We start from the raw sequence: 144,179 nt of genomic DNA, 5'->3' as shown, positions 1-144,179 counted from the left end.
AAACCCCTTTCTATACCTCTCACTATGGAGTCCCCTGCTACCACGGCTCTGCCTGATGTCTGTCTCCTCAACAAAGATGTGTGATGTAAGTGATTTTGACTGTGGAATTATTGTTGGTGCTAAACAGGTGGGTTGAGTATCTCAGAAACTGCTGATCTCCTGGGACTTTCATGCACAATGTTCTCTAGAGTTTAAAGAGTGTTACGTACCCCGTAACTGGGTTGCCAAACCAGCAGAAATGGAACACCCAGTTGGAGTCTGGTTAACAGAAACTAATAAAGTTTTATTACAGAAATAAGCAACATAGTACTCTAATCGTAGGGATATAAATGCAACAGGTTAGCAATGATAAAACACACATGTGCACAGAACTAGGGTAACAGGAATCAACCAAGCTCTATCGCAGTCTAGGGGTAAAATGATCAGTCTCAAGTGACGCAGAGTTCAGTTGAGCTTCGTACAGTTCGCAGTAATCGCTGTTGTGCCGCTGGGGAGAGAGAGAGAGAAAACAAATTTTGATTCAACAGACCTTTGATGTTCTTCGCAGTTAGCTCTCAGGCGGACCCTTTGTTATGACTTCTGTGGTCACTGACTGTGACCCCTCCGCTCCGGATACGACCGTTCTTCCACGGTGAACCTGGCACCCAGGCAAGGGCGGACACACACACCAGGTTCCCGCCGATCGTACCCTTTCACCCTGTGCGTCTTTGGTCGGTTCCCGCAACCACACCTCCAAACTCCCACCAACTTGTGAGGGCACACCGCTCTTCCAGGGTCTCGCTAACTCGTGATCTCGTGGTGTGTGTCATGCCTTAGCGAATCTGTTCTTTTTATCCCCCTGCTGGGGTATCGCCTGTCCATCAAACTTCAAACGGTTCAGGTTCAAAGCAATCGGTCTGTCAATATCTGAAATGTGTTTCTTTCTCGTTAATCTCTCTCTTCTCTCTTATTAGCATTTTGAATGTTTCTCCATTGTCTCCCTTATCTCTCTCATCAGCATCAATCTTCTGATAACTTGGTTTGTCGTCACGAGAGTATGGTGCAAAAAATCAAAACAAATGCAGTGAGCAGCAATTCTATGAGCACAAATACCTTGTAGATGAGAGAGGTCAGAGGAGAACAGCCAGAATAGTTCAAGGTGACAGGAAGGCAACAGTAACTCAAATGAGCATCTTTGACACCAGAAGCAGTTCAAAGGAGATTCATTTAGGTGATTCCTAGGATGAGAGGGTTATCCTGTCTCAAACAATTAATTAAGTTATATCTCCATTCTCTAATTTTCTAGTGTAGCCCACTGGTAAGCTTCAGGCTCACTGAGCTCACTTCTGTCTAGGGGGAGCAGCCTTCGGCCCTGCCAAACTGGGTAATCAAGTTTGTGTAGATGCTGTGTGATGTACCCCACCCCACCAAATAACAGGCAGTACACCATATGCGATTAAATGATTACACTTTATAGATCGTACTGGAACTATGTAATTCAGGGGTCCCCAACCCTTTTTGCACTGCGGACCAGTTTAATATTGACAATATTCTTGCGGACCGGACGACCGGAGGGGGGTGTGTTCAAGTAGGGTTAAGCTCACCTCAACATGTCTTTTACGGTTAGGGTTGCCAACTTTCTCACGATAGAGGTGTACAAGATAATAAGAGGAATAGATAGAGTGGATAGCCAGCGCCTCTTCCCCAGGGCACCACTGCTCAATACAAGAGGACATGGCTTTAAGGTAAGGGGTGGGAAGTTCAAGGGGGATATTAGAGGAAGGTTTTTTTACTCAGAGAGTGGTTGGTGCGTGGAATGCACTGCCTGAGTCAGTGGTGGAGGCAGATACACTAGTGAAGTTTAAGAGACTACTAGACAGGTATATGGAGGAATTTAAGGTGATGGGTTATATGGGAGGCAGGGTTTGAGGGTCAGCACAACATTGTGGGCCGAAGGGCCTGTACTGTGCTGTACTAGTCTATGTTTCTATGTTATATGAGGTGCATTTGATGGCTTTGGGAATGTACTCACTGGAGTTTGGAAAAATGGCCGGGGGACCTCACTGTTAAACATTGAAAGCCCTGGATAGACTGGATGTGGAGGATGTTTCCTGTAGTGGATGTGTCCAGGACCAGAGGTTACAGCCTTATAATAGAGGAACATCCATTTAGAACAGAGGAGAGGAGGAGGGTGGTAAATCTCTGAAATTTATTGCCACGGACAGCTGTGAAGGCCAAGTCATTGAGTATATTTAAAGCAGAGTTTGAAAGATTCTTGATTAGTTGAGACAGCAATGTTTATGGAGAAAGACAGGAAAATGGAACTGAGAGGGATGATAAATTAGCCATGATGGAATGGAGGAGCAGACTTGATGGGGTGAATGGCCTAATTTGCTCTTATGCCTTATGGTCATATTTCAAGAAGGAATAATAGAAACATAGAAAACCTACAGCACAATACAGGCCCTTTGGCCCTAAGAGTTGTGCCGAACATGTCCCTACCTTAGAAATTACTAGGCTTACCCATAGCCCTCTATTTTTCTAAGCTCCATGTACCTATCCAAAAGTCTCTTAAAAGACCCTATCGTATCCGCCTCCACCACCGTTGCCGGCAGCCCATTCCACACATTCACCACTCTCTGACATCTCCTCTGTACCTACTCCCCAGCACCGTAAACCTGTGTCCCCTTGTGGCAATCATTTCAGCCCTGAGAAAAAGCCTCTGACTATCCACATGATCAATGCCTCTCATCATCTTATACACCTCTATCAGGTCACCTCTCATCCTCCATCGCTCCAAGGAGAAAATCTGTTTTCATAAAGCATGCTCCCCAATCCAGGCAACATCCTTGTAAATCTCCTCTGCACCCTTTCTATGGCTTCCACATCCTTCCTGCAGTGAGGCGACCAGAACTGAGAACAGTACTCCAAGTGGGGCCTGACCAGGGTCCTATATAGCTGCAACATTACCTCTCGGCTCCTAAATTCAATTCCATGATCAATTCCACTGTATGCCTTCTTAACCACAGAGTCAACCTGCGCAGATGCTTTAAGCGTCCTATGGACTCGGACCCCAAGATCCTTCTGATCCTCCGCCCTGCCAAGAGTCTTAATATTAATACTATATTCTGCCATCATATTTGACCTACCAAAAGGAACCACTTCACACTTAGCGGTGTTGAACTCCATCTGCCACTTCTCAGCCCAGTTTTGCATCCTATCAGCCTCTCGCTGTAACCTCTGACAGCCCTCCACACTATTCACAACATCTCCAACCTTTGTGTCATCAGCAAACTTAATAACCCATCCCTCCACTTCTTCATCCAGGTCATTTAAAAAAATCACCAAGAGTAAGGGTCCCAGAACAGATCCCTGAGGCACAGCACTGGTCACCAACCTCCGTGCAGAATATGACCCATCTACAACCACTCTTTGCCTTCTGTGTGCAAGCCAGTTCTGGATTCACAAAGCAATGTCCCCTTGGATCCAATGCCTCCTTACTTTCTTAATAAGCTTTGCAATGGGGTACATTATCAAATGCCTTGCTGAAATCCATATACACTACATCTACTACTCTTCCTTCATCAATGTGTTTAGTCACATCCTCAAAAAATTAAATGAGGCTCGTGAGGCACGACCTGCCCTTGACAAAGTCATGCTGACTATTCCTAATCATATTATACCTTTCCAAATGTTCATAAATCCTGCCTCTCAGGATCTTCTCTATCAACTTACCAACCACTGCATTAAGACTCACTGGTCTATCATTTCCTGGGCTATCTCTACTCCCTTTCTTGAATAAAGGAACAACATCCGCAACCCTCCAATCCTCTGGAACCTCTCCTGTCCCCATTGATTCAAAAATCATCGCCAGAGGCTCAGTAATCTCCTCCCTCGCCTCCCACTGTAGCCTGGGGTACATCTCATCCAGTCCCGACAACCTATCCAACTTGATGCTTTCCAGAAGCTCCAGCACATTCTCTTTCTTAATATCTACATGCTCAAGCTTTTCAGTCTTTTGCAAGTCAGCACTACAATCACCAATATCCTTTTCCATAGTGAATACTGAAGTAAAGCATTCATTAAGTACCTCTGCTATTTCGTCCGGTTCCATACACACTTTCCCACTATCACACTTGATAGGTCCTATTCTTTCACGTCTTATCCTCTTGCTCTTCACGTACTTGTAGAATGCCTTGGGGTTTTCCTTAATCCTACCCGCCAAGGCTTTTTCATGGCCCCTTCTGTTTCCCCTAATTTCCTTTTTAAGCTCCTTCCTGTTAGCCTTATACTCTTCTAGATCTCTAACATTACCTAGCTCTCTGAACCTTTTGTAAGCTTTTCTTTTCTTCTGGACTAGATTTACTACAGCCTTTGTACACCACGGTTCCTGTACCCTACCATAACTTCCCTGTCTCATTGGAACGTACCTATGCAGAACTCCACACAAATATCCCCTGAACATTTGCCACATTTCTTCCGTACTTTTCCCTGAGAACATCTGTTCCCAATTTAAGCTTCCAATTTCCTGCCTGATAGCCTCATAATTCCCCTTACTCCAATTAAATGCTTTTTAAATTTTTTTTTATTTGCTCAGCATAACAAAACTTACAGATAAACTTACATTTGCATTTCTTCCTCTCACAGATATCAGGTATCAGAACACTCCCTTCAAAATATGGACATCACCACAATATCCTATACAAAAGCCCTTATTAGTATAGCAGACAGGTTTACATCTATGTACTGCAGAACAGGTTGCCATGTTTTATGAGTGTACCATACATGTCAAAAAGTCCAAAGGAATGTATTCCATGATTAATTTATGCCAACCAAAAAGTTGGCCTTATCGGATATCCAACAAATTAAAATGCTCTTCCTCGCACAGAAAGTCAGGATGTTAAAAAGTTTTTTCTGATGTGCATTAATAATATGACTGCTGGGTAAGCCTAAGAGAAAAGACACTGGGTCCAGTTCAAGCTCCATCTTCAGAATCTTTTCCATTTCACCCAAAATATCACTCCAGTATGCCTGAAGTTTGGGACAAGTCCAAAAACAGTGGGTGGAAGTTCATTTAGAACACATTGGAGAAACCCCTGTCTTAAATTTTGAGAGACGATCTGGAGTCAGATGGGCTCTATGCAGAATTTTGAGTTGTAATGCTTTAGTTCTATTACCAACTGAAATTTTCTTTGCATTATCACAGATGTCTTCCCATGTTTCAGCTGTAATTTCTACTTCCAGCTCTTCCTCCCAGACCCTTCCCAGCTGCTCAGCCTCTCCACAAGAACATCCCTCAGAATGATGTAAAAAGTACTAATAGAGACTTCACCCTTAGAAAGAAACACCCTCTTTTCTATGTCAGAACTATAGAAATAAGTTAACAATGATTTTTTTTCTGTATATAATCTCCTATCTGAAAGAAACAAGAAAGATCCTTGTTTATGTTAAATTTCTGTACTATTTGACTAAAAGACATCGTTGTTCCTTCATCTAACAGATCTCTTATATGGAAAATACCCTTAAAAATCCAAGTTTAAATCCAGAGTCCATTATGCCAGGCTGAAAATCTGGACTGCTGGTTATTGGAGTGAAAGGGTGATATTTTCGCTGCGTTGCCCTCAATTTGTCGCTCCGCCCTCCAAGTCCTGACTGTACTAATTGTTATTGGATTGTGACAATATTCCTTAACTAGTTTCATCTTATTGAGGAAAAGCAAATTAATAAGAGGGCATTTTGCTTGTGAAGCTTCAATGTCTAGCCAAATTGAGGAGGGGCCCCTGCAAACCCAGTCAACCACATAAAATAGAAAGGCACTTAGCTGATATTTTTTGATGTCTGGAAAATCCAGACCCACTAGCCTACTGGGAAGCTGTAACTTAGACATTTTAATACAGGGTCTTTTTTTGTTCCAGATGAAAGAAACAAACCAGCCATTTATTTTTTTAAGTATTTGTTGGGTAAAAATGACTGGAATCATTCGTATTGGGTAGAGCAGATGAGGAAGAATGTTCATTTTGAGCAAGGATATTCGGCCAAGCCAAGAAATGGGAAGAGTGCTCCATCGCTCAAGATCCTGTTTGATTTTGTAAAATAACTGTGTAAAGTTAGCTTTGAACAATTAATCAAATGTAGGTGTGCTAAATATGCCTAAGTAAACAAAACCTGTCTGCGATCATTTAAAGGGGAAAACACCCTGTGTCAGGTACATGCTGCAGATTCCCCAGAGGCATAGCCTCTGATTTAATAAATTTGATTTTATAACCTGAAAAGGCGCTAAATGATTTGGTGCATTGTGTAAGGTGGTGCACTGATATAGTAGGGTTTGATAAGAAAATTAGAACATCTTCCACATACAATGTAATTTTATGTGACTTTAGTCCTATGGCTGGAGCAGATATTTTGGGGTCTCGCCGAATAGCCTCAGCCAATGCTCGATCACTAGTGTGAAAAGTAGTGGTGATAAAGGGCAGCCCTGCTGGCTGCCCATCAGAATACTAAAATTATCTGTCCTAATACCATTAGTGAGAATCACAGCCAAAGGGTCATTATAAAGAACCTTCACCCAAATAAAATTATTGCTGAAACCAAATCGTTCTAAAGTGAAAAAAAGATACGGCCATTCAGCACGGTCAAAGCTCTTTTCTGCATCTAAGGAAACCACCGAGCTGTCCACTGCCTGTTGCTGACATGCCTGAATCACATTAAGTAATTTTCTGATATTGTTAGATGATCTACAGCCTTTTACAAAACCTGTTTGATCCACTTTTATGATAAAACTTAACACAGTTTCTAATCACAACGCTAAGGTTTTAGAGTCAACTTTTAGCAATGAAATAGGCCTGTAGGAGGCACAATCTTCAGGGCTCTTTCCTTTCTTAAGAATTAGGAAGATATTAGCTTCTCTCAATGATGGTGGGAGGAGACCACAATTGATTGAACATGTGTAGCATAGGCTCTGATAATAACCCTGTGAACTCTTTATAGAATTCACTAGTGAGTCCATCAGGACCAGGGACCTTCCCACTTTGGAGCTGTCTCACAGCTTCCTGTATCTCATGTATAGATAACGGAGCATTGAGGAGGGTCTCTTGTTCAGAAGAAATGCCAAGGAGTCCTGACAAAGGACTCCATCCTAAATTGTCCATCATTACATTGCTCAGATTGATACAGTTTAGAATAAAAATTCTTAAACACAACATTATTCATTTTAGAATTACTAATGAGGGCTCCTGTCCCATCCCTAATTGAAGCAATAGTCTGAGAGGCATTTTTCTTTCTAGCTAAATAAGCCAAATACCTACCTGGTTTCTCACCATGTTCAAACAATCATAGCTTAGCAAATGTCAATTTTCTTTTGGCTGCTTGTGTAAGTAAAGAGTTTAGTGTACAGCGTAGGGCTGTGATAGTCTGCAACTTGGCTGCAGAAGGCTTATTAATATAACCCTTTTCAGCTGCTGCAAGTCTTGCTTCCACTAGGTGCTGCTGTTCCGCAGCTTGTCACTTCTTATTAGCAGAGTAGGAGATAATTAATCCCCTTGCATAGGCCTTAGCGGTTTCCCAGAGCATCGATGGACTACTAGCTGATTTGGAATTAATAGATAGGAAAGCTTTGAATTCGGAAGTAAAGTAGTCTATCAATTTATTATCTTTTAGAATAAAAGGATTCATCCTGCAATGCCTAGATCGTGCTGAATTATCTTTGGGCTTAATACTTAAATATACTGCTGCATGGTCAGAAATAGCGACATTTCCAATTGTGCAGGATACAACTAAATCTAGGAGCGTTTTGGGGGTTAGAAAAAAGTCTATTCTAATGTAACACTTGTGAGGATTAGAAAAAAATGTGAAGTCTTTGTCTGAGGGATGTAACAACTTCCAGATATCCACAAGTCCTAGTTTTCCACATAAGCCCATGATTTGTTTGGACTGTGAGGAGAGCAATAGGCACTCTATCCATCAATGGGTCCATGAGACAACTATAATCCCCACCTACAATAATGTTTTGTATTGAAAAGCTTGTAAGTTTGGAAAAAGCATCCATTAGGAATTTGAGAGGATGAGCTGGAGGGCAGTAAAAATTGAGAATACCATATTCCTCTCCATATATTGAAGCCTTAACAATCACATATCTCCCACACTTATCCTTAATGCAGTCTAATAACTTAAAAGGTAAGTTCTTCCTAATGAAAATTGCCACCCCCCCCCCCCCACTCCTGGTATTAAAAGATTAAAAATAGACTCCCCTTCATGTTCCAAGGGCAAAATTTTAATATATTACTGGTCATAACCCTATATAACAATCATGTGACTCCGGAGGAGAAGAAACCCGACTTAAGATCAGCTGAGCAGCAATAAGTAAATTTTAAAAATACACAAAAAAAACAAAGCGCCAACAGCGCTGAACAAAAGGACTTACCCCACACTTAAAGGGGATATCTGAACCTTCTAGCACCCCATATTCTGCCCCACTGCCAATATGACATTTAACATGGTCAAAAATGAAAACAAGGCATAATTTGTCAATCCACCGATTTGTTACCGTCATATTTAAACTCCTTCAGGCTGGAGCAGCACCGCTAATTTAAACAAATAATGAAACTGTATTAATCAAAACAAACATGTTACCCATCCTATAAGATATCTTGCCATCGAGTAATGAAAAAGTAAAGTAAAGCGATCATCGAGCATGTTATCGTCCATAACCAGGGCTACACAATATACTGTATACATTCTTTAGCTGAACGTGTCCACAAAAGTTTTAGCTTTGCCAGGGGAATCAAATATCTTGGTGGTCCTGTTGTAGGTGATTTTCAGCGCTGCTGCATATAGCATAAAGTACTGCATTCCAGATTCTCTCGACCACTTCTTTACCTGGTCGAATTCCTTGCACTTCAGAATAACGACTGCCGAAGAATCTTGAGAAAACGTAAGCCTGGATCCCTCATATATTAAAGCCTGGGCATCAGTCCCGCCAACATATGGTGAGCTCTTTCCACTTTAATGCGTCCAGCCTTGGTTTCCAAATCAAGTAAATTAGGCAGCCAGCCCTCAAAAAACTTTGCTGGTTGGCTGCCCTCTGTACCTCAGGTAGACTGATGATTCTTATATTCTTTCTCCTACCTCTGTTCTCAAGATCATTGATATAGTCAGACAGGCTTTGAACTTGCTTTTCTAGCACCTGGATGCGGCTTTGGGCTTGATCAGCTACCGCGGAGACTCGGCCCTCGGCTTCGGTCGTTCTTATATAAAGATTTTTAAGCTCCAATGTGTGGTTTTGGAGTGTTAGAGAGAGTGGAGCCAGCTTCTCGTCCATCATTTTGGATATGTTCTCCGCAACTTCCTGAATTACTTGACGAAAAGCAGGATCCAACGTGTTAGCATAGCTAGCAGCAGCTAGCTCCTCAGCCCTGGCAGGGCGCTCTGTGCAGCCCATCTTGGTCGCCTTTTCACTAACTTTCGATGGCATGGTGTTGAAGCAGCTCAAAAAAAAATACTCATCAGTGTTCATGTTATTAAATCCGACACTTGGACATTTTAAAAAAAAGTTGAAACAGATATTCTTATATGCGAAATTATCAGTGTTGCGGTGCTGAGCTCAGCAAAAAAGACTTTTCACTGCGCCGCCATCTTGAAACTCAATTAAACGCTTTTCGAACTTGTCTGTTCCTATCTCTCTCCAATGCTATTGTAAAGGAGATAGAATTATGATCACTATCTCCAAAGTGCTCTCCCATTGAGAGATCTGACACCTGACCTGGTTCATTTCCCAATACCAAATCAAGTACAGTCTCTCCTCTTGTAGGCTTATCTACATTATTGTGTCAAGAAACCTTCCTGAACACACCTAACAAACTCCACCCCATCTGAGCCCCTTGCTCTACGGAGATGCCAACTGATATTTGGGAAAGTAAAATCTCCCATCACGACAACTCTATTATTATTACACCTTTCCAGGATCTGTTTCCCTATCCACTCCTCAATACCCCTGTTACTATTGGGCGGCCTGTAAAACAAAACATCCAATAAAGTTATTGTCCCCTTCTTGTTCCTAACCTCCAGCCACAGAGACTTCGTAGACAATCCCTCCATGACGTCCATCTTCTCTGCAGCCGTGACACTCTCTCTGATTAACAGTGCCATGCCCCCACCTCTTTTGCCTCCCTCCCTGTTCTTTCTGAAACATCTAAAACCTGGCTGAATCTTGGAAAACATAGACCGGCGAGACTCAGGTCAGTGGTAGGGAAGTTACTGGAGAAAATTCCTAGGGATAGGATTTATGAGCATTTGGAAAACCATGGCCTAATGAGGGAGAGTCAGCATGGCTTTGTGTGGGGCCAGTCATATCTTACTAACAATTGAGTTTTTTGATGAGGTGACAAGGGTGATTGATGAAAGTAGAGCTGTGGATGTTGACTACATGGATTTTATTAAGGTGTTTGACAAGGTTCCTTATGGGAGGCTCATCCAGAAGATTAAGATGCATGTGATCCATGGTGAATTTGCTGTTTGGATTCAGAACTGGCTTGCTTATAGAAGACAGAGGGTGGTTTTTGAAAGGATTTAATCTAGCTGGGGACCTCTGCTATTTGTGATGTATATAAATGACCAAGATAAAAAAATCTGCAGATGCTGGAATTTCGAGCAACACACATAAAAAGTTGCTGGTGAACGCAGCAGGCCGGGCAGCATCTCTAGGAAGAGGTACAGTTGACGTTTCAGGCTGAGACCCTTTGGAGGTACCTCTTCCTAGAGACTATACCTCTTCCTAGAGATGCTGCCTGGCCTGCTGCATTCACCAGCAACTTTTATAAGATAAAAACGTTAATGAGTGGTTTATTAAGTCTGCAGATGATATGAAGATTGGTGGTGTTGTGGATAGCATAGGTGACTCACGACAGACACAGTTAGTTCAGTTCAGTTGCAGATATGAGCAATGGAATTTCACCCACACAAATATGAACCGTTGTACCTTGGTAGGTCCAATGTAGAGAGACAGTACACAATTAAGGTCAAGACTCTTAACAATGCTGATGAGCAGATGGATCTGGGCTTCAAGTTCATAGCTCCCTGAAAGAGGTTACGCAGATTAATGGGGCAGTTGAGAGAGGTTATGGTATGCTTGCCTTTATTAGTCAAGGCATTGCGTTCAAAAGTCAGGAAGCTATGTTGCAGACTTATAAAATTCTGGTTAGGAGTACTTCATACAGTTCTGCTCGCCCCATTTTAGGAAGGATTTTGAGGCTTTGGAGAAGAGGTTTACCAGGATGTTGCCTGGTTTAAGGGGCATGTGCTATCACAAGAGTTTGGATAAACGTAGGTTGTTTTTTTCTGGAGCACCGGAGGCTGAGGGGAGATCTGATAGAGATTATGAGAGGCATAGATAGAGTAGACAGAGAATATCTTTTTCCCAGGATTGAAATGTCTAATAACAGAGGGAATGCATTTAAGGTGAAAGGGGGCAATTTTAAAGGAGATGTGAGAAGTTCTTCCACTCAGAGAGTGGTGGGTGCCTGGAATGTGCTTTTTGATGTCTTCTACTATAAGTAAGGCACTCTGAGCCTGCTGAGAAAGCTATGCACAAGTTGAGAAGGAGGTTCTGAACATTATTTAGGGGTCACCATTCATGCCTTACCTCGCTTGCAGTATATTACTTTGCTCAAGACCACTGGTAGTGATATTTGCACAGTGTCCATGAACAGTCACTATGGACATAGTCCAGAAGGTGACTGCACAATCTACAAGGCAGTGGGGGCTAGGGACTCCATTACATCATAAGACATAGAAGCAGAATTAGGCTATTCAGCTCAGGTCTGCTCTGCCATTTCATCGTCATTCCTTTGAAACCCATTCTCCTGCCTTCTCCCCATGACCTTTGACACCATTAATAATCAAGACCCTATCAATCTCCCCTATAAGTATACCCAATAAGCTAACCTCCATGATAATTTGTGGCAATCAATTCCACAGAATCACCACTCTTTGGCTGAAGAAATTCCTACTCATCTCTATTCTAAAGGGACATCCTTCTCTTTTAAGGCTATGTCCTCTGAACCTAGACTTCCCACTATAGGAAGCATTCTTTCCATGTCCACTCTATCCACTCTGTCTAGGCCTTTCAATCTTTGATAGGTTTCAAAGAAATCTCCCTGCAGTCTTCTAACCTCCAGCGGGTACAGGCCCAGAGTCATCAAAGACTCTTCATACGTCAAACCTTTCATTCCTGGAATCATTTTCATGAACCTCCTCCAGACCATCTACATTGGCAGCACACATTCTTTCTTAAATAAGGGGTCCAAAACTGCACACAGTACTCCTAGAGCAGTCTGACCAATGTCTTATAAAGCCTCAGCATTACGTTCTTGCTCTTATATTCTAGTCCTCTCAAAATGAATGCTAACATTACATTTGCCTTCCTTACCTCCAACTCAACCTGCAAGTTAACCTGTCGGGAATCCTGCACAAGAACTCCCAAGTCTCTCTGCACCTCTGAATTTTGAATTTTCTCCCCTTTTAGAAAATTGCCAACACCTTTATTCCTTCTACCAAAGTGCACAACCATATACTTCCCTACACTGTATTCCATCTGACACTTCTTTGCCCATTCTCCTAACCTGCAGAGTCCTTCTGCAGACTCCTTGCATGCTCAACACTGCCTGCGTCTCCACCTATCTTCATATCATCCATAAACCTGGCCACAAAGCCATCATTTCTGTCATCCAAATCATTGACATACAACATGAAAAGAAATGGTCTCAGTAATAACCTTGCAGAACCAGAAAACCAGAAAAGAACCCCTTTATTCCCATTCTTTGCTTTCTGCCAATCAGCCAATATTCTATCCATGCTACACTTTCAGTACGCTGGATGAACTCAGCAGGTCAGGCAGCATCAGTTAGAAACGATGAGTGGACGTTTCGGGCCAGAACCCTTCATCAGGACTGAAGAATGAAAGATGGGGAAGGATTTGAAGAATGCCTGTAACTTCAGTTGAAAGACGAGTAATTTGAAACACAAAGGGGTGGGGGAGGGGAAGCATTGACGTCATAGCCCGGAGCAACACCTCATATACCGTCTAGGTAGTCTCCAGCCCCTTGGTATGAACGTAGAATTCTCCAACTTCTGGTAATTTCCTCCCCCTCCCTTCCTCTATCCCTATTTCACTCTACCCCCTCCCCCAGCTCCCTCATGGTTCCGCCTCCTTCTTCTACTACCCATTGTTTTCAGGACTGTGACATCAATGTCCTGACGAAGGGTCTCGGCCTGAAACGTCGACTGCACCTCTTCCTAGAGATGCTGCCTGGCCTGCTGCGTTCACAGCAACTTTTATGTATGTTGCTCTTATCTTGTTAATCAGATTCATGTGCGTCACCTTGTCAAAGACCTGAAAACCCAAGTAACCAACATCCACTGACTCTCTTTGTCTATCCTACCTGTTATTTCCTCAAACAATTCCAACAAATTTCTTGGCTAGATTTCCCCTTAAGAAAACATGCTGGCTTTGGCCTATTTTATCATGTGCCTTCAAGTACCTCAGAACCTTATATCCATTATAATGGATTCCAACATCTTCCAGACTCAGGATAATTGGCCTATAATTTGCTTTCTTCTGCCTCCCTACCTTTTTAAAAACTGGAGTGATATTGCAAGTTTCCAGTCCTCCATAACTATTGCAGGATCTAGTGACTCTTGAAAGATCATCACTAATGCCTCCACAATCTTTTTGGCTACCTCTTTCAGAACTCTGGGGTGCAGTCCATCTGGTTCAGGTAACTTATCTACCTTCAGACCTTTCAGCTTCCCAAGCACCTTCGCCTTAGTGATAGCAATTCACTTATACTTCCTGACGTTCTCGAATTTCTGGCATACTCCTGTGCCTTCCACAGTGAAGGCTGAAACAAAATAATTAAGTTTATCTGCCATTTCTTTGTACCCCATTACTACCTCTTCAGCATATTTTCCAGTGGCTATTCTCATCTTTCTTTTACTCTTTATATATCTGAAAAAAACTTTTGGTACCCTCTTTGATATTGTTGGCTAGCTTACTTTCATATTTCATCTTTTCTTCCCCGTATGGTTTTTTTTATTTGCATTCTGTTGGTTTTTATAAACTTCCTCATCCTCTAACTTCCCAGTAATTTTTTGCTCTATTATATGCCCTCTCTTTGGCCTTAATGTTGGCATTGACTTCCCTTGACAGCCACGGTTGCTTTATTTCCCTTTAGAATACTTCAACTTTGGGATGTATCTATACTGCACCTTCCGAATTGCCCCAGAAACTCCAGACACTGCTGTTCTGCCGTCATCCTCATTAGTGTCCCCTTCCAATTTAGTCAGCTCCTTTCTCAGTCCTCTGTAATTCTCTTTACTCCACTGTAATACGGATACATACCACTTTAGCTTCTTCCTCTTAAACTGCCGAGTGAATTATATCACATTATGATCACTGCCTCCTGAGGGTTCTTTTACCTTAAGCTTCCCAATCAAATTTGGTTCATTATACAACACCCAATCCAGAATTACCTCTCCCCAGTGGCTCAGCCACAAGCTGTTCTAAAAAGCAATCTGGTAGACATTCTACAAATTCCCTTGTTGGATCCAGCACCAACATGATTTTCCCAATCTACCAGCATATTCAAATCGTCCTTGACTATCTAACATTGCCCTTTTTCATGTCTTTTCTTTCTTCCATTGTAATTTATATCTCATATCCGGTCTGCCATTTGGAGGTCTCTATATATTTCCTTTCTAGATCTTTTTACCTTTGCAGTTTCTTAACTCTACCCACAAGGATAAAGGGAAAAAACAGTTGCTTGGATGTGAAGGATAGGATGAGGTCCTTACTGACACCCTCAGATCCTACGTCACTTCTTTCTAAGGATTTGGTTATATTTTTTTTACCAACAGAGCCACCCTACCCCCGCTGCCTACCTGCCTGTCCTTTCAGTACAATGTGTATCCTTGGATGTTAAACTCCCAACTGTGTTCTTCTTTCAGCCACAACTCAGTGATGCTCTCACAACGTCATACCGACCTATCCCTAACTGCACTACTAGATCATCTATCTTATTCTGTAATAACGAACAACAATATGCCAGCAGAGCAACATCAGCTGCTCACCAGTCCTCCAGAACATTATCTGTGGCTGAAGAGGATACAAAGCTATTGGTCAAGGCCCCAACAATTGCCTCACTTGCTTCTCTCGAAAACTTGGGCTATATCCCTTCAGGCCCTGATGACTTCTCTATGTTAATATTTTTTTAGAGACCCAGCACTTTACTTCGAAACACCTTAGTATATTCATACTCTCAGCATATGATCTCCCTATGCTCCTTGGTAAATACTGATATAGTCATTAAGACCCTCTCGCACATCATTTGCATCCAAGCAAATGTTCCTCCCTTTATCTTTGAATGCTTCCATCCTTTTCCCTAGTGATCCTTTTGCTCCTGATGTATATATAGAATGCCTTGGGATTCTCTTTAATCCCACTTGCCAGGTACTGTTCATGGCATCTTCTGACTTTCCTAACTCTTTTCTTTGCTTCTTTCTAATCCTTCAGGTCTCTGTTTGATTCTAGCTTCCTAAGCCTTACATAGTTGACCTTTATCTTCCTGACTAAATTCATCACTTCTCTCGACATCCAAGGTTCACTTGCCTTGCCAGCCTTGTCCTTTCTTCTAACTGAAACATGCCTGTCCTGTATTCTGTGCACCTGGACTTTAAACACCCTCCACATGGTGCATGTGGACTTGTCCATAAAAAACTGTTCCCAATTAACCCTCCCCTGTTCCTGCCTCAAGCTCTCGTTATTTGCCCTGCTCCGCTTAAGGCTCACCCCAAGGTCCAGACTTGTCCTTATCTATAGCTATCTTAAAAGCTCAGGGAATGTGGTCACTGCTCATCCACTGATAGGTCAGTCACCTGACCAGGCTGATTACCCAACACTGCAGCCCCTCCTCTTGTTGGATGATCCACATATTGATATAAGCAACTCTGCTGGATGCACCTAACAAATTCTGCCCATTTTAAACCATGTACACTAAGAAAGTTCCAGTTTATATCATGAAAGTTGAAAATGTTCCATGAAAATAATATTTTTGCACCATTCCTTAATCCTTTTAGAAAACCTACAGCTCAATACAAGCCCTTCAGCTCACAATGCTGTGCCGAAAATGTACTTACTTTACTAGGGTTACCCATAGCCCTCTATTTTTCTAAGCTCCATGTACCTATCCAGGAGTCTCTTAAAAGACCCTATCGTATCTGCCTCCACCACCATCGCCGGCAGCCCATTCCACATACTCACCACTCTGCGTAAAAAACTTACCCTTGAATTCTCCTCTGTACCTACTTCCAAGCACCTTAAAACTGTGCCTTCTCATGCTAGCCATTTCAGCCCAGGGAAAGAGCCTCTGACTATCCACACGATCAATGTCTCTTATATACTTATACACCTCTATCAGGTCACCTCTCATCCTCCGTTGCTCCAAGGGAAAAAGGCCCAAGTTCACTCAACCTATTCTCATAAGGCATGCTCCCCAATCCTTGTAAATCTTCTCTGCACCCTTTCTATGACTTCCACATCCTTCCTATATTAAGGCGACCAGAAATGAGCAGAGTACTCGAAGTGGGGTCTGACTGGGGTTCAATATAGCTGCAACATTACCTCTCGGTTCCTAAATTCAATCCCATGATTGATGAAGGCCAATACACCCTATGCCTTCTTAACCACAGAGTCAACCTGCGCAGCAGCTTTGAGCGTCCTATGGACTCGGACCCCAAGATCCCTCTGATCCTCCACACTGCCAAGAGTCTTACCATTAATACTATAATCTGCCATCATATTTGACCTACCAAAATGAACCACCTCACACTTACCTGGGTTGAACTCCTTCTGCCAGAGGCTCAGCAATCTCCACCCTCGCCTCCCACAGTAGCCTGGGGTACATCTCATCTAGTCCCGGCGACTTATCCAACTTGATGCTTTCCAAAAGCTCCTCTTTCTTAATATCTACATGCTCAAGCTTTTCAGTCCGATGTAAGTCATCCCTACAATCACAAAGATCCTTTTCCGTAGTGAATACTGAAGCAAAGTTTTCATTAAATACGTCTGCTACCTCCTTTGGTTCCATACACACTTTTCCACTGTCACACTTGATTGGTCCTGTTCTGTCACGTCTTATCCTCTTCCTCTTCACATACTTGTAGAATGCCTTGAGGTTATATTTAATCCTGCCCAACAAGGCCTTCTCATGGCCCTTTCTGGCTCTCCTAATTTCATTCTTAAACTCCTTCCTGCTAGCCTTATAATCTTCTAGATCTCTCTCATTACCTGGGTTTTTGAACATTTCGTAAGCTTTTCTTTTCTTCTTGACTAGATTTTCAACAGCCTTTGTACACCACGGTTCCTGTACCCGTCCATCCTTTCCCTGTCTCACTGGAGTGTACCTATGCAGAAATCCACGCAAATATCCCCTGAACATTTGCCACATTTCTGCCATACATTTCCCTGAGAACATCTGTTCCCAATTTATGCTTCCAAGTTCCTGCCTGATAGCCTCATATTTCCCCTTACTCCAATTAAACACTTTCCTAACTTGTCTGTTCCTATCCCTCTCCAATATGGTAAAGGAGGTAGAATTGTGATCACTATCTCCAAAATGTTCTCCCACTGAAGGCTGACTTATACTTCTGCATCAACCCACACCGTAGGTACGGTGTCACCGCGAACCCTACACGGATCCCAACGCCGTAGCCTGACGCGCACCTCTCCCAAAATGTAACTACGCGTTGCGGCAACGCAGACCGAACAACTGTGATTGGTCGGCTTGGTAGCATCGCATTTCCTCCTATGCTGCAATAGCTTCCGATTGGGCGACTGAGGGGCAGGGAAAGAACTCTGGCTGCAATGCTTTCCATAAAGCTTTACAGACCTCCGAAATTATGGAGGACACATTTCGCTTTTACGAAAAAAGACACTCACTTTAAACTTTATCCCAAGAAAGACTACCATGACCATGAAACCTTGCACGGGCAGGTGTGTGCGCATACGCAACGTGCCTGAATTGCAGAGCTATGCAGATACACCAAGGCACGAGTATAAATGTCCCCAATGCGCGTCGGCCACTTGCGTAGGTTACGGCGTCGAGTTGACGCACAAGTATAAATCAGCCCTGAGAGATCTGGCACCTGACCAGGTTCATTTCCCAATGCCAGATCAAGTGCAGCCTCTCCTCTTGTAGGCTTATCTCAATATTGTGTCAAGAAACCTTCCTGAACAGACCTATCAATCTCCACACCATCTCAATCCCTTGCTCTAGGGAGATGCCACTCAATATTTGGGAAATTAAAATCTCCCACCACGACAACCTTGTTATTATTACAACTTTCCAGAATCTGTCTCCCTGTCTGCTCCTCGATGTCCCTGTTACTATTGGGTGGTCTATAAAAAAACACCCAATAAAAGACACCCAGTAGAGTTGTTGACCCCTTCCTGTTCCACTCACAGAGACTCAGTAGACAATCCCTCAATGACTTTCTCCTTTTCTGCAGCCGTGACACTATCTCTGATCAACAGTGCCACGCTCCCACTTCTTTTGCTTCCCTCCCTGTCCTTTCTGAAACATCTAAAGCCTAAGTCTAAGTAACCATTCCTGCCCCTGAGCCATCCAAGTCTCAATCTTCCTGCATATCTGTTTCTCAATGTCCCAGAGGGGTTAATGGCAGCAGAGAATATCCCAGATTATTTTGCACTGACATTGATATACATACTGCTCTGAGATATATCCACACATATTACATGTATTACCAGTTCTATTTAATGAGAATACTAACTAGACTTGATGATTCAAACTCTCCACAGGTAGCAAAGCCTTGGAAAGACAATCTGAATCTTCCCAGGAATACAAAGGCCAAAAAGGTTTGGAATATTTATTTGCCATACAATTCTTGCACCTTCATTAGCTTTGATGTGTGTTACCTTCATTAGTTCATGGATTTCATTAGTACCAGCCAAACCTAACTAAATTATTGTCAGAATGTTAAGAGTAAGAGGATAAGACGTGAGAGAATAGGACCAATCAAGTGTGACAGTGGAAAAGTGCGTATGGAACCAGAGGAGATAGCAGAGGCACTTAATGAATAATTTGCTTCAGTATTCACTACGGAAAAGGATCTTGGCGATTGTAGGGATGACCTACAGCGGACTGAAAAGCTTGAGCATGTAGATATTAAGAAAGAGGATGTACAGGAGCTTTTGGAAAGCTTCAAGTCACCGGGACCAGGTGAGATGTACCCCAGGCTACTGTGGGAGGTGAGGGAGGTGATTGTTGAGCCTCTGGCGATGATCTTTGAATCATCAATGGGGACGGGAGAGGTTCCAAAGGATTGGAGGGTTACGGATGTTGTTCCATTATTCAAGAAATGGAGTAGAGATAGCCCAGGAAATTATAGACCAGTGAGTCTTACTTCAGTGATTGGTAAGTTGATGGAGAAGATCCTGAGAGGCAGGATTTATGAACATTTGGAGAGGCATAATATGACTAGGGATAGTCAGCATGACTTTGTGAAAGACAGGTCATGCCTTACAAGCCTGATTGAATTTTTTGAGGATGTGACTAAACACATTGATGATAGTAGAGCAGTAGATGTAGTGTATATGGATTTCAGCCAGGCATTTGACAAGGTACCCCATGCAAGCCCTATTGAGAAAGTAAGGAGGCATGGGATTCAAGGGTACATTGCTTTATGGGTCCAGAACTGGCTTGCCCACAGAAGGCAGAGAGGTTGTAGACAGGTCATATTCTTTATGGAGGCTGGTGACCAGTGATGTGCCTCAGGGATCTGTTCTGAGACCCCTACTCTTCATGTTTGTCTCCATGTCCATGACTCTTCATGTCTTCATAATCTGACTCTTAATCTAACTCTAAATTACCTGGATGAAGAAGTGGAGGGGTGGGTAAGTAAATTTGATGATGACACAAGGGTTGGGGGTGTTGTGGATAGTGTGGAGGGCTGTCAGAGGTTACAGCAGGACATTGATAGGATGCGAAATGGGCTGAGAAGTGGCACATGGAGTTCAACCCAGATAATTGTGAGGTGGTTCATTTTGGTAGGTCAAATATGATGGCAGAGTATAGTATTAATGGTAAGACTCTTGGCAGTGTGGAGGATCAGAGGGATCTTGAGGTCCGAGTCCATAGGACACTCAAAGCTGCTGCGCAGGTTGATTCTGTGGTTAAGAAAGCATACGGTGCATTGGCCTTCATCAATCAAGGGATTGAATTTCTGAGCTAATAGGTAATGCTGCAGCTGTATAGGACCCTGGTCAGACCCCACTTGGAGTACTCTGCCCAGTTCTGGTCGCCTCACTATAGGAAGGATGTGGAAACCATAGAAAGGGTGCAGAGGAGATTTACCTGAATTTACCTGAATGTTGCCTGAATTGGGGAGCATGCCTTATGAGAATAGGTTGAGTGAACTCGGGCCTTTTTCCCTTGGAGCGACGGAGGATGAGAGGTGACCTGATAGAGGTGTATAAGATGACAAGAGACATTGATCGTGTGGATAGTCAAAGGCTTTTTCCCAGGGCTGAAGTGGCTAGCACGAGAGAGCACAGTTTTAAGGCACTTGGAAGTAGGTACAGAGGAGATGTCAGGGGTAAGTTTTTTACGCAGAGAGTGGTGAGTGCGTGGAATGGGCTGCCGGCAAAGGTGGTGGAGTAGATACGAGAGGGTCTTTTAAGAGACTCCTGGACAGGTATATGGAGCTCAGAAAAATAGAGGTAACCTTAGGTCATTTCTCAGCTAAGGAAATGTTTAGCACACCTTTGTGGTCCGAGGGACTTGTATTGTGTTATAGGTTTTCTGTGTTTCTATGTTTCTAATGTGGGCTGGCAATATTGGAGCCTAAATACGGAGGAAAAGACTGTCACCGATGTAAAGTCAGCAAGAAGAGTTTATTGATAATAATTCCAAAAGAACTTTCTCAAAACTAGGACCTCGGGTTTAGAGCTAATCAGGCATCTGCTTAACTAATGGAGGTAACGCAAAGTCCCTGAGCCTATCAAAATAAAATTAACAAGTTTAAACAGAAGGCTCCAGGAGACGCATTACAAAGAGCGAGTTGCTCAAGAAAAACAAGGAGCTTTAACTGATTAACAACTTGCGTTAAAAAACAACAGACTAATTTAGGTGCTCTAAAGATCTGAGCCCAGCACCCTCTGGAGCCTCACGCATGCCTGAAGAGCTCACTGCAGTACCCCACTCCCTCTGGTCCAGAGAGACCTGAACACCTGATATCCAAGGACAACTCGAGAGACTCCAGAACATTCAGAGGAGGACATGGGGAGCTCGCGAGGGTGACACAGGGGTGCGGGAAGGAGGCCTGAGAATCAACAAGACAGACTTGGGAGTCCTGAAAATGGAGAACATTGAAAAAAAATCTATGAAAACCTTGAAAAGTCCTGAAAGACCCAGAGAATCCCGTCGGCTTGGGCCTGGATGCTTAGACCCAGAAAAAACCTTGAGACTTGGAAACTTCAGTTGTTGACAACATGAAACGTGAGAGCTGGGGAAGGATCCTGGAAGGAGCTTGCCCACAGTGTTTTACTTGTCACTATTTTTCCAGAAGCAATTGAGATACAGAAGGCTTTACTCTCAATCTTACAGATTGAATGAGCATTGGCAGGCTTTCCTTATCACTGAGTAAGCAGGCTCTCTGTTCATCGGCTCATTTGTTACATTTTTCACAGTCTGTACACGACTTCCATCAACGGATTAGGTGGAAATGGGCCAGGCAAGGAAGGTTTGGTATTCATTTTTTGTTATTTGAGTGTGAGGGCAGCTTGTTGTTCTCCGTGCCAGATGTGGGAGGTTGTGGTGTCTCCCACCCTCCCGGACGTCCACATCTGCGCCAGGTGCGCCGAGATGCAGCTCCTAAGGGACCATGTTAGGGAACTGGAGCTGCAGCTCGATGACCTTCATCTAGTCAGGGAGAGTGAGGAGTTGATAGAGAGGAGTTACAGGCAGGTGGTCACACCGGAGCCACGTGAGGCAGACAAGTGGGTCACGGTTAGGAAGGGGAAGAGGAAGAGTCAAATAATAGAGAGTACCGCAGTGGCTGTGCCCCTTGACAATAGGTACTCCTGTTTGAGTACTGTTGGGGGGGGACAGCTTACCTGGAGGAAGCAACAGTGGCTGTGCCTCCGGCACAGAGTCTGGCCCTGTAGCTCAGAAGGGTAGGGAAACGAAGAGGAGGGCAGTAGTAATAGGGCACTTGATAGTTAGGGGATCAGATAGGCGATTCTGTGGACGCAGTCCGGAGACCCAGATAGTAGTTTGCCTCCCTGGTGCCAGGGTCCGGGATGTTTCTGGTCACGTCCAAGATATCCTGAAGTGGGAGGGAGAGGAGCCAGAGGTCATGGTACATATAGGTACCAATGACATGGGTAGGAGAAAGGAAGAGGTCCTGAAAGGAGAATATACGGAGTTAGGAAGGGAGTTGAGGAGAAGGACCGCAAAGGTAGTAATCTTGGGATTACTGCCTGTGCTACGCAACAGTGACAGTAAGAATGCAATGAGGTGGAGGATAAATGTGTGGCTGAGGGATTGGAGCAGGGGGCAGGGATTCAAGTTTTTGGATCATTGGGACCTCTTTTGGCGCAGGTGTGACCTGTACAAAAAGGATGGGTTACACTTGAATTATAGGGGGACCAAAATCCTGGCGGGGAGATTTGTGAGGGCTACTGAGGTGACTTTAAACTAGAATGGTTGTGGGGTGGGAATCAAATTAAAGAGACTAGGGGAGAGGAGATTTGTTCACAAATAGAGAAAGCTAGTAGACTGTGTGAGGGAGAATAGGCAGGGGACAGAGATCAGGAGCAGTCAGACCAAAGATATAGGGGACAAGGAAGAAAAAGATAACAAAGTTGTTTGCTCCATTAAGGATAAACAGAGAGTAAGAGGTGGAGAGTTTCTTAAGTGCATCTATTTTAATGCTAGGAGGATTGTAAGAAAGGTGGATGAGCTTAAAGTATGGATGGATACCTGGAAATATGATGTAGCTATTAGTGAAACATGGTTGCAGGAGGGGTGTGATTGGCAACTAAATATTCCAGGATTTTGTTCCTTCAGGTGTCATAGAACAGAAGGGGCAAGAGAGGGAGGTGTTGCATTGCTTGTCAGAGAAAACATAACAGCGGTGTTCTGGCAAGATAGATTGGTGGACTCGTCCAGAGAGGCTATTTGGGTGGAATTGAGGAATAGGAAAGGTGTAGTGACGCTTATACGAGTGTATTATGGACTACCTAATGGGGACCGAGAACTGGAGGAGCAAATTTGTAAGGGGATAGCAGATATTTGTAGTAAGCGCAAGGTTGTGATTGTGGGAGATTTTAATTTTCCACACATCGACTGGGAAGCTCATTCTGTAAAAGGGCTGGATGGTTTGGAGTTTCTCAAATGCGTGCAAGATAGTTTTTTGCAGCAAAACATAGAGGTACCAACTAGAGAAGGGGCAGTGTTGGATCTCCTGTTAGGAAATGAGATAGGGCAGGTGATGGAGATATGTGTTGGGGAGCACTTCGGGTCCAGTGATCACAATATCATTAGTTTCAATATAATTATAAAGAAGGATAGGACTGGACCCTGGGTTGAGATTTTTGATTGGAGAAAGGCTAACTTTGAGGAGATGCGAAAGGATTTAGAAGGAGTGGATTGGGACAATTTGTTTTATGGGAAGGATGTAATGGAGAAATGGAGGTCATTTAAAGATGAAATTTTGAGGGTTACAGGATCTTTATGTTCCTGTTCGGTTGAGAGGAAAGGTTAAGAGTTTGAGAGAGCCATGGGATATCAAGGGATATAGGAAACTTGGTTCAGAAAAAGAGAGGGATCTACAATAAATATAGGCAGCTTGGAGTTAATGAGGTGCTCGAGGAATATGAAGAATGTAAAAAGAATCTTAAGAAAGAAATTAGTAAAGCTAAAAGAAGATACGAGGCTGCTTTGGCAAGTAAGGTGAAAGTAAATCCAAAGGGTTTCTACAGTTATATTAATAGCAAAAGGATAGTGAGGGATAAAATTGGTCCCTTAGAGAATCAGAGTGGACGGCTATGTGCGGAGCCAAAAGAAATGGGGGAGATTTTGAATAATTTCTTTTCTTCGGTATTCAGTTAGGAGAAGGATATTGAATTCTGCTAGGTAAAGGAAACAAGAAGGGTAGTTATTGAAAGTATGATGATTAAAGAAGAGGAAGTACTGGCGCTTTTAAGGAATATAAAAGTGGATAAGTCTCCGGGTCCGGACAAGATATTCCCTAGGACCTTGAGAAAGTTAGTGTGGAAATAGCAGGAGCTCTGACAGAAATATTTCAAATGTCATTAGAAACAGGGATGGTGCTGGAGGATTAACGTATTGCTCATGTGGTTCCATTGTTTAAGAAGGGTTCTAAGAGTAAACCTAGCAATTATCAGCCTGTGAGTTTGACGTCAGTGGTGGGTAAATTGATGGAAAGTATTCTTAGAGATGGTATATATAATTATCTGGATAGACAGGGTCTGATTAGGAACAGTCAACATGGATTTGTGCATTGAAGGTCATGTTTGGCAAATCTTATTGAATTTTTTGATGAGGTTACTAGGAAAGTTGACAAGGGTAAAGCGGTGGTAGGTGTCTATATGGACTTCAGTAAGGCCTTTGACAAGGTTCCACACGGAAGGTTCAATCGTTAGGCATTAATATCAAAGTAGTAAAATGGATTTAGCAGTGGCTGGATGGGAGATGCCAGAGAATAGTGGTGGGTAACTGTGTGTCAGATTGGAGGACGGTGTGTAGCGATGTGCTTCAGGGATCTGTACTGGGTCCAGTGTTGTTTTTCATATATATTAATGATCTGGATGATGGGGTGATAAATTGGAGTAGTAAGTATGCAGATGATACTAAGGTATGTGGTGTTGTGGATAATGAAGTAGGTTTTCAAAGCTTGCAGAGAGACTTAGGCCAGTTAGAAGAGCGGGCTGAAAGATGGCAGATGGAGTTTAATGCTGAAAAATGTGAGGTGCTATATTTTGGTAGGACTAATCAAAATAGGACATACATGGTAAATAGTAGGGCATTGAAGAATGCTGTAGAACAGAGGGATCCAGGAATAATGGTGCATAGTGCCCTGAAGGTGGAATCTCATGTGGATAGGGTGGTGAAGAAAGCTTTTGATATGCTGGCCTTTATAAATCAGAGCACTGAGTATAGGAGTTGGGATGTAATGCTGAAATTGTGTAAGGCATTGGTACGGCCAAATTTGGAGTACTGTATACAGTTCTGGTCACCGAATTATAGGAAAGGTGTCAATAAAATTGAGAGAGTACAGAGGAGATTTACTAAAATGTTGCCTGTGTTTCATCTCCTAAATTACAGAGAAAGATTGAACAAGTTAGGTCTTTATTCTTTGGAGCGTAGAAGGCTGAGGGGGGACTTGATAGAGGTGTTCAAAATTATGATGGGGATAGATACAGTTGACGTGGATAGGCGTTTTCCATTGATAATGGGGGACATGAGTTGAGAGTTAAAGGGCAAAAGTTTAGGGTTAACATGAGGGGGAGCTTCTTTACTCAGAGAGTGGTAGCTGTGTGGAACGAGCTTCCAGCAGAAGTAGTTGAGGCAGGTTCAATGTTGTCGTTTAAAGTTAAATTGGATAGATATATGGACAGGAAAGGAATGGAGGGTTATGGGCTGAGTGCAGGTTGGTGGGACTAGGTGAGAGTAAGAGTTAGGCACCGACTAGAAGGGCCGAGATGGCCTGTTTCCGTGCTGTAATTGTTATATGGTTATATGGTTATAAGCTAAACAAGAAGTAGCTCACTCTTGATAGGGTTACTTTACTTGTGTGTTGGAACACTCCAGCCAGGGATCAGATTTTGGGGCAGGGCTCTTCGCGGTTGCAAATTCAAATTACTGTTTAAGGAGACCCTTGTACACTGCAATGTTTGCTATCATTAACATTACTTACCAGAACAGGTAGATGGGAATTCTGTATTGTAGAAGTTTAGTCCATCCATGTCTTGTCAGGGAGAGTGAGGAGTTGATAGAGAGGAGTTACAGGCAGGTGGTCACACTGGGGCCACGGGAGGTAGACAAATGGGTCACGGTTAGGGAGAATAGGAAGAATCAGATAATAGAGAGTACCCCTGTGGCTGTGCCCCTTGACCATAAGTACTCCTGTTTGAGTGCTGTTGGGGAGGGACAGTATATCTGGGGGAAGCAACAGTGGCCGTGCCTCTGGCACAGAGTCCAGCCCTGTAGCTCAGAAGGGTAGGGAAAGGAAGAAGAGGGCAGTTGTAATAGGGAACTCGATAGTTAGGGGGTCAGATAGACGATTCTGTGGACGCAGTCCAGAGACCAGGATGGTAGTTTGCCTCCCTGGTGCCAGGGTCCGGGATGTTTCTGATCGCGTCCAAGAGATCCGGAAGTGGGAGGGAGAGGAGCCAGAGGTTGTGGTACATTTAGGTACCAATGACATAGGTAGGAAAAGGGAAGAGGTCCTAAAAGAAGAATATAGGGAGTTAGGAAGGGAGTTGAGAAAAAGGACAGCAATGGTATGAATCTCGGGATTACTGCATGTGCCACGCGACAGTGAAAGTAGGAATGCAATGAGGATAAATGCGTGGCTGAGGGATTGGAGCAGGGGGCAGGGATTCAAGTTTTTGGATCATTGGGACCTCTTTTGGCGCAGGTGTGACCTGTACAAAAAGGACGGTTACACTTGAATCCTAGGGGGACCAGTATACGGGCGGGGAGATTTGCGAGAGCTACTGAGGTGACTTTAAACTAGAATGGTTGTGGGGTGGGAATCAAATTAAAGAGACTAGGAGAGAGAAGGTTAGTTCACAAATAGAGAAAGCAGGTAGACAGTGTGTGAGGGAGGATAGGCAGGGGACGGAGATCAGGAGCACTCAGACCAAAGATGTAGGGAATAAGGAAGAAAAAGATAACAAAGTTATTTGCTCCATTAAGGGTAAACAGAGAGTAGGAGGTGGAGAGTTTCTTAAATGCATCTATTTTAATGCTAGGAGCTTATAGAAAGGTGGATGAGCTTATAGCATGGATTGATACCTGGAAATATGATGTTGTAGCTATTAGTGAAATGTGGTTGCAGGAGGGGTGTGATTGGCAACTAAATATTCCAGGATTTCGTTGCTTCAGGTGTGATAGAACAGGAAGGGCAAGAAGGGGAGGTGTTGTATTGCTTGTCAGAGATTATATAACAGCGGTGCCTTGGCAGGATAGATTAGTGGACTCGTCCAGAGAGGCTATTTGGGTGGAATTGAAGAATGGGAAAGGTGTAGTGACGCTTATATGGGGTGTATTATAGACCACCTAATGGGGACCGAGAACAGAGGAACAAATTTGTAAGGAGCTAGCAGATATTTGCAGGAAGCACAAGGTTGTGATTGTGGGTGATTTTAATTTTCCACACATAGACTGGGAAGCCCATTTTGGATGGTTTGGAGTTTGTCAAATGTGTGCAAGATAGTTTTTTGCAGCAATACATAGAAGTACCAACTAGAGTAGGGGCAGTGTTGGATCTCCTGTTAGGGAATGAGATAGGGCAGGTGACGGAGGTATGTGTTGGGAGCACTTCGGGTCCAGTGATCACAATACCATTAGTTTCAATATAATTATGGAGAAGGATAGGACTGGACCTAGGATTGAGATTTTTGATTGGAGAAAGGCTAACTTTGAGGAGATGCGAAAGGATTTAGAAGGAGTGGATTGGGACAATTTGTTTTATGGGAAGGATGTAATGGAGAAATGGAGGTCATTTAAAGGTGAAATTTTGAGGGTGCAGGATCTTTATGTTCCTGTTAGGTTGAAAGGTAAGGTTAAAAGTTTGAGAGAGCCATGGTTTTCAAGGGATATAGGAAACTTGGTTCAGGAAAAGAGAGCGATCTTCAATAAATATAGGCAGCTTGGAGTTATTGAGGTGCTCAAGGAATATAAAGAATGTAAAAAGAATCTTAAGAAAGAAATTAGGAGAGCTAAAAGAAGATATGAGGCTGCTTTGGCAAGTAAGGTGAAAATAAATCCAAAGGGTTTCTACAGTTATGGTAATAGCAAAAGAATAGTGAGGGATAAAATTGGTCCCTTAGCAAATCAGAGTGGACGGCTATGTGCGGAGCCAAAAGAGATGGGGGAGATTTTGAACAATTTCTTTTCTTCGGTATTCACTAAGGAGAAGGATATTAAGGTAAAGGAAACAAGAATGGTAGTTATGGAAAGCATGACGATTAAAGAAGACGAAGTACCGGTGCTTTTAAGGAATATAAAAGTGGATAAGTCTCTGGGTCCAGAAAAGATAATCCCTAGGACCTTGAGGGAAGTTAGTGTGGAAATAGCAGGGGCTCTGACAAAAATATTTCAAATGTCATTAGAAACGGGGATGGTGCCGGAGGATTGGCATATTGCTCATGTGGTTCCATTATTTAAAAAGGGTTCTAAGAGTAAACCTAGCAATTATCGGCCTGTGAGTTTGACGTCAGTGGTGGGTAAATTGATGGAAAGTATTCTTGGAGATGGTATATATAATTATCTGGATAGACAGAGTCTGATTAGGAACAGTCAACATGGATTTGTGCGTGGAAGGTCGTGTTTGACAGATCTTATTGAATTCTTTGATGAGGTTACTAGGAAAGTTGACGAGGGTAAAGCGGTGGATGTTGTCTATATGGACTTCAGTAAGGCCTTTGTCAAGGTTCCACATGGAAGGTTAGTTAGGAAGGTTCAATGTTTAAGCATTAATATCGAAGTAGTAAAATGCATTCAGCAGTGGCTAGATGGGAGACGCCAGAGAGTAGTGGTGGATAACTGTGTGTCAGATTGGAGGAGGGTATGTAGCGGTGTGCCTCAGGGATCTATACTGTGTCCAGTGTTGTTTGTCATTTATATTAATATATGGATGATGGGGTGGTAAATTGGATTAGTAAGTATGCAAATGATACTAAGATAGGTGGCATTGTGAATAATGAAGTAGGTTTTCAAAGCTTGCAGAGAGATTTAGGCCAGTTAGAAGAGTGGGCTGAAGGATGGCAGATGCATTTTAATGCTGAAAAACGTGAGGTGCTACATTCTGGTAGGACTTATCAAAATAGGCCAAAAAGGTAAATGGTAGGGCATTGAAGAATGCTGTAGAACAGAGGGATTTAGGAATAATGGTGCATAGTTCCCTGAAGGTGGAATTTCATGTGGATAGGGTGGTGAAGAAAGCTTTTGGTATGCTGGCCTTTATTAATCAGAGCATTGAGTATAGAAGTTGGGATGTAAGGTTGAAATTGTGTAAGGCATTGGTAAGGCCAATTTTGGAATATTGTGTACAGGTCCGGTCACCGAATTATAGGAAAGATGTCAATTAGAGTACAGAGGAGGTTTACTAAAATGTTGCCAACTTCCTCTCCTAAGTTACAGAGGAAGGTTGAACAAGTTAGGTCTTTATTCTTTGGAGCGTAGAAGGTTGATGGGAACTTGATAGAGGTGTTTAAAATTATGAGGGGGATTGATAGAGTTGACGTGGATAGGCTTTTTCCATTGAGAATGGGGGAGATTCAAACAAGAGGACATGAGTTGACAGTTAAAGGGCAAAAGTTTAGGGGTAACATGAGGGGGAACTTCTTTACTCAGAGAGTGATAGTTGTGTGGAACGAGCTTCCAGCCAAAGTGGTTGAGGCGGGTTTGATGTTGTAATTTAAAGTTAAATTGGACATATATATGGACAGGAGAGGAATGGAGGGTTATGGGCTGAGTGCTGGTCGGTGGGACTAGGTGAGAGTGGGAGTTCGGCACAGACTGAAAGGGCCGAGATGGCCTGTTTTCGTGCTGTAATTGTTATATGGTTATATGCAGTTGATGACATGTAAGCTTATTTCAATTATCCCTGCTGGTGTCCTTCGAACATTGATTTGACCGTAACAAAGGTAATTTAGCAAAGGACATTAACCGAGGTAATTGCTTGGAATGAACATCAAGGGCAAGTTCTTCCAAAATTTACGCTACTGACTTGAGTGTTGAATTGGTGAATCAAACAAACTTTATTGATAAGCTTGTTTGAAGCACTCAATTGTTATGCAGACCTGAGTGACAGGTACTTTGAACTTGAAAAGCTCAGAATGGAGACTGGAGAAACTCAGAACATAGACTAGAGAAGGTCAGAACATAGACCAGAGACACTCAGAACATAGACCGGAGACACTCAGGACATAGACCGGAGACACTCAGAACTTAGACCGGAGACACTCAGAACATAGATGAGACCCTCAGAACATAGACCACAGACACTCAGAACATAGACCACAGACACTCAGAACACAGACCACAGACACTCAGAACATAGACTAGAGATACTAAGAACATAGACGAGACACTCAGAACACAAAACCAGAGACACTCAGAACATAGACCAGAGACACTCAGGACATAGACCAGAGACACTCAGAACATAGACTAGAGACACTCAGAACATGGACCACAGACGCTCAGAACATAGACTAGAGATACTAAGAACATAGACGAGACACTCAGAACACAAACCAGAGACACTCAGAACATAGACCAGAGACACTCAGAACATAGACCACAGACACTCAGAAATTAAGACCATAAGACAAAGGAGCAGCAGTTGGCCATTCGGCCCATCAAGTCTGCTCCGCCATTTTATCATGAGCTGATCCATTCTCCCATTTAGTCCCACTCCTCCGCCTTCTCACCATTACCTTTGATGCCCTGGCTACTCAGATACCTATCAATCTCTGCCTTAAATACACCCAATGACTTGGCCTCCACTGCTGCCCGTGGCAACAAATTCCACAGATTCACCACCCTCTGACTAAAAAAATGTCTTCGCATTTCTGCTCTGAATGGGCGCCCTTCAATCCTGAAGTCATGCCCTCTCGTACTAGACTCCCCCATCATGGGAAACAACTTGGCCACATCCACTCTATCCATGCCTTTCAACATTCGAAATGTTTCTATGCGGACTCCCCTCATTCTTCTAAACTCCAAGGAATATAGTCCAAGAGCGGACAGACGTTCCTCATATGTTAACCCTTTCATTCCCGTAATCATTCTAGTGAATTTTCTCTGTACCCTCTCCAACGTCAGCGCATCCTTTCTTAAATAAGGAGACCAAAACTGCCCACAGTACTCCAAGTGAGGTCTCACCAGCGCCTTATAGAGCCTCAACATCACATCACTGCTCCTACACTCTATTCCTCTAGAAATGAATGCCAACATTGCATTCGCCTTCTTCACTACTGACTCAACCTGGAGGTTAACTTTAAGGGTATCCTGTACAAGGACTCCCAAGTCCCGTTGCATCTCAGAACTTTGAATTCTTTCCCCATTTAAATAATAATCTGCCCATTTATTTTTTCTGCCAAAGTGCATAACCATACACTTTCCAACATTGTATATCATTTGTCACTTCTCTGCCCGTTCTTCCAATCTATCCAAGTCTCTCTGCATGCTCTCTGTTTCCTCAGCACTACCAGCCCCTCCACCTATTTCGTATCGTCAGCAAACTTAGCCACAAAGCCATCTATTCCATAATCCAAATCGTATGTACAATGTAAAAAGAAGCGGCCCCAACACGGACCCCTGTGGAACACCACTGGAAACCGGCAGTGTATAGGATCCCTTTATTCCCACTCTCTGTTTCCTGCCAATCAGCCAACACTCTATCCACGTATGTAACTTTCCTGTAATTCCATGGGCTCTTATCTTGTTAAGTAGCCTCATGTGTGGCACCTTGTCAAAGGCCTTCTGAAAATCCAAATATACAACATCCACTGCATCTCCCTTGTCTAGCCTACTGGTAATCTCCTCAAAAAATTGTAATAGGTTTGTCAGGCAGGATTTTCCTTTGGAATCCATGCTGAGTTCTGCCTATCTTGTCATATGCCTCCAGGTACTCTGTAACCTCATCCTTGATAATCAACTCCAACAACTTCCCAATCACCGATGTCAAGCTAACAGGTCTATAATTTCCTTTTTGCTTCCTTGCCCCCTTCTTAAATAGCGGAGTGACACTTGCAATGTTCCAGTCTTCCGGAACCATGCCAGAATCTGTCAACTTTTGAAAGATCATCGCTAATGCCTCCACAATCTCCAAAGTTACTTCCTTCAGAACATGAGAGTGCATTCCATCTGGTCCAGGAGATTTATCTACCTTTAGACTATTCAGCTTCCTGAGTACTTTCTCTGTCTTAATTGTGACTGTGCACACTTCCCTTCCCTGCCACCCTTGAGTGTCTGGTATACTGCTGATGTCTTCCTCAGTGAAGACTGATGCAAAATACTCGTTCAGTTCCTCTGCCATCTCCTTATCTCCCATTATAATTTCTCCAGCATCATTTTCTATTAGTCCTATATCTACTTTCACCTGTCTTTTACTCTTTATATACTTGAAAAAGCTTTTAGTATCCTCTTCGATATTATTTGCTAGCTTCCTTTCATAGTTAATCTTTTCCCTCTTAATGACCTTCTTGGTTTCCTTTTGTAAGGTTTTAAAACCTTCCTAATCCTCTGTCTTCCCACTAATCTTTGCTTCCTTGTATGCCCTCTCCTTTGCTTTAACTTTGACTTTGACTTCTCTTGTCAACCACGGTTGCATCCTTTTTCCACTCGAAAATTACTTCTTTTTTGGAATATACCTGTCTTGCACATTCCTCATTTCTCGCATAAACTCCAGCCGCTGCTGCTCTGCCATCTTTTCCTTTCCAGAGACGCTCAGGACATAGACCAGAGACACTCAGATCATAGACCGGAGACACTCAGAACATAGACCACGGACACTCAGAACATAGACTAAAAGACACTCAGAACATAGACCGGAGACACTCAGAGCATAGACTAGAGACACTCAGAATGTGGACAAGAGAATAGCTGGCATTCTCACCCAAGACTGACCGATGTCAAAATGCTATGGTTCAACCTCCGCTGAGTCCATTACTTGGAGGGGTCCTTCTCTCACAGTGTACATTGGCAATATCAGAACCCAAGGATGGAGGAAAGACAGTCTCCGATGTAAGCATGCAATGATATAGCATTAACTTATAAATATTACCAGTTCTATTTAACGAGAATACTAACTGGACTTGATGATTCAAACTCTCTACAGGTAGCAAAACCTTGGAAAGACAATCTGAATCTTCCCCAGAATACAAAGACCAAAAAGGTTTGGAATATGTACTTGCCAATCATTTCTTGTACTTTCCTCAAGTTGAAAATGAATTTATTTATTACCAGTTGTCCAACTAGGTTATTGTCATGATGTACTCTGGCAATATCGGAACCTAAATGCGCAAACAGGCTCCAATGTAAAGATGGTTTTAAGTGTTTATTCATAATTCCAACAGAACATCGGTGGTCCAGCCAAGCGTCACTGTGAGAAGTGACATTCTGAAAGCTAGCTCCCTGAGATTAGCAGTAATCAGGCATCCGCCTAAATTACACAAGTTACACGGAATCCCCGGACCTATAAAAATAAAGCTGACAAACTTAAAGAGAAAGCACAGGCCTGAAAAGATCATTATAGTTATGTTAAAGATTGCTTTTCAATTTAGTTAGAACTCATCCTATGGTACAGTGTCCAATACTGGGCACTAGAGCTTGGGATTCATATGTAGCTGCATTAGCCTATGTATGGACCCAAAGTGCAGTACTTGGGCATCAAATGGCTCAATGTGCCAAGCTTCTATCTACCCCTAGTGTTGCAAACGATGGGTCTATTCCCATTACTGCACAATATCCTCATCAGCTGGATGTTGCTGTACAACTTGTCATTCATAGAAAAGTTCTTCCAAACCCACACCTTTGACCACAAGTCCATCAGGCAGGGGTCAACATGGAATATCTTGTGGATATTACAGGAGAAAGACTTGAAGGAATAGACTGTCCAAACCACCTGGTAGAATGCCTCATCACCTAACCTCACCAGCAGGTACCAAGATATTGCTTGGCTGACAGTAGGAGCCCCCCAACCAAGTCAGTTCCTGTTTGCATAGTCAAAATATCATTCCCAATGTGTGCTGCCCTCAGGAAGGCTGCGCTGGGAACACAACAGTCAAGAGCCTTAACAATGTTGCTGAGCAGAGTGATCTTGGGATCCAAGTTCATAGCTCCATAAAAGTGACTACACAGCTCTATAGGGTGGCTAAGAAGGATTATGGAATGCTTGCTTTTATTAATTGAGGCATTGAGTTCAAAAGTCAAGAGATTATTTTGCAACTTTATAAAACTCTGGTTATGCCTCATCTGGAGTATTGCATCCAGTTCTGGTTGCCCCACTATAGGAAGGATGTTGAGGCTTTGGAGAGGGTGCAGAAGAAGTTTATCAGGATGCTACCTAGTTTAGGGGCTATGTGCTATTATGAGAAGCTGGACAAAATTGGATTGTTTTCTTTGGAGCAGCAGAGGCTGCGGGGAGATCTGATTATGAGGGGCATAGAGTGGACAGGGAGTATTTTTCCCCAGAGTAGGAATGTCTAATTCCAGAGAGTATGCATTGAAGATGAGAGGCAGGTTCAGAGGATGTGACGGGTAAGATTTTTACTCAGAGTGGTGGATGCCTGGTGTTTTTGATTTACATTTAGCTGGTTCGGCACGGCACTGGGGCCGGAAGGGCCTGTTCTGTGCTGTACGACACTGTGTGGTCCACTGCTGTACAGCACTGTGTGTTCCTGTGCTGTACGACACTGCACGGTCCACTGCTGTACGGCACTGCGTGTCCCACTGCTGCGCGGCACTGCGTGTCCCACTGCTGCGCGGCACTGCGTGTCCCACTGCTGCGCGGCACTGCGTGTCCAACTGCTGTACGGCACTGCGTGGTCCTGTGCTGCACGGCACTGCGTGTCCCACTGCTGCACGGCACTGCGTGTCCCACTGCTGCACGGCACTGCGTGTCCCACTGCTGCATGGCACTGCGTGTCCCACTGCTGCACGGCACTGCGTGGTCCTGTGCTGTACGGCACTGCGTGGTCCTGTGCTGTACGGCACTGCGTGTCCCACTGCTGTACGGCACTGCACGGTCCACTGCTGCGCGGCACTGCGTGTCCCACTGCTGTACGCAACTGCGTGGTCCCACTGCTGTACCGCACTGCGTGTCCAACTGCTGTACGGCACTGCGTGTCCAAATGCTGTACGGCACTGCGTGTCCCACTGCTGTACGGCACTGCGTGTCCCACTGCTGTACGGCACTGCGTGTCCCACTGCTGTACGACACTGCACGGTCCACTGCTGTGCGGCACTGCGTGTCCCACTGCTGTACGGCACTGCGTGTCCCACTGCTGTACCGCACTGCACGATCCACTGCTGTACGGCACTGCGTGTCCCACTGCTGTACGGCACTGTGTGTTCCTGTGCTGTACGGCACTGCGTGTCCCACTGCTGTACCGCACTGCGTGTCCCACTGCTGTACCGCACTGCGTGTCCCACTGCTGTACCGCACTGCGTGTCCCACTGCTGTACGTCACTGCGTGTCCAACTGCTGCACGGCACTGCGTGTCCCACTGCTGTACGGCACTGCGTGTCCAACTGCTGAACGGCACTGTGTGTTCTCTGCTGTACGACACTGCACGGTCCTGTGCTGTACGGCACTGCGTGTCCCACTGCTGTACGGCACTGCGTGTCCCACTGCTGTACGGCACTGCGTGTCCCACTGCTGTACGGCACTACGTGGTCCTGTGCTGTATGGCACTGTGTGTCCCACTGCTGTACGGCACTGCACGGTCCACTGCTGTACGGCACTGCGTGGTCCTGTGCTGTACGGCACTGCGTGTCCCACTGCTGTACGGCACTGCACGGTCCACTGCTGTGCGGCACTGCGTGTCCCACTGCTGTACGGCACTGCGTGTCCCACTGCTGTACGGCACTGCGTGTCCCACTGCTGTACCGCACTGCGTGGTCCTGTGCTATGCGGCACTGCGTGGTCCAGTGCTGCGCGGCACTGCGTGGTCCAGTGCTGCGCGGCACTGCGTGGTCCAGTGATGAACGGCACTGCGTGTCGCACTGCTGTACGGCACTGCGTGTCCCACTGCTGTACGGCACTGCGTGTCCCACTGCTGTACGGCACTGCGTGTCCCACTGCTGTACGGCACTGCGTGTCCCACTGCTGTACGGCACTGCACGGTCCACTGCTGTACGACACTGCACGGTCCAGTGATGTACGGCACTGCGTGTCGCACTGCTGCGCGGCACTGCGTCTCCCACTGCTGTACGGCACTGCGTGCTCCTGTACTGTACGGCACTGCGTGTCCCACTGCTGCGCGGCACTGCGTATCCCACTGCTGCACGGCACTGCGTGTCCCACTGCTGTACGGCACTGCACGGTCCACTGCTGTGCGGCACTGCGTGTCCCACTGCTGTACCGCACTGCGTGGTCCTGTGCTATGCGGCACTGCGTGGTCCAGTGCTGCGCGGCACTGCGTGGTCCAGTGCTGCGCGGCACTGCGTGGTCCAGTGATGAACGGCACTGCGTGTCGCACTGCTGTACGGCACTGCGTGTCCCACTGCTGTACGGCACTGCGTGTCCCACTGCTGTACGGCACTGCGTGTCCCACTGCTGTACGGCACTGCACGGTCCACTGCTGTACGACACTGCACGGTCCAGTGATGTACGGCACTGCGTGTCGCACTGCTGCGCGGCACTGCGTCTCCCACTGCTGTACGGCACTGCGTGCTCCTGTGCTGTACGGCACTGCGTGTCCCACTGCTGCGCGGCACTGCGTGTCCCACTGCTGCGCGGCACTGCGTGTCCCACTGCTGCGCAGCACTGCGTGTCCCACTGCTGCACGGCACTGTGTGGTCCTGTGCTGTACGGCACTGCGTGGTCCTGTGCTGTACGGCACTGCGTGTCCCACTGCTGCACGGCACTGCGTGTCCCACTGCTGCACGGCACTGCGTGGTCCTGTGCTGTACGGCACTGCGTGGTCCTGTGCTGTACGGCACTGCGTGTCCCACTGCTGTACGGCACTGCGTGGTCCTGTGCTGTACGGCACTGCGTGTCCCACTGCTGCACGGCACTGCGTGTCCCACTGCTCTACGGCACTGTGTGTTCTGTGCTGTACGACACTGCACGGTCCACTGCTGTACGGCACTGCGTGGTCCTGTGCTGTACGGCACTGCGTGTCCAACTGCTGTACGGCACTGCACGGTCCACTGCTGTGCGGCACTGCGTGTCCCACTGCTGTATGCAACTGCGTGGTCCCACTGCTGTACCGCACTGCGTGTCCAACTGCTGTACGGCACTGCGTGTCCCACTGCTGTACGGCACTGCGTGGTCCTGTGCTGTACGGCACTGCGTGTCCCACTGCTGTACGGCACTGCGTGTCCCACTGCTGTACGGCACTGCACGATCCACTGCTGTACGGCACTGCGTGGTCCCACTGCTGTACGGCACTGTGTGTTCCTGTGCTGTACGGCACTGCGTGTCCCACTGCTGTACCGCACTGCATGTCCCACTGCTGTACCGCACTGCGTGTCCCACTGCTGTACGTCACTGCGTGTCCAACTGCTGCACGGCACTGCGTGTCCCACTGCTGTACGGCACTGCGTGTCCAACTGCTGTACGGCACTGTGTGTTCTGTGCTGTACGACACTGCACGGTCCTGTGCTGTACGGCACTGCGTGTCCCACTGCTGTACCGTACTGCGTGTCCCACTGCTGTACGGCACTGCGTGGTCCTGTGCTGTACGGCACTGCGTGTCCAACTGCTGTACGGCACTGCACGGTCCACTGCTGCGCGGCACTGCGTGTCCCACTGCTGTACGCAACTGCGTGGTCCCACTGCTGTACCGCACTGCGTGTCCAACTGCTGTACGGCACTGCGTGTCCCACTGCTGTGCAACACTGCACGGTCCACTGCTGTGCGGCACTGCGTGTCCCACTGCTGTTCGGCACTGCGTGTCCCACTGCTGTACGGCACTGCGTGTCCCACTGCTGTACCGCACTGCACGATCCACTGCTGTACGGCACTGCGTGTCCCACTGCTGTACGGCACTGCGTGTCCCACTGCTGTACGACACTGCACGGTCCACTGCTGTACGGCACTGCGTGTCCCACTGCTGTACGGCACTGCGTGTCCCACTGCTGTACGGCACTGCGTGTCCCACTGCTGTAGCGCACTGCACGATCCACTGCTGTACGGCACTGCGTGTCCCACTGCTGTACGGCACTGTGTGTTCCTGTGCTGTACGGCACTGCGTGTCCCACTGCTGTACCGCACTGCGTGTCCCACTGCTGTACCGCACTGCGTGTCCCACTGCTGTACCGCACTGCGTGTCCCACTGCTGTACCGCACTGCGTGTCCCACTGCTGTACGTCACTGCGTGTCCAACTGCTGCACGGCACTGCGTGTCCAACTGCTGTACAGCACTGCGTGTCCAACTGCTGAACGGCACTGTGTGTTCTCTGCTGTACGACACTGCACGGTCCTGTGCTGTACGGCACTGCGTGGTCCTGTGCTGTACGGCACTGCGTGGTCCAGTGATGAACGGCACTGCGTGTCGCACTGCTGTACGGCACTGCGTGTCCCACTGCTGTACGGCACTGCGTGTCCCACTGCTGTACGGCACTGCGTGTCCCACTGCTGTACGGCACTGCGTGTCCCACTGCTGTACGGCACTGCACGGTCCACTGCTTTACGACACTGCACGGTCCAGTGATGTACGGCACTGCGTGTCGCACTGCTGCGCGGCACTGCGTGTCCCACTGCTGCGCGGCACTGCGTCTCCCACTGCTGTGCGGCACTGCGTGGTCCTGTGCTGTACGGCACTGCATGGTCCACTGCTGTACGGCACTGCGTGTCCCACTGCTGTACGACACTGCGTGGTCCTGTGCTGTACGGCACTGCGTGGTCCTGTGCTGTACGGCACTGCGTGTCCCACTGCTGTACGGCACTGCGTGTCCCACTGCTGTACGGCACTGCGTGTCCCACTGCTGTACGGCACTGCACGGTCCACTGCTTTACGACACTGCACGGTCCAGTGATGTACGGCACTGCGTGTCGCACTGCTGCGCAGCACTGCGTGTCCCACTGCTGCGCGGCACTGCGTCTCCCACTGCTGTGCGGCACTGCGTGGTCCTGTGCTGTACGGCACTGCGTGGTCCACTGCTGTACGGCACTGCGTGTCCCACTGCTGTACGACACTGCGTGGTCCTGTGCTGTACGGCACTGCGTGTCCCACTGCTGCGCGGCACTGCGTGTCCCACTGCTGCGCGGCACTGCGTGTCCCACTGCTGCGCGGCACTGCGTGTCCCTCTGCTGCGCGGCACTGCGTGTCCCACTGCTGCGCGGCACTGCGTGTCCAACTGCTGTACGGCACTGCGTGGTCCTGTGCTGCACGGCACTGCGTGTCCCACTGCTGCATGGCACTGCGTGTCCCACTGCTGCACGGCACTGCGTGGTCCTGTGCTGTACGGCACTGCGTGGTCCTGTGCTGTACGGCACTGCGTGTCCCACTGCTGTACGGCACTGCGTGGTCCTGTGCTGTACGGCACTGCGTGTCCCACTGCTGCACGGCACTGTGTGTCCCACTGCTGTACGGCATTGTGTGTTCTGTGCTGTACGACACTGCACGGTCCACTGCTGTACGGCACTGCGTGGTCCTGTGCTGTACGGCACTGCGTGTCCAACTGCTGTACGGCACTGCGTGTCCAAATGCTGTACGGCACTGCGTGTCCCACTGCTGTACGGCACTGCGCGTCCCACTGCTGTACGACACTGCACGGTCCACTGCTGTGCGGCACTGCGTGTCCCACTGCTGTACGGCACTGTGTGTTCCTGTGCTGTACGGCACTGCGTGTCCCACTGCTGTACCGCACTGCGTGTCCCACTGCTGTACCGCACTGCGTGTCCCACTGCTGTACGTCACTGCGTGTCCAACTGCTGCACGGCACTGCGTGTCCCACTGCTGCACGGCACTGCGTGTCCAACTGCTGAACGGCACTGTGTGTTCTCTGCTGTACGACACTGCACGGTCCTGTGCTGTACGGCACTGCGTGGTCCTGTGCTGTACGGCACTGCGTGTCCCACTGCTGTACGGCACTGCGTGTCCCACTGCTGTACGGCACTGCGTGTCCCACTGCTGTACGGCACTACGTGGTCCTGTGCTGTATGGCACTGTGTGTCCCACTGCTGTACGGCACTGCACGGTCCACTGCTGTGCGGCACTGCGTGGTCCTGTGCTGTACGGCACTGCGTGTCCCACTGCTGTACGGCACTGCGTGTCCCACTGCTGTACGGCACTGCACGGTCCACTGCTGTGCGGCACTGCGTGTCCCACTGCTGTACGGCACTGCGTGTCCCACTGCTGTACCGCACTGCGTGGTCCTGTGCTATGCGGCACTGCGTGGTCCAGTGCTGCGCGGCACTGCGTGGTCCAGTGCTGCGCGGCACTGCGTGGTCCAGTGCTGTACGGCACTGCACGGTCCACTGCTGTACGGCACTGCGTGTCCCACTGCTGTACGGCACTGCACGGTCCACTGCTGTACGACACTACACGGTCCAGTGATGTACGGCACTGCGTGTCGCTCTGCTGCGCGGCACTGCGTGTCGCACTGCTGCGCGGCACTGCGTCTCCCACTGCTGTACGGCACTGCGTGCTCCTGTGCTGCACGGCACTGCGTGTCCCACTGCTGCGCGGCACTGCGTGTCCCACTGCTGCGCGGCACTGCGTGTCCCACTGCTGCGCGGCACTGCGTGTCCCACTGCTGCGCGGCACTGCGTGTCCCACTGCTGCGCGGCACTGTGTGGTCCTGTGCTGTACGGCACTGCGTGGTCCTGTGCTGCACGGCACTGCGTGTCCCACTGCTGCACGGCACTGCGTGTCCCACTGCTGCACGGCACTGCGTGGTCCTGTGCTGTACGGCACTGCGTGGTCCTGTGCTGTACGGCACTGCGTGTCCCACTGCTGTACGGCACTGCGTGGTCCTGTGCTGTACGGCACTGCGTGTCCCACTGCTGCACGGCACTGCGTGTCCCACTGCTCTACGGCACTGTGTGTTCTGTGCTGTACGACACTGCACGGTCCACTGCTGTACGGCACTGCGTGGTCCTGTGCTGTACGGCACTGCGTGTCCCACTGCTGTACGGCACTGCACGGTCCACTGCTTTACGACACTGCACGGTCCAGTGATGTACGGCACTGCGTGTCGCACTGCTGCGCGGCACTGCGTGTCCCACTGCTGCGCGGCACTGCGTCTCCCACTGCTGTGCGGCACTGCGTGGTCCTGTGCTGTACGGCACTGCATGGTCCACTGCTGTACGGCACTGCGTGTCCCACTGCTGTACGACACTGCGTGGTCCTGTGCTGTACGGCACTGCGTGGTCCTGTGCTGTACGGCACTGCGTGTCCCACTGCTGTACGGCACTGCGTGTCCCACTGCTGTACGGCACTGCGTGTCCCACTGCTGTACGGCACTGCACGGTCCACTGCTTTACGACACTGCACGGTCCAGTGATGTACGGCACTGCGTGTCGCACTGCTGCGCAGCACTGCGTGTCCCACTGCTGCGCGGCACTGCGTCTCCCACTGCTGTGCGGCACTGCGTGGTCCTGTGCTGTACGGCACTGCGTGGTCCACTGCTGTACGGCACTGCGTGTCCCACTGCTGTATGACACTGCGTGGTCCTGTGCTGTACGGCACTGCGTGTCCCACTGCTGCGCGGCACTGCGTGTCCCACTGCTGCGCGGCACTGCGTGTCCCACTGCTGCGCGGCACTGCGTGTCCCTCTGCTGCGCGGCACTGCGTGTCCCACTGCTGCGCGGCACTGCGTGTCCAACTGCTGTACGGCACTGCGTGGTCCTGTGCTGCACGGCACTGCGTGTCCCACTGCTGCATGGCACTGCGTGTCCCACTGCTGCACGGCACTGCGTGGTCCTGTGCTGTACGGCACTGCGTGGTCCTGTGCTGTACGGCACTGCGTGTCCCACTGCTGTACGGCACTGCGTGGTCCTGTGCTGTACGGCACTGCGTGTCCCACTGCTGCACGGCACTGTGTGTCCCACTGCTGTACGGCATTGTGTGTTCTGTGCTGTACGACACTGCACGGTCCACTGCTGTACGGCACTGCGTGGTCCTGTGCTGTACGGCACTGCGTGTCCAACTGCTGTACGGCACTGCGTGTCCAAATGCTGTACGGCACTGCGTGTCCCACTGCTGTACGGCACTGCGCGTCCCACTGCTGTACGACACTGCACGGTCCACTGCTGTGCGGCACTGCGTGTCCCACTGCTGTACGGCACTGTGTGTTCCTGTGCTGTACGGCACTGCGTGTCCCACTGCTGTACCGCACTGCGTGTCCCACTGCTGTACCGCACTGCGTGTCCCACTACTGTACCGCACTGCGTGTCCCACTGCTGTACGTCACTGCGTGTCCAACTGCTGCACGGCACTGCGTGTCCCACTGCTGCACGGCACTGCGTGTCCAACTGCTGAACGGCACTGTGTGTTCTCTGCTGTACGACACTGCACGGTCCTGTGCTGTACGGCACTGCGTGGTCCTGTGCTGTACGGCACTGCGTGTCCCACTGCTGTACGGCACTGCGTGTCCCACTGCTGTACGGCACTGCGTGTCCCACTGCTGTACGGCACTACGTGGTCCTGTGCTGTATGGCACTGTGTGTCCCACTGCTGTACGGCACTGCACGGTCCACTGCTGTGCGGCACTGCGTGGTCCTGTGCTGTACGGCACTGCGTGTCCCACTGCTGTACGGCACTGCGTGTCCCACTGCTGTACGGCACTGCACGGTCCACTGCTGTGCGGCACTGCGTGTCCCACTGCTGTACGGCACTGCGTGTCCCACTGCTGTACCGCACTGCGTGGTCCTGTGCTATGCGGCACTGCGTGGTCCAGTGCTGCGCGGCACTGCGTGGTCCAGTGCTGCACGGCACTGCGTGGTCCAGTGCTGTACGGCACTGCACGGTCCACTGCTGTACGGCACTGCGTGTCCCACTGCTGTACGGCACTGCACGGTCCACTGCTGTACGACACTACACGGTCCAGTGATGTACGGCACTGCGTGTCGCTCTGCTGCGCGGCACTGCGTGTCGCACTGCTGCGCGGCACTGCGTCTCCCACTGCTGTACGGCACTGCGTGCTCCTGTGCTGCACGGCACTGCGTGTCCCACTGCTGCGCGGCACTGCGTGTCCCACTGCTGCGCGGCACTGCGTGTCCCACTGCTGCGCGGCACTGCGTGTCCCACTGCTGCGCGGCACTGCGTGTCCCACTGCTGCACGGCACTGTGTGGTCCTGTGCTGTACGGCACTGCGTGGTCCTGTGCTGCACGGCACTGCGTGTCCCACTGCTGCACGGCACTGCGTGTCCCACTGCTGCACGGCACTGCGTGGTCCTGTGCTGTACGGCACTGCGTGGTCCTGTGCTGTACGGCACTGCGTGTCCCACTGCTGTACGGCACTGCGTGGTCCTGTGCTGTACGGCACTGCGTGTCCCACTGCTGCACGGCACTGCGTGTCCCACTGCTCTACGGCACTGTGTGTTCTGTGCTGTACGACACTGCACGGTCCACTGCTGTACGGCACTGCGTGGTCCTGTGCTGTACGGCACTGCGTGTCCAACTGCTGTACGGCACTGCACGGTCCACTGCTGTGCGGCACTGCGTGTCTCACTGCTGTATGCAACTGCGTGGTCCCACTGCTGTACCGCACTGCGTGTCCAACTGCTGTACGGCACTGCGTGTCCAAATGCTGTACGGCACTGCGTGTCCCACTGCTGTACGGCACTGCGTGTCCCACTGCTGTACGGCACTGCGTGTCCCACTGCTGTACGGCACTGCGTGGTCCTGTGCTGTACGGCACTGCGTGTCCCACTGCTGTACGGCACTGCGTGTCCCACTGCTGTACGGCACTGCACGGTCCACTGCTGTGCGGCACTGCGTGTCCCACTGCTGTTCGGCACTGCGTTTCCCACTGCTGTACGGCACTGCGTGTCCCACTGCTGTACCGCACTGCACGATCCACTGCTGTACGGCACTGCGTGTCCCACTGCTGTACGGCACTGCGTGGTCCCACTGCTGTACGGCACTGCGTGTCCAACTGCTGTACGTCACTGCGTGTCCCACTGCTGTACGGCACTGCGTGTCCCACTGCTGTACGGCACTGTGTGTTCCTGTGCTGTACGGCACTGCGTGTCCCACTGCTGTACCGCACTGCATGTCCCACTGCTGTACGGCACTGCGTGTGCCACTGCTGTACGGCACTGTGTGTTCTCTGCTGTACGGCACTGCGTGTCCAACTGCTGCACGGCACTGCGTGTCCAACTGCTGCACGGCACTGCGTGTCCCACTGCTGTACGTCACTGCGTGTCCAACTGCTGCACGGCACTGCGTGTCCAACTGCTGCACGGCACTGCGTGTCCCACTGCTGTACGGCACTGCGTGTCCAACTGCTGTACGGCACTGTGTGTTCTGTGCTGTACGGCACTGCACGGTCCTGTGCTGTACGGCACTGCGTGTCCCACTGCTGTACGGCACTGCGTGGTCCTGTGCTGTACGGCACTGCGTGTCCCACTGCTGCACGGCACTGCATGTCCCACTGCTGTACGGCACTGCGTGGTCCTGTGCTGTACGGCACTGCGTGTCCAACTGCTGTACGGCACTGCACGGTCCACTGCTGCGCGGCACTGCGTGTCCCACTGCTGTACGCAACTGCGTGGTCCCACTGCTGTACCGCACTGCGTGTCCAACTGCTGTACGGCACTGCGTGTCCCACTGCTGTACGACACTGCACGGTCCACTGCTGTGCGGCACTGCGTGTCCCACTGCTGTTCGGCACTGCGTGTCCCACTGCTGTACGGCACTGCGTGTCCCACTGCTGTACCGCACTGCACGATCCACTGCTGTACGGCACTGCGTGTCCCACTGCTGTACGGCACTGTGTGTTCCTGTGCTGTACGGCACTGCGTGTCCCACTGCTGTACCGCACTGCGTGTCCCACTGCTGTACCGCACTGCGTGTCCCACTGCTGTACCGCACTGCGTGTCCAACTGCTGTACGGCACTGCGTGTCCAACTGCTGAACGGCACTGTGTGTTCTCTGCTGTACGACACTGCATGGTCCTGTGCTGTACGGCACTGCGTGGTCCTGTGCTGTACGGCACTGCGTGTCCCACTGCTGTACGGCACTGCGTGTCCCACTGCTGTACCGCACTGCGTGGTCCAGTGCTGCGCGGCACTGCGTGTCCCACTACTGTACGGCACTGCGTGTCCAACTGCTGTACGGCACTGCGTGTCCCACTGCTGTACCGCACTGCGTGGTCCAGTGCTGTACGGCACTGCGTGGTCCTGTGCTGTACGGCACTGCGTGGTCCTGTGCTGTACGGCACTGCACGGTCCACTGCTGTACGGCACTGCGTGTCCCACTGCTGTACGGCACTGCGTGTCCCACTGCTGCATGGCACTGCGTGGTCCTGTGCTATGCGGCACTGCGTGGTCCAGTGCTGCGCGGCACTGCGTGGTCCTTTGCTGTGCGGCACTGCGTGGTCCTGTCCTGCACGGCACTGCGTGTCCCACTGCTGTACGGCACTGCGTGTCCAACTGCTGTACGGCACTGTGTGTTCTGTGCTGTACGACACTGCACGGTCCTGTGCTGTAGGGCACTGCGTGGTCCTGTGCTGTACGGCACTGCACGGTCCACTGCTGTACGGCACTGCGTGTCCCACTGCTGTACGGCACTGCGTGTCCCACTGCTGCATGGCACTGCGTGGTCCAGTGCTGCGCGGCACTGCGTGTGCAACTGCTGTACGGCACTGCGTGTCTCACTGCTGTACGGCACTGCGTGTCCCACTGCTGTACCGCACTGCGTGGTCCTGTGCTATGCGGCACTGCGTGGTCCAGTGCTGCGCGGCACTGCGTGGTCCTTTGCTGTACGGCACTGCGTGGTCCTGTGCTGTACGGCACTGCACGGTCCACTGCTGTACGGCACTGCGTGTCCCACTGCTGTACGGCACTGCGTGTCCCACTGCTGCATGGCACTGCGTGGTCCAGTGCTGCGCGGCACTGCGTGTCCCACTGCTGTACGGCACTGCGTGTCCAACTGCTGTACGGCACTGCGTGTCTCACTGCTGTACGGCACTGCGTGTCCCACTGCTGTACCGCACTGCGTGGTCCTGTGCTATGCGGCACTGCGTGGTCCAGTGCTGCGCGGCACTGCGTGGTCCTTTGCTGTGCGGCACTGCGTGGTCCTGTCCTGTACGGCACTGCATGGTCCTGCGCTGTACGGCACTGCACGGTCCACTGCTGTACGGCACTGCGTGTCCCACTGCTGTACGGCACTGCGTGTCCCACTGCTGTTCGGCACTGCGTTTCCCACTGCTGTACGGCACTGCGTGTCCCACTGCTGTACCGCACTGCACGATCCACTGCTGTACGGCACTGCGTGTCCCACTGCTGTACGGCACTGCGTGGTCCCACTGATGTACGGCACTGTGTGTTCCTGTGCTGTACGGCACTGCGTGTCCCACTGCTGTACGGCACTGCGTGTCCCACTGCTGTACGACACTGCACGGTCCACTGCTGTGCGGCACTGCGTGTCCCACTGCTGTACGGCACTGCGTGGTCCTGTGCTGTACGGCACTGCGTGGTCCTGTGCTGTACGGCACTGCGTGTCCCACTGCTGTACGGCACTGCGTGTCCCACTGCTGTGCGGCACTGCGTGTCCCACTGCTGTTCGGCACTGCGTGTCCCACTGCTGTACGGCACTGCGTGTCCCACTGCTGTACCGCACTGCACGATCCACTGCTGTACGGCACTGCGTGTCCCACTGCTGTACCGCACTGCACGATCCACTGCTGTACGGCACTGTGTGTTCCTGTGCTGTACGGCACTGCGTGTCCCACTGCTGTACCGCACTGCGTGTCCCACTGCTGTACCGCACTGCGTGTCCCACTGCTGTACCGCACTGCGTGTCCCACTGCTGTACCGCACTGCGTGTCCCACTGCTGTACGTCACTGCGTGTCCAACTGCTGCACAGCACTGCGTGTCCCACTGCTGTACGGCACTGCGTGTCCAACTGCTGAACGGCACTGTGTGTTCTCTGCTGTACGGCACTGCACGGTCCTGTGCTGTACGGCACTGCGTGGTCCTGTGCTGTACGGCACTGCGTGTCCCATTGCTGTACGGCACTGCGTGTCCCACTGCTGTACGGCACTGCGTGTCCCACTGCTGTAGGGCACTGCGTGTCCCACTGCTGTACGGCACTGCGTGGTCCTGTGCTGTATGGCACTGTGTGTCCCACTGCTGTACGGCACTGCACGGTCCACTGCTGTACGGCACTGCGTGGTCCTGTGCTGTACGGCACTGCGTGTCCCACTGCTGTACGGCACTGCGTGGTCCTGTGCTGTATGGCACTGTGTGTCCCACTGCTGTACGGCACTGCACGGTCCAGTGCTGCGCGGCACTGCGTGGTCCAGTGATGAGCGGCACTGCGTGTCCCACTGCTGTACGGCACTGCGTGGTCCTGTGCTGTAAGGAACTGCGTGTCCCACTGCTGTACCGCACTGCGTGGTCCAGTGCTGCGCGGCACTGCGTGGTCCTGTGCTGTACGGCACTGCGTGTCCCACTGCTGTACGGCACTGCGTGTCCCACTGCTGTACGGCACTGCGTGTCCCACTGCTGTATGGCACTGCGTGTTCCCACTGCTGTACGGCACTGCACGGTCCACTGCTGTACGGCACTGCGTGTCCCACTGCAGTACGGCACTGCGTGGTCCTGTGCTGTACGGCACTGCGTGTCCCACTGCTGTACGGCACTGCACGGTCCACTGCTGTGCGGCACTGCGTGTCCCACTGCTGTACGGCACTGCGTGTCCCACTGCTGTACCGCACTGCGTGGTCCTGTGCTATGCGGCACTGCGTGGTCCTCTGCTGTACGGCACTGCGTGGTCCTGTGCTGTACGGCACTGCGTGTCCCACTGCTGCACGGCACTGCGTGTCCCACTGCTGCACGGCACTGCGTGGTCCTGTGCTGTACGGCACTGCGTGGTCCTGTGCTGTACGGCACTGCGTGTCCCACTGCTGTACGGCACTGCGTGGTCCTGTGCTGTACGGCACTGCGTGTCCCACTGCTGCACGACACTGCGTGTCCCACTGCTGTACGGCACTGTGTGTTCTGTGCTGTACGACACTGCACGGTCCACTGCTGTACGGCACTGCGTGGTCCTGTGCTGTACGGCACTGCGTGTCCAACTGCTGTACGGTACTGCACGGTCCACTGCTGTGCGGCACTGCGTGTCCCACTGCTGTACGCAACTGCGTGTCCAACTGCTGTACGGCACTGTGTGTTCTGTGCTGTACGACACTGCACGGTCCACTGCTGTACGGCACTGCGTGGTCCTGTGCTGTACGGCACTGCGTGTCCAACTGCTGTACGGTACTGCACGGTCCACTGCTGTGCGGCACTGCGTGTCCCACTGCTGTACCGCACTGCGTGTCCAACTGCTGTACGGCACTGCGTGTCCAAATGCTGTACGGCACTGCGTGTCCCACTGCTGTACGGCACTGCGTGTCCCACTGCTGTGCGGCACTGCGTGTCCCACTGCTGTTCGGCACTGCGTGTCCCACTGCTGTACGGCACTGCATGTCCCACTGCTGTACCGCACTGCACGATCCACTGCTGTATGACACTGCATGTCCCACTGCTGTAGGGCACTGCGTGTTCCCACTGCTGTACAGCACTGCGTGTTCCTGTGCTGTACGGCACTGCGTGTCCCACTGCTGTACCGCACTGCGTGTCCCACTGCTGTACCGCACTGCGTGTCCCACTGCTGTACGGCACTGCGTGTCCCACTGCTGCACGGCACTGCGTGTCCAACTGCTGTACGGCACTGCGTGTCCCACTGCTGTACCGTACTGCGTGTCCCACTGCTGTACGGCACTGTGTGTTCTGTGCTGTACGACACTGCACGGTCCTGTGCTGTACGGCACTGCGTGTCCCTCTGCTGTACGGCACTGCGTGTCCCACTGCTGTACGGCACTGCGTGGTCCTGTGCTGTACGGCACTGTGTGTCCCACTGCTGTACGGCACTGCACGGTCCACTGCTGTACGGCACTGCGTGTCCCACTGCTGTACGACACTGCATGGTCCACTGCTGTGCGGCACTGCGTGTCCCACTGCTGTACGACACTGCACGGTCCACTGCTGTACGGCACTGCGTGTCCCACTGCTGTTCGGCACTGCGTGTCCCACTGCTGTACGGCACTGCGTGTCCCACTGCTGTACCGCACTGCACGATCCACTGCTGTACGGCACTGCGTGTCCCACTGCTGTACGGCACTGTGTGTTCCTGTGCTGTACGGCACTGCGTGTCCCACTGCTGTACCGCACTGCGTGTTCCACTGCTGTACCGCACTGCGTGTCCCACTGCTGTACCGCACTGCGTGTCCCACTGCTGCACGTCACTGCGTGTCCAACTGCTGCACGGCACTGCGTGTCCCACTGCTGTACGGCACTGCGTGACCAACTGCTGAACGGCACTGTGTGTTCTCTGCTGTACGACACTGCACGGTCCTGTGCTGTACGGCACTGCGTGGTCCTGTGCTGTACGGCACTGCGTGTCCCACTGCTGTACGGCACTGCGTGTCCCACTGCTGTACGGCAGTGCACGGTCCACTGCTATGCGGCACTGCGTGTCCCACTACTGTACGGCACTGCGTGTCCCACTGCTGTACCGCACTGCGTGGTCCTGTGCTATGCGGCACTGCGTGGTCCAGTGCTGCGCGGCACTGCGTGGTCCAGTGCTGTACAGCACTGCGTGTCCAACTGCTGTACCGCACTGCGTGGTCCAGTGCTGCGCGGCACTGCGTGTCCCACTGCTGCGCGGCACTGCGTGTCCCACTGCTGCGCGGCACTGCGTGGTCCTGTGCTGTACGGCACTGCGTGTCCCACTGCTGTACGGCACTGCGTGTCCCACTGCTGTACGGCACTGCGTGTCCCACTGCTGTGCGGCACTGCGTGGTCCAGTGCTGCGCGGCACTGCGTGTCCCACTGCTGTGCGGCACTGCGTGTCCAACTGCTGTACGGCACTGTGTGTTCTGTGCTGTACGACACTGCACGGTCCACTGCTGTACGGCACCGCGTGTCCCACTGCTGTACGGCACTGCGTGTCCCACTGCTGTGCGGCACTGCGTGGTCCTGTGCTGCGCGGCACTGCGTGGTCCAGTGCTGCGCGGCACTGCGTGGTCCAGTGATGAACGGCACTGCGTGTCCCACTGCTGTACGGCACTGCGTGTCCCACTGCTGTGCGGCACTGCGTGGTCCTGTGCTGTACGGCACTGCGTGTCCCACTGCTGCGCGGCACTGCGTCTCCCACTGCTGCGCGGCACTGCGTGGTCCTGTGCTGTACGGCACTGCGTGGTCCTGTGCTGTAAGGCACTGCGTGTCCCACTGCTGCACGGCACTGCGTGGTCCTGTGCTGTACGGCACTGCGTGGTCCTGTGCTGTACGGCACTGCTTGTCCCACTGCTGTACGGCACTGCGTGGTCCTGTGCTGTACGGCACTGCGTGGTCCTGTGCTGTACGGCACTGCGTGTCCCACTGCTGTACGGCACTGCGTGTTCTGTGCTGTACGGCACTGCACGGTCCACTGCTGTGCGGCACTGCGTGGTCCTGTGCTGTTCGGCACTGCGTTTCCCACTGCGGTACGGCACTGCGTGTCCCACTGCTGTACCGCACTGCACGATCCACTGCTGTACGGCACTGCGTGGTCCCACTGCTGTACGGCACTGTGTGTTCCTGTGCTGTATGGCACTGCGTGTCCCACTGCTGTACCGCACTGCGTGTCCCACTGCTGTACCGCACTGCGTGTCCCACTGCTGTACGTCACTGCGTGTCCAACTGCTGCACGGCACTGCGTGTCCCACTGCTGTACGGCACTGCGTGTCCAACTGCTGTACGGCACTGTGTGTTCTGTGCTGTACGACACTGCACGGTCCTGTGCTGTACGGCACTGCGTGGTCCTGTGCTGTACGGCACTGCGTGTCCCACTGCTGTACGGCACTGCGTGGTCCTGTGCTGTACGGCGCTGCGTGTCCCACTGCTGTACGGCACTGCGTGTCCCACTGCTGTACGGCACTGCACGGTCCACTGCTGTGCGGCACTGCGTGTCCCACTGCTGTACCGCACTGCGTGGTCCTGTGCTATGCGGCACTGTGTGGTCCAGTGCTGCGCGGCACTGCGTGCTCCAGTGCTGCGCGGCACTGCGTGCTCCAGTGCTGCGCGGCACTGCGTGGTCCTGTGCTGCGCGGCACTGCGTGGTCCTGTGCTGTTCGGCACTGCACGGTCCACTGCTGTACGGCACTGCGTGTCCCACTGCTGTACGGCACTGCGTGTCCCACTGCTGTACGGCACTGCGTGTCCCACTGCTGCATGGCACTGCGTGGTCCAGTGCTGCGCGGCACTGCGTGTCCCACTGCTGTACCGCACTGCGTGTGGTCCAGTGCTGCGCGGCACTGCGTGTCCCACTGCTGTACGGCACTGCGTGTCCCACTGCTGTACCGCACTGCGTGGTCCAGTGCTGTACGGCACTGCGTGGTCCTGTGCTGTACGGCACTGCGTGGTCCTGTGCTGTACGGCACTGCGTGGTCCTGTGCTGTACGGCACTGCACGGTGCACTGCTGTACGGCACTGCGTGTCCCACTGCTGTACGGCACTGCGTGTCCCACTGCTGTACGGCACTGCGTGTCCCACTGCTGCATGGCACTGCGTGGTCCAGTGCTGCGCGGCACTGCGTGTCCCACTGCTGTACCGCACTGCGTGGTCCAGTGCTGCGCGGCACTGCGTGTCCCACTGCTGTACGGCACTGCGTGTCCAACTGCTGTACGGCACTGCGTGTCTCACTGCTGTACGGCACTGCGTGTCCCACTGCTGTACCGCACTGCGTGTGGTCCAGTGCTGCGCGGCACTGCGTGTCCCACTGCTGTACGGCACTGCGTGTCCCACTGCTGTACCGCACTGCGTGGTCCAGTGCTGTACGGCACTGCGTGGTCCTGTGCTGTACGGCACTGCGTGGTCCTGTGCTGTACGGCACTGCGTGGTCCTGTGCTGTACGGCACTGCACGGTGCACTGCTGTACGGCACTGCGTGTCCCACTGCTGTACGGCACTGCGTGTCCCACTGCTGTACGGCACTGCGTGTCCCACTGCTGCATGGCACTGCGTGGTCCAGTGCTGCGCGGCACTGCGTGTCCCACTGCTGTACCGCACTGCGTGGTCCAGTGCTGCGCGGCACTGCGTGTCCCACTGCTGTACGGCACTGCGTGTCCAACTGCTGTACGGCACTGCGTGTCTCACTGCTGTACGGCACTGCGTGTCCCACTACTGTACCGCACTGCGTGGTCCTGTGCTATGCGGCACTGCGTGGTCCAGTGCTGCGCGGCACTGCGTGGTCCTTTGCTGTGCGGCACTGCGTGGTCCTGTCCTGTACGGCACTGCAGGGTCCTGCGCTGTACGGCACTGCACGGTCCACTGCTGTACGGCACTGCGTGTCCCACTGCTGTACGGCACTGCGTGTCCCACTGCTGTACGGCACAGCGTGTCCCACTGCTGTACCGCTCTGCGTGGTCCTGTGCTATGCGGCACTGCGTGGTCCAGTGCTGCGCGGCACTGCGTTTTCCACTGCTGTGCGGCACTGCGTGTCCAACTGCTGTACGGCACTGCATGTCCCACTGCTGTACCGCACTGCGTGGTCCAGTGCTGTACGGCACTGCGTGGTCCTGTGCTGTACGGCACTGCGTGTCCCACTGCTGTACGGCACTGCGTGTCCCACTGCTGTACCGCACTGCGTGGTCCAGTGCTATGCGGCACTGCGTGGTCCAGTGCTGCGCGGCACTGCGTGGTCCAGTGCTGCGCGGCACTGCGTGGTCCAGTGCTGCGCGGCACTGCGTGGTCCAGTGCTGCGCGGCACTGCGTGGTCCAGTGCTGCGCGGCACTGCGTGTCCCACTGCTGTGCGGCACTGCGTGTCCCACTGCTGTACGGCACTGCGTGTCCCACTGCTGCACCGCACTGCGTGTCCCACTGCTGTACCGCACTGCGTGGTCCAGTGCTGCGCGGCACTGCGTGTCCCACTGCTGTGCGGCACTGCGTGTCCCACTGCTGTACGGCACTGCGTGTCCCACTGCTGTACCGCACTGCGTGTCCCACTGCTGTACCGCACTGCGTGGTCCTGTGCTATGCGGCACTGCGTGGTCCAGTGCTGCGCGGCACTGCGTGGTCCAGTGCTGCGCGGCACTGCGTGGTCCTGTGCTGCGCGGCACTGCGTGGTCCTGTGCTGCGCGGCACTGCACGGTCCACTGCTGTACGGCACTGCGTGTCCCACTGCTGTACGGCACTGCGTGTCCCACTGCTGTACGGCACTGCGTGTCCCACTGCTGTACGGCACTGCGTGTCCCACTGCTGTACGGCACTGCGTGGTCCAGTGCTGCGCGGCACTGCGTGTCCCACTGCTGCTTGGCACTGCGTGTCCCACTGCTGTACCGCACTGCGTGGTCCAGTGCTCGCGGCACTGCGTGGTCCAGTGCTGCACGGCACTGCGTGTCCCACTGCTGTACGGCGCTGCGTGTCCGACTGCTGTACGGCGCTGCGTGTCCGACTGCTGTACGGCGCTGCGTGTCCCACTGCTGTACGGCGCTGCGTGTCCCACTGCTGTACGGCACTGCGTGTCCCACTGCTCTACGGCACTGCGTGTCCCACTGCTGCGCGGCACTGCGTGGTCCAGTGCTACGCGGCACTGCGTGGTCCAGTGCTGCGCGGCACTGCGTGTCCAACTGCTGTACCGCACTGCGTGGTCCAGTCCCACTGCTGTACGGCACTGCGTGTCCCACTGCTGTACGGCACTGCGTGTTCCTGTGCTGTACGGCACTGCGTGTCCCACTACTGTACGGCACTGCGTGGTCCTGTGCTGTACCGCACTGCGTGTCCCACTGCTGTCCGGCACTGCGTGTCCCACTGCTGTGCGGCACTGCGTGTCCCACTGCTGTGCGGCACTGCGTGTCCCACTGCTGTGCGGCACTGCGTGTCCCACTGCTGTGCGGCACTGCGTGTCCCACTGCTGTGCGGCACTGCGTGTCCCACTGCTGTACGGCACTGCGTGGTCCTGTGCTGTACGGCACTGCGTGTCCCACTGCTGTACCGTACTGCGTGTCCCACTGCTGTACGGCACTGCGTGTCCCACTGCTGTACGGCACTGCGTGTCCCACTGCTGTATGGCACTGAGTGGTCCTGTGCTGTACGGCACTGCGTGGTCCTGTGCTGTACGGCACTGCGTGTCCCACTGCTGTACGACACTGCACGGTCCACTGCTGCGCGGCACTGCGTGTCCCACTGCCGCGCGGCACTGCGTGGTCCAGTGCTGTGCGGCACTGCGTGTCCCACTGCTGTACGGCACTGTGTGGTCCTGTGCTATGCGGCACTGCGTGGTCCAGTGCTGCGCGGCACTGCACGGTCCAGTGCTGTATGGCACTGCGTGGTCCACTGCTGTACGGCACTGCGTGTCCCACTGCTGTACCGCACTGCGTGTCCCACTGCTGTACCGCACTGCGTGGTCCAGTGCTGCGCGGCACTGCGTGGTCCAGTGCTGTACACCACTGCGGCTCAACAGGCCTGCTCAGTGCTGTACTCTTCTGGGTTTTCTGTTCACACCAACGCTTTGTCCACACAGAGTGACTCTTCTACAATGTTTCTCTCAATAGTTCAGTGTTTCAATGGTTCAATTTAATGTCAGAGAATGTATACAGTGTACAAGCTCAGACATTGCATGCATGGGTGTTATCAGCAAGAATAAACAGTTCTCAGCAGTCTGTAGTCTGCAGTTCACAGATGGACAAACATACGATTGCATGTGTGCAGTCCAGCTTGCCTTCCCAGTGAACCCTGGATGGCAGCACCATCGGAGGGATCAGCCCCCAAGCCAACATGGACACCACACTACACTGCCTCCGATGTCTCCTCTCCTGAACTGCTGCAACATGCAACCCTGCAGCTCGAGGCCTAGTCCTTGCTACAACCTGGGCCACACAGCTGTCTCTCTCGCCAATAAAGAAGGGAAACAGACTTGCAGCATTTTACATTACCAAGTCCAACAGGTCTTACAATCACAAGAGAAACATCCAAGACAGTCTCTCACTATTAGACTACACACCGCCATCAGGCATTGACTCCAATGCCTTCTTGAGGCAGGCAGTAATGTGGTCCGCACCATCCAGCTCCTCCAGCAACGAGCAGCTCGCTGATGGGGTGGACCTGCTGTACTTGAAGTTCCTTATCTCCAGCATTGTCTTACAATCATAAAAAAAAGTTTAGAAAAGACAAAAATGTCTTTGGTTGGCCCCTGAGAGGCCACTGTGTCTGAACATGCCGCCATCTTACCAGAAAAAGGTGATGTCATTAACCTTGATGGAAAACAGAGAGAAACAAAGTATGTTTAAATGGTGACGGATCAAAAGGTGCTGATACACAGAATGTTCTTGTACACAGATCAGTGATTTACATGCAAATAGGGCAGCAATTAGGAAAGCAAGTGGTGTGTTAGCCTTTATTATATGAACAGAGATGTATTTCTGCAAGTTCTGATGAGTATTGATGAAGGATCTTGTCCTAAATTTCCTTTAGATACAGCCTTTAGATCCATTGTGTGTTGGTCTTTCTGCAATTATGTCTGTCCCTGACAAGACCACACCTGTATAGGTCTTCTCTCCCCACGTCAGAGAGGATATATTGTACTACAGGAGTGCAGTGAAGGTTCACCAGACTGATTCCTGGTTTAGCTGCTTTGTCAATTGAAAAGAAGTTAAGCAAAGTGGACCTGTACTTCCTTAAGTAAGAGGTTACATCAATGAAGCATACAAGGCTTGAGAGGATAGTTGCAGAAGGTTTCCTCTATTTGGAGTATTCAGAACCAAGGGTCACCATCTCCAAATAAGGAATGAGCCATCAGGACAGAGATGAGAATGGACCTAGAATTCTCTGTCCAAGGGAGTTGTGAGAGGTTAGTTGCTGCATATATTCAAGACAGGGTATGCTAGATGTTTACCATGACATCAATCCCATGACAGGAAAAGCATGGGATTCGTTGCCAGAACAAGAAAGTGGTGCTGAACTAAATGGTCAGCCGTGATCTTATGGTATTGCAGAGCAATCATAGGGGACTGAATGACTTCTTGCTGCTTCTCTGTTCTTTATTCTTATATACTCTGCCTTCGGTCAGGTCTGGGAATGCTTGATGTTGATAGTGAGATGACCAAGAAAAGAAGGGTGCTTCATTTACAGTCACAACCTATAACTAATGCCAAATATGGGGGTGAGAGTTGGTTGAAAGCCATCAGAATTGAATTGGTGGCCTGGCCTCAGCTCCCTGATGTTACTCACAGTTTATGGCTTTATCAAATAATTATTGTCGGAGTGGTTGATCTCGTCATCCTAGTATGCCTCAGGTGTATTATTTGCAGTAATAGGTTCTCCATTAATTCTCCCAATAATCAGCAGACACCCCTGAACATGGGACATATCTATTGGGTTGCTATCCCCCAATATAGTTTGTGAAAGGATGGAAAAACCTTTCCTAAGACTGTTCATAGTGACTGCCACATATCTGATATTGACGCTAATTAGGAGGGTCTCTGTAATGACTGGAATTGAGAAGCACTATGGGAAGTGCTGCCTCATAGCTCTTGACCCAGTTTAGATCCTGACCTCCTCTGTTCTCTGCTCATGTCCTCTATCACTGAAGGCATCATTGTTGGATGTGGTAAAATACCCCTAGTCTGTAGGTGTATGGTGGAATCAGGCAGTGGGGAGGGTATGATGGGGGCAGAGTATGGAGATAATCAGAATGTAGGAGAATAAAATGGAATTTAGTGTAAGATTAATGCAACAAGGTGATTTAAGGTTGTTACAGACACAGTGGGCCAAGTGGCCTTTTTCTATGCTGTATGGCTCAAAGTTGACAAGTCTGTCAAAGACATCTATTACGTAAAATATTTTTTAAGCGTTCTCTTACACTGTGCTGTTACATGCAATGTCACAAAGATATCCTACAACTGAAAACGTAATCTCAATGTAGCCCCCCGGCCACCCTCAGGGTCGCTCGGCTCGCTGTCGTCTAGGGAAACAGCCTCGGCCCCGCCAAACTGGATAATTTGTTTGTGTGGATGCTGTGTGAGGTACCCCACCCCACCCAAATAACAGACAATACACCAGATGTAATTAAATGATTTACAGTTTATAGATATTACTGGAACTATATAATTAAAAGAGAATAAAATATAAAAGGAAAATAAAAGGCGCCACACTTATCAAAGTTCACTCTCTTCGTGCACAAAAAACCGTTGGAGCTCAAGGACCTTCTTCTTCACCCTGTGACCCCTCGGACCACCTCGACCGGCCGCCTGGGACCAACAACGGTGGTCGACCAGACGCTCCACACGAGTCCGTCTCCGTCTCCTCGCCGAACGTCCCGCTCGGGGTCCGACCCCGTTAGCGGACTCACAGCACCTGGTCCATCCTCTGTCTCGCTCTCCCGCCTTCTGCCCCAAAACCCCGCGCATACAGTATCTTCAAATACACCCAAACCATAACAACTATCGCAATTGGTTAATAGCACCCTCTTATCACCCTCTAAACCACAATAAGCTGCTAGCGCAAACTTTCTCAGCGTTAAAGCACAACAAAGCTGCATTCCCCAGATTAACATAACAAAAACGCCATTTTAATTGGCCTCCGCAGTAACATAAAAATCGAAACCCCCTTACATCTATATTGCAGATATTGCTTATGGCCAAAAATATAAGCTGAAAGAAATTAAAGGTGAGCAGAGTAGTGTAGAGCTAGTCTCTTCTTCTTTTGTGTCACTTCAGCTCCCTTTATAGCAATGAGGACAGAGAAGCAAATATTCAATGAAAATATAAAAATAAATTTTGCTGCAAATACAACACAAAAACAATAAGTGAGCTCAGCAGGTTAGTGGCCATCTGTCGGGAGAGAAGCTAATGTTTCTGGTCTGCTTCTGATGAAGGGACCTGTGATATTATACATCTCTTTCTCTCTATCCACAGATATTGGCTGACATGCTGAGTGTTTTCAGCATTTTCTGCTTCTTTTTCAAGTAACTCTCTTATTTTCTGCAAGATGATTCAAAGAACCCTAATCTATGTTGTGGGAAAGGGAAAAGTTCACTTGCAACAATCTCAGCAAACAGTTGGTGTTCTTAAGCTGCAGCGCATCAAGGCCCAGGAAATGGTTTTCATTCTGTGTTGGTGTGCTAAACATGTACAAACGGATCTCCTGCAAAATGCACAAATTCATATCATGGTTTACACTGAGAACCATAGCCTAGAATAGATTTGTGGCCATTCCCACTAGACACTAGACACCAGAGTATTACGGCACAGTACAGGCCCTTTGGCCCTCGATGTTGTGCCGACCCATACATTCCTTAAAAAAACCTGACTAAACCCACACTACCCCGTAACCCTCTATTTTTCTTTCATCCATGTGCCTGTCCAAGAGGCTCTTAAATACCCCTAATGTTTTAGCCTTCACCACCAACCCTGGCAAGTCATTCCAGGCACCCACAACCCTCTGTGTAAAAACTTACCCCTGATGTCTCCCTTAAACTTCCCTCCCTTAACTTTGTACATATGCCCTCTGGGGTTTGCTATTCATGCCCTGGGAAACAGGTACTGTCTATTCACCCTACTTATGCCTCTCATCTTGTAGATCTCTATCAAGTCCCCTCTCATCCAAAGAGAAAAGTCCCAGCTCTGCTAAAATTGCCTCCTAAGACTTGTCTTCCAATCCAGGCAACATCCTGGAAAATCTCCTCTGCACCCTTTCCATAGCTTCCACATCCTTCCTGTAATTTGGTGACCAAAACTGAACACAATACTCCAGATTCGGCCTTACCAATGCCTTATACAACCTCATCATAACATTCCAGCTCCTATACTCAATACTTTGATTAATAAAGGCCAATGTACCAAAAGCTCTCTTTATGACTCTATCTACCTGTGACGCCACTTTTAGGGAATTTTGTATCTGTATTCCCAGATCCCTCTGTTCTACTGCACTCCTCAGTGCCTTACCATTAACCCTATATGTTCTACCTTGGTTTGTCCTTCCAATGTGCAATACCTCACACTTGTCTGTATTAAACTCCATCTGCCATTTTTCAGCCCATTTTCCCAGCTGGTCCAAGTCCCTCTGCAGGCTCTGAAAACCTTCCTCACTGTCTACTACACCTCCAATCTTTGTATCATCAGCAAATTTGCTGATCCAATTTACCACATTATCATCCAGATCATTGATATAGATGACAAATAACAATGGACCCAGCACTGATCCCTGTGGCACACCACTAGTCACAGACCTCCACTCGGAGAAGCAATTCTCTACTACCACTCTTTGGCTTCTTCCATTGAGCCAATGTCTAATCCAATTTACCACCTCTCCATGTATACCTAGCGACTGAATTTTCCTAACTAACCTCCCATGCTGGACCTTGTCAAAGGCCTTACTGAAGTCCATGTAGACAATATCCACTGCCTTCCCTTCATCCACTTTCCTGGTAACCTCCCCGAAAAACTCCAACAGATTGGTCAAACATGACCTACCACACACAAAGCCATGTTGACTCTCCCTAATAAGTCCCTGTCTATCCAAATGCTTGTAGATTCTGTCTCTTAATACTCCCTCCAATAACTTACCTACTACTGACGTTAAACTTACCGGCCTATAATTTCCCGGATTACTTTTCGATCCTTTTTTAAACAACGGAACGACATGAGCCACTCTCCAATCCTCGGGCACCTCACCTGTAGACAGCGACTTTTTAAGTATTTCTGACAGGGCCCCTGCAATTTCAACACTAGTCTCCTTCAAGATCCGAGGGAACACCCTGTCAGGTCCCGGGGATTTATCCACTTTAATTTTCCTCAAGACAGCAAGCACCGCTTCCTTTTCAATCTGTACAGTTTCCATGATCTCACTACTTGTTTCCCTTAATTCCATAGACTTCACGCCAGTTTCCTTAGTAAATACAGACGCAAAAAACCTATCTCATTGTTGTTATCGTATCTACATTTACCATTTCCCCTGGCAGTCCCTTCAAGGCAATTACCACTGTCTATGTCAAAACTTGACAAAAAAATCTGTTTTAAATTCACCCCCTCTTACCTTAAAGCTATGCCTTCTGTTATGAGTTTTCTATCCTGGAAAGATTATCTACCTCACCTATACTCCTTGTAAATTTACATTTACATTTTCCGGAGTTTTCTACTCTGGGAAGATCATCTACTTCACCTATACCCCTTGTAAATTTACATTTGTATCAGGTCACCCATCAGCCTCTGACATTCCAAGTAAAACATTCCAAATTCAGCTTTGATGCAAGCTTTTCTTTATAACTAATACTTTTTATACAAATAACATCCTGGTAAACCTGTTCTGCACACTCTCTGAAGCCTCCATATCGTTCCTTCATGTGCTTTCCAGAAATGCACTCAAGACTCCAATGTGGCCTGAACATTTAGTTGCAGTACGACTTTCTGACTTCAATACTCAATGCTCTGACCAATGAATGCCAGCATGCTGTCCACCTTCTTTACCACATAATCTATTTCTGTTACCATGTACAAGGGTGTATGGAATTGCAGACCTGATTCTAATAATGTAAATGAGATACCTGTGTAAACACTGTTAAATGGCATTCAGTGCTTGCATCAGTCATGAGTTCATCCTGTCATAGAATAACAGGAGGTCCTCCATGCCATCAAGTACAATGCAATCCAACTTGAATCATTCCCTGTTTTGCACCTGTGATCCGAAAGGTTTATTCCCAGATCCAATTTACCTTTTAAATCACTAATCTTTGCTTCCATTGCCTTTGAAAGACCTAAGACTCTAACAACAGTTCTTCCTGACATTCACACTTGCCCAAACCCATCTTGCATCCTCCAATCCTTGTACCATCAGCTAATGGTAGCAACTTTGATTTGACTGACATTTAAAATTGCCATGACATTAAATGCCTCTGTCAAATCTCCCCTCACCCTCCTTCACTTGAAGGAGAGACTCGGTTTCTCCTGTTTAATCTTGTCAATGACAGACACCCTCTTTTACTGGTTTCTACTTATTCTCTAGCTCCCTCATCATCCGGGAAGCTCTGGGTGTGATCACCATCCTTTCCCTCTTGTCGGAATGTACCTAGCCCTTACTTTACTTGACACTTCTCTATAAACACCTCAGCTTCATTGAATCTTCTCCATATTAATGCTTAGTTCCATTTTGTTTTGCCAGATCCCCTCCCATCCCTCTTCCAATTCAGAAGACTGACTTTGTTCCTTGCCCTTCTCTGTTACTAATAAAGCTTTATCAAATTATTTGGAATGACTCTACAAAAACTCTGAAGTGTCTGTACTGTCAGTAATATCCTTTGTGATTAATTTTATTTTGTTCTCACTCCAGATAGATCACTTTATCTAAATTTGCAGCATACACTTAAAGCTGCTGAGAAACAGGAAAGAGATGTGCTGGGTTAAAAAGTACTGACAATGTAGCACAGTGACTATAACTAGTGCTTCTAAGTCCAGCAGTCTGAGTTTGGCCCAGACCTTGGGTGTTGTCTAAGAGGAACTTGTACACTCTCTGTGACTGCATGGGATTCCTTTGGTCCTCTGGTTTCGTGCCAAATCCCAAAACTGTGCAAGTCAGTAGGCTCATTACCCAATGTAAATTGCCCCCAGTGTGCTGATGAATGAAACAATGTGGAGAAAGTAAAAGGATTAGTGCAAAAATGGGTGTGTGATGGCAAGGAACAATGAGAGCCTTCTGAATTGGATGAGGGATCGGATTGTAAATAGATGAGGTGTTTATAGAGCTTTGTCAGGTCAGGCTAGATACATTCCAACAAGAGGAAAAGCAATGAGAATTGACAGTCAGATGCTACATCAGGAACTACTGCTCTTCGGAAAGGTTTAGAATGAAGGTACTCTCTGCCAATCTAACATATCAAGTTGCACAACTACTAGAAGCAATGTTCCCACTCTAAGGAGAGACTTATAATAGCACAAGGAAAAATCGGAAGTCATTCCCATTCCTGAGCCTCGTTACATGCTAATTATCATATCCGTACTGTAAAATAGTCAACCAGGCAAAGTAGCAACAGGTCAAGAGTGGAAACGTTGTCAGCTAACTGACAGGCTGCTTGGAAAGAGGTATAGTCAGCAATGATGAAGTGTATTTCTAGTTTAGCCGTCCCTTAACACACCAAGGCTTTGTGCAGTCATGTGAGTATGATGTCTGGGGTTAGAAGGAGTGATAATCCAGTCCCACAAGATCCTTGTTTACACTTGGAGAGCTAATAACAAGCAGATCCCCAAGGATGAAATATAAATGAAGCTACAGTGTAAATGATAACTCTGTGGTAAAGCATTTAGGACTGATATCATTAATCTATGTGTGTGAAAGGTTATTAACATTCAGAGGTCACACAGATTACACAGGATCGTAATAGTGAGAAGTTTAAACTGGATTTTATGCAGGTTTTCTGGAAAGAACGAGTTGGGCAGAATGGCCTTCCTGCCTCCTGTTTCCCATTCCCCCACCCCACAGTGACTTTGTAAACCGAATCAATGAATCAACAGAAGGTTCGGAGAACTTTTTCCAAATGGATGCTTTACTTACTGATGGCGATGCATAATGTAGTGAAGAATTCCCTCCATCGGCCCTGCGCTTCAGTGCTGCTGTAGTGCCCATGCTGTCAGCATGGCGATGAATGCTTCAGTTAATGACTGTGATTAAGCTCAAGAACACCAGGAAAGACACCCCAGGGATCACTATACACTTGCAAAGCAAATGTCTTGATGGTGCTCATCATACTTCCAATAATCATTTCAAGGTACATCCATGGACAGTGGGAGGTTTTGCTGCCTTCAACAATTTGATAACAACACTTGCATTAAAGATAGATGCATTGGAATTTATTTCCTCTCATGGTCTGAGCTACCTGGAGGAAGGGGTAGATAAAGAGGATGCAGGAGGAGGGGACAAGATCAGAAAGCTATATCTGCCCATGGACTTCACAGAGTGTCTCTCGTCCCATTGAAGCACATGGGATTCCTGCAATGCAGCAAGCCCATCCTCACTGAGAGAAGCCTGTCACCTGCAGTACTCACAGAGCAGGCAAAGACAATCAAACTGTGACCCTGTGGCCATGTGAACTAACCTCACGTCCACACTCTTGGTCTGAGACCTTGCACATCAACTGGTGATCAAGCAGTAAATGCCCCCATTGATAGTGAATTCTGACTAGAAAATGATCTCCTCCTCCCTCCAATCCTTCCAACAAATAATTTCAATCCATCACCTTTGTTCTTGGTGTCTCTGTTAAATGAAATATATCAGCATTAATCCAATTTCCTCAATGTTAGCCCATTGCATCTTCCCTCGACCTCTTCTATTCCAATGTAGAACAGCTTGTCTAGTTTTTAACCTGGGTTAGTTACTTCAGTTCCAAAGGTATCCTTGAAAATCATGTGTCCTCTCCAGAGATGTTATCTGCTTGATGTCACAATGAAGTATATTTCTCTAACCTTACCTAATACACTTCATGCATATTCTCCCTTTTCTGCTTCTTGATCAATAAATGAAAGCATCTTATAAGCTTTCTTAGCCAACTAAACTGTTAACTCTCGTGTCTTCCACACTTCCAGGACACCCATTTACTGGATTTACCTTACCTTGTTTGCCCTGCACAAAGTGCATTACTACACATCAGTGTGTGTGTTAGAGGACACTTGCCCTTTGGAGCCATTGCAGTCCATTGACACCTCACGGTTTTCTTCCTTCTACTTAACTATCAGGTATTATTTTGACTCAAGTGTGCAGTTATAGCCGAAAAGCAGAGGGAGAGACATGGATGCAGAGGAACAGTTCACTGAATTTCAATAAGAACTATGAAGAATGAAAGGAAAAACAAAAAAGCTTGGCTAACGGGGGTAGAACATAGAAACATAGCACATTAGAGCACATTACAGGCCCTTCAGCCCATAATGTTGTGTTGACCATGTAACCTACTCTAGAAGCTGCCTACAATTTCCCGACCGCATAGCCCTCTATTTTTCTGAGCTCCATGTACCTATCCAGGAGTCTCTTAAAAGACCCTATCGTATCCACTTCCACCACCGCTGCCAACAGTGCATTCCACACACCCACCACTCTGTTTGAAAAACTTACCCCTGACATTCCCTCTGTACCTACTTCCAAACACCTTAAAACTGTGCCCCCTCATGCTAGCCATTTCAGCCCTGGGAAAAATCCTCCAGCTATCCACACGATCAATGCCTCTCATCATCTTGTACACCTCTATCAGGTCACCTCTCATTCTTCGTCGCTCTAAGGAGAAAAGCCCAAGTTCACTCAACCTATTCTCATAAGGTACACTCTTCAATCCAAGTAACATCCTTGTAAACCTCCTCTGCACTCTCTCTATAGTATACACGTCCTTCCTGAAATGAGGTGACCAGAACTGAACACAGTACTCCAAGTGGGGTCTGACCAAGGTCTTATATAGCTGTAACATTACCTCGTGGCTCATGGGTGTAAGCCATGACATGACCTCATGGGTGTTAACCAAAACATTGAAACTGAACCTAACTGGTGGATAGGTTGTGGAGAAAAAGTCAGGAATCAAAACTTGAGCACGGTGTGAATAATGTTCTGAGCTATGTATATTTCAATGCAAGAATTATTGTGGGAAAGGCAGATGAGCTCAGGGCATGGATTAATACATGGAATTATGATGTTGTAGCCATTAGTGTGACCTGGTTGCAGAAGGGGCAGGACTGGTAGCTCAATATTCCAAGTTCTGTTGTTTTAGATGTGACAGAGCGGGAGGGATTAGAGAAAGGAGGGGTGACATTACTAGTCATGAAAATGTCATGGCAGTGCTCAGTCAGGACAGACTGGAGAACTGGTCTAGTGAGGCGTTATGGGTGGAACTGAGGAATAAGAAATGGGGCCATACTACAGACAGCCCAACAGTTCACAGAATTTAGAGGAACACATTTGTAGAGAGATTGCACTGTTGCAAGAAAAATAAGTTTGTTATAGTAGGTGATTTTAACTTTCCACATAATGACTGGGACTCCCATACTGTAAAAGGACAACAAGGGATAGAATTTGCCAAATGTATTCAGGAAAGTTTTCTTAATCAGTACATAGAAGTCCCAGCGAGAGAGTGAGATACTAGATCTCCTATTAGGGAATGAGACAAGGCAGGTGACAGAAATTTGTGTAGGGGAACACCTTGCATGGAGTGATCACAGTTCCATTAGTTTCAAAGTAAATATGGAAAAGGATGGGTCAGGTCCGTGGGTTGAGATTCTAAATTGGAGTAAAACCAATTTTGATCGTATCAGAAAGGATCTGGCAAGTGTGAATTGGGACAGGCTGTTTTCTGGCAAAGGTGTACTTGGAAAGTGGGAGGCCTTCAAAAGTGATTTTTTGAGAATACAGAGTTTGTATGTGGCTGTCAGAATAAAAGATAAAGTAACAGGTTTAGGAAACCTTGGTTTGCAAGAGATATCAAGCCCCTAGTTAAGAAAAATAAGGAGGTGCAAAGCAGATATAGCCAGGTAGGAACAAATGATGTGCTTATAGAGTATAACAAATGCAAAAGAACACTGAAGAAATAAATCTGGAGAGATAAAAGAAGGCATGGAGTTGCTCCAGCAGACAAGGTGAATGAGAATCTTAAGAGATTCTACAGATATGTTAAGAGCTAAAGGATTGCAAGGGACAACTGTAGTCATCTGGAAGATCAGAATGATATTCTATGCGCGGAGCCAAAAATGGTGGGGGTGATTTTGAATGTTTTTTTTTTGCATTTGTATGTACTCAGAAGATGACACAGAGTTTATAGAAGTGAGGCAAAGCAGCTGCGAGGCCATGGACCCTATACAGGTTACAGAAGAGGAGGTGTTTACTTGCTTGAGACAAAATAGGGTTAATAAATCCACAGGGCCTGACAAGGTGTCTCCTTAGACCCTGTGGGAGGCTGGTGCAGAAATTGCCAGGGCCCTAGCAGAGATATTTAAATTATCCTTAGTGACAGGTGAGGTGGTGAGGTACTGGAGGACTGGAGGTTAGGTAATATTGTTCTGCTGTTTAACAAAGGCTCTAAAAATAAAACAGGAAATGATAGGCCGGTGAGCCTGACGTCAGTAATGGGAAAGTAGTTGGAAGGTATTCTAAGGGATCAGATATATGAGTATTTGGATAGACAGGAACTGATTAGGGTGAGTCATCTTGGCTTTGACAGTGGTAGATCATGTCTAATCAATTTTATAGTTTTTCAAGAGAGTTATTAGGAACATTGATGAAGGCAAGGTAGTGGATGTTGTCTACATCGACTTTAGTGAGGCATTTGACAAGGTCCTGCATGGGAGGTTGGTCAAGAAGGTTCAGTCGCTTGTGTTACGTACCCCGTAACTGGGTTGCCAAACCAGCAGAAATGGAACGCTTGTTGGAGTCTGTGATTACTAGGAACTAATAAAGTTTTATTAAAGAAATAAGTAATACAGTACACAAATCGCAAGGTTATAAATGTAACAGGTTAGCAATGATAATACACACATGTACACAGAAATAGGGTAATAGGAATCAACCAAGCTCTATCGCAGTCTAGGGGTAAAATGATCAGTCTTAAGTGAAGCAGAGTTCAGTTCAGTTTAGTGCAGTTCAGAATAATCGCTGTTGTTGTACCGTTGGGGAGAGAGAGAGAGAGAGAGTGAGAGATGCAGTTGGTTTCAGGCAGACCTTTTGATGTCTTCTGATCCCGCTGTGGTCACCGACTGTGACCCCTCCGTTCTGGATACGATCGTTCTTCCATGGTGAACCCGGCACCCAGGCAAGAGTGGACACACACCCCAGGTTCCCACCGATCGTACCTTTACACCCTGTGAGCCTCTGACCGATTCCCATGAACCGGTCCCCCAAACTTCCACCAACCTGTGGGGGCACACTGCTCTTTCCAGGGTCTCGTGGCATGTCATTACCATTCTGACATGTCTATCCACGGCCTCCTCTACTGTAAAGATGAAGCCACACTCAGGTTGGAGGAACAACACCTTATATTCCGCCTGGGTAGCCTCCAACCTGATGGCATGAACATTGACTTCTCTAACTTACGATAATGCCCCACTTCTCCCTCGTACCCCATCCGTTATTTATTTTTATACACACATTCTTTCTCTCACTCTCCTTTTTCTCCTTCTGTCCCTCTGACTATACCCCTTGCCCATCCTTTGGGTTCCCCCCCCCCTTGTCTTTCTCCCCGGGCCTCCTGTCCCATGATCCTCTCATATCCCCTTTGCCAATCACCTGTCCAGCTCTTGGCTCCATCCCTCTCCCTCCTGTCTTCTCCTATCATTTTGGATCTCCCCCTCCCCCTTTCAAATCTCTTACTAACTCTTTCTTCAGTTAGTCCTGACGAAGGGTCTCGGCCTGAAACGTCGACTGTACCTCTTCTGAGAGATACTGCCTGGCCTGCTGCGTTCACCAGCAACTTTGATGTGTGTTGCTCCAACTTAATAAGCGTTTGTTTTTATCCTTCATTGTGGCCAAAAACACTAATGGATTGTGATCAGTGTAAATTATCAGTGGTTTCCGTGTTGGACAAATATAAACCTCAAAATGTTTGCCAGTAATTCCTTCTCCACAGTGGAATAATTTCTCTGATGGACATTAAACTTCTTAGAAAAATAAGCCACTGGGTGCTCGATCTCCTCTTTGTCTGTCTGCAACAGCACCACCCCTGCTGCTTCGTCGCTAGCATCTGTTGCTAGGGAGAAGGGTTTTGAAAAGTCAGGTGCATTCAATACAGGGTGGTGACACAGAATCGCCTTCAGACTCTCGAAGGCTTGTTGACAAAGGTCGTTCCACACAAACTTCACATTCTTCAGCAAGAGCTTAGTAAGAGGGAGGGTAATATCGGCAAAGTTTTTGCAAAACTTCCGATAGTACCCCACTATCCCCAAGAACCTTCTCAGGGCTCTCTTGTCCGTCGGGATGGGAACTTCAGAGATAGCCTGCACCTTAGCCTGCATCGGTGCCAGCTGCCCCTGTCCTACCACATACCCCAGATAAGTGACCTTAGCGTGGCCGAACTCACTTTTCGCGAGGTTCACTGTCAGGTTGGCTTCAGATAGCCGTTTAAACAGTTCCTCTACTGCCACGTGTCACTCCAGACCACTAAATCGTCAATATACGCGTCTGCATTCTTTAACCTTTTTATCACTGAATTAATCATCCTTTGGAAGGTCCCTGGGGCGTTCTTCATGCCAAAAGGTAAAACATTATACTCGTACAACCCAGATGGAGTGACAAATGCTGAGATTTCTCTAGCCTGGTCGGTTAAAAGAACGCACCAGTACCCTTTCAGCAAATTGATCTTTGTGATGTACTTAGCTCTCCCCACTTTATCGATGCAATCGTCTACCCTTGGGATGGGGTAAGCATCAGTTTTTGTCATGGCGTTCACCTTTCTGTAATCTGTACAGAATTGTATGCTCCCATCGGGTTTCGGGACAACCACACAGGGAGAAGCCCATTCCGATTTGGATGGCCTAATAATACCTGTGGCTAGCATGTGTTCAATTTCTTTCTCCACTAGCTTGTCCTTCTTCAAGTTCATCCTATAGGGGTGTTGCTTAATAGGCTGATCTGATGTAACAACAACATCATGTACCGTCCCCTTGCATCGCCTCGGGACATCCGGACATACATCTGCAAGCCAGTTAATTAGCTTTATCAGCGGCTCGCTCTGTTCAGGGGTTAAGTCAGAGACCTTATCAGCAAAGTTGGCCAAAACAATAGAGTTCTCCAATCTGGTCGGCACCATATTCATCTTTTCAAGATGGTTTTCCCCCTTATCATTTGGCTCCCCAGCCTCATTTATTTTTGTGATAACACCAACTAGATCTGCTTTCTGATCATGGTAAGCTTTTAACATATTAATATGTACTAATTGGGTCGGCTTACGTCTGTCTGGCATTTCAATAACATAATTCAAAGAGTCTATCTTCTTAATCACTTTGTATGGACCTTGGAATCTCGCCTGGAGGGGGTTGGTTACCACCGGAAACAGAACTAAGACCCTATCGCCCACTTGAAACACTTGTTTGCGGGCACGTCTATCATACCACTGTTTCATTTTAGTCTGGGAGTGTCGTAGATTTTCTTTGGCAAGGTCACAGATCCTTTTAAGCCTCTCACGAAATTTTAAAACATAATCAATCACATTGACTGGTACTGTCGGACTGGACCATTGCTCTTTCAGTAAAGTCAGAGGTCCTCTGGGCCGATGACCGAAGACGAGCTCGAATGGGCTGAACCCCAGTGACTTCTAAACCGTGTCCCTTACAGCAAATAACAAGAGAGGCAAGGCATCATCCCAGTCCCTAGCGTTCTCTTGACAATAAATTTTAATCACAGTCTTTAATGTTGCATGGAATCCTTCCAATACCCCTTGGGACTCCGGGTTGTACGCGGAGGCCAAAATCTGCTTCCCTCCCATCTCATCCAACATCCGTCGGAATGTGTGAGATGTGAAGACACTCCCCCGATCTGACTGGATTTCCCTTGGCAACCCCACCATAGTGAAAGATTTCACAAGCACCTTTACCACTGCGGGAGCCTTGACGCTTTCCAGGGGCACAGCCTCCGGAAACCTGGTGGCGGCGCACATCATGGTCATCACATACTCTCGCCCACTCGCAGTTCTGGGCAGGGGACCGACAAAATCCACAATCATTTGGGAAAAAGGTTCCCCGAGAGCGGGTATCGGTCGAAGGGGCACTTTAGGCAGGACCTGGTTCGGCTTTCCTACCACCTGACAAGAATTACTCTGTCTACAATAGTCAATAATATCCTTCCTCATATTCAGCCAGTAAAACTCTTTCATAATTCTATCGACTGTTTTCCTCACCCCAAAATGTCCACCGAGGGATATCTTATGGGCCAGGTTAAAAATCTCGTCCCTATAAATTTTCGGCACTACCACCTGGTACACCACCCCGGACTCCTCATCTGCGGGCACAGTATTTGGTCTCCATTTCCTCATTAGTACTCCCTCCTTCATATAATAGCCCACTGGTTCCCCTTTTATTTCTGCTTCGGAGAGAGCTGTCTCCGTCAAAACTGTCAGCTCCTCGTCTCGTTCCTGTGCCTGTATAAATTCCTTCCTCGCTAATGATAAATCTACGTCAATTCTCTCACTTCCTTCCGCTCCACTACGCTCCTTCTTCTCACTTTCTAAACCCTCCTGGTACAAGGCTGGTAAAAACGTCTCAACTAAATCTACATTCACTTCAGTAGCCTTTCTCGACATGCGCCGAGTTACTGCGCAAATGGGTTAAACCTGTGAGTCCATGGGTGGGTCCTCAGTCCTGGCAGGCTTGCTCGTCAGCTTTACTGCTGGGTACACATCTCCACCTGCAAGGTCGTTACTGAGTAAGACCTCCACGTCTTCCATCGGTAATTCGGGCTTCACCACTACCGTGACCAGTCCAGAGACCAAGTCACTTTTTAGGTGTATCTGGTGCAAAGGTACTGCTTCAGTCCCTTCCCCAATGCCTTTTATCACACTGACCTCCCCAGTCTCGGTCTCTGCACTAAAATCTAACACCCTCCTTAAGATCAATGATTGACAAGCCCCAGTGTCTCTCCAGATCCGTACTGGAACTGGGTTTGACCCCTCCCTCATCGACACCAATCCGGCTGAAATAAACTTCTCGCGCCCTTCCTGAACTCTATCAGACCTCTTCTCCCCTAGCGGTTTGTTTGCCAGCTCAATACAGCCAGTCGGAGTCGCCGTTTTTCCTTTCCCCATCTCCTTCTTTGGGGCAAAACACCTGGACACAACGTGACCGGCTTTCCCACAGTTATAACATACGACTCCAGGAGACTTCCTACCAAACTGCTTCCTGTCTTTCTTATCCTTCTCATTAGTCCTTGGCTTACTTTCTGGCTTTTCCGGCAGACTTTCTCTGCCCTCTCGACTACCCTTCTGGTAGCTTTTACTCGGGGTGAACTTCACTTTGTGTGTTAACGCATACTCATCCGCTAACTTAGCAGTTGTGGCTAAGGTTTCTGCCTCTTTCTCATCTAGACAGGGCCTCATACCTTCAGGGACACAACCTTTAAACTGCTCAATCAGTATCAGCTGTAGCAGTCTGTCATAATTCCCAGTGACCCCTATCGAGGCGCACCAACGCTCACAATACATCTGCATCTCACGGGCAATCTCTAAATGCTGCTTCCTCACATTCCGGAACCTCTGCCGGTATGCCTCCGGGACCAACTCATGAATCTTGAGTATAGCCTCTTTCACCACATCATACCTCTGGGCATCTTCTGCTGACAACGCTGAGTAAACTTGTTGAGCCTTCCCCTTAAGTACGCTGACTTGCAGCGACTTTTTCAAAATGTAGAAAGTACCGATCAGCATCGGCCTCCTCAAATGGGGGAACCAACCTAACCTCCTGGGTCGCCTTTGAACCCTCCACCTTGGTTCAGCATTTGGCTCCTCTCTAGCGCCATTCTTAACTTCTCCAGCTCAAACTCCCTTCCCTTCTCTCTCTCTTCTTGTTCTAACTGCTTTATTCTCTCTTCCCATTCTAACTGCCTTACTCTCTCCTCCCATTCTAACTGCTTCTCTTCTTGTTCTAATTGTCTTACTCGGAACTCGTGCTCGAGTCTTAATTTTTCCATCTGCAGCTGCACTGCCTCTCCACAGGTTTGCTCATAGACACTACCTCCAGCTCCCTGTGGGGAAACACACCTTTAGATACATAATGCTCAGCGATAGCTCTGTGCATCTCCACTCTCCTGATTGTCGGCTTCCCCTTAAAAAGATTCAACCGTTTGGCAACAGTCGCCAATTCTGATTTCCTGGCATCCTCTAATGCCTCCAAGGTTGGCGCCCTTAGAAATTTCTCAATCTCCATTTCTGCTGTTTGCCCTTTTTTTCTCTTTCGGGAATTTTAACCCAATCAATTTACTCTGTCCCAATTTTGGCATTCAAAATCCCGGACGTGATCCCCACTTATGTTATGTACCCCGTAACTGGGTTGCCAAACCAGCAGAAATGGAACGCTCGTTGGAGTCTGTGATTACTAGGAACTAATAGAGTTTTATTAAAGAAATAAGTAATACAGTACACTAATCGCAAGGTTATAAATGTAACAGGTTAGCAATGATAATACACACATGTACACAGAAATAGGGTAATAGGAATCAACCAAGCTCTATCGCAGTCTAGGGGTAAAATGATCAGTCTTAAGTGAAGCAGAATTCAGTTCAGTTTAGTGCAGTTCAAAGTAATTGCTGTTGTTGTACAGTTGGTGGGGGGGTGGGTGGAGAGAGAGAGAAAGAGTGAGTGAGAGATACAGTTGGTTTCGGGCAGACCTTTTGATGTCTTCTGATCCCGCTATGGTCACCGACTGTGACCCCTCCGTTCTGGATACAATCGTTCTTCCGTGGTGAACCCGGCACCCAGGCAAGAGCGGACACACACCCCAGATTCCCACCAATCATACCTTTACACCCTGTGAGCCTCTGACCGATTCCCACAAACCGGTCCTCCAAACTTTCACCAACTTGTGGGGGCACACTGCTCTTTCCAGGGTCTCGTGGCGTGTCGTGCCTTAGCAAACCTGCTCTTTTTATCCCCCTGATGGGGTATCACCTGTCCATCAAACTTCAAACAGTTCAGGTTCAAAGCAAACAGTCTGTCAATATCTGAATTGAGTTTCTTTCTCGTTAATCTCTCTCTTCTCTCTTATTAGCATTTTGAATGTTTCTCCATTGTCTTCCGTTATCTCTCTCATTAGCATCATCCATCCGGTAGCTCTGACACTTGGCACTCAAGATGAAGCAATAAATTGGATTAGACATTGGATTTATGGGAGAAGCCAGAGAGTGGTAGTAAATGGTTGCCGCTCTGACTGGAGGCCTGTGACGAGTGGTGTGCCGCAGGGATCGGTGCTGGATCCATTGTTGTTTGTCATCTATATCAACAATCTGGATGATAGTGGCAGAAGACAGCATATGTTTCTTAGACATTAAAAAGGTTCATAAATGGATCGAATGTTAAATTATCATTATTAGACAATGACATAACAAAAGTAATTTCTTTATTTTTCAGATGACATATACAATCTAAAGTCCATGAAAATGGACTTGTCAGAATTTGAAGCTCTCGATGCTTATGCTTGCAAGGTAAGTGTCAAAGAGATTCAGGCGTGCTGCTGTGTTACCACATTCTGCTCTGTAAATCAAATGTCAGACAGTAGCCTGGTTCCTATAAAGCCTCATTAAAATACTAGGTTCTCAGTTGCCAACGGAAGTAGTCATTTTTGCTGCTTACCCTAGGAAATCCAGTCATGCATGTTGTTCAGTCAGTCATGCTCTTCTCCTGCAGAGTGAATGAACAATATCAGGTCCATTCAGAGCAGGGATTCCCAACCTGGGGAACCCCTCGGTTAATAGTAAGGCTCCATGGCATAAAAAAGATCGAGAACACCTGGTGTAGAGCAAGGGTCAGCTCAGGAGTTTCAATGGGTAAGAGCCAGAGCCAGTAATGAGCTGTGGTGTCCTGGTGGTTTTGGTAGTCATGATGTCAGGCTGGTGATCAGGGAGTCAGACTCACAATAGTCAGGGATGAGATTGACATTTGTGTATAAAATGCTGGAATTGATGGGATTTGGTAGAAGCTGTGGCAGTTAGTGACTGAAATGTGATCAACTGACATTTTTTAGAATGTTTCTCAGGAAAGGGTTGGTGACCGGAGGCTTGATTTAGATTGTTGGGGGAGGTTGGGGTGGTCAGTAGGTCAGGACTATCTACAATCCCACACATGTAGATGCTGGGAATTACAGGCCTATGTTGTGGAATACCCTACCAAGCCCACTTTCTCTCAGCCAGTAGAAACAGAAAACACCGGAAACAGGCAATTTAGGCAGCATCTGCGCAGGGAGAGAAATGGGTTCCTTGTATGGGAACTGATCTCTCTTCATTGATGCTACCTAACCTGCTGATCAACTCTGGTCCCCTCGGTACTGCAGACTAACAGCAGGAGGTGGGAGGAAAGTTTCCTACTGGTGGATCTTGCATAAAGCCTGTGATGTTTCATGCCATTAGATTTTTCTTGCAGAGTGCATGGAAGTCACTGAGCACATGCTGATTTCACAGTCCAGACATATCCTTCCATTGCTCTAATCCAAAGTAATTCCTTTTGTTCCCCAAAAGAAAACTGATATGCACATTGGAAACCACAGAAGATGCTAGAAATTTTAGTTAATCATCTGTTTCCATAGAAGGATCACTGTTCATGTGATTTTTACATTGGCTGTTACTCTTTCATCTTTTCCTACTGATGGTCTTGACAAAGTTCAGATCAGGCTTTCACTTAGCTTTTCTTCTCCCCTTTATCAGTCCTGACCTGAGCCGGGAACTCACTGGAAATGATTGCTAAAATCGAACGGGAGCTGAGAACAAGAATTAAATTGTATAAGATGTTAATGAGGCTGAGAATATTGTGTGCAGTTTTGGTCACCTACCTACAGGAAAGGTATCAATATGATTAAAAAGTACAGAGAAAATTTACAAGGATGTTGCTGGGATTTGAGAGCCTGAGTTATAGGCGTAATGCCCTGGGTAAGATTTCTACTGCTATGCAGTGAGGTATTTTTATTTTAGCAGTTTTCTGCAAAAACAGTGAGTGCTGTTGGTAAGAGTGTTTTGGCTTTGACTAAAGATAAATGTCAGACAGTCGGGGTAGTCTTGGTACGTGTTGTAACTTTCTGCCCAGTGGGATGCATTGGAAGATTCCAGAGAGCTGGGCGTGATCATGTTTCTGAAGGAGAGTAGTCTGGTTTGGGGTCTTCTGGCAGGAGCAGGCACAAGGGAAGATGCTGGCCGATTGCTGCCCAAAGGAGCCACCCCATTGTAAGAAGCATTTCATGCAGATGAGAGTTCCAAGGAGGAAGTGCCAATACTCCTGAGTTAGCCAGTTCATTCGAGATAGACTTCGAGGGAAAGTCAAACTTTGGCTAGTGTCATTCACACAGAATATGGGGTCAGAGTGAGTGAGTAAAGCGAAGCACTTGACTACTTCAGAAGTTAGCTTCGACATTTATGTGCACATTGGACTGGTTCCATTTTCATGGGCCCTTTTATTGTTCTTTTCCTGTTAACTGTTTTATAAATTTGAATATTAGTAAATATACTTACTTTGCAATTTTATGCTAGTGAATCATCTGTCATTTCTGGGCGACGGATAATTGTGTATGGGGCAATATTTACACAGCATTTGCTACAATCAATGTTCCTTAATGAGAATATCCCAACTGTCCTCTTTGGTTAAACACACATCATACCAATCCTAGATGTGTGTTACTTATGGAAGGTGGCCTTCTCACTGCTGAGGTGTTAGCAGAGACAGCGAACAAGCCAAGTTTGTACACTAACCCAGTGAGGGGATTACATAGGGAGAGGTTGAAAAGGTCTAACCTAACCTTTATTCCCTGGAGCACAGGAGAATGAGGAGAAATTTGATGGAGATATACAAGATTATGTGGGGTATAGATAGGGTAAAAATAAGCAGCCTTTTCTTCTGAAGTTGGGTGAGGCTAGAGGTTAAGAGTAAAAGGTGAAATATTTAAGGGAAACTAGAGAGCAATGGGTGTGTGGAATGAGGTGCCAGCGGAAGTGGTGGATCAGGTCCAATTTCAACATTTAAGGGAAATGTGGATAGGTACATGGATGGGAGAGATATGGAGGGTTATGGTCAGAGTGTGGGTCAATGGGAATAGGCAGAATAACAGTTCAACATGGAATAGGTAAGCTGAAGGACCCGTTTCTGTGCTGTAGTGCTCTAGGGCTCTAAGCAATTTTCAAATAGTCTGGTATTGGCTCAAAGAAATGTTTCCTCCATGAAGTTCCAATAAACCAGCACAATTCCCCCTCACTTGTAACATACCCTCTGTGGTTTCCCCCACTTTTCTGTATTTAGAATCTTGGATATTGCCACATTCCCAGACTCACTATCAAGATGGGCTTTTTGCATTCACACAGCAGCTGCCCGTCAAATCGGAATTTCCAAATACAACGAAAGTTCGCCTTCGCACAGCTCATCCATATCAGATCATTACACTGTGCCTTCCTTCAGGTAGTGCAAGAGAAAGCAAGAAAAATGCAGAATAAAGTCAGAAACTCAGCGTGTTAGGTCTCCTCTTAGGGGTGTGGCATTTTGTAAGGAGTCTGTACATTCTGTTTCCTCGTGGATTTCCTTTGGGTGCACTAGCTTTCCTCCCAGATTCCAGAGATGTATGATCCAGTAGGTTGGTCTCACTGGACTGGGTCCATCGGCCTGAAAGGGCCTGTTACTACATCACTCATAAAGCAGTGCAGCTATAGAGAGTGCAGTGAAGCGCAAGAACACGTTGAGGTGGTCAGGAGCCCTCACAATTCTCTAGAGTTACATATTTATCATGGAAGCGTAAATGACAATAATCTCTCTCTGCGCTTTCCAAATTTTTGTTGGATATCTAGGCACCCAAACTACCTTCATCTATCACTGCAATGAGAGAAGACACTCTGCAGACAGGGTAGGGTAATGAAGTTATTTTTGTCCTGAACTTGTATTAAGTTTGTGTTGGGCATGTGGCCAAGTGGTTAAGGCATTCGTCTTCTAGTTATCTCAAGGTCGCTAGTTTGAGCCTCAGCTGTGGCAGCGTGTTTGTGCCCTTGAGCAAGGCACTTAATCACTCTAGTTTGTGCGAGGAGTGGCGCCCCACACAGACTTCCAATCTGCGCCTTGTAAGGCATGAAAATGCCCAACACAGGCCTCTCATGGTCTGAGTCGGCGTTCCCTCCCTGTATTAACTTGTTGCAGCCCCCATAATACCTGAAAGATATCCCAAGCTGAACAATCCCTAATGCTACAAACCACTACTGCAGCAGTTCCAAAGTTTAACACAGTGTTATGGGTGACAAGCATTACTGCCCAGTCCAGGTGGGGCAGTGTAGATGGCACATGCCCTTCTTCTCAGAGCTGTCTTCTGAGAGCTGTCTGTACAAGCAAGACTGTGGTGATAGTGTTGTCTATCCAGGGAAACTGGTTCATTTGGAAGAAACCCAGGGAAAAATGCGAGACTAGTGGTCTAAGTCATTACTGCTTCTAGATTCTGAAGGCATTACTGTATCTGGAAGTGGAGGCTAAATATACCAACCCATCCCTACCCAAAACCCAAAATAATCTGCAGATGCTGGGTCAAAGCAACACTCACAACACGCTGGAGGAACTCAGCAGGTCGGGTAGCATCTGTGGAAAAGATCGGTCGACGTTTTGGGCTGGAACCCCGGCCCGAAACGTCGACCGATCTTTTCCACGGATGCTGCCCGACCATCCCTACCCATGTGTCCCACCCATGGTGGCACCCTGCTCCCACCACCCCACCACCCCATGACCGTCTGTTATTGCCACCCACTGTCCTCCTTACAGAAGAGGAGCACAGTTAAAATTGTGCTAAATGTTTTCCAGTGATCAGAGAAGCAAGATGCCTGGTGACCAACAAAACTACCAGCACTGGTGTGGATTTGGGGAGAAACTGAAAATATTGAAGCCATTTCACTTGCACTTCACAAATACCTGCTAGTGGAGTTTTTGACAAAATAGAAAATTCATCAAACAGATGATGGCAAATAAATTACTATCTCATGTTTGAACAGGTTTCTCCAAGGAGTTCTGTGTCGGCCCTGGTAGAGGACTTACTGCTGTATGCAAGCACAGATCTGGAAAAAATTCGAGCAATATGGATGTGGATCTGTTGCCATATTGGTAAATGTACAGTTAAATTATCTTAACCATTCTATAGAGGAGTTATTCACAAACAATGAAATGTGAATTTAGCTGCCGGAAGTAACTTTATGAGCACAGTATGTGCCATCAAGCAAAACTTACTTGCTAGATCCCCAGCAGGGAACTGCACTCACCTTTGGTCTTCTCTCCTTCAAGAGTATCTCCAAAGGGAATCTACTCAGTTGACACATGCTCTAGCATGCCTTCTTCATGATTGCATCAATGTGCTGGCCCTACAATAGATTTTTTGAGATGTTGACACCCAGGAACTTGAATCTGCTCACCTTTTCTACTGCTGACCCTTCAGTGAGGGCTGGTGTTTGTTCTTCTGACTTCCCCTTCTTGGAGTCCACCATCAACTCCTTAAATCTTGCTGATGCTGAGTGTAAGATTGTTGTTGTGACACCATTCACTCTTGTACACCTCCTGATCACTGTCTAAGACTCTGCCAACTGTGGTGTCAGCTGCAAACTATTATGCCATTTGAGCTGCACTTAGCCACACAGTCACGAATGAAGGGAGAGTACAGTCTTTTAAGCTTACATCCTTGAGGTGTGCCTGTGTTGATTGTCAGCAAGGAGATGTCATTACTAATCCATACTGACTGTAGTCTCCCAGTGACCGAGGATGTCAAAGATCCATTTGCAGAGGGAGGTGCAGAGGTCCGGCTTTAGAGGCTTGTTGATTAATACTGAGAGGATAACAGTGTGGAATGCTGAGCTGTAGTCAATACGGTCATTTTTCTGAATGATAGCATGGAACCTGCTGCATTTTATAACAAATTGGTTAATTTTTCTGGCAGCAGTCCTTTAATTTAGAAATTAATTGTTTTACCGATTACCACAGTGAGAGGTAGAGAGAGATCTGGTTCATGGGAGCCAAGGGGGAAAGATAGGTGTGGTTCATAGGGGCCCAAGTGGGGGATAGATATGGCTCATGTGACTCAGAAGGGAGAGGATGTTGAGCTATTGAAAGAATCAATACTGGAAATACTCAACATATTAGGCAGCATCCATGGAGAGAGAACAGTGTTAATGTTTCAGATCAGAGACATTTTATCATACTCTATGTCCATGCACTCACTAACCAGATGTATTATTGAATTCACAAGAAAGTCTGCAGATGCTGGAAATCCATAGCAACAAACACAAAATGCTGTAGGTACGCAGGAGGCCAGGCAGCATCTTTGGAAAAGAGTAAACTGTCGACATTTCAGGCAGAGACTTCCTTAGGACTGGGGGGGGGGGGGGGGGGATACCAAAATAGAAGGGTCGGGGGAGGAGAAAGAGGCTAGCTGGAGGTGATAGGTGAAACCAGGTGGGTGGGAAAGGTCAAAGGCTGGAGAAGAAAGCATCCATAGGAGAAGAGAGTGGACAATAGGAGGAATAATGAAAGGAGGAAGGGACTGGGAGAAGTAAATGGCAGGTGACAGGAAACGAAAGTTCAGAGTGGAGAATAGAGGAATGGGAGGGGTTGATACAAGTTCTTCCCTGTCGCTGTAATAGGGCTAGGCTCTCAACTCACTGAGCCTTCACTGGGTAATGATGTGAATTCTACATGGGCACTGTCTCCAACACCTTGCTTTATAAATATGTTACGCACATTCAATGGCTTATGGCAAAAGCTTTTTGCATTTTGTTTGCAAGCTAGTGAGTTACTGGCATGGAAAATGAGGAGTCTGCCCACCCCTAACTGGACAACATCCAGTCAGTTGAGAATGTCTCACTCCGCAGTTTTCTTGAAGTACAGAAACTGAAGTGGAAAGGAAAACAGTTATATACCCAAATATCTCAAGCAATGTAGTCCGTCAACTTCTGATCCAAACTTGCATTACTCAGCAATCAATCTTGAATCTACCCCAGATGTTGTAACAGCTTTATCTGGATGCTGATTCTGGACTGGGATTGAGGCACCAAATAATTAACTGACATTCCCTTTATTAGTTTTCATCATAATGCCCCTGACTCTTTCTGTTTCTGACGATACTTCTCCAGTAATGAGAAAGGGTCTTGGCCTGAAAAGTTGATTGCTCATTTCCTCCATAGATGCTGCCCAACTTGTTGAGTTCCTCAAGATTTCCAGCAGCTAGAGATATCTCATATTTCCACTTACAAAGCTGTTTTTTTATAAAAATAAGTGTTCCAGCTCTCCTGATATAATAACAGAGGGTGCCAAGATAACCAGGATGCACTTCAAAAGCTTTTCAATTCATAAAACTTTCCTTAAATAGAATTGTAGAAAAGTACAGCACATAAACAGGCCCTTTGGCCCATCTAGTCAAACCAAACCATTAAAGTGCTGACTCTGGGAACATCACCCTCCATACCCTTACCATCCATGTACCTATCCAATCTTCTAAACATTAAAATCAGGCTTACATGTACCACTTGCACTGGCAGCTTGTTCCACACCCTCACGACCCTCTGAGTGAACAAGTTTCCCGTCATGTTCCCCTTAAACATTTCAACTTTCACCCTTAACCCATGACCTCAAGTTGTAGTCCAACCCAACATCAGTGGAAAAAGCCTGCTTGCAGTTACCGTACCTATACTCTCAATTTTGTATACCTCTAAATCTCCCCTCAATCTTCTATGTTTCAAGAGGTAAAATCCTAATCTATTCAAAATTTCTTTATAACTCAGGTCCTCCAGTCCTGGCAACATCCTTTTAAATTGTCTCTGTTACTTTTTCAAACTTATTTACATGTAACACATGTGTAGCACCAGTCTTATCATGTGTGCCTAGCCGTCGTTCTCTTTAGAGAAAATCAAATTACACTAAGTGCGAATAGGCCATCAGAAGAATCCAGGTATCGGAAGGAGGCAGTGAAGAGAAACCACACACTTCTGGAAATAAGGTCTTGTTTAGAAGAAAAAAACAATATACACAAAACGTTTACATGAGCAAAAACAATTCAAAATTCAAACGTTCTGTTTAGGCTCCAAATAGAACATAGAACGTAGAAAACCTACAGCACGATACAGGCCCTTCGCCCCACAAAGCTGTGCCAAACACGTCCTTACCTTAGAAATTACCTAGGGTTACCCACAGCCCTCTGTTTTTCTAAGCTCCATGTATCCATCCAGGAGTCTCTTAAAAAGACCCTATCATTTCCACCTCCACCACCGCTGCTGGCAGCCCATTGCATGCACTCACCACTCTCTGCATAAAAAGCTTACCCCTGACATCTCCTCTGTACCTAACTCCCGAGCTCCTTAAAGATGTGCCCTCTCTTGTTAGCCATTTCAACCCTGGGGAAAAGCCTCTGACTATCCACTCAATCAGTGCCTCTCATTATCTTGTACACGTCTATCAGGTCACCTCTCATCCTCCATCGCTCCAAGAAGAAAAGGCCAAGTTCACTCAACCTATTCTCATAAGGCATGCTCCCCGATCCAGGCAACATCCTTGTAAATCTCCTCTGCTCCACGTCTTTCCTGTAGTGAGGCAACCAGAATTGAGCACAGTACTCCCAAGTGGGGTCTGACCAGGGTCCTATATAGCTGCAACATTATCTCTTAGTCTTAGTCATAGTCATAGTCATACTTTATTAAGCCCGGGGGAAATTGGTTTTCGTTACAGTTGCTCCATAAATAATAAATAGTAATAGAACCATAAGTAGTTAAATAGTAATATGTAAATTATGCAAGTAAATTATGAATTAAGTCAAGGACCAGCCTATTGGCTTAGGATGTCTGACCCTCCAAGGGAGGAGTTGTAAAGTTTGATGGCCACAGGCAGGAATGACTTCCTATGACACTCAGTGCTGCATCTCGGTGGAATGAGTCTCTGACTGAATGTACTCCTGTGCCCACCCAGTACATTATGTAGTGGATGGGAGACATTGACCAAGATGGCTCTTAAACTCAATCCCACGATTGATGAAGGCCAATGCACCATATGCCTTCTAAACTACAGAGTCAAACTGTGTAGCAGCTTTGAGTGTCTTATGGACTCGGACCCCAAGATCCTTCTGATCCTCCGTGCTGCCAAGAGTCTTGCCATTAATGTTATATTCTGCCATCATATTTGACCTACCAAAATGAACCACCTCACGCTTATCTGGGTTGAACTCCATCTGCCACTTCTCAGACCTGTTTTGCATCCTAATAATATCCTGCTGTAACCTCTGACAGCCCTCCACACTATCCACAACACCCCCAACCATTGTGTCATCAGCAAATTTATTAACCCATCCCTCCACTTCTTCATTCAGGTCATTTATAAAAATCACAAAGAGTAGGGGTCCCAGAACAGATCACTGAGGCACACCACTCGTCACCAGCCTCCATGCAGAATATGACCCATCTACAACCACCCTCTGCCTTCTGTGGGCAAGCCAGTTCTGGATCCACAAAGCAAAGTCCTCTTGGATCCCATGGCTCCTTACTTTCTTAATAAGCCTTGCATGAGGTACCTTATCAAGTGCCTTGCTAAAATCCATATATACTACATCTACTGCTCTACCTTCATCAATGTGTTTAGTCACATCCTCAAAATATTCAATCATGCTCGTAAAGCACGACCTGCCTTTGACAAAGCCATGCTGACGATTCCTAATCATATTATGCCTCTCCAAATATTCATAAATCCTGCCTCTCAGGATCTTCTCCATCAACTTACCAACCACTGAAGTAAGGCTCACTGATCTATAATTTCCTGGACTATCCCCACTCCCTTTCTTGAATAAGGGAACAACATCTGCAACCCTCCAATCCTCTGGAACTTCTCCCATCCTCATTGATGGTGCAAAGATCATTGCCAGAGGCTCAGCAATCTCCTCCCTCGCTTCCCACAGCAGCCTAGGGTATATTCTGTCTGGTCCCAGTGACTTATTCAACTTGATGTTTTCCAAAAGCACCAGCACATCCTCTTCCTTAATATCTATATGCTCAAGCTTTTCAGTCCACTGCAATTTATCCCTACAATTGCCAGGATCCTTTTCCATAGTGAATACTGAAGCAAAGTATTCATTAAGTACCACCGCTATCTCCTCCGGTTCCATACACACTTTTCCACTGTCACACTGGATTGGTCCTATTCTCTCACGTCTTATCCTCTTGCCCTTCACATACTTGTAGAATGCCTTGGGGCTTGCCTTAATCCTGTCCGCCAAGGCCTTCTCATGGCCCCTTCTGGCTCTCCTAATTTCATTCTTAAACTCCTCCCTGCTAGCCTTATAATCTTCTAGATCTCTATCATTACCTAGTTTTTTGAACCTTTCCTAAGCTCTTTTTCCTTCTTGACTAGACTTACAACAGCTTTTGTACACCACAGTTCCTGTACCCTGCCATCCTTTCCATGTCTCATTGGAATATTGCTACGCAGAACCCCACGCAAATATCCCCTGAACGTTTACCACATTTCTTTCGTACGTTTCCCTGAGAACATCTGTTTCCAATTTATGCTTCCAAGTTCCTGCCTGATAGCCTCATATTTCCCCTTACTCCAATTAAACGTTTCCTTAACTTGTCTGTTCCTATCCCTCTGCAATACAATGGTAAAGGAGATAGAATTGTGATCACTATCTCCAAACTGCTTTCCCACTGAGAGACCTGACACCTGACCAGGTTCATTTCCTAATACCAGGTCAAGTACAGCCTCTCCTCTTGTAGGCTTATCTACATACTGTGTCAGGAAGCCTTCCTGAACACAACTAACAAACTCCATCCCATCTAAACCCCTCACTCTTGGAAGATGCCAATCAATATTTGGGAAATTAACATCTCCCACCACAACAACCCTGTTATTATTACTCCTTTCCAGAATTTGTCTCCCTATCTGCTCCTCGATGTCCCTGTTACTATTGGGTGGTCTATAAAAAACACCCAGTAGAGTTATTGACCCCTTCCTATTCCTAACCTCCACCCACAGAGACTCCGTAAACAACCCCTCCGTGACGTCCTCCTTTTCTGCAACCGTGACACTATCTCTGATCAACAGTGCCACACCCCCACCTCTTTTGCCTCCTTTCTGAAGCATCTAAAGCCTGGCACTTGAAGTAGCCATTCCTGCCCCTGCACCATCCAAATCTCTGTAATAGCCACAATATCATAGCTCCAAGTGCTGATCTGTGCTCTCTCATTTGCTTTATTCATAATACTCCTCGCATTAAAATAGACACATCTCAAACTATCGGTCTGAGCTCGTCCCTTCTCTTATCACCTGCCTATCCTCCCTTTCGCACTGTCTCCAAGCTTTCTCTATTTATGAGCCAACCTCCCTTTCCTCCGTCACATCAGTTCGGTTCCTACCCCCCAGCAATTCTTGTTTAAACTCTCCCCAAAAGCCTTAGCAAACCTCCCCGCTGGGATATTGGCCCGTCCTTTTTGTACAGGTCACACCTGCCCAGAAGAGGTCCCAATAATCCAGAATTCTGAATCCCTGTCCCCTGCTCCAATTCCTCAGCCACACATTTATCCTCCGCTCATTCTATTCCTCTACTCACTGTCACATGGCACAGGCAGTAAATCAAAATTATTACCTTTGAGGTCCTGCTTCTCAACTTCCTTCCTAATTCCATGTAGTCTGTTTTCAGGACCTCCTCCCTTTTCCTACCTATGTCATTGGTACGAATATTTACCACGACCTCTGGCTGCTCTCCTTCCCACTTCAAGATATCGTGGTCACAATCAGAAACATCCCGGACCCTGGCACCTGGGAGGCAAACTACCATCCGTATTTCTTTCCTGCATCCACAGGATCGCCTGTCTGACCCCCCCAGTAATAGAGTTCCCTATCGCTGCTGCCATCCTCTTCCTTTCCCTATCCTTCTGAGCCACAGGGCACAGCCACTGTTGCTTCCCCCGGGTAGGCCGTCTCCCCCAACAGTACTCAAACAGGAGTACTTATTGTTTAGGGGGACAGCCACTAGGGTACTCTCTAGCATCTGCCTCTTGCCCTTCCCTCTCCTGACTGTTACCCACAAATCTTAGATGTCAACAAAAGCCAAATTCCTGTTTAATAGAATCAGTGATATTCCTTAGAGTAACCTTGGTTACTTGAATTTCTCAAACTAATTAGATCTAGTGTTATTCCCTATTTAAAAGTTTACAGACTAAACTTTCCTTTTTACTTATCCCTAGTTAGTTAGAAAACCAAATATAATCCCTATTCTCAAGTATTATAGTTAACTTCAGTTTCAGTTCTAGGCAGTATATCTACAAGTTTAAATTCAAATTCAAAAATTATATCATCGTCGTCGTTCACACACTGCTTCTTCATCTTGGGTGGCTCACCATCATGTTTCTTGGTTCATTGGATGAAATAATTGATCATCCATGGAAGGTCAATTCACAAATTTGTACAAAACTTGGCCAAGTCCCTTGGTATGATTTTGCAGAACTAATTCCTGACTACAGTGTAGGGATTTTGGACACTGGTCTCTGCTGATATTGTCTCGTTAAAGCTGCTGCATGTTATAGCTTGTGAACGCAGCAGGCCAGGCAGTACCCCTTCCTAGAGATGCTGCCTGGCCTGCTGTGTTCACCAGCAACTTTTATGTGTGTGGCTTGAAATTCCAGCATCTGCAGATTTCCGCATGTTTGCGTGTTATAGCCATAGCTTCAATAAATCTTTTACCGCTATTGTCTCTCCTCTAGGGGTTTCACCCTGAGGGTTTTAAGTTAGTAGGGTAAGGATACTCACTACTAATTCCACTCTTAACAGTTCATGTCTTCAGCTTCTAATCGTTGCTGCGTTTCTCTCCTTGTCCATCCTGTGTCCTGCCTGCCCCTCCCTTGCATAGTGTTTTTTTACCAAATTCTCTTTTTTTATAAAATCAGTAAACCTCATCTTCATCCCTCTGCAGGTCGAACTTTCTAACATTACAATTTTGGGTTTAATACACCTGGGTTACATACATCTTTCCTGTGAAGAAAACGGCACACAGTGCTCCAAATTAGGCCTCACCAATGTCTTATACAACTTCAACATAACATTCCATCTCCTGTACTCAATACTTTGATTTCTGAAGGTCAGTTGGCCAAAAGTTTTCTCTTTTCTAGAAATGTAACCCTTTACATTATTGAGGAATTGCTCCAGTTTAACCACCCCTCAAATATATTGTTTCCTGGTTTGGCTGGAGGTTTCTATCAACAGCTGGACAAAGAGTAAGAGGGGTGACCTCTCTCCTTCTTTAGTACCTTCTGCAGAGAAGAGGACATCATACACCACTTAACGTGCTTCTTGAGAAGATCGCTTCATCTGGAAGGATTGTGAAGCCTTTGACCCACTTGCCTCAAGGGGTATTATAGTGCAGTAACAGATAAGCAGTAACATCGCCTGGTTGGCAGATTGTTGTCTGTGAAATCATGATATGTTCATTGTGTTAGAAAATGACCACACCAAGTGTACAAACTTCTAAAGTAACATGAATGTGAAAGGTCTGTGTATTTGCTTCTTCACAACTAACCCCCAAGTCATATAGATAGACATTAATGAGATCTGTGTACTCCCTACCAAGGTTAGCTTGTAGCATTGACTCTTGTCCTCTACATCTTTCTGCAGTTGCAGCAAGACCGTGTCTGGTTACCTCTCTGTGATGTACATGTTCACACTTTTACAGCACTTGATAAATAATGACCAAATTAGAATGTAGCAGACAGTGTTTTTGTGTATTGGCAGAGTATGATGTGAAGGGATATCACAATAAGGATAAGTTACACTCTGGCCCAGAAGATGTATTGAAGACTGGCAAAGCAGTGTGCGCTGGGTATTCAGGACTCTTTTGTCAAATGTGCAGGTAAGACAGTTTTGTGTTAAACCTTGGCTCTTTTCTTCAGCAGCTGCCTTTGCCCTCTTCTAGAATGCAAACTACAATTGAGCTAACAGGATCCATCTCACGTATACAATTGCTGCCTGTTGCCATGGTAATTGCAGAGTTCAGAGATGATTTAAATTCCTAAAGTGGCCTGCTCCACTTAAAGCCAGTCTGCAGTTCATGAAGGGAAGCTGCAAGTATGGTTCCCAAAGAGGAAATGGCAACATTTGCAGACTGACCTTGGTGGAACATGCAGAGAGGAATGGCAATGTGCTGTCTTCACAGCAGACCAGGAGACCCACTCACCCAAGAAGTCAGGAGCGTCTGAATGTGATACTCAAAGGCATGGACACAGCACTGGCTAACTGGAGAGGTATGACTGCATCACTGAACCCCAGTATCTCAATCCAAGTGTGTTCCTGAATGTAGTATCTTCATACCTAACCCCCGTTTATGCCACCCTGTAACGTGTCATGTCACACTACTCTTAGCTGACTTGTTGCAGACTGCTTATACATTGCCTCATTCAGATGATTCTGCCCTGTGTAGCCTGATCAGATAATTGTGACATCAATTTTGTGGTCATTTATTGATTTTCCACGACTTTGGCATCACTGGCCAGGTCAACATTTAAGAGTGAGGGCAACACAGAGCCCTTTGGCTCAATGAGTCCATGTAAACTATGGTACACACTCCCACTTACAAACCATGTTCAGCCCATATCCTTCCAAGCTTCACACCTCCATGTACCTATCCATGAGCTTCTTACCTGCCTCAACAATTCCTCTGGTGTCTCATTCCATACACTGTCTATCCTCTGCAAGGAAAATACCACTAATCACGCCCCTTTTAAGTATTTCCCTACACCCTAAACCTGTGCCCCTAGTTATTGATTGATTGAGATACAGTGTGGAACAGACCCTTCTGGCCCTTAGAGCTGCACCGCTCAGCAATCCCCCAATTTAACCCTAGCCTAATCACAGGACAACTTACAATGACCAATTAGCCTACCAACCAGTACGTCAGAGGAATGTGGGAGAAACTGGAGGAAACTGACCTGGTCACAGAGGGAAGGCACCAATCCTTACGGGTAGTAGCAGGAATTGAACCCCGATCACCGATACTGTACAACATTGTGCTAATCACTACACCGCCATTTTTTGGACATTCATCTGAACTGTAGCTCAATATTAAACATCTCTATAATGTTGCCCCCTCATTCTCCTACACTCCAAGGAATGGAGACCTAGCTTGTCCTTGCTACCCTTCTTAAACAACAGACACTAGTCACCTTCCATCTTTGGGAACTCCATCAGTGGCTAACATGAATTCATGGAAGTGTTTCCACAAGGGCCTCCACAATTTCTCCTCTCGCCTTCCACAAAGTCTGACGATGTACACAGTCAGGCCCTGGGGCTTAATTCACGCACAGCTGCATATACATCTCTGGTATTGTCAATGCCCTCCAAAGCACCTCCACCCATTTCCAATCACACACAAGAGAAAATCTGCATATGTTGGAAATCCAAGCAACACAAACAGGATGCTGAAGGAACTCAGCAGGCCAGGCAGCATCTATAGGAAAGAATAAACAGTGAATGTTTTGGGCAGAGACCCTTCTACAGGACTGGAGAGGTAAAAAGATGAGTTAGAAGGTGGGGGAGGGGAGGGAGAAACAAGGTTATGGTGAAACTGGGAGGGGGAGAGGTGAAGTAAAGATCTGGGAAGTTGATTGGTGAAAGAGATACAGGACTGGAGAAGGAGGGAATTTAATAGGAGAGGACAGAAGGCCATGGAAGCAGGAAAAAGGGGGAGGAGCACCAGAGGGAGGCAATGAGCAGGAGATAAGGAGAGAGGGAAAATGGGTGGGGGGCCTTTACTAGACGTTTGAGAAATCAATGTTCATGCCATCAGGTTGGAGGCTACTCAAATGGAATTTAAGGTGTTGCTCCTCCAAACTGAGTGTGGCCTCATCGCGACAGTAGAGGAAGCTATGGATGCACGTGTCAGAATGGAATGGGAAGTGGAATTAAAATAGGTGGCCACTGGGAGATCCCACTTTTCTGAAGGATGGAGCGTAGGTGCTTGGCCCCAAACAGTCCTTCCAGGTGAGGCAACACTTCACCTGAGAGTATGTTGAGTCAGGTATAGACCCGATATAGATTGGGAGACTGCTTCGCCAAAGCGGGATCTCCCAGTGGTCACCCATTTTAATTCCACTTCCCATTCTGACATGTCCATGCATAGCCTCCTCTACTGCCGCGATTGAGGCCACACTCAGGATGGAAGAGCAATGCCTTGTATCCTGTCTGGGTAGCCAACAAACTTATGGCACGAACATCGATTTCTCGAACTTCTGGTAATGGCTACCCACCTTTCTCTATTTCCCATCTCATTTTCCCTTTCTCACCTTATCTCCATGCCTGCCATCACCTTTCTCTGGTGCCCCTCCACTTTTTTTCTTTTTTCCATGGTCTTCTGTCCTCTCCTATTAGATTCCCCATTCTCCAGTCCTGTATTCGCTTCACCAATCCCCAGCTTTTTACTTCACCTCTCCCTCTCCCAGTTTCACCTATCACTGTGTGTTTCTCTCTCCCCCTCTCCCCACCTTCTTACTCTGACTCCTCATCTTTTTTTTCTTCTGTCCTGATGAAGGGTCTCAGCTTGAGACGCCAACTGTACTCTTTTTCCATAGGTGCTGCCTGGCCTGCTCAGTTGCCCAGTAATTTTTGTGTGTTTCTCCACCTATTTCCCTCCTCTTGAACCACCATGAGCTACACCAAGGAGTCTGAAGTCCTGCTCTGCATTGATTTCAATGCATGGTGGCCCTGCTGATCTCATTGTACCTTCTCTTTACCTGTTCACCAATTTACTTTTAATAGACCAATAACTTGTTTGCTTTCCTTAACCTTCCTGGCTAGATTCATGTATCCTTAACCTTTCTATGGACATCCAGAGATTCACTTATCCCTGACTTCTTATCAACCCAATATTTCCCATCAACTTAGGCTCCAAATGTGGCAAGTTTCATCCCAACGGGAGCACGACACACCTAGGCATCCCAATCGGAACATGAAACATAGGAGCAGAATTAGGCCATTTGGCCCATCGAGTCTGCTCTGCCTTTCAATCATGGCTGATTCTTTTTTTCTTTTCCTCAGCCCCACTCACCGGCCTTCTCCCTGTAACCTTTGATGCTGTGGCCAGTTAAGAACCTGTCAATCTCTGCCTTAGATACACCCAACGACCTGGCCTCTAGTGCTGCCTGTAGTGACAAATTGCACAAATTCACCACCTAAGGGAATTTCTACGCGTCTCTGTTTTAAATGGAGGCCGCCCTATGCAGAGGTTGTGCCCTCTTGTCCTAGACTCGCCCCCCCATGGGAAACATCCTTCACACATCTACTCTGTCTAGGCCTTTCAACATTCGGAAGGTTTCAATGGGATCCCCTCTCATCCTTCTAAATTCCAGCGAGTACAGACCCAAAGTATCAAGCGTTCCCCGTATGATAACCCTTTCATTCCTGGAATCATCTTTGAATCTGCTCTGAACCCTCTCACTGCCAGCACATCTTTTCTTAGATGAGGAGCCCAAAACTGTTCACAATCCTCATGGTGAGACCTCACCAGTGCCTTATAAAGCCTCAGCATCACATCCCTGCTCTTGTGTTCTAGATCTCTTGAATTGAATGCTAACATTGCATTTGCCTTTCTCACCACTGACTCTACATGTAAGTTAACCTTTAGGTTGTTTTGCACAAGGACTCTCAAGTCCCTTTGCATCTTAGATTTTTGGATTTTCTCCCCATTTATTTCTTCTACCAAATGTACATGACCATGTATTTTCCAACATTGTATTTCATTTGCCACTTTCCTGCTCCCAGGCCTCCCAGCGGGAACACGCTGCTCCCAGGCATTTGATATCACACTTTCAATGCCTCCAACTTGCTGGACTATAAATAACATCCCACTCAACAAGGGTGTATGCTTGTTGGTACATGAAGGGCCCTGCAATAACTGCCAACTTTTACTTTTCCTGATAGTCTCCCATCTACAGTATCTGAAGCCTCTACCTTGGATGTGACCACCTCAGTCAGCCTCATCTATGATTCTCACTCTGCTAGATAATCTTGACTACATCCAACTCCCACTCCAGAAACTTGGCTCACTGCATCAGGAGCTGCAGTTTGGAGCACTTCCTGCAGATGTAGGCATCAAGGAAATCCCCTCACTGCCCACATCTTGCAGGAGAAGCATTCCACTGTCCCAAAAGCCATCCTGCTTAAACAACTATGGAACAAAAGTAAAACCTAACCTGCTCCTTCCCACCAAAGCCTCTTGAACTGAGTCCTCAACTCTCAATTTCTGCTGCAAAAGGCTGCTCCACTTAACCTTGCCTTCCTTTTATTGGATAAAGTGCCCTCCAATTCACAGGTCAATGAAACTCATCTTTTCAAAGTCCTTCTCTCGCTCCACTTAATCATCCCCTCCACACCAGTCTTCCCACTCTTACACTGACTCATTATCACAATAGCCACTCTACTTGAGCCAGCCTTCCTCTTATCTGATACTGTTAATTAGCCAATCATCTATTAGCTAATGATTAGTTGAGTTACCTCTTTAAAAGTCCTGTAAAGTGAATCACACAGCATGCACTAGGACTCAGCTCTTTTCAACTTTGTTATTGTTGCTCCAAATCCAAACACAGAGATTCAGTTCTTTTAAATTGATGTTCTTGCTCTCACTCCAACACCTAACCAAGTGCATCCACAGACCTCATGGAAGGCCAAATCAGAAATCACAGAGACCTTGGTAGAGATATCTGCTTTGTTGTTAGCCACTGGCAAATTTCCAGAAGACTGGAGAGTGGCTAATGTTGTTTCATCGTTCAACAAGGGTAGCAAGGGTAGACTGGTGAACTACAGCCTGGTGAGCCTGACTCACCTCAATTACAGGGAAATTATTGGGTGGAATTCTGAGCAACAAGATCTACCATCGCTTGGATAGTCAACGCCTGATCAGGAATAGTCAGCATGGTTTTGTGCATGGCAGGTCATGTCTGATTAATCGTTTGGACCTTTTTGGAAAGGTAAGTAAGGGTATAGGTGAAGGTAGGGTGGTGGATGTTGTCTATATGGATATTTTAAGGCCTTTGATGAGGTCCAACACGGCAAGCTGATCTGGAAGGTTAGGTCACATGGGATTCAAGCTAGTGAAGTGGATTCAGAACTGATTCGATAGTAGGAAGCAGAGGGTGAGGATTCCAGGTCTATTCTCCAACATGGAACAGAGGGACCAAACAGAGAACAGTGGAGGGGGATTAGTCGTTTAGATGTAATGCAACAAAAAAAATTGTTTCTTGAAGACACAGAAGTGAAAGTGGTTCCTACGAGGATAAGAAAGGGAAGATAAGACGTGGTGGAATCATGCTGTAGCCAGTGGAAGGGCCAAAAGATAGTATGCTAAATGCAGAGGCCAGCAAAATGACAGGCGAGCACCAAGAGAACTCTGTCCTAGTTCTGGCTTGGGGATGGGGTGAAAGCAGAAGTGCAGGAAATGAGGGAGATATGGGTGAGGACTCGATCAATCACAGTGAGAGGAAGCCACGTTTCCTGAAAAAGCAAGACATCCATGGACCCTGTAACCTTCTCATCCCACCAGATACCCGCTTCTAATTATGTGAACTGCTCTGCCCTGTTTTTTAGGTACGAAGTGGGTGACCCCATATTTGCTACAAAATGAATTCCATTTCCCATAGTTATCCATTATGTAATTGACTATGTCCAGCTGTAGTGCTTACGGAGATGTCCCCATGTCATCTGCAATCTTGGACAGGAGGGTCTCTGACCTACCTTCTAAATCATGCAGTGAAGAGTCATAACTCCAAAATAGATCCTTGAATGAAAGCACCACTCGTATTCAGGGAATGTGGGAGCCTACCCATTATACCCAGTCCCTGTGCTTAATAACCAGCTCAATAACTTATTCAGTTACCATATCTTTAAATTTGGTCATGAGTGTCTTGTACCAAATGCTTTCCAGTATCCTGTATAAATTATCAACTAGATCTTTTCTCTCACCCAGTGACAAGATGTTCAATGATGTAATGGAGTGACATGAGTAGGCAAGTATAAACCTGACCCACAAAGGATACTGGAAGCCATTGGCAACAAGTAAAGCCCTGTCCTGAACATTGTCAGCAGTCAAACCTGCCAAAATGAACAATGTTTGTAACTTTCAAAATGCCTAAAAAAAACCCTCAAGAATTAAATAAATCTATCAAAATAATTAAAATATTGACTTTTTTTGAAAAGGAATCAACACTTAAAACATTAAAATTTGATGTAAAGAAGATTAATTTTGTGAATATAACTACCCCATCCGTTCCCGTTCTATGACATACTTCACATTGAGCTCTCTTGAGAGTAGAGTCCTAGACCCTATCCAGGATTCCCCAGGCAGCTGGAAATGACTGCGAAACAGTTGGTGGAGTTCTGGCATGAAAGCTGGTAACTTGAAGCATACCACACCTAAGCTAAGAAGCACCAGCAGTTCTTTGCTGAACCCTTGATACTTCCAGAGGAACTTGGGACAATATCCCATCTGTACAACGTCATCCATAGCTTCAATCAGATTTCCAGATGTTAGGTATCTTTTATAAATCCATGCAATCTCTCTGACCATTTGAAGAGGCATTGCCATGTAACATTCCTCCTCTGTGGACACTTCCAAATTTTTTGTTTTGCTCCAGCAAAAGGGTCAAGAGGTTAATTTTCATGACTTCTGAATGTCAGGCTTCCTGGATTGTAATTCATTGTTTTTCCTCTTTCATTTTTGTGAAGCAGCGCATCTCTGATTTTCCAGTCCAAAGAAATGGTTCTCAAGAGGACATCACTGAAATAATCTCTGCACTTTCTTGTCAAATGCTGGTTTAGAAATCACTTTCTCCAGAGAGTTTGTTATCCTTTAGTGCTGGTATTTTCTTCATTACCTTTATTTGCTCACCATAATTTTGGAAAGTCCCTGTATCTGATCTAGATTCCAGTTCACCTTGTCACCAACATAGATAATTGACAGATAAGCGTGACCACACTTTCAACTGCATGCTGCAGAATTATCTTCCTTCATTGGTATACTCCCAAACAATCAGTATTATTTAGAGTTTAGAAGAATGAGAGAGCATCTTTCTGAAATGTAAGATCCTGAGTGAGCTTTACAGAGCAGTCTTGAATGAGAAGGTATGTCTTCAGTATTGGACGCCAGTCACTTAAAAATGAGGTTTGTAGAAGTTTCATCTCACAGATAATAGTGAATCTCTAGATTCTGATGTTCGATCACTGGGGTAAGAGTCTCACAGATAATAGTGAATCTCTGGGATTATGGGGTTCGATCAATGGGGGTATTTAAAGTGGTGGTAGATAATGTTTGAAAGATGTGGTTGGTTATAAACTGGCAAAGAGGAGGAGGAAATGATAAACACAAGTAGTTATGCAGATGCAGAAATCCAATGCAACACACTCAAAATGCAGCAGGTCAGGCAGCGTCTATGGAAAGGAATAAACATTCAACTTTCTGGGTTGAGACCTTTCATCAGGACTGGAAAGGAAGGGGAAAGGGGTGGGGGGTGAAGTCTGGGACAGATCAGTCATGATAAGAGTTAGTATCAGGCTTAACAGGTTGTGGCCTATTCCTGCTCCATGTTCCTTGTGTTTTCTCTGCTCTTGGCTGCAGAAAAGATGGTAGCTTGAGTTAGTGAGAACATGGATTGTTCTCAAGGCTACAGTGACTGTATTTGGTTGTTGCTCCTTCACCCTTACAATGCATGTACTGTATCATTATGACCATTAAAGTTTGAAAGAGATAGCAGCTTATTTTCACAAGTGTACCTGGTAGTGGTTACTGACCAAATGTACATTAACCACCACAAATTAGCATTGCAGCTGTAGAGTGTACTGAAATCTCCGGATATTCCAAAGGCTATAACTATGATATGGGGAAGAAGTTCAAAGGGGATTCGGATCATGCATGGAACGCGGTGTTTCTGGAGGGGAAGTGGCACCTCCTGGACAGCACGTGGGGAGCCGGTCACGTTAATGAGACCTGCACCAAGTTTACCCGCAAGTAAGTCATGCTTCTCGCTCATGACCCGCATTGACAGAAAGAACAAAATAAAGCAATGACAACATGTTCTTTTTTAACTTTTAGTCCTGTTAGCTTGTAGTTTCCATGTCTTACCTGAGGTGTATTGGGGAGTCTGTATATACTTGGTTTGTGTATATTTACTGATCTGTGTGTACTAGGTGTGGTCCGAGTGTACTGTGGGAGGTCTATGTGTACTGGGGGAGATCCGTGTGTACTGGGTGTGGTATGTGTGTACTGGGTGTGGTCTGTGTGTACTGGGTCAGGTCTGTGTGTACTGGGTCAGGTCTGTGCGTACTGGGTGAGGCCTATGTGTACTGGGTCAGGTCTGTTTGTACTGAGTGTCGTCTGTGTGTACTGGGTCAGGTCTGTGTGTACTGGGTGTGGTCTGTGTGTATTGGGTGTTATCTGTAAGTATTGGGTGTGGTCTGTGTGTACTGGGTGTAGCCTGTGTGTACTGGGTGGACTATGCCTAGAGTCATAGACCACTATAACACAGATATGGGCCACTGCTCCCTACCATGATGTCCACCCCTTATCTACTCCCAATTTCCTGCATTTGGCCCATATTCCGCTTAGCTCCGCCCCTCCATGATCCACCCAAGTAGCTCTTAAATAATACTTTTGTTCCTGCCTTAATCTCTTCCTCTGGCAGCTCATTCCATATACTCTGTGTGAATATATTGCTCCTCAGATCTTTTTTAAATCACACCCCCCTCTCCCCAAACTAAATCTATGCCCCTTAATTTTGGGCTCCATCACCCGGGGTAGAAGACTGCTGCCATCCAACTTCTCATGATTTTGCAAACCTCAATATGTCAGCGCAGCACACACGAAATGTTGGAGGATCTCAGCAGGCCAGGCAGCATCAACAGTCGACATCTTGGGCCGAGACCCTTAATCCAGACTCATAATGTCAACCTTCATTTCCTATGTTGCAAGGAATGGACCTTGGCTGCCACAGCTCTCCCTATGCCTCAAGCTGTCTGGTCCAGCAACATCTTTGTCAATCTTTTCTGCACTCTTCCCATTTTAATCACATTTCCCCTCCACCAGGATGACTCAAACTGCACATAGTCCTCAAAGTGTGGCCACTCCAACAATTTATACAACTGCAACATAATGTCCCATTTTACCACCATGTGTACACTTGTACTATATCTGTTCCATCACACTCCCTACCATTCATAGTAGTTTGACTTTCCAAAATACATCACTTCACAACCATTATTGAAATTCATTTAAACTAACCTCATTCACCAGGAGTTGGAATTTAGCTTCCTATGCCCTGGAAATTCAAGAGCTCATCTAAGTATTTTTTAAATGATTTAAGAGTACCTGTCCCTGGCACCTACTTGGGCAGTGTATCCACATACCAAACACAATGGGGAATGCAGTTTACTCCACTTTCCTCTGACCCAGCAACTCCTCACATTAAACCTATTCTCTTTGGTTTCTAACATCTCCATTACGTGGAAGAGTTTTTCATTATCCACATTATGAATGCATCTCATCATTATGTATACCACTGTGGTCTCAAAGTGAGAGAGTATTGTGGTATATTTGTATGTAAACATCTAACAGACTCATCTGTGAAGCATCAGAGCTGAGAGGAAAACTGATAAGAGTTTATAAAATTACGAGAGGCATAAACAAGGTAGGAATGTTGAATATTAGAAGTTCAAAGTTGTCTAATGTTCAAAGTAAATTTATTATTGAAGTACGTATATGTCACTTGAAATTAATTCACAGTAGATATAAATAAACAACAATCAAAAACACGAAAAAAGACACAGAAACAAAGACAAATAACCAATGTGTATAAAGAGACAATTTGTGCAAATACAATAATAAATAAGTAATAAATCTGATTGAGAGTATGAGTTGTAGAGTTCTTGAACGTGAGTTTACAGGTTACAGAGTAGTTCAGTGCTGAGGTGAGTGACGTTCAGGAGCCTGATGGCTGCAGGGTAGTAACTGTTCCTGATCTGCTGGTGTGGGATCTAAGGCTTCCCAATGTCAACAGTGAGGAGAGAGAATGGCCTTGATGGTGAGGCATGCAGGCAGAGCATCCCAGGCAGCCACCACTCTGTAAAAATCTTGCCCCTCACACCGCTTTTGAGCTTACCCTTCACCTAATGCACACCCTCTCGTATGAGACATTTCAGCCCTGGAAAAATAGTCATGTCTGTCTACTCTCTATGCCTCTCATAAACTTGTAAACCTCTATCAAATGTGCCATCAGCCTCCACCACTTCAGAGAAAACAACACAACCTATTCTCGTAAGACATGCTCTCTAATCCAGGCAGCATTCTGATAAATCTCTGCATTCTCTATAAAGCTTCACACTCTTCCTATAATGAGATGACTAGAATGAATACAAATCCCATGTGGTCTAACCAGAGTCTTACCAAGCTGCAACATTACATTGCAGTTCTTAAACTCAGTCACTCAACTAATGAAGGTCAACACACCATACCCCTTCTTAACCACAATGTGTGCTGCAACTTCTGTTGCCATTTCAATTCCAGATCAAACCCACCTGTTAAAGTGCAACAAGATGTTTGAAATAAAATAAAATGCAGCGAGGAATGGTGGGGTTACAAAAAGTATGTGTTCTTCGGGAGGGAAGACACGATGAAGTTTTAAAAAGAGGCAGTAAACAGAGGAATTCATAGTTCATAAACAGTGAGTACTGAGTGATAATAATCATTTTAAAAAATCAGAAATGGCTGGCTACATGATGAATTTGATTACACAACAGATAATCGGCTCATGTTTATTGAGCTATTGGAACAGTGTTTTGAAGCAAGTGAAATAGACAATGAGATACGAGTGCCAATTATGCTGAGTTTAAAGGCATACAGTTTGCTTTGAAGCTTGCCTGCTCCAAGCAAACGATTAGAAATGAGCTTTGCTGCTATTGTCAAAGTAATGCAGGAACACTTAGGACGGAAGCTATTGTTGATAGCAGAACACTTTAAATTTCAAAAGCAGAATCAAAAAGAAGGCGAGTCTACTTCAGTGTACGTAGCTGAATTGAAGCAACTGAGTTCAATGATGGCCTGAATGATACCCTAAGAGATCGTTCAGTTTGTGGAATCTTAAAAGAAAGCATTCAAAATTGGCTCCTAACTGAAGCACAACTTACCTTCAAAAGAGAAGTTGAAATGGCTGTTTCAAGGGAAGCCACAGAAAAGAGACACAATTGAGTGCAGTCAGCATTGAAGGTGGGTGTGAACAGAACTACAATGTCTAAACAGAAACCAGAATGGCTGAAAAAATTGTGCTACCACTATGGCAGGGGTTCACATTTACCAAACAAATGCAGATTTAAAGGTGAAACTTGCAAAAAATGCAACAAGGTAGGACCATAAAAAGAATGTTGGGCGAACAAAATTAAGTGGACTGCACAGAGAAGAGAAAAAGATGAAAAGTTAAGTTGCAGTTTTAGAAAGAGCAGTAATCTGCACGCTGCTGCTGAGAGATCTGATAATGGTGAACGTGGCCAGGAGTGAGTGTCCTTGAGATTCACAACATGAGAACTAGCAATAGACAAGCAATATGGCTCACACCACAAACAAATGGCAACTATTAAAACGGAATTGGACACTGCTTCAACTGTTTCAGTCATTCCACAAAATGAGTTTGAGAAGCATTTCAAAGGTACTAAATTTAGGTCTGCAGAGCTTATTCTGGAGAAAAGATAACTCGTGTGGGAATGACATTCGTACCAGTGAAATACAACAACCAACAAGCAGATTAAGCTTGTATGTGGTAAAAACAGAAGGACCTGCATTGTAGAAGTGTGACTGGCTGAGACAACTACAGCTTGATTGGAAATCCATCCACCAATTGCATGCTACGTCCCTGCAATAAGACATAGGAGTAGAATTAGGCCATTTGGCCCATTGACTCTGCTCCATCATTCAATTATGGCTGATCCTTTTTTCTTCCCTCCTAAGCCCCACTCACTGGCCTTCTCCCCATAACTGTTGGTGCCATGTCCAATCAAGAACCTATCAAGCACTGCCTTAAATACACCCAACAACCTGGCAATGAAGCCAATTAGATAAGATTAGATTATGAGGACACGCAGTCCTCTTTTATTGTCATTTAGTAATGCATGCATTAAGAAATGATACAATATTCCTCCAGTGTGATATCACAAAAACACAGGACAGACCAAGACTGAAAAACTAACAAAAACCACATAATTATGACATATAGTTACAACAGTGCAACAATACCATAACTTGATGAAGAACAGGCCATGGCACAGTTAAAAAGTTCAAAGCAAATTAAAACTGAAAGCAAATTAAGTGTGTTACAATACACTTCCGACCATGCCAGCTTCTGAGATTTAAATGCTCCAACTCTCTGGCGTACGGATAACTGGCACAGCCTCTTTAAAGGCTTAGGATGTTCTCGTTAATTGATAATCATGTTTTGGGTGCCAAGAATGGAGTATTTAAGGAACACCTGAACATAGGCTGAGCTTACCAGTGATTTGTCTAGCATTTGTTTTGTGCTCAGATTCTCAATCCCGTTTTAGATCGTGTCTCAGTCCCGGCCTCGGAGACTCCAGCATTTGGGTCCAAGCCATCCTTGTCAAGGACTCTCTTCACAGTACGATTGAGCCAACATGAGCCAGCAGGGCTGTCAGTGTCTATCATCCGCTGTGACCAGCCACAGCAAAGATATTTCCAGACAGAGCCTGGAGATTCACCACCTCCAGGTAGACATTGGTTAATTTTTGCAAGGAGGAAGCCAGAGTCGCTTGGGAGAACCATTCGGTCCCGGTTCCGGAGAGATTCAACGGTAACCCAGGGTCTTGCCACAGCTTGCTCATTCAATGCTTGTTAGTGTTTGAACTTCAGCCATCCAAGTTCCCTTCAGAGTGCAGAAAAGTGGCCTTCATTATCTCTCTCCTGACTGGAAGAGCCCTGGCCTGGGCAACCACGCACTGTGAACTTAGGTCAGAGATTTGCTCAGATTTGGTCGTCATGAAAAAAGTGCTTCATCACCCCACCGGAGCCTCAGACTGCCTGCTGAGGTTTCAATGGGGGCGGGGGGGGAACGCGGAAGACGGTCAGTGACCAACTACATGATCGAATTTTGAAATTTCAGACCTTGGCCTACGAGAGGGGCTAGAATGGGGAGGCCTTGGCCACGCTATACCGCCACGGACTCCGAGACAAACTGAAGGATGCCCTTGCCTCGGGAGAGCCAACAGAGAACTTAAGAATTCTCATCGACTAGTCCATCTGTCTCGATAGTCATCTGGCAGAGTGAAAGTGGGACCACTTCAGGAGATCGAAGAGAGCAGGTCCAAGCCTAGTTCCTATGCATTGCAGTACCACTCCATGACCCATCCATCGCCTACTCAAGATCCAGTCAAACCCATGCAGACCAGTGGCACTGGAATCTCTGCTGATGAGATATCCCAGTGCTGGAGTCAAGTTGGCTGTTTTTACTGCAGGGGAAGCAGGTCACCTACAGGCCGAATGTGCGAAGCTGCAGCCACCTGGGGAACTGCTAAGACCGTCCAGTGTCAGGTACGCCCAATCCCACGGATTCTGGTTTCCTGCTGAAGGTGGAGATCAATTGGGGTAAGAACTTGAGGCAGGTGAAGGTTTTCTAGGGCAGCGAGTAGTTTTCTGGTTTTAGAAACTGCCTGTCAGTTCGACATACCATTGCAAGAGTTGAGCCAGTCCTTGCCTGCAACTGTCTCGGATGGCTGACAGCTAGGTCCCGGACTGTGGAATTGTAGATGAGGTTAGGTGATCATGTGGACAACATTAGTTTCTACATTATTGGCTCTCCACTCATACCCCTGATCCTGGATACCCTTGCCTGTCTCAACATAACCCATCCATGCACTGGAGAGAGGGGAGGATCTTTGCTTGGTTTAGTCAATGTAAGACGGTTTGTTTGCAGTGTGATATTCCAACACCCAGACTCTCTAGTGACCAGTGACCTATAACGTGGCAGACTTCAGTGTGAGGGACTCGAGACCTTCTGGAGACCTAGTCCAGTCCTCATGAGTGGACAAGCTGGTATGGCCCATGGGACAGTGCAAGTCCCACACGGGAACTAGAGAGAAGGAATTTTTAGGTCAGGAGAAAACCTGGGAGACTTGCTACTAAGCTGAAGGGAACCTGACGCCAGGCCTCAGGACTTGCTGTGTGAAGAAGAAAGTGGTACTTTGTAGAAACATATCACAAGGAAGGCCTCCCCATGACCACGCAGTTTTCTCCAGATTCTCCGGTACCTCACACAGTCCAAACACATAGGTTAATTGGCCTTTATAAGTTGTCCCATGATTAGGTTCAGGTTAAATTGGGGGTTGTTGGGTGGCGCAGTTCAGAGGACCGGAAGGTCCTATTCCATGCATTCCCACAATCCTGACTGAGAAGTTGCAGAACCTGGACCTCTGTACCTCCCTCTGCAATTGGATCCTCAACTTTCTAACCGGAAGTCCACAGTCTGTGTGGATTGGTGATAACATATCCTCCTCGCTGAGGATCAACACTAGCACACCTCAGGAGTGTGTGCTTAGCCCACTGCTCTACTCTCTGTATACACATGACTGTGTGGCTAGGCATAGCTCAAATACCATCTAAATGAAATAAATAGAAATATTGGATTCGGGTTAATGGAATTCACCACTGTAAGGAAAGTCTTGGTCATACTGTATGTAACGTTGCTTTGGATTCACACGGGTAAGCTGGATAACTTGGTTTAGGCCAGTGCCTAAGGCTCGAATTGCACGATGACAATGTTTTATTTTTTGATTCTATTTTAGTGATACAGCACAGAGGTCCTTCCAGCCTCTTCAAGCAGCACCACCCCAGTAACCCCAACAAATCCAATTGACCCTAACCTAATCACAGGACAATTTACAATCACCAATTAACCTACCCAGTACATCTTTGGCCTCTGGGAGGAAACCAGAGCACCTGGGTGAACCCCAATAGCATGATTGGCAGCAATGCTTCACTACCAGATGAACTCAACACCTTCAATGCCCACTTTGAAAGGGAGAACACAACTACAGCTGTGAAGACCCCTGCTGCACCTTATGACCCTGTGATCTGTGTCTCAGACGCCGATGTTAGACTGTCTTTAAAGAGAGTGAACCCTCGCAAAGCTACGGGCAGAAATTCCCACTTGCTTCAAAAAGGCAACCATTATACCAGTGCCTAAGAAGAGTAATGTGGGCTGCCTTAATGACTATGGCCTGGTAACACTCACATTGATGGTAATGAAATGCTTTGAGAGTTTGGTCATGACTAGACTGAACTCCTGCCTCAGCAAGGACCTGGACCCATTGCAAATTACTTATCGCCACAATAGGTCAATGGCAGAAGCAATCTCAATGGCTGTCCACACAGTTTTAGACCACCTAGACAACACAAACACCTACGTCAGGATGCTGTTCACTGACTATCGCTCAGTATTTAATACCATCATTCCCACAATCCTGACTGAGAAGTTGCAGAACCTGGACCTCTGTACCTCCCTCTGCAATTGGATCCTCAACTTTCTAACCGGAAGTCCACAGTCTGTGTGGATTGGTGATAACATATCCTCCTCGCTGAGGATCAACACTAGCACACCTCAGGAGTGTGTGCTTAGCCCACTGCTCTACTCTCTGTATACACATGACTGTGTGGCTAGGCATAGCTCAAATACCATCTATAAATTTTCTGATAATACAACCATTGTCGGTTGAATTGCAGGTGGTGACAGAGGGCATACAGGAGTGAGATATGCCAACTAGTGGAATGGGGCCGCAGCAAAAATCTGGCACTCAACGTCAGTAAGACGAAAGAGCTGATTGTGGACTTCAGGAAGGGTAAGACAAAGGAGCACATACCAATCCTCATAGAGGGATCAGAAGTGGAGAGAGTGAGCAGCTTCAAGTTCCTGGGTGTCAAAATCTCTGAGGATCTAGCATATTGATGTAGTCATAAAGAAGGCAAGACAGTGGCTATACTTTATTAGGAGTTTGAAGAGATTTGACATGTCAACAAGTACACTCAAAAACTTCTATACTTTATACGTTATACCTTATTGTCGCCCAACAATTGGTACTAGAACGCACAATCATCACAGCGGTATTTGATTCTGTGCTTCACGCTCCCTGGATTACAAATATTAAATATTATAAATAGTTAAAATTAGTAAATAATAAAAATTTAAATTACAAATCATAAATAGAATATAGAAAAATGGGAAGTAAGGTAGTGGAAAAAAACAGAGAGGCAGGTCTGGATATTTGGAGGGTACGGCCCAGATCTGGGTCAGGATCCATTCAGCAGTCTTATCACAGTTGGAAAGAAGCTGTTCCCAAATCTGGCCGTACGAGTCTTCAAGCTCCTGAACCTACTCCCGGAGGGAAGAGGGATGAAAAGTGTGTTGGCTGGGTGGGTCATGTCCTTGATTATCCTGGCAGCACTGCTCCGACAGCGTGTGGTGTAAAGTGAGTCCACGGACGGAAGATTGGTTTGTGTGATGTGCTGCGCCGTGTTCACGATCCTCTGCTGCTTCTTTCCATCTTGGACAGGACAACTTCCATACCAGGTTGTGATGCACCCTCGAAGAATGCTTTCTACGGTGCATCTATAAAAATTACTGAGGGTTTTAGGGGACAGGCCAAATTTCTTTAGTTTTCTCAGGAAGTAAAGGCACTGGTGGGCCTTCTTGGCAGTGAACTCTGCTTGGTTGGACCAAGTCAGGTCATTTGTGATATTGACCCTGAGGAACTTAAAGCTTTTGACCTTTTACACTTGCACACCACCGATGTAAATGGGGTTATGCGGTCAGCTACTCCTTCTGACGTCAACAACCAATTCCTTCGTCTTGCTGACGTTGAGGGATAGGTTATTGTCTTCACACCATGCCACCAGGTTCTTAATTTCCTCTCTGTACTCAAACTCATCATTACCCGAGATACGGCCTACAATTGTTGTGTCATCAGCAAACTCATGGAAACTTGGCTACACAATCATGGGTGTACAGTGAGTACTGCAGGGGGCTGAGTACACAGCCTTGTGGGACACCGGTGCTCAGAGTGATTGTAGAGCAGCGGTCCCCAACCACCGGGCCGCAAAGCATGCGCTACAGGGCTGCGTGGGAACGATATGATTTGGTGATAGGAGTCAGCTGCACCTTTCCTCATTCCTTGTCATGTCCACTGTTGAGCCATTACGCATGCGAGGTCATCACCCGCGCGTCATCCATGTCAGCGCGGGAAGAAGATCAACACCTCGAGCTTGCAAATGACGGCGGGCTGAAAAGTATGTTTGACATAACATCTCTGCCGGCATTCTGGATCAAAGTCAAGGCTAAAAATCCTGAGATAGCCAGGAAAGCACTGAAAACGTTGTTTCCATTTCCAACATATCTCTGCAATGAATGCAACGAAAACTAAATTGCGGAATAGACTGGACATAAGGAACCCCCTTCGAATATCGCTGTCTCCCATCACCCCTCGATAGGACCGTCTTGTTGCAGGAAAACAAGCCCAGGGCTCCCGCTGATTCGGCGATATTAGTGTGTTGCAATGATTTTATATGTTCATACGGGGAAAATATGCGCTGTGTGTCTAATATCCAAACGTTACTTAAAATGTTATGATGTTATTGACTTACATAACAATTACAGCACGGAAATAGGCAATCTAGTCCGTGCCGAACGCTACTCTCACCTAGTCCCACCAACCTACACTCAGCCAATAACCCTCCATTCCTTTCCTGTCCATATACCTATCCAATTTTTCTTTAAACGATAATATTGAACCTGCCTCTACCACTTCTACTGGAAGTTCGTTCAACACTAACTTAAAGCTCCCCTGTCCTCCCCAATAATTGACTTATCACTATATTCATGTGAGGAAAATATGCGCTGTGTGTTTAATATTAAATTCGTTAGATACATCCTTTTAGAAATGAAACTGAGTGTATTAACCACTTATCACTGATATTCCGGTCGTGATTAACACCCCCCCCCCCGAACAGAATCGCAAAAACGATTTGTGGAAAAAAATCGTACATGCATGCGCAAGTTACGCATGTGCGCTGGTGCCCGCGCAAGGCTTCATAGTCATTGTAGTCTTTCTCGGGGTAAACCCAGCATATTTGACTGCTGCTCTTGTCCGTTGGCAACTCTACCACCACCTCCCCCACCACCCCTCCCCCCCCCCCGGTCAGCTGGTCCGCAAGAATATTGTCAATATGAAACCGGTCGGCAGTGCGAAAAAGGTTGGGGACCCCTGTTGTAGAGGAGAGCTTGCCCCCTATTTTTACAGCCTGGGTCCTGTCTGTGAGGAAGTTGAAGATCCAGCTGCAGATCTGAGTGCTAAGGCCCAGGTTCCATAGCTTAGGAATCAGTTTATTTGGAATGATGGTATTCAAGGCAGAGCTGTAGTCAATGAAAAGAAGCTTTACGTATGCATCTTTATTCTCCAGGTGTTCTAAGGAGGAATGTAGGGCCAGAGAGATGGCATCTGCCGTTGACCTGTTGCTCCGGTAGGCGAATTGCAAAGCGTCGAGGTTGACCAGTAGGCTGTGGTTGATGTGTGCCATAACCACACATAGCAATTGATGTCAGAGCCGCAGGTCGATAGTCATTCAGGCATGCCACCTTGCTCTTCTTCGGCACTGGGGTTACCTTCTTAAAGGCATGCCACCTTGCTCTTCTTCGGCACTGGGGTTACCTTGCCTTCTTAAAACACGAGGGGATCTTAGACTAAAGCAAGGAGCAGTTGAAGATGTCAGCAAACACTCCAACTAGCTCGCTTGCACAGGCCTGGAGAACCCGTCTTGGGACACCATCTGGGCCGGTCGCCTTCCTTGGATTTATCTTCAGGAAGGCCCTTCTAACGTCCTCCTCGGTGACGATGAATCTCGATGCCACCAGGTCCGGTTCATCTGGAGGGAGCGGGACGCTCCTCTTCTGTTCGAATCTTGCGTAGAATACATTAAGTTCATCAGGAAGAGAACGCCACAGTTATTGATATTCCCAGCCTTTTCTTTGCGCCCAGTGATCTCATTTAGACCCTGCCATAGTCTGCTGGCATCCCTTTGGTTAGCCTGGGCTTCCAACTTGGCTCTTGGCACCCTTAATGGCTATAGTTGTACCTTGGAGAGCATTCTGACAGCCTGCATCACTGTCTGGTATCGAGGGGCTACTGCACAGGACCGAAAGAAGCTGCAGAAGGTTGTAAATCTAGTCAATTCCATCTTGGGTAGTAGCCTACAAAGTACCCAGGACATCTTTAAGGAGTGGTGTCTCAGAAAGGCAGCATCATTATTTAGGACCTCCAGCACCCAGGGCATGCCCTTTTCTCACTGTTACCATCAGGTAGGAGGTACAGAAGCCTGAAGGCACACACTCAGCAATTCAAGAACAGCTTTTTCCCCTCTGCCATCCGATTCCTAAATGGACATTGAAGCTTTGGACACTACCTCATTTTTTTTTTAAATATACAGTATTTCTGTTTTTTGCACATTTTTAAAAATCTATTCAATACATAAAATTGATTTGTTACTTATTATTATGTTTTATTTTATTTTATTTCTCTCTCTGCTAGATTATGTATAGCATTGAACTGCTGCTGCTAAGTTGACAAATTTCACGTCACGTGCCGGTGATAATAAACCTGATTCTGTTTGTGGTGCATTCCATGGAATTGGAATGAAATTGAACTGGAATTGAACTCCAAACTCCGGAATGCCCCAAACTATAGTAGTGTCTCCCTAACCACTATGCTACCATGGTGCCTAGCACCATGTAAATTTCTGTCTTTACAGCCCCCAGACTCTGTGTCCTTGCTACTTTGACTGCTTCTTGCAAGTGTTATTCATCCTGCAGAGGTAGTGACTCACCATCCGAAGGAGAGAGTAGAAGACGACCAGCAGGAAGTTTCCATGCCGAGTTGCAACCATCTAAGAAACGCTGTCTCAGTCACTAGTATTGGCAACTGACTCTATCAATCACATCAGAGCAAAAATCAAACACTGAAATTGAAACAGGAAATGCTGGAAACACTCAGCAGCCTAGATAATATCTGTGGAAAGAAAGACACGATAGTTTCAGTTCCAACATCATTCTGACCTGACCTGTTGAGTGTTTCGGTACTGTCTATTTTTATAACTGTATATTTTCCTTCAACAATGATGAAGCTGAAGTGTTTAATACAGGATATGGTCTCACTTGTACAAGAGACAATTGACTGTGCACACTCACATGGATATCCTAAATCAACCACACTGCAAAATGAACTGATGCCATTTCTCATCATATTAAGACACCCTACCTTTCTGTTGCAGGTATGTTGAATTTTACTTCTTTACACATCCATCACTGTTCATCAATAATCATTTCCCCATGGAGGAAAAGTGGCAGCTGATTACTCCAAGGATTTCCCTCAAGATATTTGAAGATATGGTGTTCAGGACTGGTGACTTTTTTGAAACGGGTCTGATGTACATCCACCCGGATGTCCAGCTGATATCCACAGGTACAGTGAGACTGTGTGATCATCTGAAATTTCTCCATTTGGCTAATTTGAACAAGAAATCAATGTAGAGTGAAGGTGAATGAAAGAAAGATGCCAAGGGAGTGCAGAGGAGAGACCCAGAACTTCAGAGACAGATAAGTTACTGGAAGGGATTCTGAAAGACAGGATATATCCATGTTTGAAAAGACTGATTGTAGATAGTCAACATGGCTTTATGCATGGGAAATTGTCATTCACAAACTTTGTTGCACTTTTGAAGAGGTGGCCAAGAGAGCTGATGAGATAGGGCAGTAGATATTATCTACAGTACCTTGTCTTCAATACAGCTTTTGACAAGGCCCCACATGGTAGGCCCATCTTAAACAGGAGAGCTTCTTCAGATGCTGGAAATCTTGAGCAACACAAAGTGCTAGAGGAACTCAGCAAGTCAGGTAGCATCTGTGGAGCGGAATAAACAACTGATGTTTCAGGGCTAGAGCCTTCATTGTGACTGGAAAGGAAGGGACAGAAGCCCAAATAAGAAAGTGGGTGGGGGAGGAATAAAAGCTTGTAGGTGAAAGGGAAGGTAGGTGGTCAGTTTAATTTTAACAACAGAATGAAGCTGGGAGGGGATAGGTGGAGAAGGGCAGAAGGAGGGGAGGAGCACCACAGGGAGATGTTGGGCGGGTGATAAGAAGTGGTGAGAGGGGAACTAGAATTGGGAATGGAAAAAAGAGAGAAGAAGAGGGGGAAGAAGTTACTGAAGTTAGAGAAATTGAGAAGGTTAGGTTAAATGGAATCCAGGAACAATTAGAATTGGCTTGGTGAAAGGGGATAGAGAGTGGTGGTGGAGGACCGTTTTTTTTCAGACTGGATTGGTATTGTTTGTCATTTATCTTAATGATTTAGGTGACAATGGTTAAGTCTGTGGAATGTAGAAAATTAGTTGTGTGTTGGGCAGTGACAAAAGTCGTCTAAGGTTGCAACAGGATCTAGCTCAACTGGGAAAGCCGGCAAAGCTGTGGCCAAAGCAATTTAACTTAGACAAGTGCAAAATCAAGCAAATGAAAAGTAAACTGGAGCAGGGCGTGGATGGTGAAAGGCAGGGTCCTAGAAACTGTTGTAGGACATAGGAAATGGCCTTTCAGCTCATGATGTCTGCACCAAGTACAACACCAAATTAAACTAAATCTCTTCTGCTGGCACAACCCATGTCACTCTGGATGTTTGTGAGCCTCTTAAACACCATTATTGTATCTGCTTCCACCACTTCCGCGCTGGCAGATGGTTCAGACACCCACTCTTTCTGTGTTTAAAAAAAAGCTGTCTCCTTTAAACTTACCCTTTCTCATCTTAAATGCATGTCCTCCAGTATTTGACATTTCTACCTTTCTTATGATTCAGAATTTATAAACTTATTTCAGCTCCCCTCTCAGCTTTTCGTGCTCTAGAGAAACCAACCCAAGTTGTCCAACCTCTCCTTACATCTCTTATCCTTTAATCCAGGCAATATCCCGGTAAATGTCCTTCTGTACTCTTTCTAAAGACTCCACTTTCATCCTGTAATGTGGTGACCAGAATTCCAAGTACAGCCTAACCAATGTTTTGTATACAATATCTTCAACATGACTTGCTAACTCTTGTACTTTCTCCTCATTGCCATCTGAGATACTGCCAATATCAGTGGTGTTATCAGCAAATTTATATCTTGCTTGTGCTGAGCTGTGAGTGTAGAGAGGTGGGCTAAGAACACACCCTTCAGGTATGCCTGTGTTGATTGTCAGCGAAGATGACATGTGATCTCCTGATAAGGAAGCTGACCATCACAGGAAAAATACAAGGGCCTAGGTTTTGAAGCTTATTAATTAGTAGCGAGGGGATGGTTGTGGTGAAGGCCAACCTGCAATTAATAAAGACTAATGTTTGTTTTGTCGTTATCTAGATGCTCCAAAACTGAGTAGACAGCCAGTGATATTTTATTCTTTGTAAACCCATTGTGGTGATAGGCAACTTCTAGAAGGTCCAGTCCCTGTTCAGGCAGGAATTAATTCCAGCTACCATTAACCTCTCAAAGCATTTCAGCTCAGTAGATGTGAGTGCTGCTGGAAGGTAATCATTAAGACAGCTCAGTTGGTTCTTTGAAAGTGTGTGGAAATCTCAAAGCACTGTACTGAAAGGGTGAGCATATCTGTGAACATCCAGCCAGTGATCTGTACAGATTTCCAGTACCTTGTCAAGGTCACCATGATGCCCTGCAGAGGTTCATCCTCTTGAAAGATGTTCTGACATCAGCTTCCAAGACAGATGCAGTGGGAATTCATGCATGTGCAGTGTTATTCATACATAAGGCATTAAACTTAGAGAATGAAGCATCAGTCCCATTTATACTAGTAGGTTTTATTTATTTTAATTAGCAGTGCAGAGTGGAGTAGGCCTTTCTGACCTTTCGAGCCACAGCACCCCAGCAATCCCACAACCTTGATTAACCCTAAAGCCTGATTTCTACTTCTGCGTTAACTCGACGCCGTAACCTACGCGAGTAACTTACACACGTTGTGAGCATTTATATTTGTGCGTTGATGTGTCTCTATCGCTCTGCAATTCGGGCACATCGCGCATGCGCACACAGCTGCCTGTGCAAGGCTTCATGGTCACGGTAACCTTTCTCGGGGTAAACAAGAAGCGAGTGTCTTTTTTCGTAAAAGCGAAATATGTCCTCCATAATTTCGGAGGTCTGTAAAGCTTTACGGAAAGAGTTGCAGCCAGAGTTCCTTACCTGCCCTTCAGTCGCCCAATGGGAAGCTATTGCAACGTAGGATGAAATGCGATGCTACCAAGCGGACCAATCACGCGCAGTTACATTTTGGGAGAGGTGCGCGTGGCCGCAACACAAGCTCTCACATAAGGTTCTGTGTCAGCTTTGCGTAGGGTTTGCAGCGACGCAATACTTAACAGTGACGCGTTGATGCAGAAGTATAAATCAGGCTTAACAATTTACAATGACCAATTTATGTGCCTCTGGTTGTGTCCCTAACTTCATAAAGAATTGTCTTCTTGCTCTCATAGTAGTTGAACGAATTGTCGTAGGAAATGGGAGAGGTATGTAGAAATACCAGAGATATTGGTGCAGACTTGAGTAAAGGGATATGGGCCAAACATGGGCTAAAGGGACCAGCTCAGAATCCAAAGGCCTATTTTCTGTCGTGTATAATCTAAAACTCCACAGGACACGGTGGTGCAGAACCACAGAGAGAAGGAGCAGGGAGACACAGGAACAGAGAGATAGACACAAGGGTGGATAAGAACAGAGATACTCAGATGTGGAGACAGTGGGACACAGGACCCAGAGAGGCAGCTACAGAGTCTATAACAATTTCATACTTAGTGACCTTGTGAGTACGAGAAGGACCTAGAAATATAGAGAATGAAGAGAGACAGAGGGAGAGAGAAAAAGGGAGATAAGCATACAGCGAGAGAGAGAATGAGAGAATTGAAGAGAGATGGAGTGGGTGGGGGGGGGGTGAAATTGCTGTATCAGTAGATACCCAGAGGATGAAGCTAGAATCTGTGTTGAGTATTTCGGTCAAAGAATATTCATTCACTCTCTACCTATACATCACACTGAATGACAATGTGGCATGTACTTTCTGAAAACAGAAAAAGATTGCCTTTGTATAGCACCTTTTCCATCTCCATGATATCCCAAATCCCTTAAGAAAACTGGAGAATTGTGACGGTTATAAGCACAGCTGCAAACCTATGCTGTAAAACACCAGAAGCAAAAGTGAACTAAATGATCAGAATATCAAAGTGATGATAATAGAGGAAACAAAGTTACACAGGGCAAATGAGCTGGGAGAGGGGCAAGTTCGTTATAACACTGCCGTGATATGGTATATGTCAGGATACTGAGTATAGAAGTTGGGATGTTACCTTGTACATAATGTTGCTAAGGTTCCACTTGCAATACTGTGGTGGAAGAAAGGCTGAATTCAACATTTAAGAGAAATTTGGATAACTACATGGTTGGGATAAGTGTAGAGGACTTTGGTCCAGGTGCAGATCAATGAGATTAGACAAATTAATTGTTCGGCATGTACTAGATGGGCCGAAGGGCTGTTGGTCTGCTGTAGCGCTGAATCAAAATTGCAGGAATGCATCTGGAATCTACCCCTGCCCCCAGCTGGGATAACAACGGATTATAATCTGGAGACACCTCATATTCCATCTGGGTAACCTCCAGCCTAATGGCATGAACATCAATATCTCTAACTTCTGGTAATTCCCCCTTCCCCTTCTTGAATTCCCCACTTTCACCTCTTCTCTTCTCCTCTCCTGCCTATCATCTCCCACTGGTGCCTTTCGCCTATAGTCAGCTCTCCTCTCTTATCAGATTCCTTCTTCTCCAGCTCTTTTCCTACCTATCACCTCCCAGATTTTTACTTCATCCCCCCCTCTTCTCCACCCACCTGGCTTCACCTATCACCTTCTAGCTTGTACTCCTTCCTTCCCCCTTCCCACCTCCTTATTCTGCCTTCTTTCTCCTTCCTTTCCAGTCCTGATGAAGGGACTCAGCCTGAAATGTCGACTCTTTATTCATTTCCATAGATGCTACATGGCCTGCTGAGGTCCTGTTGGTTGGTTATTGATTTATTGATTGAGATACAGTGTGAAATAGGCCCTTCTGGCCCTTTGAGACATTTCGCACAGCAATCCCCTGATTTAATGGTAGCCTAATCATGGGGCAATTTATAATGACCAATTATCCTGCATTTGGACTGTGGGAGGAAACTGGAATACTTTGGGGGAACCCAGACAGTCACAGAAAGAATGTAGAAATGCTTTACAGCAGCAGTGGGAATTGAACCCTGGTTGCATGTTGTGCTAACAACTATGCTACCATACCACCCAGCATTTTTTATGTTGCTTGAATTTTCCAGCATCTGCAGAGTCTCCTGTTTTGGGAAAATAAATTGTCACTATTTCAGGTGGAAACCTTGCATCTGGAGGGCATCAGTTCTTCAGAATGTCTGCTGTTCCAAGTTATATATTAACTGAGTAACTCGAATGAAACAAATGAGGCAGAGTAAAATGTGATTAACCCCAGTGAGCAGTGAAGAGATGACTTGTTTACCACTCAGGGTTGCAAAAGGCAGCTTGGGCAATCACACAGGGCAGTATGGACCAAGCCTGTACGCTGCTGACTTAGTGCTGTTCACCAAAAAGTTCATTATGTTTCATTGACTTCACACACAGAACAATCCCTGGGATGTGTGTGAAGTGCAGAGTGTTTCTTCTAAGGAGATTCACTTTAGTTTATATATAACTTGGGTATACGAGTTAGGAACCTAATTGCCTCTATAGATAATGTGGATGGTAACAATCCCAAAGGGTGAGGAGTCCAAGTCAAGTAGACATGGTTTAGGGTGAGAGAAAAATTTAGAAGGGACGAGGGCAGCAACCTTTTCACTCAGAAGGTTGTGAGTATACAGAATGGACTGCCAGATGGAGTGGCTGAGGCATGTGCAATAGCACAATTTAGGAAGCTTCTGGATAGATACATGGAAGGGTGGGACTTGGAGGGATCTAGGCTAAATGATCTAGGACTAGATGGGTGGGCACAATGGTCCGCATGGATTTGTTGGCTAAAAATGCCTATATCCATGCTGCGTTTCTCTGACTCTATAACCTATAACTCTATAGTGTGTGTTATTTGAACTTACAGTATGTGCCTGTGAAGCTTCTTTAAGCAAGTTTTCATTGGACCTGTACATTAGACTTGTGCGCATGACAATAAACTGAACTTGATGTAAACCATCTTCTTTACTTAAAGCCCAGCAAAATAGCAGGAGGGGTTGTCAGTTGTGGACACATTTAACTAATTTTAACTCATTTCAAACAGTAAACGGAAGAGTGATTATCAACATAGAAGGGCACTCCCCAACCTTGTTTATGTACAGCCTGGATGAGAGGAAGGACTGCGCAATCCTAACCCTGACTAGGTATGGCATGAAGCTGGAAGTCCTGCCCCAGAAGAGAGGAGACTACAAGTTAAAGATCTACGCTAAGCCGTGGGACTCCAAATCAGAGACTTACACTTTTATTTGTGCCTATTTAATTAAGTGCGAGTCAGTAGATGAAAACTTCAAGCTGCCGAAGGTGTTCTATAACCCAATGGGTCATAGCTGGCTCACAGAGATGAAAGGGCTGCTCCAACCCTCACACCCTGAGCCCCTCATTTACTGTAACGATGGCCGGTGCATGGTGCGCTTTATGGTGAATAAGGAACTGAGCTTCACCAGTAAACTCTCCTGCGATAAGGTTAACCTGTCAGATGAAGTCATGAGGAACCATGTATTCAAAACACATTTGGGCAACTGGGTGGAGTTCAAAATCCAGCTCCCACATTCTGGCCTCTATGTGTTTGCAATCTTTGCCAAGGACAAGGCCAGCCACAGCCCCGCACATGCCCATGTCTGCGAATATTTAATCTCCTGTGCCAGCCACAATGTCCACTGGCCAGGCTTTCCCAAGATCTTCAGCTCCTGGACAGATGGGTGTGAACTGGTAGAGCCTCTGTCTGGCATCCTGCCCCCAAACCAGATGGTCAAGTTCAAGCTGAAGATCCCCCATGTCAGGAAAGTTCAGGTGTATGGAAAAGGAGCGTGTCCACTCAACATGAGCAAGGATGGCTACTGGGAGGGCATCTGCAACACCCAAGACGTCAAGCACCTCAATGTGGGCGTTTCGGACAAAATGTTTGACAACAAGTTTACATTTGCCCTTCAGTATGAAGTGGGAGACAAATAACATAGGTGAAGTTGCAATGGTGCTGACAGTCACCATCAGTAGCAAAAACGAGGCTGGTTGGAATAAAAATTTTAAAAAAAAATTAAAGTCTGTCTGAAGGTGTTTGGTAAAATGGTCTCCATTTCACACTGAAGCTTCACAGCTGACTAGAGACTATATTCAAACTATTCAGTTAACACCTGGACCCCATGACATGCTCAAAGAAGAAAGAATTAGAAACTGAATATAACTTTTACGTCTTCAGAATGTCCAAAGATATTTCAGAGCTAATAAATTACTTTTTAAAGTTTTTTAAATGTCGTGGTGTAGGGAACAATACAGCCATTTGCTGTAAGTGACAGTTTGTCCTCAGTGCCTTAGAACATAGGAATCTACAGCACATTACAGGCACTTCAGCCCACAATATTGTGCTGACCATGTAACCTACTCTAGAAACTGCCTAGAATTTCCCTACCACATAGCCCTCTATATTTCTAAGCTCCACGTACCTATCTAAGAGTCTCTTAAAAGACCCTATTGTATTCAAGACCCTGTTGGTCTTGAAGGTACCTTAACAGGTTGGTCACCATGAGGAGACACACTGATTGGTGACCAAGGAGGCTTCAACAAAGCAACGTAATTATACGCAAACAACAGGAATTCTGCAGATGCTGGAAATTCAAGCTCCAACCTGATGGCATGAACATCGACTTCTCTAACTTCCGCTAATGCCCCACCTCCCCCTCGTACCCCATCTGTTACTTTTTTTTTATACACACATTCTTTCCCTCACTCTCCTTTTTCTCCCTCTGTCCCTCTGAATATACCTCTTGCCCATCCTCTGGGTTCCCCACGCCCCTTGTCTTTCTTCCCGGACCTCCTGTCCCATGATCCTCTCATATCCCCTTTACCAATCACCTGTCCAGCTCTTGGCTCCATCCCTCCCCCTCCCCCTCCAACTTTCAAATCTCTTACTCACTCTTCCTTCAGTTAGTCCTGATGAAGGGTCTCGGCCCGAAACGTCGACTGTACCGCTTCCTAGAGATGCTGCCTGGCCTGCTGCATTCACCAGCAACTTTGATGTGTGTTAACGTAATTATACAGAGGCTTGGAAAGGGAAGTGAGTCGAGACAAGGAATAGAACTGGAGGAGTACAGTGAAAATAGGGGTCGTCAGGCTGAAGGGAGTAGGGGAGGATCAAGGCTATCAGGGGGATCTTTAAATCAGGACAGTGGGAGAACAGGAGTGTAACGGGTGGTAAAGGACAGGAGAAAGGCGAGGGGATGTGGGGACAAGTTAACACACTGGGTGGTTGCGATGATCCGACATGGAGGGTGAATGGCGAGAACCCATAGGGAGAAGGTTAACATTGCTGAGAGCAAAGGAAACAAAAAAAAAACAGGAAATGTGTGGCTAAGTTTGGGGAGGGGGGGTCAGATTGTGTGAGGGAAAAGCTGGGCTGTGATTGATGTCCAGCCTCAAGAGAGAGGGTGGAGGGATACAGAGAGTGGGCAGAGGGAGAAAGTGAGTGGATGAACAGAGGGATGGGGAGGTTGAGGGATGGGGAAAGTGAACAGAGAATGGGCTGGAGTGGTTGGAGTAGGTATCTACAAGCTGTAGTGATCAATGTGGTGAGTTATCAGTTTTTTGTCTGTGATAAGACCCTGCAATCTGAGAGGAGCATCGGCTGGTGGAAACCTTACCCTGAGGAGGAACTGGTTTCTGCTCATTTGTAGCATGTCCTGTATATCAAGCTCTGTTCTCTCACTGGATCATGGCTGAATGGCTCCAGAATTGTCTGCCTACACCAGCACCAATTTGTATAGCACAGCCACTTGATGTGCTGACAGATGGTAAGGTGTAAGTGAAACACATCATTGTTCAGAGTTCATCCACATGAAAAGGGTTTGCAGTCCTATGCGATTGGAAATCAAGTAAATCCACAGCGTACGAATTTTGCCACCTTTTTCTCAGCCAATGCCAGTTATGTACTCTCACCGGGGGCTGACCTGCGCCTGTGCCATCCAGAGCAATTTCCAGATCCACCACTTCTAACTGTACAGACACCCAGAGTTTCGATCCTGTGCAGGCTCCTGCAGAGCCCTAATGGGACTGCATTGTCTTCATCCCATTACTGAGACCCAGTAGACTTGTGACTCACCCCTTTGCTCACTCCACTCTGAACAGACCTCTCAGTGCCTAGCATTGCCTGATGGCCTTCAGCTGCCCAACATTTGAGCATGCCCCTTCACCATCCCCCACCACTTCCATCAAATGTGCTGCCACTTCTGAAACCCCTTGCCTCGCCGCAAATCCCGGGCTCCACCTCAACACTGTTGGCCAAGCTAACCCTTCACCCTTTTCTTGTCTCCACCATTGCTGCTGACCCTTCTCCCCCAGTATGCCAACATGCCACAGCCTAAAGACTTGTAACCAAGGCTACAAGTGTACCTCGATGCACTGAGATATTACGGGTTGTGGCCCCAGCATGTTAACCTTTCTCAACCCACTGCAATCACATAGCAGGTGATCAGAAGACCCATGGTGGCTGCACTAATGTGCACAGACAGTACTTCACTGGCTCCTCTTTCTCTGACATTCCATCCAATTTTAACACTTGTAATATGAGTGATAGAATCTAGTGGTTGGTGAGAATGTGAGAAGAAAAATAATAGATGAATGTAATTGATAGTCAGCACAGACTCAGTCATGGCATACGATTCTATCATGCACTCTGCATGTGATTCAGTGCTGCAAGTTCACTCAGAATGTTCTGTTAAATGATGCAGTACCAATGCATCACCCAGGGTGTCCAATCCCAAGTGTAAATGGTCAATGAAAGATGCCCTGTGATCACCTGTTAAACAGAGTTAGGCCATTCAGATGCCCAACTTTATGACTTCTTTGATGCAACATTGACTATGTATTGATGATGCAAGGGTAAGGTGTATGGCTAAAATTTCTGTGTCATTTATGTGTTATAATCCTGAAAATGTAAGAATACTCTGCCGCACAGGATATTTTATAAGACTAGAAATGGAGATGAATGTGTGTAATTAAACCACAGGGCAGTCTAAGTATTTAATTAGTGCTGGATGATACCTACAGATAACCAGCCCTTTTTATCGGGATATAAACATCAAAATCACAAACAGTGCTTTACTCTACACAAAATGACGGAGTAACTCAACGGTCAGACAGCATCTATGAAAATGAATAAACATTCAACGTTTCAGGCCAAGACCCTGAAGAGAGAGTAGGAATAACAAGGTGCAGGAAGGGGAATGAGGACAAGCTAGAAGATGATAGGTGAACAACAGGAATTCTGCAGATGCTGGAAATTCAAGCAACACACATCAAAGTTGCTGGTGAACGCAGCAGGCCAGGCAGCATCTGTAGGAAGAGGTGCAGTCGACGTTTCAGGCCGAGACCCTTCGTCAGGACTAACTGAAGGAAGAGTGAGTAAGGGATGATAGGTGAAGTCAAGTGGATGGGGGAGGAGGGGATGAAGTAAGAAGCTGGGTAGAAAAGGCAAAGTGCTGGAGAAAAAGGAATCTGGAGAGGAGACTGGACCATGGGACAGGAGCACCGGGGGGAGGTGATAGGCAGGTGAGGAGAAGACGTAAGATGCCAGAGTGGGGAATTGAAGAAGAGGAAGGTGGTGGGGAGAAAATTAGCAGAAGTTGGAGAAAGTGATATTTATGCCATCAGATTGCAGACTATCTAGATGGAATATGAGGTATTTCTCCTCCAACCTGAGAGTAGCCTCACTGTAGTAGTAGAGGAGGCCATGGACTGACATGTTGGAATGGGAATTGGGAGTGAAATGTTAGCCACCGGGTAGAAGAAAAGGCCATGAACTGAGATATTGGAACTGGAATGGGGATTGGGATTGAAATGTCAGCCACCGGGAAGAAGAAAAGGCCATGGACTGAAGGCTGGAATGGGAACAGGGATTGGAAGTGAAATGGTTGGCCACTGGGAAGAAGAAAAGGCCATGGACTGACATGTTGGAATTGGAATGGGGATTGGTAGTGAAATGGTTGATGCTCTGCAGCAACTGTACAATAAATAGTAATAACTAAATTACAATAAGTATATTTAAAACTATTTAAAATAGAGGAAAAGAAAGAAAAACTGGGTGATAGTCATTGAGGTTGGTTATTATATATTTAAATATAATAAATATATTTAATTAGGTCACCACACTCTTCTTGAACATCAGTATGATTGAAGCAGGTGGGTACCACACACTGCTGAAGTGAAAAGTTGAAGATATCTGTGAACACACCAACTAGTTGGTCAGCACAGGTCTTTAGTACCAGGTACCCCGTTGGACTGGATGCTGTCCTTGGAGCTTGTTGAATAGAACTAAGCCATTCTGTAAGTGCTCCTCTGCTTCCCTTGACCGTACCTTCTTGGTCCTCACCACTGGTGCTGCCATCTTTCGTCCCTGCTATATACTGGGAGTAGAAGTACAGCCAGGTGATCGGACTTTCCAAAGTGTAGGCGTGGGAGGCCTTCTTGAGGTTGGTATGACAATGGTCAAGTATGTTGGCTCCCCTGGTTCCACAAGTGATATATTGGTGATACTTTTTCAGAGAATTCTTCAAGCTGGCTGGTTGAAATTTCCCATAATGATAGTGAAGGTATCATGGTTCACAGTTTTGTGCCTGCTGATTACATTGCTCAACTCCTCCAGTGCCTGCCAGAAGTTGGCCTGAGGTGGAGTGTAAGAAGAAAAGGAGCAGATAAAATGGATGACATTTGATCACTAGATATTCCAGGTTCAGTGAGCTGTACTGAGACAGAACCACCCTGTTTGTGCCTCACGATAAGTATCCTCCACCTCCTCTGCCTTTAAAAGACTTTGCTGTCCTGTCTTTGCAGGGAATGGTGATAACATCGAGCTGCAGCATTGTGTTTAAAATGGCTGGAGATTGTCATGTGTCCATGAAGTAAACTACACAGCAATCTCTGGTGTTTCTCTGGGTACAGCAATCTTGCTCTGAGGTCTTCAATTTTATTTTCCAGAGACTGTACATTCACTAGCAGGATAGTCAGGAGTGGAAGTCTTAGGCCTCTGCATTCCAATTGTACCTGTAAATCCCCGCTTCTATTTTCTTGAAGAAGAACTGCACTCACAACCCAAGTCTGCCGTCTGAGGTTCATTGGTTTTGAGTATTGATAGACTTTTTAAATGTCTTAGAATGATGTTGCTTACTGAAGTGGCAATGGCTGTGACTGTGGATTTCAGTTGCAGTAGTCCTAAATGGAACTATTTGATGATTCCCATTGGAGCTGCATGCAAACCAATGCTGCTTAATGCCACCATCTTACCAGGAGTGAAAAAGCACTTGGCTGGGAAGCATTTCTTGAGGATGATCTATTGTCAAACCACTGGACTGAGTGTGCCCAGGTCTTGCATTCATCTACAGTGGTAAACAATTAAATGGCTGGCAGAGAGAGAAAGGACAACGTAAGGAGTCGATGATTTCAAGAGGATAAATTGATAGGCCCAAGTAAAATTATTACAGGCTCTTTAAAGGAGGGAGAAAAGCACAGGGTCTGGCCCTCATCTTCCAATATTATTCAACAGATGGAGTACTGGAAAACTGCAACTCGATTGTTAAAGCAACATACATCAAAGTTGCTGGTGAGCGCAGCAGGCCAGGCAGCATCTCTAGGAAGAGGTACAGTCGACGTTTCAGGCTGAGAACCTTCGTCAGGACTAACTGAAAGAAGAGCTAGTAAGAGATTTGAAAGTGGGAGGGGGAGGGGGGAGATCCAAAATGATAGGAGAAGACAGGAGGGGGAGGGATGGAGCCAAGAGCTGGACAGGTGATTGGCAAAAGGGATATGAGAGGATCATGGGACAGGAGGCCCAGGGAGAAAGAAAAGGGGGAGGGGGGAAAACGCAGAGGATGGGCAAGGGGTGTAGTGAGAGGGACAGAGGGAGAAAAAGGAGAGGAGAGAAAGAATGTGTGTATATAAATAAATAACGGATGGGGGTACGAGGGGGAGGTGGGGCATCAGGGGAAATTTGAGAAGTCAATGTTCATGCCATCAGGTTGGAGGCTACCCAGATGGAATATAAGGTGTTGTTCCTCCAACCTGAGTGTGGCTTCATCTTTACAGTAGAGGAGGCCGTGGATAGAAATATCAGAATGGGAATGGAACGTGGAATTAAGATGTGTGGCCACTGGGAGATCCTACTTTCTCTGGCGGACACAGCGTATATGCAAGAGTTGGTAGAATATCAAGCGTAGAACAGAGAGCATGTTACTGGACAGGACAGGTTTGAGTGATGGCCATGAAGGCGAGTTGGATGACACAGTGGGACAACTGGTAAGAACTGTTGCCTCACTTCAGTGACTTGGATTCAATCCTGACATCCACTGCTGACTGTGTGGAGTTCGTATTCCCTCCCTGTGACCATTAAAGTTTCCTTTATGTGCCCTGATTTCCCCCCACATCCCAGAGACGTGGAAATCATTAGGTTAACTGGACATTGTAAATTGCCTCTTGGATGTAGGTGAGTAGTAGAATGTTATTTTATTTAGAGATGATATAGCACAGTAGCAGACCCTTCTGGCCCAACAAGTCTGTACTGCCCAGTTACACCCATGTGACAATTAACCCCCTGACCCATACATCTTTAGAATCTGTGAGGAAACTGGAACACCCAGAGGAAGCCCACGTAGTCACAGGGGAATGGAACCCGGGTCACTAGCACTGTAATAGCACAATATTATGGTGTTGGAGGGAGTTGATGAGGATATGGAGAGGACAGACTATGGGGAAATTAGTGAGGAGTGGGATTGCTCTGAAAACCAGCATGGACACAATGGGCTGAAATAGCCTCATTCTATATCATAAGGACTTCAGAGTATCTTCCATTACTGGCCAAAGCAAAGAAGGTAATGCTCAAAATGTCTGAAACACTAGTTTAGGCCACACATATACCTTATCGAACACCACACTATGAAAGGTGGTTTGCACTGAGAAGAGTCCATAGATTTATGAATACCTTATTAGGTCTGGTGAATGAGAGGGGAAAGATTACTAAACTGACTTAGATTTTTATTTAACAAAGGAAGTTGAAAGCACATTTAATTGACAGACTTCAGCAGCTCCACCATAATTTGAAAGTAATTAGGGATGCACGATAAATCCTGGCTTCACCAGTGATGCCCACATTGAATAAATGAATGAATGAACAAGATTTGTATCAAATCAATATGGAAAACAATCACATCACAAGTTTGGTGATTCAAGGCAGCAAGCAGCTCAACATCAACTCAAGGCCAATTCACAAGGTCTAATTGTGGAGGATATTCAACATCTGCTGTGAACAATCCAACGAAGATCACACTACAGACTGGAGAAACTCACATGAACTTTTCTGTGCAATGTATAATTGCAGTCATCCAGTACAGAAACAAGTTCTTTGACCCAACATGTCCACACAGACCATTAGGTAGTCCATACACCCATCAATACCAACCCTTGACTACACCCAATTTTCTTCTCACATTCTTCTAACTGCTCCCCCCCCACCACCAGCACAATTAACATTGGAATGTGGGAGGTAATCAGAATAGCCAGGATATATATATATATAGAGACATACACACAGGTGAAACCCCTTTTTACCAGGCGTCTCAAGATGCAGCTTGTTAGCCCCTCGACATTGGACTCAGCGGTGAGTCCACCATAACCGGGAAGTTGGGATGTCTTAACCACCCAAACTCCAACCTGTGTAAATGCTGCCCCCATGCAATTAGCTGTCAGCAAGAAATAACAGATTGTGCACTGCATACAATTATAAAGTATATTTACAAATTTCAGCTAGTAGGAGCAGTTAGTAGGAAAAAGAAAAGAGAGACAAAAAAAGTCCACTACAGTTAACCCAGTCCAAATGAGCACATAAGTTGGAGCTCATCTTGAATCTGTCTTTAACTCAAGTGCTGGACCCTCGGTCTGCGTGAAAGCACACACCATCTTCCAAATGTCACTCAAAATCCATCTTGAACAAATGGGTTCCCCCACGGGATTATTGGTCTTTCCTTCTTGAAGCCATTCATTTGCACAAAGCACCTTGTGCAACAGGGACAGCATACTCAGCCATCTTTCCTCCTGTCTTCATCCAGCTCCTGCTAAAAAGACCTCGATCTACACCAGTGTCCATTGCCAAAACCTCTCCACCCGGTGTTCTCTAAAACCTTCTCCCAATTCTACCATGTTGATTGGTTGACACAGCATAGCCCTTTATCTTTAGCTCAAACCCAAACATGCTAAAAGCAGAGCAAACTGCTGTTACAGAAGCACTAAAATGAAATACCTTTAGCATAGCAGTAAAAATGTTAACCAGAGTATATATGCTAACTCCACATAGACAGTGCCCATTGTCAATATTGAAGATAGGATGCTAGAGCTGTGACAGAGCAGTGTGACCACTGCACCATCCTGGGCAAGGGTTGCATTAAAATATCACTGTAACATGTGGATGCTACATTCGCACTACATTTTATCAAACATACTTAAAAGGTCAGGCAAGGTCAAGTCATGAATGTGATGGAATTTGCACGGCTGAGTACAAGTTCAGCAATACTCAAAAATCTTGGTATTATACAGGGCATAGAAACCCACTTGATTGGCACTCCATCCTTTATTCATTCACTCCACCACTGATGTACAGTGGCAGGTGCTTGTTCCACTTTGAGGATGCACAGCAGTTACTCAACAAGACTTATCAGAGAGAATCTTCCAAACCCACCTCTACCAGCTAGAAGAGAAGAGGAAGCATGGGAACACCACTACAGGAAGTTGCTCTCCAACCAAAAGCATCATGTTGACTAGGAAATCTTCAATGATTTTAATATGCAGATAGATTTGGAAAATTAAGATGGTGCTGGCTCCCAAGAGAAGGAATTTGTAAAATGCCTGAGGTGGCTTTTTAGAGCATCTTGTGGTTGAGCCCACTAGGAAAAAGGCAATTCTGGATTGGATGTTGTGCAATGAACCAGGAGTGATCAAAATATGGTAGAATTCACCCTGCAGTATGAGAGAGAGAGAAAAGCTAAATTCAAGTGTATCAGTATTACAGTGGAGTAAAGAGAATTACAGAAGCTTGAGAGAGGAGCTAGCCAAAGTTGATCAAAAGAGGACTCAAGCAGGGATGATGGCAGAACAGCAATCGCTGGAGTTTCTGCGAGCACTTCAGAAGGCACAGGATGACACATGCCAAATAAGTAGTGTTGTAAAGGGAGATTGACACAACTATGGCTGACAAAGGGAGTCAAAGTCAGCAAAAAAAGAGGACATACTATAATATGACAAAATTAGTGGAGAATTGAGAAGCTTCTGAAAATCAACATAAAAAGCAACTAAATAGCCATGAGAGAAAATATGAAATATGAAGGTAATCTAGCCAATAATATTAAGAAAGGATACCAATTGTTTTATCTGATATATAAACAGTAAGAGAGGCGAAAGTGAATATCAGACCACTGGAAAATGACCCTAGAGAGGTAGTAATGAGGGGCAAAGGTAAGTATTTTGTGCCAGTCTTCATTATGGACGATGCTAGAAAATCGAGTGAGTGTAGTTACTATTTCAAAGGAGAAGTTGCTTAGGAAGCTGAAAGGTTTGAAGGTAGATAATTTACCTGGATCAGATGGACCACATCCCAGGGTTCTAAAAAAAGGCTGAAGAGATTGTGGAAGCATTCGTTGTGATCTTTCAAGAATCACTCGATTCTGGAATGGTGTCAGAGGAATGGAAAATTACAATTGTCACTCCACTCTTGGGGGGGGGGGGGAGGCAAAAGGCAGTAAGTTATAGACCAGTTAGCCTGATTTTAATGGTTGGGAAGATGTTGGAGTCTGCTATTAAGTATGAGGTTTCAGAGTACTGGGGGTGCATGATAAAGTAGGCCAAAGCCTTAAGGGGAAATCTTGCCTAACAGATCTGTTGGAATCCTTTGAAGAAATTACAGGCAGAATAGACAATGGAGTCAGTGGATGTTCTTTACTTGGATTTTCAGGAGACCTTCAACAAAGTGATGCATATGAGGCTGCTATACAAGGTAAGAGCCCATTGTAATACTGAAAAGATACTAGAACGGATAGAAGATTGGTTGAGTGGCAGAAGACAAAAAGTGGAAATAAAGGGGCCTATTCTGGTTGGGTGTCGATGACTAGTGGTGTTCCAAAGGAGCTGGTATTGGGACCACTTCTGTTGACATTATATGTCAATGATTTGGATAACGGAATTGATAGATTTTGTGGCCAATTTTGTGGATGATACAAAGGTAGGTGGATGGGCAGGTAATATTGAGGAAGCAGGGAGTCTTCAGAATGACTTAGATTAACAGAAGTGGCAGATGGAATACAGTGTAGGAAAGCGTATGCTAAGGCACAGACTATTTTCTAAATGGGCAGAAAACTCAGAATTCAGAGATGTAAAGGGACTTGAGATTCCTCATACAGAATCCCCTCTCTATAGGTCAACTTGCAGGTTGAGTCCATGGTAAGGGAGGTCAATGCAATGTTAGAGTTCATTCATATAAAAACAAGGATGTGACTTTGAGCTGGGGTGGGTAGGGTATGTGTAGGAATCCACACCCCAATTGCCCAACAACAATCTGTGGAATTCATTGCCAAAGACAGCTCTGGAAGCCAAGTCATTGACTATATCAGTAAGGGCATCAAAGATTATGGAGAGAAAACAGTGAATGGGGTTGAGAGAGTAATAAATCAGCCATAATTGAATGGCGGAGTAGACATGATGGGCTGAATGGCATTGATTCTGCTCCTATAGCTAATGTGTAATGGTGAGAGTTTTCGGCCCCTCATCTAAGAAAGGATGACCTGGCATCAGAGAGAGCCCAGAGCACGTTCATGAGAATGATCTCAAGAATAAAAGGGTTAATATATTAGGAGCGTTTGATGACTCTGGGTCCCTACTTCATGGTATAGAAGAATGGCGGGGGGGGGGGGAATCTTATTGAAACCTAGCAAATACTGAAATGCTCAGGTAGGTGGACGTGGAGAGGATGTTTCCTATAGTGGGAAAGTTTAGGACCAGATGGCACAGACTCAGAATAGAAGAACATCCCTCTAGAACAGACATGAGAATGAATTCCTTAAGCCAGAGAGTGGTGAATCTGTGGAATTTATTGTGGCAGATGGCTGTGGAGGCCAAGTCTTTGGGTATATTAAAAGCAGAGGTTGATAGGTTCTTGATTAGTGAGGGCATCAAAGGTTACGGGGAGAAGGCAGAACTGATTTGAGAGAGATAGTAAATCAACCATGATAGAATGGCAGAGCAGATTTAATGGGATGAATCGCCTAATTCTGCTCCTATGTCTTATGGCCTTATGGAAATATACTGTTTCTGGGCCAAAATCTTGGAACTCATTTCGGTATACCCACATCACAAGGACTGTTGCAGCTCATCACCAGCTTCTCAAGGGCAACTAGGACAAGCAATAAAATGCTGACTGAGCCTGCAGCCAACATCCATTTAAAAAAAATAGCTGCTTCAATTCTATATAAAATTTATTCATAAATCCATGTAAAATAAATAAAAACATTAGTGATGGAAGTTCCTGCTCAAAAACCAGCTTCATAAGTTTGTATTTGCAGTATTTACATTTCTCCATCAAATACTTGCAGCACAAGGTAGGCTATGGATAAAATAATCTAAAGACAATGTTTCTCAACTCTGTTTGCATCAAAGAATGTTATCAGGGGTTGGAAGTCTATTTTCACTTATCAGTTCTCATCAATATACAAAATAAAATGCACCATTATTTTAAACACAAGACATTCAGTGTGTATTTCTTGCATGTTGAATCATCTGATGAACACAATTAGCGCAGCACCAATGTCAGCCAATGCTCAGTGTTGTGGTCATACAAGTAAAACTTGCAAATTAGCAGTTCCAATATTAAATCCTTGGCCTAGTTGCCTTATCTATAAAAGGAGATTCTTTGATGGATATAGGGGCATAACATGAACCACATCTGAACCACATCTCCATATGTACATCAGCAATACACTAGCAACGCTGTCTTGCCTTTCCAGTGTAATTTAAGGAAGATAGAACAAAAAGCCACAGTATTGCAAACAAAGAACTCAGAAGATAGACAAGATGGCAAACTTATACCCTAATATACATGAGATGCCTTTCAAGGAACCATACAGTTCAATCACTGAGACTCAACAACCTATACAATAGCTTCAAATTACTGATTCTCGCACAGTAGAACTTCCACCAAAGGAAGCCCATGAGCTGCCCTTCCAACTGTAGGTCATTTGTATTTATCAACAGTTCTTTCACTTTCAATTTTCAGTTCCTCAATATGGATGTCCAGTTGCTTTAAGAGTTGCTGTGACCGTATATCCTCATCCTCAAGAAACCTGGCTGCTATTGATGTATTAGAAGATTCAACTGCTAGGCTCTGAAATAAAACAGCAAGAGAGGATTATTGACATTTTACTGGCACGCGTACAGTAGTATTAGTGTGAAACAATTTATCGTGTGCTTAGTCATCAACAGAGACCCTTAACTGAGGAAAACATTTGCATCATACTACAGGCCTTCCAGACAATCTAATTTGGGTTCCCATTTGAGCTAATCCCACGTGCTTCTGTTTGGCCTTCTTAACCTTTCCATCCATGTACCTGCCCAAATCTCTTAAATGTTATTAATGCAACTGTCTCTGGCACCTCATTCCATATACAGACCACACTCTGGGTGAAGAAGTTGCCCGTCAGATCTATTTTAAATCTTTCTCTTCCTATTCAAAAGCTACGTCCACACTAGACTGGATAATTTTGAAAAAGCCGGTTTTGTGTAAAAACAATAGGCGTCCACACCAGGCGTTTTTGAAAATACCTCCATCCACATTAAAACAGGTATTTGGGCGAATCTCCTCTTACTGGGCATGCGAAGGACACATCTACAGAAAACAAGCGAAGAGGAACCGGTATACTGGTGCGCTTTGTCCAGTTACAGACTAGAAAAACTTAAAAGGAAATTGCCAAACGACAGACAAAAAAAAAGGAACAGAGCCTTATACAGTGGGCAGTGTAGTTTGCGGGCTGCGGAGTGAGCCGGGAGCAGAGTGAAGGCTTATGGGCTTCGGCTCAATGGGTTTAGGCGGAAACGGGCGAGGCGAAGAGGGTTTGGTATTCATTTTTTCTTGTTATTTGAGGAGAGGGGACAAAGCGCACCAGTATACCGGTTCCTCTTCGCTTGTTTTCTGTAGATGTGTCCTTTGCATGCCCAGTAGGAGGAGATTCGCCCAAATACCTGTTTTAATGTGGATGGAGGTATGAGTGTGAGGGCAGCTTGTCGTTCCCGGTGCCGGATGTGGGAGGTCCTGGAGTCTCCAGGCCTCCCGGACGTCTGCATCTGCGTCAGGTGCGCCGAGATGCAGCTCCTAAGAGACCGCATTAGGGAACTGGAGCTGCAGCTCGATGACCTTCGTCTTGTCAGGGAGAGTGAGGAGTTCATAGAGAGGAGTTACAGGCAGGTGGTCACACTGGGGCCATGGGATGCAGACAAGTGGGTCACGGTTAGGAGGGGGAAGGGGAAGAGTCAGGTAATAGAGAGTACCCCAGTGGCTGTGCCCCTTAACAATAGGTACTCCTGTTTGAGTACTGTTGCGGGTACAGCTTACCTGGGGGAAGCGACAGTGGCCGTGCCTCCGGCACAGAGACCAGCCCTGTAGCTCAGAAGGGTCGGGAAAGGAAGAGGAGGGCAGTTGTGATAGGGGACTCAATAGTAAGGGGGTCAGATAAGCGATTCTGTGGACACTGTCCAGAGACCCAGATGGTAGTTTGCCTCCCTGGTGCCAGTGTCCGGGATATTTCCGATCGCATCCAAGATATCCTGAAGTGGGAGGGAGAGGAGCCAGAGATCGTGGTACCAATGACATAGGTAGGAAAAGGGGAGAGGTCCTGAAAGAAGAATATAGGGAGTTAGGAAGGGAGTTGAGAAAAAGGACCGCAAAGGTAGTAATCTCGGGATTACTGCCTGTGCTACGCGACAATGAAGAGTAGGAATGCAATGAGGTGGAGGATAAATGCGTGGTTTAGGGATTGGAGCATGGGGCGGGGGTTCAAGTTTTTGGATCATTGGGACCTCTTTTGGCGCAGATGTGACCTGTACAAAAAGGACAGCTTACAGTTGAATCCTAGGGGGACCAATATCTTGGCGGGGAGATTTGCAAGGGCTACTGAGGTGACTTTAAACTAGAATGGTTGGGGGGGGGGGTGGAAATCAAATTAAAGAGACTAGGAGAAAGGAGGTTAGTTCACAAATAGAGAAAGCTAGTAGACAGTGTGTGAGGGAGGATAGGCAGGGGACAGAGATCAGGAGCACGCAGACCAAAGATGTAGGGGACAAGGAAGAAAAAGTTAACAAAGTTGTTTGCTCCATTAAGGATAAAAAGAGAGTAAGAGGTGGAGAGTTTCTTAAATGCATCTATTTTAATGCTAGGAGCACTGTAAGAAGGGTGGATGAGCTTAGAGCATGGATTTATACCTGGAAATATGATGCTGTAGCCATTAGTGAAACGTGGTTGCAGGAGGGGTGTGATTGGCAACTAAATATTCCAGGATTTCGTTGCTTCAGGTGTGATAGAATAGGAGGGGCAAGAGGGGGGAGGTGTTGCATTGCTTGTCAGAGAAAATATAACAGTGGTGCTCTGGCAGAATAGATTAGTGGACTCGTCCAGGGAGGCTATTTGGGCGGAATTGAGGAATAGGAGAGGTGTAGTGATGCTAATAGGGGTGTATTATAGACCAGTTAATGGGGACCCAGAACTGGAGGAGCAAATTTGTAAGCTGATAGCAGATATTTGTTGTAAGCACAAGGTTGTGATTGTGGGAGATTTTAATTTTCCACACATAGACTGGGAAGCCTATTCTGTAAAAGGGCTGGATGGTTTGGAGTTTGTCAAATGTGTGCAAGATAGTTTTTTGCAGCAATATATAGAGGTACCAACTAGAGAAGGGGCAGTGTTGGATCTCCTGTTAGTAGGGCAGGTGACGGAGGTATGTGTGGGGAAGTACTTCTGGTCCAGTGATCACAATACCGTTAGTTTCAATATAATTATGGAGAAGGATAGGACTGGACCCAGGGTTGAGATTTTTGATTGGAGAAAGGCTAACTTTGAGGGGATGCGAAAGGATTTACAAGGAGTGGATTGGGACAATTTGTTTTATGGGAAGGATGTAATAGAGAAATGGAGGTCATTTAAAAGTTAAAAGTTTGAGAGAGCCATGATTTTCAAGGGATATTAGAAACTTGGTTCAGAAAAAGAGAGGGATTTACAATAAATATACGCAGCTTGGAGTTAATGAGGTGCTTGAGGAATATAAAGAATGTAAGAAGAATCTTAAGAAAGAAATTAGAAAAGCTAAAAGAAGATACGAGACAGCTTTAGCAAGTAAGGTGAAAATAAATCCAAAGGGTTTCCACAGTTATATAAATATCAAAAGGATTGTGAGGGATAAAATTGGTCCCTTAGAGAATCAGAGTGGAAGGCTATATGCGGAGCAAAAAGAGATGGGGGAGATTTTGAACAATTTCTTCTCTTCGGTATTCACTAAGGAGAAGGAGATTGAATTGTGTAAGGTAAAGGAAATGTAAAGGGGTTTCGACTTTTACGTTACTGCGGAGGCTAATTAAAATGGCGTCTTTGTTATGTTAATCTGGGGAATGCGGCTTTGTTGTGTTAAACGCTGAGAAAGTTTGCGCTAGCAGCTTGTTTTTACTTTAGAGTGTGATAAGAGAATGCTATTAACCAATTGGGATAGTTGTTATGGTTTTGGTGTATTTGAAGATACTATATGTGCGGGGTTTTGGGGGTGAAGGCGGGAGAGCGAGACAGAGGATGGACGAGGTGCTGTGATGTCCGCTAACAGGGTCGGACCCCGAGCAGGGCGTTCGGCGAGGAGACGGAGACGGACTCGTGTGGAGCGTCTGGTCGACCACCGTTGTTGGTCCCAGGCGGCCAGTCGAGGTGGTCCGAGGGGTCGCAGGGTGAAGAAGAAGGTCCTTGAGCTCCAACGGATTTTGTGCACGAAGAGATTGAACTTTGATAAGTGTGGCGCCTTTTATTTTCCTTTTATATTTTATTCTCTATTAATTATATAGTTCCAGTAATATCTATAAACTGTAAATCATTTAATCGTATCTGGTGTATTGTCTGTTATTTGGGCGGGGTGGGGTACATCACACAGCATCCACACAAACTAATTATCCAGTTTGGCGGGGCCGAGGTTGTTTCCCTAGACGACAGCGAGCCGAGCGACCCTGAGGCTGGCCGCAGGGTGGGGGGGGTGGAGGCTACATTGTGGGGGCTTTGTCCGGGATTGGGTCTGTTGGTATGCTGTGTGGGTGCCCTGTTTAAATCTGTAATGTGTGTCTCTGTGGGTTATTTGCTGGTGATTGCTGTATGTGTTGTGGGTGCGGTCTTTGTTCGAGTCTAGACTAGCATTGACGAGTTAGAGGTGGCACTCGGAGCTGTCCATGCGGTTGAGAGAGAGGAAAGAGTAGTCTGATTTGGAGGTAGTGTCTGCGAATAAATGTTCTATCTCTGGCAGGCTCCGCCTGGCATTTGGGATAGTGTCCACCCCAAGAAGGGCGGAGGCGTGTGAGATGTGGGCGGAGCGGATCTCTCAGTTGTTAGATGAGTGGCAGTGCTTGGTTGAGGGAGAGCGACAGGGATTGGTTGAAAGTTTGAGTAGGCGGGCTGGTGACGGTGTTAGAGCTGTCAGGTTCACTTACACCGTAGTGACAGCTGTCAGTTATTTGAAAGAGGGGGGAAAGTTTTCAGTGTGTCTTCTCTGGCTAGGAGGGCGGCTAAATTGCTTGCAGTGCCAGGCGGATCATTTCAGGGGATCAGTTGTCCAGCTGATCAGAGAGGTGTCAGGAAACTTAGTGGAGGCCCAGTGGGGTAGCGGCTTGGGGAAGCACGTTCCCAGCAATGTACCGATGAACTTCTGAAAGGAAAAGATCCTATTCCTGAAGGCTTAGAGGGGCCACACCCCAGGGTGTCGCTATGGATAGAGGGAAGCGATGCTAAAGCTATCCTCGACCCCAGGGCACAGGTCAAGTTGTTGTACTATTTGTTTTACAACCAGTGTCCGAAGCATTTACCCTTGACAACCGCAAGGGCACCGGAGACTTTGGGTACCAGTGCCAGTAGTTATCCAGAAGACGATGATTGGTTAATGACCCTGGAGTTCATGGAGGTATTTTCTGGGCACCCAGCGTGTCGAGTTGCTTCTGAGGACGTGTGTAGCAGCCTTGAGCCGGTACCGAATTTAAACGAGACCCAGCGGTGGTACAGCTTGGGGAAAGTAGCTGAGGGTGAGACCCTCTTAGTAGATGCTCTGAACCACCACGAGGGAGGGGAGTTGACCGCTGAAGACACCTCAGTGAGAGAGAGGTCGCGGCAACTGGACCCTGGCGGCGTGGAAGATGAAGGCAGCGTGTGTGTGGATGATGCGACGTGGTTTAATGTGCTGCATCTGAGGGGTGGATGTTGCCAGATCCTGAGGAGTGCGGCTGTTGAGCTGAAGATGACCGTTACTAGTTCCCTAGGATTCCTCCGATCCGAAAAGATGCCCCAGGGCATATCCGGAGCCCGTGCATCCTTCCCGTGGGGCATGAGGAAGACCATGGGGGAAGTGAAGGTGTGTGGAGCTTTGGCGTATGTGGATGACCGCCTAGAGCTTGGATTCGCCTGTGGGGACTATGGGGCGAGGCGAGTGGCGCGGGCGACCGAAGCGAAGTGTCAATTGTGGAGGAGTTTTTGGCTGGAGGAGTTTGGTGCAATGTGAGGAAAATGACCCGACATACCAGTTGAACTTCCTGGTGTTCGGACAGACGGTGGTGGACCGGGGGATGGAAACCCAGGTCGTCAATCTGAATGAGACACAGGGAAGAGAGGGGATTTGCACCGCACTGCGGTCATGTACTGATGAATTAATCCAGCCAGAAGAAACAATGACCCACCTTCGAAGGGATCAGCAGAAACTCAAGACGTCGATTCAGAACAGATTGGAAGACTTGCAAGTTGGGGAAGATCAAAAAAGTGTTCTGACTAAGGTCAACAGAAAACCGAGAGCCCAGGGAGGGGAGTTTGACTACACTCCCGAGGAGGTAAAGAAATGGAGGACAGATCTCGGAAAAGGGAGGCAGACGCTTGAAAGGAACCTGAAGATGACTATCGCGAGTTTAAATGAAGTGGAAAAACTGAAAGTTGACCTGGAAAACGTCCTCAGAAAGAAACAACCGGAGGCTTTAACTGCTGCTTTTCAGATCAGGGTGGAAGAAGCTGGTGGGGTAACTGCGTCCCAGATTGAGATGGCCAGGAACCCTGAGTCAGAACTGCTGAGGCTGTGGCGAGAGTTGAAGGAGTCCCCGAAGAAGCTGACGTCTCGGCTGCAGGAGGCTGAAGGGGTAGCCCCGGCTAAATGTTTCAGTTTGGAGAAACTTAAACAGCAGCTACTGATCGAGGGAATGAGGAAGGATACGGATTCGAAGGATGATGTGCTGCCCATGTGGTACATGCTGCCTTTCGCTAACTTCCCCGTGATTGAGGAAGAGACCTTTGGTCCTTCTCCCACTGAGTCAGGTGTAGTGGGGAAGGCTAGCTGTGGGCAGTCTGAGTTACGGCAGGATCAGGAAGGAGGAGAGGCGGGGCTCCGGACACGGGACAGGGGGCTCCGAGCTGTACTGGTGGCCTGAGTGAGAGAGGAGTTGGCAAGCAGGCCCGAGGTATCCCTAGTAGTGTCTGAGCCTTTTGGGTTTAGGTGAGGGGGTACGGAGGTCTCAGAGGGTTAAGAAGCTCCCAGATAGGTTGGCCTATGTAGCGCCCGTGGGACGGGAGTAAGGTCCACTGTTTGGGGAGCACTGTCACTCTGTGTATGTGTGTGTTGTGTGTCTGCAGGACTGGGTAGCAAGTTATTTAGAAGTCATGAGGACATGACTTTATTTGGTGGGGGGAGAGTGTAAGGGGGTTTCAACTTTTATGTTACTGCGGAGGCTAATTAAAATGGTGTCTTTGTTATGTTAATCTGGGGAATGCGGCTTTGTTGTGTTAAACGCTGAGAAAGTTTGCGCTAGCAGCTTGTTTTTACTTTAGAGTGTGATAAGAGAATGCTATTAACCAATTGGGATAGTTGTTATGGTTTTGGTGTATTTGAAGATACTGTATGCGCAGAGTTTTGGGGGAGAAGGCGGGAGAGCGAGACAGAGGATGGACCAGGTGCTGTGATGTCTGCTAACAGGGTCGGACCCCGAGGAGGGCGTTCGGCGAGGAGACGGAGACGGACTCGTGTGGAGCGTCTGGTCGACCACCGTTGTTGGTCCCAGGCGGCCGGTCGAGGTGGTCCGAGGGGTCGCAGGGTGAAGAAGAAGGTCCTTGAGCTCCAACGGTTTTGTGTACGAAGAGATTGAACTTTGATAAGTGTGGCACCTTTTATATTTTATTCTCTTTTAATTATATAGTTCCAGTAATATCTATAAACTGTAAATCATTTAATTGCATCTGGTGTATTGTCTGTTATTTGGGCGGGGTGGGGTACATCACACAGCATTCACACAAACGAATTATCCAGTTTGGCGGGGCCGAGGCTGTTTACCTAGACGACAGCGAGCCCAGCGACCCTGAGGCTGGCCGCGGGGTGGGGGGGAGCTACAGAAACAAGAAGGGTAGTTATGGAAAGTATGACGATTAAAGAAGAGGAAGTACTGGCACTTTTAAGGAATATAAAAGAGGGTAAGTCTCCGGGTCCGGACAAGATATTCTCTAGGACCTTGAGGGAAGTTAGTGTGGAAATAGCAGGGGCTCTGACAGAAATATTTCAAATGTCATTAGAAACGGGGATGGTGCCGGAGGATTGGCATATTGCTCATGTGGTTCCATTGTTTAAAAAGGGCTCTAAGAGTAAACCTAGCAATTATCGGCCTGTGAGTTTGAGGTCAGTTGGTGGGTATATTGTTGGAAAGTATTCTTAGAGATGGTATATATAATTATCTGGATAGACAGGGTCTGATTAGGAACCATCAACATGGATTTGTGCGTGGAAGGTCATATTTGACAAATCTTATTGAATTTTTTGATGAGGTTACTAGGAAAGTTGACCAGGGTAAAGCGGTGGATGTTGTCTATATGGACTTCAGTAAGGCCTTTGACAAGGTTCCACACTGAAGGTTAGTTAGGAAAATTCAATCGTTAGGCATTAATATCAAGGTAGTAAAATGGATTCAGCAGTGGCTGGATGGGAGACACCAGAGAGTAGAACTGTGTGTCAGATTGGAGGACGGTGTGTAGCAGTGTGCCTCAGGTATCTGTACTGGGTCCAATGTTGTTTGTCATATATATTAATGATCTGGATGAAGGGGTGGTAAATTGGATTAGTAAGTATGCAGATAATACTAAGATAGGTGGCATTGTGGATAATGAAGTAGGTTTTCAAAGCTTGCAGAGAGATTTAGGCCAGTTAGAAGAGTGGGCTGAAAGATGGCAGATGGAGTTTAATGCTGAAAAATGTGAGGTGCTACATTTTGATAGGACTAATCAAAATAGGACATACATGGTAAATGGTAGGGCATTGAAGAATGCTGTAGAACAGAGGGATCTAGGAATAATGGTCCATAGTTCCCTAAAGGTGGAATCTCATGTGGATAGGGTGGTGAAGAAAGCTTTTGGTATGCTGGCCTTTATTAATCAGAGCATTGAGTATAGGAGTTGGGATGTAATGTTGAAATTGTATAAGGCATTGGTAAGGCCAAATTTGGAGTATTGTTTACAGTTCTGGTCACTGAATTATAGGAAAGATGTCAATAAATGTGTGAGAGTACAGAGGAGGTTTACTAAAATGTTGCCTGGGTTTCATCTCCTAAGTTACAGAGAAAGGTTGAACAAGTTAGGTTTTCTTTCTTTGGAGCGTAGAAGGTTGAGGGGGGACTTGAGAGAAACTTGCTTTCAAGTAACACATCCCTGATGATAATTTTTGGTGTAAACACTCTGCACAACTCTACTTACTTTTATTAACAATGTGTACCACCTAACAGAATCAATTAAAATTAAAACTCCAATTTACATTGTCAGCATTCACAACATTCTGAATGTAGCAATTTCTTTTGTTTCTCAGAATGCAAATGCTTTATACTGATAAAAATGCAATAAAACTAGCATACCGGAGGCAGATGTTGGTCACCATGAAGTGAACACAGAGATTGCACTGACACACTGTCAGGAAAATCCACTTCATTCTCATCGTCAGACAACGTGCAAGATGTGATCCCATGCAGAGAGTCAGATGGCGAAACAACACGCGAGTTCCATTGATGGACATTGCAATGGTTAACCTCACCAGCTTGACCTTCTGTTAAATTACCACAGTCAGGCTTGGACGGTGGATGCTGACTTTGTGTAGGCAGCTTGTAATCTTTGGCATTTGTAGTCATCTCCCTGAGTCGCTTCTGAAGCTTTTGCAACTCCTCCTCATGTTCAAGCCGGAGCTCTTCCACTCGCCTGAAAATATTCAGTTTTCTAGGTTGTATTATCAAATACAGGGTAGGATTAACTTTCAGTGGCCACTTTATTAAGGTACACCTGTACACCTGCTCGTTAATGCAAATATCTAATAAACTAATCATTTGGTAGCAACTCAATGCATAAAACCATGCAGACGTAGTCAAGAGGTTCAGTTGTTGTGCAGACTAAACATCAGAATAGGGAAGAAATATGATTTAAATGACTTTGACTGTGGAATGATTGCTGGTGTTAGACAGTGTGGTTTGAGGATCTCAAAAACTGCTGATTTGCTTGATATTCACGCACAACAGTCTCTGGAATTTACAGAGAATAGGGTGAAAAACAAAAAAAAAACATCCAGTGAGCAGCAATTCTGTGGATGAAAACACCTTGCTGATCCTCAACAATGGCAATGCCATTCAACTCAGTGCTGAAGGCTGATGCACTTGCGGGTACTGCCCTCTTAGGACATCTGCCATGAGGTGTTGCTCCTCCAACTGAGAGTGGTCATATTGTGGCAGAAGAGGAGGCCATGGACAGACATATTGGAACAGAAATGGGGACTGGAATAAAAATGCTTGGGCACCAGAAAATCCTGATACCATCGTTGCCAAGCCCTGACCAGTGACCAATCCGTGTTTGGCATTGATTAGCAAGAGCAAATTAAAGGAAAGCACAGCACAGTCTGAGTGGACAGAGTCAAAGAGTGGTAATCTTAAGGCTTTAATATCTTTGAGGCTTCAGCAAAGAGATATTTCAGTCAGAGAAATCAAAGAAAAGCTCTAGGTATAGCTTTTATCCCTTCCCTACTTTATATTAGTAGAGATGACAGGCCAAATAGTTGAATGCTCCGCTCGCGGGACGTGGGAAAGCAGGGAGAATTCCAGTGTCCCTGACAACAACAACTGTGATAAATGCATCCAGCTGCAGCTTTTAACAATTAGTGTTAAGGAATTAGAGCTGGACCTGGAACTGGATGAACTCCAGATCATTCGGAGGGCTGAAGTGGTGATAGATAGGACATATAGAGACGTAGTTACACCCAAGGTGCAGGACACAGGAAACCGGGTGACCGTTAAGAAAGGGAAAGGGATTAAGGACCAAGTGCAGAGTACCCCTCAACAACAGGTAAATCACTTTGGATACTATTGGCAGGGGTGGGGGGGGGGGGAGGAGGGGTGTGGTTGACCTAACAGAGGAAAGTCACAGTGGTTCTGTGACTTAGAGGGGAAGGATGGAGAAAAGGCACGCTGTGGAGATAGGGGATTCATTAGTTAGGGGAACGGACGGGAGGTACTGTGGGTGAGAACGAGATTCCCGGTGGTACATTGCCTCCCAGGTGCCAGGGTCCACGACGTCTTGGATCGAGTCCTCAGCATTCTTAAGTGGGATAGTGAACAGCCAGAGGTCGTGTTCCATGCAGGTACCAATGACATGGGTAGGGCAAGTGACAAGGTTCTGCACAGGAAGTTAGGTGCTAAGTTAAAGGGCAGGATCTCCAGAGTTGTGAACTCAGGGTTGCTACCTGTGCCACGTGCTTGTGAGGCCAGAACTAGGAAGATTATACAGTTTAATATCTGGCTCAGAAGTTGGTGTAGGAGGCATAAGGGCAGGCATAAGATTTTTGAATCATTGGGCTCTTTCCAGGGAAGGTGGGACCTATACAGAAGGGATGGCTGGCAACTGAGGTGGAGGGGGACTAATATCCTAGCGGGAAGGGTTGTTAATGCTGCACGGTGAGATTTAAACTAGAGTTGCAAGGGGATTTAAACCAGAGTGCCAGAACAGTTAGTGAAGAAGTTGTGGAGGCAGATGTTGCTAAGACCTCAGACAAAGCTAGGAATCAAAAGGTTAAGCATAATGCAACTAGTCTCCTGAGCTGTGTATACTTCATTGCAAGCAGTACCATAGTTAAGGCAGATTAGCTCAGGACATGGATCAATATCTAGAATTACAACGTTGTCACCGTTAGTGAGACTTGGTAGCAGGAGGGGCAGGACTGGAAGCTCAATGTTCCTGAGATCTGTTGCTTTTGGACATGACAGAGCAGGAGGAATTAAAGGAGGAGGGATGGCATTCCTAGTTAAGGAAAATATCACAGCAGTGCTCCGTCAGAACAATCTAGTCATAGTCATACTTTATTGATCCCGGGGGAAATTGGTTTTCGTTACAGTTGCACCATAAATAATAAATAGTAATAGAACCATGAATAGTTAAATAGTAATATGTAAATTATGCCAGTAAATTATGAAATAAGTCCAGGACCAGCCTATTGGCTCAGGGTGTCTGAACCTCCAGGGGAGGAGTTGTAAAGTTTGATGGCCACAGGCAGGAATGACTTCCTATGACACTCTGTGCTGCATCTCAGTGGAATGAGCCTCTGTACTGTGCCTACCCAGTACATTATGTAGTGGATGGGAGAAATTGACCAAGGTGGCATACAACTTAGACAGCATCTAGTGAGACGTTATGGGTGGAACTGAGGACTGAAAGGAATGACCACGTTAATGGTGCTCTATTTTAGACCACCAAACAGTCCTAGCGATTTAGGGGAATAAATTTCTAAAGCGATCGCAGACTGAAGCAAGAAACATAAGGTTGTTATAGTAGGTGATTTTAACTTTCCACATATTAACCCGGAATCGCATACTGTAAAAGGACTAGATGTGATAGAGTTTGTCAAAAGTATTCAGGAAAGTCTTCTTCATCAGCATGTATAAGTCCCAATGAGAGAGTGTGCGATACTGGATCTGCTATTAGGGAGTGAGACAGGGCAGGTGACAGAAGTTTGTGTAGGGTAACACTTTTCATCCAGCGACCACAATGCCATTAATTTCAGAGTAACTGTGGAAAAAGATAGGTCTGGTCTGCAGGTTGAGATTCTAAATTGGAGAATGGCCAATTTAGATGATATCAGAAAGGATCTGGCAAGTGTGGATTAGGACAGGCTGTTATGTACTTGATAAGAGGGAAGCCTTCAAAAACTAAACTTTGAGAGTACAAAGCTTGTATGTGCCTATAAGAACTAAACGTAAAGATAACAAGAGTAGGGAACCTTGGTTTTCAAGAGATACTGAAGCCCTGGTTAAGAGAAAAAAGGAGGTGCATAGCAGGTATAGGCAAGAAAGAACAAATGAGGTGCTCATGGAGTACAAGATATGCAAGAGAACACTTACGAAATCAAGAAGGCTGAAAGAAGGTGTGAAATTGCTCTAGCAGACAAGGTGAAGGAGAATCACAAGGGATTCTACAGACATGTTAAAAGCAAAAGGATTGCAAAGGGCAAAATTGGTCGTCTGGAAGACCAGAATGGTAATTCATGTGGGAAGCCAAAACAGATGGGGAAGATCTTAAATGAATTTACTTGGAAGATGGATACAGAGTCAACAGAAGTGAGACACAGCAGCATCAACTTTATGGGCCCTGTACAAATTACAGAGAAAGAGGAGAACTCCAGGATGAGCCTCAACTTTGTGTGCTCAGTGAACTGATTTAACTGTAATTGATCCTTTTATTTTTTAATGTTTTCTTTCCTAGTAATGATTCAATAAAGATGAAATTTGTAAATACACTTTCTATATAATTTTATGCAGTGTACGATCTGTTATTTCTTGCCAGCCAACTGTGAATGGGCAGTATTTACACAGTATTTGCTTAAATCAAGGTTTCTTTAATTGGAACACCCCAACTTTTCTGTTTGGTTAAACCCCAAATCATACCGAACCTAGACATACATTGCTTGAGAAAGGTGGCCTTCTCACCGTTGAATCACATAGCAGTTAGCAGAGCTCGCTAGCAAGCCAAGTTTGCAGATAAGTCCAGTGAAAGGGTTACATACTGTATGTATTGAGCACAGAAAATGGGATGTTATGTTGAAGTTGTATAAGCCACTGGTGAGGCCAAATTGGAGTATTGTGTGCAAATTCATTAACAGCTTTATTTCCATTTTTAATATCTTTGTTTTTCCCTTTCAGGGTTCTTTCGAAGACTCTGACCTGGAGTTACACGCTGACTATGGTTCTTTGCGGGGATGGGACTTGCTCTCAGGGTTTCATAACCAGCCTTTGTTGTTCGGCACGCCAAGGGCTCGGCCCAAGAGTTCGGCTCGGCTTTGGAGGTCTAGGATTTCGGGGCTCTGGAGATGGGCGGATCGAAGGTCGGTGTCACAGGAGACCCGTGTGTCATCAGGGGAGTTGAAATATCAACGGCTGTGTGCCCAGATCTTTGGGCACAGCGCTCGAAAAAAAAAACAACGTAATGGATTTTTAACATCGTAAACCAGCGAGTTGTTTACGTCTCCCCGCTCGCTGTGAAAACGGAGACACCTCTTTCTCCCTTATTAGGGGGAGGGGGAGAGGGAGAGGGAGAGAGAAAGAGCACGAGCATGCGCGCGCCTGTGGTATGTCGAATACTGGGTGAAACACTAAGTCTTTGGGGTAACTGCAAGTCTGTGCCTTTGCTGTTGCTATGCTCACACTTAAGTGCTCGGTGACGGGTGCCGATGCTTTTTTTGCCGGTGGGGGGGAAGGGGGATTCTTGTTTGCTGCACTTATGCGTGGGAGGGAGGGGAGCTGCAGGGGGACTTTGGGGTTCTAACATTTACTGTCATTCATTCTTTGGGGCACTCCTCTGTTTACGTGGATGGTTGTGAAGAAAAGCATTTCAGAATGTATATTGTATATATTTCTCTGACATTAAATGTACCTTTGAAATCCTTTGAGTTTTGGTCACCTACCAACAAGAAAGACATAAACAAGGTTGAAAGAGTGCAGAGAAAATTTACAAGGATGTTGCCAGATCTGGAGGACAAGAATTACAAATAAAGAGATAATGGGCTAGGATTGTATTCTTTAGAACGTCGAAGATTGAGGGGAGATTTGAAAGTGGTATACAATATTATGAGGGGTATGTATAAGGTAACTGGAAGCAGGCTTTTTCCACTGAGGTTGAGTGGAGCAACTAGAGGTTAGGGTTAAGCACAAAAGGTGAAAGTTTAGGGGGATGTGTGGGGAAATTTTTTCACTCAGAGGGTCATGAAAGTGCAGAATGAGCTGCCAGTGCATGCGAGTATGATTTCAACGTTTAGGCAAAGTTTCGATAGGTACACATATAGAGGGGCTAAGGAGAGCTACGGTCCCAGCGCAGGTTGATGGGAATAAGCAGTTTAAATGATTTCTGTGCTGTACTCCTTTGTGATTCTATGACTCAGCTCTGGCTCCATCAACCCCAGCTGCTCCTCCCATGCAACCTTCCCTGAACACCCCAACCATCCTCTCTCATCTGATGCCACCAACCTTCTTCCCCCCCTCTGATCTCTGCCGTGCCTTCACTATTCCCACCAATGTTCCCTCTCTGAGGTGGATCACTGTCCTCAGCAATGCCTTACCTTTGAACTCCTTCACCCATACCTCAGTGAGTTCCAGGACCAAGATACCAAGCTTTCCTTCTGTCACCTCTATCTCCGAACCCACTTATTTGGCAACGATTCCCCACCCCACACCTATGACTCCTTCGCCCATTCTCCAACCCACCTCCTCTTCTTGGACACCCTGCTCTGTTTTAAAACCATAAGGCATAGGATTAGAATGAGGCGATTTGGCCCATCGAGTCTGCTCTGCCATTCCATCATGGCTGATTTATTATTCCTCTCAACCCTGTCCGCCTGCCTCAGTCCAAGACCTTTGACACCCTGACTAATCAAGAACCTATCAACCACCGTTTTAAATATACTGAATCACTTGGCCTCTAGAGCCATTTGTGACAATGAATTGCACAGATTCACTTCCCTCTGGTTAAGGAAATACCTCCTCATCTCTATCCTAAATGAATGTTTCTCCATTCTGAGGCTGTGTACGGTCATGTTCAAACTGCATGACCATACACGTCTCCACATCATGTTCCATTTGACTTCTCTGGATCTTTTCACCACTAATTGTTGACGAGTCTTCAGTACTCCCCTCCTATTTGAACCTTACCTCCTCTGAACACATTCCCCTCCAGCCTCTCTGATGCAATCCCAATCTCACCATCAAACTTGCAGGAAAAAAGAGGTGGCATTGTAGTCTGGTGGACTGACTACTAGCTTACTGAGGGCAGGCAGCAAACTCTCAGACACCTCCTCTTATTTGCCCCTTGAAAAGGATCCCACTCAAGACCATCAGAACATTGTCGCAGACATCTAATGACAAATGTCATCTAATGAGGACATCTTCCATCCATTGCCACCAACCTTATAGTTTCCTTAACCTGAACTGTTCATTTCTACCTCCTACCCAAGATCCACAAGCCTGACTGTTTGGGTACATCCACTGCTTCTGCCTGCACTTGCCACACTGAACTCATGTCTGGATACTTTGACTCCATTTTATCCCCCTTTATTCAATCCCTTCTAACCTGTATCTATGACATTTCACATGCTCCTGATCTCCTCACAATCTGCAAGTTCTCTCGCCTTGATCGCCTCACTCTCACCATGTATGTCCAGTTCCTTAACACTTCTACCCCCATCAAGGATAGCAACCTGTGGAAGCAAGTCTTTACATATATTTAAGGCAGAAGCTGATAGATTCTTGATTGGTCAGGGAATGAAGGGATACTTGGAGAAGACTGGAGATTGCAGCTGAGAGGAAAAATGGATCAGCCATAATGAAATGGCAGACTCGATGAGTGAAATGACCTAACTCTACTCATATATCTTATGGTCTTATGGTACGGTAATGGTTAGGATACACCAGGGAAATTTTTCCATTAGCAGGTCAATACCAGCATTACAGCTGCCTTGGAACAGGTTTCTTGGCTCGACAGCAAGTTCTGGAATACAGTTTCTCAACCATGGTATCACATTGCTGTCTGTCATGTAATTCTCATCCTATTTAGTGCTCGTATATTTCAGTGCTACAATTTAACTAGGTTGGTGTTACTTTTTATTACTATGTCTGGTAATGTTTCTACTATGCTCCTTATTTAGTTCCCTGGCTTGACAGAAACAGTTGGGGTTATCCCCTTGAACAAAAGTGCCTGCCGCACTACACAACACAGCATACCATTATTGCAAAGCCATGAACTTGCCTGTAGAGATATCTGTGCCAAACAATGATGGAGTCAAAGACATTATCCCAAGCTGTTGACCTTCTAGCTGTGCTACAAATGAGGATAGACGTTGAAGTCCTTCAATCATTGCACAATCTATACTTCTGCTGCTACTCCTTCGAGTTCAACTTGTTAGCAGTGACTCATCAGAAAGCAGTAAACTGTGGGGAATTTCTTTACCATGTTTGATCTGACAGTTTAGGGATAGGGCAATGTTAAGGACCTCCAAGGCCACTTACACTAGGTATCTACTTCAGGTAGCCATATCCTACCGGAGACCATGACAAACGCGTGGTGTTTCCAAGACGTGACCAATTCCAAGAGAATGAATTTGTCTACTTTGTCTATCATAATTCCCAATCAAGGCATTCCGAAACATCATGACTGCCAAAGCCTCCATACCTGTCTTCAGTCTCTCTGATGTCTGTCAGCTTGTTCTGTATCTGAACCAGAAGCATTTCGTATCTCTCCTGAGACACTTTTGCTGACATTTCCAGTTTGCTTCTAACGTCAGCTAGTTCTTTCTGGAGCTGTTGATTTTCCTGTTCCAATTGCCTCAAAGATGAAAAGTAGCCATCCCGAAGGTCCATTAGAGAACAATTCTGCTGAAATTGCAAAGAATGAAAAATATATTACCTTTATTCTTCCCTATAACTTCTGAAGGCAAATAACTAACACATCTTATCAACCATTTCATTCTTCAAGTGATAACTTTAGCAAGGCCTTTGACAAAGTCCCATATGTTGGCTAGTCAATAAGATTCAGTCGTTTGGCATTCAAGATGAGGTTGTGAATTGGATCTGACATTGGCTTCACGGGACAAGGCAGAGAGTGGCAGTAGATGGTTGTCTCTCTGACTGGACGCCTGTGACTAATGGAGCACCAAAGGATTCGGTAGTGGGTCCGTTGTTGTCAACTACAAACGTATATCAACAATCTCGATGATAATGTGGTAATGTTGCTCTCTGAGAGGACAAATCAGGGTAGGACTTACATGGTGAGCGATAGGTCACTGAAAAGTGCAGTAGAGTAGAGGGATCTGGGAATACAGATCCATAATTTCTTGAAAATGGCATCACAAGTAGATAGGGTCATAAAGAAAGCTTTTGTCACATTGGCTTTCGTAAATCAGAGTATTGTGTACAGGAGTTGGGATGTTATGTTGAAGTTGTATAAAACACTGACGAGGCCAAATTTGGAGAATTGTCTGTAGCTTTGGTCACCTTGGTACAGGAGAAATAACTATAAGATTGAAAGAGTAAAGAGAACATTTAGAAGGATGTTGGCAGGACATAAGTATGATGCTAGCTTTATTTCCCTCTGGGAGTGGTGGTTAAAATAATATCTAAATGAATGCTGAAACTAGCAAT

General features: G+C 46.7%; 2 protein-coding genes across 10 annotated transcripts in view; one reads left to right on the top strand and one right to left on the bottom strand.

Annotated features, from left to right (window-relative positions):
- The first annotated feature begins 36,412 nt into the window (after positions 1 to 36,412).
- ky (kyphoscoliosis peptidase) lies at positions 36,413 to 114,167 on the top strand. Its single transcript, XM_072256984.1, has 7 exons — positions 36,413 to 36,512; positions 73,233 to 73,306; positions 77,819 to 77,927; positions 86,574 to 86,691; positions 94,642 to 94,830; positions 107,188 to 107,378; positions 113,260 to 114,167. The coding sequence occupies exons 1-7, from the start codon at positions 36,413 to 36,415 to the stop codon at positions 114,165 to 114,167; spliced, it is 1,689 nt and encodes a 562-aa protein (XP_072113085.1).
- Positions 114,168 to 125,692: 11,525 nt separating this feature from the next.
- Positions 125,693 to 144,179, bottom strand: part of cep63 (centrosomal protein 63) — a 123,610-nt gene continuing 105,123 nt past the window's right edge. For 8 of the 9 annotated variants that reach the window (XM_072255842.1, XM_072255849.1, XM_072255841.1 and 5 more), the window contains 3 exons: positions 143,212 to 143,414; positions 135,381 to 135,717; positions 125,693 to 126,615 (listed from right to left, as the gene is read on the bottom strand). In XM_072255842.1, the coding sequence (XP_072111943.1) occupies positions 126,466 to 126,615; positions 135,381 to 135,717; positions 143,212 to 143,414 (690 nt within the window). In that variant the 3' untranslated portion in view covers positions 125,693 to 126,465. The remainder of the gene's footprint in view (positions 126,616 to 135,380; positions 135,718 to 143,211; positions 143,415 to 144,179) is intronic. The other variant, XM_072255844.1, reaches the window with a different exon arrangement.

This window comes from Mobula birostris, chromosome 4 (assembly GCF_030028105.1).
Source record: "Mobula birostris isolate sMobBir1 chromosome 4, sMobBir1.hap1, whole genome shotgun sequence".
Lineage (NCBI taxonomy): Eukaryota > Metazoa > Chordata > Chondrichthyes > Myliobatiformes > Myliobatidae > Mobula > Mobula birostris.
Note: the sequence above shows the minus strand (reverse complement) of the source record. Positions and strands in the feature narration are given on the sequence as shown.

What these genes read in the sequence shown, in the direction of transcription:
- ky (XM_072256984.1), top strand. Translation starts at nt 36,413, where the DNA reads ATGCGGCACTGCGTGGTCCAGTGCTGCGCGGCACTGCGTGGTCCAGTG. An exon ending in GCACTGCGTGTCGCACTGCT is followed by an intron (nt 36,513 to 73,232) that starts GTACGGCACTGC and finishes TTTATTTTTCAG; the next exon opens with ATGACATATACAATCTAAAG. An exon ending in TGTCCAGCTGATATCCACAG is followed by an intron (nt 107,379 to 113,259) that starts GTACAGTGAGAC and finishes CATTTCAAACAG; the next exon opens with TAAACGGAAGAGTGATTATC.